The 136,421-nt window shown below is 60.5% G+C and overlaps 5 protein-coding genes, 2 long non-coding RNA genes and 1 pseudogene across 15 annotated transcripts in view; 5 read left to right on the forward strand and 3 right to left on the reverse strand.

Annotated features, from left to right (window-relative positions):
* The window catches only part of CALM3 (calmodulin 3), a 6,414-nt gene extending 4,581 nt beyond the window's left edge, over positions 1–1,833 (reverse strand). Inside the window, exon 1 of the mRNA XM_051837396.3 lies at positions 1,676–1,833. Within this exon, the coding sequence (XP_051693356.1) occupies positions 1,676–1,678 (3 nt within the window). The 5' untranslated portion in view covers positions 1,679–1,833. The remainder of the gene's footprint in view (positions 1–1,675) is intronic.
* Positions 1,834–23,412: 21,579 nt separating this feature from the next.
* LOC100354648 (paraneoplastic antigen-like protein 8A) lies at positions 23,413–28,939 on the forward strand. 3 transcript variants are annotated; one of them, XM_070062060.2, is made up of 3 exons: positions 23,413–23,539; positions 25,671–26,736; positions 27,340–28,939. In XM_070062060.2, the coding sequence occupies exons 1-3, from the start codon at positions 23,520–23,522 to the stop codon at positions 27,463–27,465; spliced, it is 1,212 nt and encodes a 403-aa protein (XP_069918161.2). In that variant the 5' UTR covers positions 23,413–23,519; the 3' UTR covers positions 27,466–28,939. The 3 variants fall into 3 exon arrangements, with proteins under 3 accessions (XP_069918161.2, XP_051693376.3, XP_017194313.4); XM_051837416.3 differs by having other exon boundaries at positions 23,416–23,539; positions 25,671–26,929; positions 27,340–28,931; XM_017338824.4 differs by lacking the exon at positions 23,413–23,539 and adding an exon at positions 25,317–25,571 and having other exon boundaries at positions 25,671–26,929; positions 27,340–28,931.
* Positions 28,940–48,979: 20,040 nt separating this feature from the next.
* CCDC8 (coiled-coil domain containing 8 subunit of 3M complex) lies at positions 48,980–52,170 on the forward strand. Its single transcript, XM_070062061.2, has one exon. The coding sequence runs from the start codon at positions 49,898–49,900 to the stop codon at positions 51,779–51,781; it is 1,884 nt and encodes a 627-aa protein (XP_069918162.2). The 5' UTR covers positions 48,980–49,897; the 3' UTR covers positions 51,782–52,170.
* A 6,375-nt stretch (positions 52,171–58,545) lies between these two features.
* PPP5C (protein phosphatase 5 catalytic subunit) lies at positions 58,546–83,441 on the reverse strand. Its single transcript, XM_051837415.3, has 13 exons — positions 83,109–83,441; positions 78,538–78,779; positions 71,690–71,837; positions 65,452–65,573; positions 63,035–63,100; positions 62,742–62,840; positions 61,695–61,800; positions 60,756–60,898; positions 60,549–60,636; positions 60,033–60,073; positions 59,789–59,967; positions 59,171–59,252; positions 58,546–59,084 (listed from the first exon to the last, which is right to left on the reverse strand). Exons 1-13 carry the CDS (start codon positions 83,227–83,229, stop codon positions 59,022–59,024), a joined length of 1,500 nt encoding a protein of 499 aa, XP_051693375.1. The 5' UTR covers positions 83,230–83,441; the 3' UTR covers positions 58,546–59,021.
* LOC138846426 (uncharacterized) lies at positions 76,243–79,963 on the forward strand. The gene is made up of 2 exons (XR_011383914.2): positions 76,243–76,568; positions 79,516–79,963. It is a non-coding gene; the product is annotated as an uncharacterized LOC138846426 (long non-coding RNA).
* Positions 83,302–100,763, forward strand: LOC127488373 (uncharacterized). 2 transcript variants are annotated; one of them, XR_016225449.1, is made up of 5 exons: positions 83,302–83,408; positions 84,136–84,267; positions 84,565–84,737; positions 99,749–99,864; positions 100,595–100,763. It is a non-coding gene; the product is annotated as an uncharacterized LOC127488373 (long non-coding RNA). The 2 variants fall into 2 exon arrangements; XR_011383913.2 differs by lacking the exons at positions 83,302–83,408; positions 84,565–84,737; positions 99,749–99,864; positions 100,595–100,763 and adding an exon at positions 83,564–83,699 and having other exon boundaries at positions 84,136–84,536.
* Positions 86,087–116,261, reverse strand: HIF3A (hypoxia inducible factor 3 subunit alpha). Of its 6 annotated transcripts, XR_016225448.1 has the most exons (16): positions 114,881–115,030; positions 111,499–111,689; positions 109,921–110,086; positions 108,173–108,257; positions 107,703–107,815; positions 107,123–107,331; positions 105,543–105,649; positions 105,224–105,371; positions 100,921–101,039; positions 100,090–100,280; positions 98,788–98,892; positions 93,952–94,223; positions 92,061–92,178; positions 91,536–91,626; positions 90,646–90,727; positions 88,404–88,859 (listed from the first exon to the last, which is right to left on the reverse strand). XR_016225448.1 is itself a non-coding variant. In XM_051837401.3 (15 exons), the coding sequence occupies exons 1-15, from the start codon at positions 116,195–116,197 to the stop codon at positions 88,759–88,761; spliced, it is 2,010 nt and encodes a 669-aa protein (XP_051693361.3). In that variant the 5' UTR covers positions 116,198–116,261; the 3' UTR covers positions 86,087–88,758. The 6 variants fall into 6 exon arrangements, 5 of the variants coding, with proteins under 5 accessions (XP_051693361.3, XP_051693360.3, XP_089176653.1 ...); XM_051837401.3 differs by lacking the exons at positions 91,536–91,626; positions 114,881–115,030 and adding an exon at positions 116,172–116,261 and having other exon boundaries at positions 86,087–88,859; positions 100,921–101,036; positions 109,921–110,066; XM_051837400.3 differs by lacking the exons at positions 91,536–91,626; positions 114,881–115,030 and adding an exon at positions 116,172–116,261 and having other exon boundaries at positions 86,087–88,859; positions 109,921–110,066.
* On the forward strand, positions 97,898–98,760 carry LOC149120768 (uncharacterized; annotated as a pseudogene).
* Positions 116,262–136,421: the final 20,160 nt, after the last annotated feature.

Genomic DNA, 136,421 nt, shown 5'->3' on the forward strand with positions numbered 1-136,421 from the left:
CCCGAGCAGGGCCGGGTCCCCCTCAGGCTGCTTCCCTGCCTCGACCTGCAGATCCGCAGATCCTGAGCCCGGCTGCCCTGCCCTCTTGGGTTCCAGCAAGAGGCTGGACAGGGAAAAAAAAAACCAGCTTGGGTGGGGGAGGGAGGAGGGTATTATTTCACCGCCGTGCCCGGCCCCCGGCCGATGCCAGGGCGGTTGTTAGATGAGATCAGAAACCAGGGCCAGGGCCCCTCACCCGGGCCAAGCGGGAGCCACAGCGCTCAGGACCAAGTCCAAGGCCGGTTCCCAGTGCCCTGTCCCACCCACACCTTGCTGATGACAAGGGAGAGGGACGCTAGGCGGGGCCAATGCGGGGGTCCTGGGGTGGGGGTGGGGCCCTGCTTGGGGAGCACGGGGCGGTGGCAAGCGGAGCCTTCAGGTCTGGGTCAGCAAGTCTGAGATCTGATACACGGCCGGCCGCCGGCTCGCCCCAGCCGTGCCAGGCAGGATGGCTGCGCACGCCTCCTGGGCTGAGCCTGGGGGGGCCGCGGGCAGCAGGGAGCAGGGAAGAACCAGTCTGCAGGTTTTCTCTCACGGCCCAGGCTCCGTGGACGCCTTGGGCTGACCAAGGGGTCCCCAGGGGTCCTCCCCGGCCGGGCTCTGCAGCTCCTACCCGGAGGGCATGGGAACGGTCATCTGGCAGCGGCGAGGAGCTGCAGCCGGCGCTGGCGCTGGCAGCCAGGAGGGACCCGCGCTCCCGCTCAGCCTGGCCTGGGTATGGGCTGCCGGGCTTCATCTGCTGCACCCCAAACTTTCACTCCCCCACCCCCACTTCACCAGCCTCCAGTGCGCCATCGGGCCCTGAACAACTCCGCCCACCTGCTCCCACCGCCCTGGGGCCTTCCCCCAAGCCCCTTTCTTCCTGGGCCAGGGCCTGGGGGCCCACCCCCTCAGCACTGCTCTGTGTCCCCCGCCCCCTGGAGGCTCCCACATCTCCCCTTAAACCCAGGCCCACCTCAACATCCTTCAACGTCCGCCAGCCCCCCCCCAAGCCCACCTGCCGGCTCACCTTCAAATGCATTTTCTCAGGGGCCCCTCCCGCCCCCCACTCCCCTGCCCCCAGCAAAGCCAACCTCCTCCCAGCCCCCAAACAGCCTTAACCCATCAGCAGCCTTGGGATGGCTTGATGGGTCCCCCATCAAGCACAAGCCCCCGGCCCCCCCGGCACTGGCCCGGGGCCCGCCGGCCGCATCCTCAGCCCCCGGGGGGCTTCGAGAGCACCTTCCGACCTCGCCGCCACCCACCCCCAGTCTGCACCTCCTCCCCCCGTGCAGCGCCCCTCTAATGAGGACCCCCCCCCAGCCCCGGCGCGCCCAGCACCCAGCCCTGCGGGAGCAGCCCGGCCGCGCTCCGCCCCGGCTCCCGCATCCTCACCGCGACGGCGCCCCCGGCCCAGCCCAGCTCTGCACTTCGCCGCCCCCTCCCCCGGGTCCAGATGCCCGCGCGGGGATCCGGACACCCGTGGGTGCCGGAGTCGCCTTCGGAAGCCGCGCACAGCCCCCTGCTGGGGTCCGACGTCCCCAAGAGCGGGGCAGAGCGGGCTCCGCAGGCGCTGGCCGCGCGGCTCGCCCGCCTCCTCGGGGGTCCGGCCCCGCCGTGCCCGCTTCCCGGCGCCCAGCCGCGGCCCCTCACTCACCATGGCGAAGGCCGGGTGTCCGGAGCGCGGGGATCAAGGTTCCTCCGGCGGCGGCAGCAGCTGCAGCAGCTCGAGCTCCGCCGCGCGTCCGCGCCTCCACACTCACTGCCCGAAGCGCGCGCCGCCGCCGCCGCCGCCCGCCCCAACGGTCCCTCAACGGCCGCCGCCGCGCGCCCCGCCTCGCCGGCCCCGCCCCGCCCGGCCCGCGCGCCCCCGCACTGCGGCTCCGCGGATCCCTCCGCGCCCCGCGCCGCGCCGACGGGCCCGCGGCCCTCGCGTCCCGGCCCCGCGCGCGGCTGGGCTCGGCCGTCGAGAGCGCGCGCGCGCGCTCCCGGCGGAGGACTACTTTCGGTGGCCGCGCGCCCCGCCCCCTGGGCCCACTCCCTTGCCTCGCCGGCGGAGGGGCACGGCTCGACGGCGCGTGACGCGTCCCTCTGTGAGCCGCGCCGCTATTGGGCCCGACGCACAGCGGAAATGAGAGCGCGGCGCCGATTGGTCCGGCCTTCCCTGCAATGCGTCAAACTGGGTCGAGCCACTGCGTAGTGGTGGTGGGGAAGGCTCAAATGCGTGGCTGCCTGGAGCCGCGAGGGGCTACGAAGCGACAAGGGAAAATATGGGACCATGATAGAAGAAGGCGCATCGTTTCTGTGGCCGGGGAGTGGTTCAAGGGCTGGCGAAAGAGGCAGGGCGTTCTCGGCTCTCCCCTCTAACAAGTGGATGATGGTTCAAGCCAAAATGCTGGGTTTGAAGCCCCGCCCCCAGCGGGGCTCTTCGCGGCGGCGGGGTCTCCGAGGCTCCGCCCACCGCCCAGGGGTCCGTCCGGGGCGCTGCGGGCTGAGGCGCGCTCCACAGGGGTGCGGGGCGCCCGCGCTCGTTTCGGCCTGGAGTCACTCAGGGCCTGTGGAAGCTGCGGGTTGTCCCGGGGCGGCCCTGGGCACAGGGCAGTAACTCAGCCGTTCATTCATTCATTGAGACCCGGCACAAGCACTCCCTTTGACATCTCCTGGTCAGGCGCTCACTCGGCATTTCAGGGTTCCAGTCCTGAAAATGCCCTGAGGCTGCAGTACTTGTTTGCTGGAGTTTAAACGATGCCACCCGCCTCACGTTAGTATGGGAGTCATGTTCTGACTTGTTCCCGCCCCCACCACTGTGATTGGCTGAGGTATCTGCCGGCGAGTCCAGCTGGACCAATCAGCATGCCCCATCCGGACCGGACGGTGGGCTGAGCCAATGAGGATACTTCCTTGGGTTTTTGGATCAGGCGCTGTGGAGCCGGAAGCCTTTCTCTATGGGGGAGAGACAGGAGGCAAGGCCGTGGGGGAGGACAGAGGCTATTTGAGGCCGTTTTCCCACCATACCCCCATCTGATGGAAGAAGTCGTCTAGAGGAGGCGAGAAGGAAGCTGGCGAGGAGCAATGGCGCCCGGGAGTTGTCTGTATTGAGTCCCCCGGGGTCGGTGCTTCGGACCCCAGCGAGACCCCAGCGGGACCCCAGCGGGACACCATCGGGCAGGAGTTTTTGCTACCCGAGCCCCGGAAATTTCCCTGTTATCTCAAGCTCGTTTGAATTGATTTCTGTCACTTGCAACCGAAGGATTCCTGATGGAATAAGAGCTGGCCCAACTCTGCTTTGGTCACCTGCACCAACCACTGACCCTGGAACAGAGACGGCCAGTGTCCAGTCACCAGGTGCCCGCGCTCCTCTCAAGTCTCAGTGTCTGCGAGGCGGAGCTTGGCTTCTGTTACTGAAATCTGTGACATAATCAGAACAATACCGCTCACACCCCTGAGCACTTGCTCTTAGCCAGGTCACCGCGCCAAGCACTTTGCTTGCCTTCAAATTCGTTGAATTCTCACAGCCTCCCTATAGATTTGTTACCTCCAATTTTTCATGGCACAGTACTATCTTATTGTCACTGGGATTCACTGAGTCCAGGGAGGTAGGGAGGGTTGATCAAGCATAGAGAATTGAGGCAGCTTGCATGTGGCTGCACAATGAAGACTGAGTTGGAAGTGGACCCCAAATAATTTGTATGCACACCCCACGATATTAAACATGCATTGAACTCTCAGTCTCTTGAAGATATCAGGATGGCTTTTGGGGGTGGGGGCAGAGGCTGTATTTTTCTCTCACTATGCATTCTCCCCATCTTCTTGAATTCTAGCTGCAGGTTCATTGCGGCTCAGGAGCAAAACTACATTTCCCAGCCTTCCTTGCGGTTAGTGGTGGTCATGTGACTGGATGCTGGCCCAGAGGATGAGAGCAGAAATGACACAGGTAACTTCTGGGAGACGTTGTTACAGAGAGGTCGTCTTGGGCATGGATGGCACCTGGGACCTTGATGGAGCCTTGAGGCAGAGCCCACCATCTTCACTGTCAAATTTTTACTCGAAAGAGAGATATAAATGTGTATTGCTTCAGCTGCTATCATATTCGGACAAGGATTAAGCATAGACTTAGCACACAAGTTGGTGTCTCCTCTTGCGGAACCCATCCTGACTCTGGTATACCATTTTAGGGAGGGGACTCAGGCGTAAGCCAATCAGCATAGCCTGCCTCCCTCCTTTGCCTGCCATTGGCTCAGAGTTAGCCACGTGACCCACAGCTCAGCAGGTGTGGCATAATTTACAGGAAATAAAATGCCACAGATCTTAAGTATTCAGTCCCATGAGTTTTGACAATGCATCCGCCCAGGTAGCCGCCATCCAAGGCCAGTGGGACATGTGACGTGTCTGTCACCCCGCGAGTCAGCTCCCTGTACGCCTTTGCAGTCAACTTGTCCCCCTTCAAGCAGCTACTGTTCTGCCTTCTGTCCTGTAGTTCACCACGTTCTAGAAGTTTGTGGAAAAGGAATCGCAGAACACGCACTCTTTTGGGCTTGGCTTCTTTTGCTTCTTGTGATATTTCTGAACCAGAGTGCGTGGGAAATACTTGTCCTGAAACCTTTTGTGGTTATTTATCTGAAGCTCAGAGTCAGTGGAACATTCTGTGTTTCTATTTGCTGTCCCCGGGAGCCCTGGCCCCAATGCCCCGCCTCTCCAGGACTGGGAGATGCTGTCACTGACCTCCCAGGGTCTCCCTGGACTCCTGTAGGAGTGTCTTCAGTCTTCCCCCTTTTTTTTTGTTGTTGTTGTCTTTTAAAGATTTATGTATTTATTTTGAAAGGCAGAGTTAGAGAGACAGAGACAGAGAGAGAGAGAGAAATCTTCCATCCATTGGTTTATTCCCCAAATTGCTGCCATGGCTGGAGTTGGGCTGGGCCAAAGCCAGGATCTCCTTCCAGGTCTTCCACGAGGGTGCAGGGGCCCAAGCACTTGGACTTCCCTCTGCTGCTTTCCCAGGCATGTTAAAAGGGAGCTGAACTGGAAGTGGGGCAGCTGGGACTAGAACCGGCACCCACATGCAATGCTGGAGCCACAGGTGGAGGCTTAACCCGCTACACCACAATGCCAGCCCCATAGCGTAAGTCTTCTGAGTTTTAGGAATTTCTAGTGAGCCAACGCTTAAGCCCACTGTAATCAGGGAACAGCAGGAAGCCCAGTTCATATCCAGCAGCAGCAGAAGCATCGAGTCCACACCACAATCCTACGCCCCGTGATTTCCAGGGCCTCCTCTCCCTATGCCCCCTCCTCACCCAGCCTCCCTCGCTGGCCTCTTCGCTGTTCTTTGAACACTTCCGGCTCCTGCCTCAGGGCCTGCGCGTCACTTCCTCTTCCACGGCTCTCCCCACAATACCCTCGTGGCTCAGCCCCTCCTTGGCTTCAAGTGTTTGTTCAAAAGACACATTTTGCCTGATGGCTAAGCCAGGAGCCGTTGAAAACTACAACCACCAGTTCTGATTCCTTTCACTTGAGTCTGATATTTTTCATAGCAGCGAAAAGCTTTTAAAAATAATTGTATTTATTATAGTGATTGCTTGATCCTTTCACTGGAATACAAGCTTGGTGAGGTTAGATCCTGTGTGTGTGTGTGTGTGTGTGTGGATTTATTTATTTATTTTAAAAGGCAAAGTGACAGAGAGAGGGAGAGGCAGAGAGTGACTGTCCATCCTTTGTTTCACTCCCCAGATGGCCGCCACAGCTAGGCTGCAGCCAGGTCTCCCGCATAGGTGGCAGGGACTCAAGTACTTGAGCCGGCACCTGCTGCTTCCCCTGGGGGCACATTAGTAGCACACTAAATCGGAGGTGCATCCAGGACTCAAATCTAGGCATTCCCATATGGGCTGCAGGCATCCCGGGCGGTGTGGTAACAGCTGTGCCAAATGCCTGCCCCTGGATTTGCCGGTCTCTGCAGGCAAGTTGAATATGGGCAACTTTTCTTAAAAAAATATTTGAATGGCAGAGAGAGAGAGAGAGAGAGAGAGAGATCCCACCTGCTGGTTCATTTCACAAATGCTTGCAAGAGCCAGAGCTTGTATAGGATGAAGCCAGAAGCCAGGACCTGTGTTCAGGCACCTGGGCCATCTTCCACTGCTCTCCTGGGCACACTAGCAGGGAGCTGGATCGGAAGTGGAGCAGCTGGGACCCAAACCGGCGCTCATGGGAGGCCGACATGTCAGGCACCACAAAGCCAGCCTCTGTATGGGAAACTTTAAACTTGCTAACTTGATCTCTGCCCTTACTATGGGTCTATTTAGATTTCTATTTCTTTTGGGTAGTTTATGTCTTCCTGGGGACTGTCCCATTTCACATGGCTTGTCTAATTAATTGCCTGGACTTCATTCAACCCTTAGTTCTGCAAGGTCAGGAATGATGTTCCTACTTTCATCCCTGATTTTAGTTATCCAAATCCCCCCCCCTTTTTTTTTATTCTTGGTCATTCTAATTGAAGATTTGTAGACTTTGTTGATCTTTTGAAAGAAGCAAGCTTTTTTCCCCATTATTTTCCTATTGTCTACTTTACTTATTTCCACTATAATCCTGATTATTCCTTGCCCTTTGGGTGTTGGTGCCCTTTTTACCCCCTGGTTGTTTTTTTTTTTTTTTTTTTTTTTTGACAGGCAGAGTGGATAGTGAGAGAGAGACAGAGAGAAAGGTCTTCCTTTGCTGTTGGTTCACCCTCCAATGGCCGCCACGGCTGGCGCGCTGTGGCCAGTGCACCGCGCTGATCCGATGGCAGGAGCCAGGTACATATCCTGGTCTCCCATGGGGTGCAGGGCCATCCTCCACTGCACTCCCTGGCCACAGCAGAGAGCTGGCCTGGAAGAGGGGCAACCGGGACAGAATCCGGCGCCCTGACCGGGACTAGAACCCGGTGTGCCGGCCCCGCAGGCGGAGGATTAGCCTAGTGAGCCCTGGCGCTGGCCTACCCCCTGGTTTTTAAGAAGGAAATTTAGGTGACTGATCTGAGGATTGCCCCCTTTTTAATAGGTGCCATTTGCAGCCACGATTGTCCCTCTGCGCACGCCTTCGCTGATTTCGTGCGTGTATTTTCGTTCAGGTACGCATTCGCTAATTTCTCAAGGTCCTCTTGGGTCCCGGCTCACTCCCTCCACACGGAAGTTCCCCCTTTAGAGAGACTCGGGTTTAAACCAGGCGTTACTCCTCCAGTCCCTGGCTGGGCGGGCTTGGCCTCTGTTTTTGGAGAGGGGGTGGTGGTGGTCGTAATTCCTTTTTGAGGGATTGCAGTGGGGGTGGAGGGCGCAGGGGGCATGGTGCGGGGCCTGGCACACAGCAGGTGCCCACAGCGTGGGCGGCACGGGCAGAGTCTGTCCTGCCACCCTCAGCACCGTCTCCGAGGAGAACCCAGCGCCCTGCAGGTCTCCTTCTCCCACCAGCGGGCGCGCGGCTGGAGTTGCGGCTGCGCGCGGGGCTGAGCTCTCTGCCTCCTGCAAAGCACACCGGACTCTGCGTCTGTTAGGAGCTGCGCGGCGGAGTCGCCAGCCCGGAGCCAAAGAGCCTCCGGTGATTCAGCGAGAGTCCGTGCTCCTTTGGATGGGGGGGGGGGGGGCTGTCACCATGGCAACGGAGGATCAAGGAAGACAGCCAATCAGAGGCGCCGCCTTCCCTGGCGGGGAGGGAGTGTTCTGGAGATGAGGTCTCCCAACTGTCCTTCCCGGGACGGTCCTGAGCTGCCCCGGGGACGCGGACGCAGGGGCTCGGGGCTCCTGGTCGCCTCACGGGACCGGGCGGGCCTCCTTTAGAATGTTCTGTTTGGTACCTGGTGGGACCAGGTTCTTTGGGCGGCTTTGGTATGCAAAACGGCAGCTCTGCCTGTGTCTTTGTCTTTGCAGGGAGGGAAAAAGCTCTCTTTATTATACATTTGAATTTTTTTAAAAGTTTCCTTAACTTTTTTTTTTTTTGGGGGGGGGAACTTTCCTTTCTTTTTGACCCTGTCTTTGCTAGTGGTATTTTGTGCTGGGGTGGGCATTTATTCTAGCAGTCAGAGGAGAGGACCTGGGTTCAAACCCCAGTGCTGGCTCCCAGCTTCCTGCGAATGCACACCCTGGGAGGCAGTGGGTGCTGGCCCAAGAGGCCGGGGCCCTGCCGGCCACCTGGGAGACCTGGACTGAGTTCCTGGCGCCAGGCAGTCGGGAAGTGACCCAGTGGGTGGGAGTCTCTCTCTCCCTCTGACTTTCAAAGATTAAACAACAACAAACCAAACCGATAGTCTGGCTTTGAGCCTGCGCCACGGCTCACTGGGCTAATCCTCCGCCTGGCAGCGCCGGCACACCGGGTTCTAGTCCCGGTCGGGGCGCCGGATTCTGTCCCGGTTGCTCCTCTTCCAGTCTAGCTCTGTGCTGTGGCCCGGGAGTGCAGTGGAGGATGGCACAAGTGCTTGGGCCCTGCACCCCATGGGAGACCAGGAAAAGCACCTGGCTCCTGGCTCCTGCCATCGGATCAGCGCGGTGCGCCGGCCGCAGCGCACCGGCCGCGGCGGCCATTGGAGGGTGAACCAGCGGCAAAGGAAGACCTTTCTCAAGACCTTTCTCTCTGTCTCTCTCTCTCACTGTCCACTCTGCCTGTCAAAAAATAAAAAATAAAAATAAAAAGATAGTCTGGTTTTGAGTTTCCTTGCTTATCACCACAGGCAGCACGGCCACAAGGACCAGGGAAGTCAGCCTAGGTCTTCCCGGCGAGTGGCAGGGCCTCCGTCACTTCGGCCATCACTGCTGCCTCCCAGCTGTGCCTCAGCAGGCCCCGAGCCAGAGCTGGAACCCAGCCCCTCTGATAACTGACGCGGAGCCCCAGAGGGCATCTTGAGAGCTAGGCCAGGGCCTGGCACTGTGGCGCAGTGAGTACCGTCTCTGCCTGTGGCGCCGGCATCCCACATGGGCACTGGTTCGAGTCCCAGCTGCTCCACTTCCGATCCAGCTCTCTGCTGTGGCCTGGGAAAGCAGTGGAAGATGGCCCAAGTGCTTGGGCCCCTGCACCCATGTGGGAGACCTGGAAGAAGCTCCTGGCTCCTGGCTTTGGATCAGTGCAGCTCTGGCCATTGCAGCCATTGGGGAGTGAACCAGCGGATGGAACACCTCTCTCTCTCTCTCTCTCTCTCTCTCTCTCTCTCTCTCTCTCTGCCTCTGCCTTTCAAATAAATAAATCTTTAAAAAAAAAAAAAAGATTGAGGCCAAACACCTGCCTCCAAATCTCCCAGTTTTAAAAGAGAGCGTTTACAGCATTGCTGGCTACAGGGAACCCGGCTGCCGCCTGTGGCTCTGCGTGGTGGCGCTGGCGGCGGAGAACGCCCGGGGAAGGCCTGGGCCACGGTTCCTGCAAGCCGACCTGGGAAGGTTCTGGGGCAGCCAGGATTCTCCGTGGATCCCTGGATCCCTGGATCCCCAGCCTCTGGGGACACCACGGCTCCCTGAAGGGATGCATTTATAGATCAGATAGACCAAGAACAGCCACGACTGACATTGAATGGAAGCATCAGGATCCGTGTTGTAATAAAAAACAAGGCTGCAGGGGCTGGCACTGTGGCGTGGAGGGGTAAGCCACTGCCTGCACTGCCACCGTCCCGTATCAGAGCACCGGTTCAAGTCCCCGCTGCTCCACTTCTGATCCAGCTCCCTGCTAATGCGCCTGGGAAAGCAGTGGAAGGTGGCCCCTGGGTGATGGTGCCTGGGCCCCTGCACCCACATGGGAGGCCCGGATGGAGTTCCTGGTTCCTGGCTCCAGCCTGGCCCAGCCCTAGCCATTGCAGTCTTTTGGGGAGTGAACCAGCAGACAGAAGAGCGCTCTCTCTCTTTCTCTCTTGTCACTCGGCCTTTCAAATAAATCAATAAACATGTTTTTAAAAAATCTAAAGTGGCCAAGAAGACAGTGGGTGAGCGGGGGCGTTGGGGTTGCAGGGAAGAGCCGGCCACTTGTCATGGTGGCGGGGGGGGGGTCCTTTCTCATGGAACCATCTCAACTGTTTTGAAGTGTGGAGCCCAGCGCCCTGAGTGCGCCCTCAGTACCCTGCAGCCAGCGTCACCATGGCGCTCCTGAGCCTCGTGGCTCCCAACGGCAGCCCCGGCGCAGGCCACGCATTTGGCCCGGCGGCTGAGACGCCTGCGTCCCACATCAGCGTGCCTGGGTGCGATACTGGGCTCCGGCTCCTGCTCCTGACTCTGGCTCCCTGCTGACACCGACCCTGGGAGGCCGCGGTGAGGGTTCAAGTCCTTGGGTTCCTGCCACCCCCGAGGGAGACCTGGATGAAGTTCCTCGCTTTTTTTTTTTTTTTAAAGATTTATTTATTTGAGAGAGCGATGGATCTTCTATCCCTTGGTTCACTCTGTATGGCCCCAAGAGCCATGTCTGGGAGCCAAGCTGAAGCCAGGAGTCTGGAACTCCATCCGGGTCTCCCATGTGGGTAGCACTCGAGTCATCTCCCACTGCTGGTGCAGTGCAGGGAGTCTGATTGGAAGTGGAGTAGCGGGGACTGGAGCCAGCACCAGATCTGGGATGGCAGCATAGCAAGCAGTGGCTCGACCCTTTGCACCATGACGCTGGCCCCTTCCTCTGGGCTTAAAGGAAACCCGAGGGTAGGAATTCCATGCAGCAGTCAGGAGGGTGCTTGGGACGCCCGAGTCCCGTAGCAGAGTGCTCGGCTTACGTGCCGGATCCTCTGCTTCCTGCTGACGGGCACCCTGGGAGGCAGCAGGTGCTGGCTCGAGTGCTTGGGTCCCTGCCAGCCACGTAGCAGACCCGGATGGAGCTCCCGGCTCCGCCTGGCCCAGCCCTGGCTGTTGCAGGCATCTGGGGAGTGAAGCATCCAATGGAAGACTGTCCCCTCTTTCCCTGCCTTCCCCACATTTTGCTGACCCTCACTGCACATCTCGTCTCCGTCACCTCTGTGTCCTCACCCCTCGCTGCTCTCCGCGGCGGGAGCGCCTTGGTGCCCAGCCTGGCTGTCGCGCAGAGCTCTGGGCAGCCTGCGACAACTGCCTGGCCACACTGTCGCGAAGGCGGAACGCTGGTCACCGTATGCGTTTTCCCCATCCTCCACCAGGGGGCGCCATGGACCCGTTTATCAGCATCTTTTCACTATCCAGACCGCCCCTTTGGCGCGGGTAGTAACGGGTTCTTTATGGAACGGGTCTGCAGCCCAGGTGAGGGCCAGCACCCGGGGCTCTCTCTGCTGGAGACCACTCTGCATCCCAGCCTGAGCGGTCCTTACAAACATTTATTTGAAAGTCAGAGAGAGACCTTCGATCCGCTAGCAGCTCCCCAGGTGTCACCTGCCCTCGTGGGCTAACGGGACTCCTCCCCGAGTGACGTCACGGTGACATCCGGCCGTGGTCTTCCCCGCTCCTGAGCACCTGGAGGGTCCCTGTGCTCCATCAGCTTTGTGCAGAGAACCCACAGGCCCTGGGATGTGCAGGGGGATGGTAGGCCGTGGCTCTCAGCTTTGGGAGCCCATGAATGACAGGCTGCGAAGCCGAGCCCAGGGAAGCCGGGAGGGCAAGGCTGATGCTGTCCTGTGGCTGCTCCTCTGCACCCTGGGCCTTCTATTGCTTTCCCAGGCCATAGCAGAGAACTGGATTGGAAGTGGAGCAGCCGGGACTCGAACCGGCAACCATATGGGATGCTGGCACTGCAGGCGGCAGCTCTACCCACTATGCCAGCTCCATAAAAAAATCTTAAACACAGATGAAAAGCACCCTAAACGACAGACTTCCTGAGCGCGTGAGCTGTGCCCCACGTTGTCAGGAATGACAAAACCCCGAGGTGGCTTCCCGTAGCCACCATCAGCCTCGTGCCTGCGGCCTGACTGGGAGGGGGAGGTCGTGTGGTTGAGGGGTTTTTCTTAGAGCAGTGTCCTGGTCCCAGGTGCCCATTTTCGTATCGCTGGGGTCCTGCCTGAGCTACTGATGCCACCAGGCTTGGAAGGGCAGAAAGGTGCAAATCCCAGGCCTGCTGCTGGCTCCCGCTTCCTGCCGAGGTGCACCCTGGGAGGCAGTGGTGATGGCTCGGTCATTCGGGACCCTGTCCTCTTCGTGAGAGGCCCGGATTGAGTTCCAGTCTCCTGGCTTTGGAGTGGCCCAGCCCCAGCCCTCACGGGCATTTGGAGAGTGAACCAGCGGATGGAAGATCTCTCCATGTCAACCTCACTCTCTCTCTTTGCTTTTTAAATGATTTTTTTAACTGTTAAAAGCAGCACTATTTATGTCCCAACATTAGTGAGTTGCAGAGGTAACCAGGAACTGAGAAAGGGAACCCCAAACAAGGCAGAACGGGACCGAGAGGGGGCCTCCGTCTCCCACTCGTGTCTCTGGTGTCTGATGCTTCCGGACCCAGGGCTGGGCAGAGGAGATCCAAGAGGCCGAGAAGCCCCCAGCACCGGAGACGCTGGTTGCTGTTTGAGTGCCATCTGCCTCTCCCAGCTCGGGCTGGAGCTCAGTCCTAGGTGGGCGCGGATGGTATTAGGAGGGCGGCAGCCTAACCCCACGGTGACGTTTAGGGGTGAGGCTGTAGGGACGCGGTTAGAGGAGGTCAGAGGGAGGGGTCCCCACGATCGGATTCTGTCTGCTTTATGAGGAAAGGGACGGGGGACAAGACAGGAACGCTGCATGAGAAGCAGTTCAGGCAGGCGGGCAGGCTGCTCGGACCCTGGGCCTGCAGGGCTGTGAGCTGGAGTAAACCCCTTTTCTTTAGAGTAGGCTGGCTTGAGTCATTCGTTATAGTCATGGAAAATGGGCTGAGGGAACATCTCACAGAGCAGGAGAAGCAACAGCAGGCTGGGAGGACCAGGCCTGGGGAAGCAGGGGTCCCAGAGTTAGTTAGTTATTATTTTTTAAGATTTATTTATTTATTTGAAAGTCAGAGTTACACAGAGAGAGGAGAGGCAGAGAGAGAGAGGGAGGTCTTCCATCTGATGGTTCACTCCCCCAGTTGGCCACAACAGCCAGAGCTGAGCCGATCCGAAGCCAGGAGCCAGGAGCTTCTTCCAGGTCTCCCATGTGGGTGCAGGGGCCCAAGCACTTGGGCCATCTTCTACTGCTTTCCCAGGCCACAGCAGAGAGCTGAATCAGAATTGGAGCAGCCAGGACTCGAACCAGCGCCCATACAGATGCCGGCACTGCAGGTGGCGGTTTCACCCGCTATACCACAGCGCTGGCCCCTATTATTTTGTTAGAGAGAGAGAAAGAGGGCACAGTCTGTCTCATCTCAGCCCCCTTCTGGGTCAGCCCACTGCCTCCCCCTCTGTTTGTGCCACCCGGATGCCCCCTCCTGGAATCACCAGCTGCCCCACCGGGAGATCGGGTCCTCCCTGCCTCCCTCCCAGACCCCCGGATCTGAGCCTCGGAAGCAGGAGGGGTGGGTGTGTCCCGCGGTCTTTTACGAAGCAGCAGGGACTCCTGTGTCCAGTGCTTGGTCCTTACCCAGAGGCCGCCCGTGGTCTCCCTACAGGTGGCCGCCCTGACCGGTGTCCTCCATGGAGTCCGCCAGGGCTCCAGAGCGGGAGCTTCTGCAGGGCCCCCCTGGGTTGCCAGGCCCCGTGCACGTCCAGGCCACCCAGTCTTCCCCACCCCCACTCCCCCCACTCCCTACGGCTTGCGGCCATGGTGCTGCCCACTCGGCGCTGGGCTCAGGACAGGAGGGAACCCAGCAGCGGCGGCTGCAATGCCCTGCACCCACACCTCCCTGCAAGGCCACCGGTGGGGCCCAGAGGTCAGGTTCAGGACACTGGCAGGGCTTGGGGCTCTGGATGAGGTGAGGCTGGCCCACTGGAGGCAGCAGCCTTCCCCTGGGAGGGCTGGGGTGGTGGTGGGGGAACACTCCCTGGAGCTGTCCAAGGTCCCTAGGGAGGTCTCTGTGCCTGCGGTCTGAGGACTCAGCCGGCCAGGCTCTGCGGCCGGCACCAGTGGGAAGGGCTCCTTCTAGGAGCAGCTGTGCCCACCCCTCCCCCGGAGCGGCTGGGGACCCCTTCAATGAGGAATTCTCCCTCTTGTTCTCGTCCAATGTGAACACCCTCTGCCCCTTAACCCTGACGGGGTCGTCCCCGCACCTGTCAGTATCAGCCACCAGGGGCGGGGCCTGGCCCCTGGATGCTCCCGCCCCTCCCTCCTCCATTGGCTACCACTGTTGCCAAGGCAACCACTTTCCGTGTCGCCGAGGCGCTGAGCACTCGTTTCTGGGGCCCACTGACAATGAGTGCATCTTGTTTGTTTCCTGGGAAGGTCCACGGCCCACGGGGACGGGCCTGTCTCCAGACGGGAGGAGGCGGGAAATGAGGTCTTATTCTGGCGGGGGTGGGCAGGCTCCAGGTCTGTGATGAGATTAATTCTCAGGGCCAGGGGTGGAGCAGGTGAGAGGGAGGCTGAGAAGGGGGTGGGGGCAGGCCCGGGGCAGGGGTACAACTAGCACACCCACCTTCTGCTCCCCGCCCGGCTGGGGTCTCCGTGGCAGTGGGGAGGGGGCGGGCCGCCCTATGGGGAGGAGGCTGCAGGCCTGCAAGCTAGTGTGAAATAAACATGTAGGAGGCCACTGGTGTGGACCCTGGCAGAGCGAACCAATGGACTTGGTGAACCTGGAGCGAGGGTGGCTGAGCCCTCAGGGCAGCCGAGCACCACGAGGGGCTCCTGGAGGCAGAGAACCACTGAAGCCGCACCCAGCGAGGGCGTCTCCCCACCCCACATCCGTTTTCCAGAAACCCGGCTGGGTGGCGATGCTGGCCTCGCTCCACTCCCCATGTTTAACTGACAGATGAGCTCTTCTGAATTTAACAAGGCCAAGGGTTTTCCTTGTGCCGCTGTCACTCACTCCTCGACCTTCCTATCCCAGGACACCCCCGCCGTGCACCCCCAGTCTGCTCCATGGCTGCGCCCTGGGGCACCCCATGAGTGCGTCCCCGCTGCAGTCTGGGAACACATTGGCAGTGAACTGTCTGTCACCCTGTTTTCTCTCTGGGCGAAACACCAGCGACACAGTTCGGCAGCCTGCCCCGTGGCTGAGCCGCTGTGGACGAGAGCCCAGGTCAGTCCTGGGAGCCCCAAGGTTGTAACACGGCAGCCCCTGGAAGACCCTTTCCTGACCTGGCACCCCCTGCCCAGCTTGTGGAGCCCGAGGTGCTGCCTGGCAGGACTCCTCGAGGCCCCCTCGCTGTGTCCCTGGGGACCTGGGAAGTGCTTTGTGTGTGTGAGGTCAATGAACAGGGCGTGGCTGGTCCCAGGGCCCCTCTTCATTCATAAAGTCGGTTGGGATCCAGAGCCGACTGCTATTGGATGAGCTGGGTGATGTGCTTGCCTCCGCTCCAATCACAGTGACTGGCAAGGGCGTGAGTGCTCTGATTGGCCAGGCTTGGGACAGGAGCATGGGGTCGGGAGCCACCGGTGAGGGCGTGGTCACAGGGTGGGAAAGCTGGAGACCGCGCCCCGAAGGGGGCTTGGAGGACTTTCTCCAGGACCCTAAGGACCCCTGGCAGCTTGGGGCCTGGAGCCGCACCCTCGGCCGCGGGTGTTGGTTGGAGCTGCGAATCCTTGGTTGGGGAGGAAGGACACTTCACTCATTCAGGAGCTCCCTTGTTCAGCCCCCGTAGACGTCACTCATTCATTCATTCACTGCCGGCGCAGGCTGAGCGCTGGGAGGGAACGACCCGGGTGTCAGTGAAAGTGGCCATGCGGATCAAGGAGGCCTGCCTAGAGGAGGCGGCGGTGGGGGAGTGGAGGGCGGGGGGTCTGGGGCACGGGGCGGGCGTGGGGGAGCCTGCGGGGGGCCGTGGGGTCCCTGCGGTCGCGCTGGGCGCTGGTGACGCTGGGAGAGCCGAGCGGCCCCGTCAGTCCTCGGAGCCGCGGGGCTGAGGTAGGCCGTGGGGCCGGGCGCAGGCCCTGGGCGCGGGAGGGCTGAGCGTGGCGGTCACCGGCCTTAATTCTCCAGACCGCAGCTCCCTTCGGTGAGCTCCAGGGGCTGAGGCCGCGGCCGGGGCAGAGCGCCCTCTGGTGGCCACAGGGGGCTGGACGCTTCAATTTTGTGGGTGGTCTCCCTCCACTCCCCCTCCCTTCTCTGCCCCCCTTCTCTGCCAGCACCTCCTCGTGGAGACCTAGCCGTGACCATGACTGAGGCACGGGGGTCACCGTGGGGAGGGGGGGAAGGTATGGAAGGGAGAAGGCTTTCTCCCCAGGGCACTGGGAGTGACAGAAAGATTTAGATAGGGGCGAGGCAGGGTCAGGTCTGGGGTGCTCTGTGGAGGGAGGGGGGACTGGAGTGGAGGTTGCCTGGGGTGGGCTGGGGTGGGCAGGGGCAGATGTGGGGGGAGCAGGAGAGAGGCGCCAGGGCCAGGCCCAGAGTCCCACCCCAGGCCTGGGTTGAGGGAGGGGTCCCCGCCTGTCCTGTGGAGTCTTGGATGCCCCCCACCTGCTGCACCCGCACTCCAGGCTGGGGGCAGTGGGGTGGGAGGGGCGACGGCCAGGGAGCTCCTGAGAGAAGGAGGGGCCTGGGCACCAGGTGCGGGCAGTGATCTCACCGGCCCCTCCCCCACCTTCCGGGTCACAGCCACAGGGGGGGCTGCAAGTGACCAGGCGCTGGTGGACGATGGTCTTTGGGGCACTTGCTGAGGGCGGGGGGGGGGGAATCTGCTATAAGCACAAAGGAGCAAGGCGCAGCCACTTCCATTTTTAAAAAATGTTTATTTTATTTGAAAGGCAGAGTTACAGGGAAAAGGAGAGAGAGAGAGAGATGTCTTCCATCCACTGGTTCACTCCCCAAATGGCTGCAATGCCAGAGCTGGGCTGATCCAAAGCCAGGAGCCAGGAGCTTCTTCCTGGCTTCCCACATGGGTGCAGGGGCCCAAGGACTTGGGCCATCACCTGCTGCTTTCCCAGACACATCAGCAGGGAGAGGGATTGGACATGGAGCAGCCGGGATTCAAACAGGCGCCCATAAGGGATGCCAGCGCTGCAGGTCGGGGCTTTAACCCACTGCACCACAGCGCCGGCCTCCTCTTCCATCTTGATGCTGAGACCACTTGGACCCGGGCAGATAAGTGCCCAAGCCCGCGGTCGCGGGGGGCACAGGGATGCCCCTTGAACACGGTCGGGCCGCCTGGAGTGACATCTGGCTCTCGGTGAGTTCCAGCGTTTTTCAGGGGTGATCAGCGAGCGGGGTGCCTCCAGCCCCTACGTCTTCTTTCTCACTCAGCCCTTTAAGAGTAGCCGTGGGGCCCAGAGCCGCGGCACACCCCAGTTCCAACCTGCAGGGTTGCTATGCAGGCCGGGATGGGGGAGGGGAGACTGGCCCTCCGCACAGGTGCAGGCTCGAACCAGTGGGATCCGATTCCAGGGAGCCCTCGGACTCTGCCGCGGTGCGGGCCAGAGCGCTGGGATGGGTGTGTAGATGGGGGTGCCGTGCCGAGATGGGGTGCTGCAGTGTCTAGAGTACCCACCAGGGGGCGCTCCGGGACCACCAAGCAAATCGCGTGCGCCACGGCCGCTTCCTTGGGTGTCCTGGGCGCCTGTCATTCAGTTTGCTTGTTCACTCCCCATAAGCCCCCAGAAGGCTGGGGCCACACCTCCAACCTGCCCCATTCTCACCCTGGCTCCTTGGCAGGGCCCAGGAGCCCAATGAGACAAGCACACGACTTTTATTCAATTCGCCGCAAATCCCAGCCTCCGAGCCTGCTGCCCGGGGCAGGGGCGGGGGACTTTGCACCTGCAGCTGCCGTCTCAGGCCCAGAACTTCTGGAGATCACAAGCCCTCCATCTCTTTGACAGGCTCTGCAGGCAGCCAATAGCTCAGTAGCTTTCTTTTACTCGTCCGCCTATGAAAAAGGGGAATGAATTCGTCCGGGCTGCAAACACACCGCGGGGAGTCATCCACTGGCAGCCGCGTGGGCACAGCTGGCGAGCTCTGTGTTAGGGAAAGAAACACAGGCCCCGCGTGGGCCCGTTCTATGGGCGGACAGTTGATCTAGAGGGAAAAAGAAGAAGGGGGGCTCCCGGAAGCCGGGGGGGGGGAGGTATAGAGGGGAGGGGCTTGCACAGCAGGAACCCAGCAGCGCCAGGCAGAGGCGTGAGTCCCGGGGTGAAAGGCAGGAAACCAACTCCCTGCAAATTCTATGCAGAAAACACAGTATCTTAGATAGTTAGGATTTAGTCCTAAAGGCTCCAGACGCAAAGTAACACTAAACGTTTAAGGAGGAAGAAATGCCGGCTCCCGGATGTTACCGTGAGACGCGCATGGAACGTTTTATCTTGGCTGCATGAAAGAAATCGGTCTAAGGGCTCCTTGGCCTCGGCACGGGCGGCTGAGCCACACCCACGCACGGGCCCCTGGGGAGTGGGCGGCCTCCTGCCCGCACAGACCTCCTTCCCACCGCCCTCGCATCCCTCTGCCCCCCGGGGGCGCCCGCCCGTTCGGATGTGCAGGGCCCTTGGGTGCTGTCTGAGTGTTTGCTCCCTGTGACACCTCCTGGGCCACCAGAGAACCCGGGCTCCCCCCACCTCACAGCCCTCCCGCTGCCCACTGGGTGCTGTCCGGGTTGACCAGTTGTGCCTCGTCAAGTCGGCAGTGGTTTTATCGAATGTAGAAAACGGCGGTCCATTTTGGTTTTGAGGAGTAGAAGCCACTCCCTCCTTTTAAAAAGCATGCACGGAACAGCTCACTCCCCTGTGTTTCTTTGGCAAAAGGCTTCAAGCCCAGGGCAGGCTTGGCCACAGGCCCAGGCTGTGTCCCGCCCCCTTCCAGGACAGGCGCAGCCGGCATCCATCTCCAAGAAAGAGGAGGGGACTTAACCCTGACTGTGTGCTGTTTACGAGTCTGGCTTCAGGTTTTCAGCTGGGGAACATTCTAGAAAATAGTGAAACCGTTGAGTTTCCTGCTGTAACCCAGGTGTTGTTTTTTTTTTTTTATCATGGAACATTCTAGAAGATAGTGAAACCACTGATTTCACTACTGTAACCCGAGTTTTTTAGCCATGGAACATTCTAGAAGACAGTGAAACCACTTATTTCGCTGTTATAAACTTGAATGTGAGGGTTTTTTTTTTCTAAAACAAATCATCTTTTAAAATTGTGGAACATGTAATATGCATACAGAACAGTGCCCCAAACGCAAAGGCACAGTCTCACAAGTAGTTCTCCAAGCCAGCGCCACGTGAAGACGCCCGGGGGCTCCCCCAGGGTCGGGCCCACCCCAAGCCCCTGCTGCCCCACCCCAGGTCCACCCCCCCCCCCCCCCCCGAAGATCTGTTTCACTCCGAACCCCGCGGCCCTTAGTTTAAGCTTTATATGGATACAGTGTTACTGCATGGGTTATTTTGCTGTGTGGCTTTTTCAGGAAAAATAAGTGAAGGGAAAAGAATGCGGGGCCTCTCGGTTTCCTGGCCACGGTGCCTCACTTGGAATGTTCTCCCCGTGTGCAGAGGGAGGCAGCTGCTGGACTTTTTTTTTTTTTTTTTTTTTTTTTGGTCGAGAGCAGAATTGGAGCTTGCAGCTGTGGCTGTCACCGGAGCCCCGGCGGCTCTTCTCCCGCCACCAGATCCCTGGGTTTTATTTCCAGAAAGGGAGACAGAAGGCACTCAGCGTGCATGGCCTGGCGTAGAGCTGGCCCGGGGGGGTGGGGGTGGCATTTTGAAGCCTTGAGCTTTATTTTAGATTTCTGTTCTGTATAATGAAAAAATGCACGAACCAGACCCTACGTCTTTTTTAAAAATGTATTTGAAAGGCAAAGACAGAGACAGAGAGAGCTCCTATCCAGTGGTTCACTCCGCAAATGCCCGCAACAGCCAGAGAGCTGGGTCGGGCGGAAGCCAGGAACTTGGGTCTAGCATGTGGGCAGCAGGCACCAGGTACTTGAGCCGCCGCCTGCTGCTTCCCAGGGCGAGCGGGAGCAGGGGGCTGGGCTGGAGAGCAGAGCCAGGCTCTGCGGGCATCTCTAGCAGTGGCTTGGCCCACTCTGCCCAACACCTGTCCCCGGTCCTGCATCTTTTAATTGCATTGCAATTACAACAAGTTGAGAAGTCACACCGGGACCCCAGCCACCTGGAAGCCTATAGGCGCCGCCCACCACGCCTTCCCGCTCTGCCTTGATAAAGCAACTCACAGGGAGACGCAGGGCAGTGGCTGTCAGCCCTGTGTGGACACAGTCCGTGGTGAGAAATCTACTTTACTGTGACCTAGGACCCAGCCACCACACACGCACACACTCGGAAAGTAGAAAATAAAGTTTTGTAAGCCCAGGGCAGCGGGCTCACGGCTCACTGCCCTGTGATGCCAGCATCCCACGGTGGAGCACTGGTTGGGGTCCCGGCTGCTCGGCCTCCCATCCAGCTCCCTGCTAATGCGCCTGGGAAAACAGCAGCAGATGGCCCAAGTGCTCAGGCCCCTGCACCCATTGGGAGACCAGAGTGGAGTTCCAGACTCCTGGCTTCAGCCTGGCCCAACCCTGGCCCTTGTGGCCACTTGGGGAGTGAACCAGCAGATGAACGTGTTCTGTCTCTCCTCTGCTTTCCCAGGTTCATTAGCAGGGAGCTGGATCGGAAGTGGAGCAGCCAGGGTGCGAATCAGGACTCCATGGGGTGCCGGTGTTGCAGGTGGTGGTGTCACCCACCCCGCCACAGTGCCGGGACCCATTTCTCCACGTAGAGGGTAACAGCGACGTTGACTGACAGGTGCTGAGGGGGTTCTATAACCCAGAGGCCCCCGATTCCTGTGTGTTGCCTCCAGAATCCTCCCAACACCCCATTAAGCAGACAGAGAAACTGAGGCTCGTAAAGGAGGGGTGGTGTGCTCCTGACCATCACGACGGGATCCCCAGGCACAGGACGAGGGCGTGGTGATGATTTTGGGGTGAGGTCACCGTAACTCCTCCAAAGACACTAACGCAAGGTGGGAGAAGGCTCAGAGGGATGGCCCAGACAGCTTGCTTCAGGCTCAGGTTCACGGGCAGAGTCAGAGCTGGGAGCCTGTGGGGAGCAACTGGGAGCAACTCGGACTAGACTAAGTTACTGGAATTAAGACTTATTCTATGCATCTGCTCTCCCACAATATGGCGCTGGGAGAGGAGGAAACAGCTTCTACACAGCTGCCTCCAGTTCAACCAATAAACAGCAGGACCTGCTCCTGATTGGAGGAGAGCAGCGTACTCAGCGTGTGGGTAGCAGAGTTGGGATTGGTGGAAGAGGACTATAAAGGAGGAGAGAGACAACATGCACAGGGAACATCTATTTGAAGGAACACCCGTGCAGCCCCCGAGAGAGCCGGCCGGCGGTGTGCTGCTCCCCCGCGGAAGTGGGGAAAGTGGCAGGGGGAACTGCCCTTCCATGGAGGTGGAAGGGACGGTAGCCAACCCGGGAAGAACCAGCAGCAAACCCGGGGAGGGCCGAGCAGACAAAAGAACAGCGCAGGGTCTTGTGTCGTTCCTCCACGAAGAGGGGGAGCGACAGGAGCCCTCCAGCCATCCCCTGCCGCCTCCCAGCGTGTGCGTGAGTGGGGAGCTGGATGGGGACTCTGCTGTGGGACACAAGCAGCTCCACTGCTACCCAAATGCCTGTCCCAGTTTCACCTTTTAAAGTTGCAGGGGAGTGGGCTGACACCGTGGCATAGATTAAGCCTCTGCCTGTAGCGCCAGCATCCCATATGGGCCCCAGGTTCGAGTCCCGGCTGCTCCACTTCAGATCCAGATCTCTGCCATGGCCTGGGGAAGGAGTAGTAGATGGCCCAAGTGCTTGCAGCCCAGCACCCGTGTGGGTGACCTGGAGGAAGCTCCTGGCTCCTGGCTTCGGATCTGCCCAGCTCCGGCCATTTGGGAAGTGAACCAGGGATGGAAGACCTCTTTGTCTGTAACTCTGCCTCTCCAATACATACAATCTTTTTAAAAAGGTTATAGAGAAGGATACACATTGTGAGAACAACTAGGATTAAAGCAATAAAATCCTATGGAGATGGGTTTTATTCTGTCCATAAAATCATGTTAGCGGGGCTGGCTCCATGGCACAGTAGGTTAATCCTCCGCCTGTGGCCCCGGCACCCCATTTGGGCACTGGTTCTAGTCCCAGCTGCCCCTCTTCCAGTCCAGCTCTCTGCTGTGGCCCAGGAAGGCAGTGGAGGATGGCCCAAGTGCTTGGGCTCCTGCACCCGTGTGGGAGACCAGGAGGAAGTGCCTGGCTCCCGGCTTCGGATCGGCTCAGCTCTGGCCATTGTGGCCATTTGGGGAGTGAACCAGTGGATGGAAGACCCCTCTCTCTGTCTCTCTCACCTCTCAAATAAATAAATTAAATCTTTATTTAAAAAATCATGTTCGTAAAAAAAAGGGGGAATGATGCCAAAGACAGATATGACAGTTTTTTTTTAATTCTTATTCATATAAAGAGAGCAGATTGCATGTATTTTCTAGATACAGTTCTAGAGAGGAGACATTTTTCTTCTCTCCTTTGTAAAGTTTTTATTTATGGAAACTGTGAAATGTCTACATCTATAGAGACTAAATAACATCGTGAGCTTCCTGCTGTAATAACCATTAACTCTTGGCCAACCGATTATCTCCCTCTCTCTTTTTTTCTGGGGTATTTTAATAGAAATTAAAAATAAAAAAAGGTATGGGGCCGGTGCTGTGGCACAGCGGGTTAAAGCCCTGGCCTGCAGTGCCAGCATCCCATATGGGCGCCTGTTCAAGACCTGGCTGCTCCACTTCCAATCCAGCTCTCTGCTGTGGCCTGTGGGATCAGTAGAAGATGGCCAAGTCCTTGGGCCCCTGCACCCACGTGGGAGACCCAGAGGAAGCTCCTGGCTCCTGGCTTCGGATAGGCACAGCTCCAGCTGTTGCAGCTAATTGGGGAGTGAACCATCGGATGGAAGATCTCTCTCTCTCTCTCTCTCTCCCTGCGTCTCCTCTGAGTAGCTCTTTCAAACAAATAAATAAATCTTTAATAAAAATAAAAATAAAAAGGTATGGCTACCTGGAAATAATCCGTGTGTTTAGCAATGATGCTGTGAGATAAGGTGTGAGTGGACAGATGTTGAGGTGGGCGCCTGCGCGTTGTGGGGGCGGGGGTGGACGTGGGATTGGGGGGTGGGAGAGGTGGGAGGGGCGGCGTCAGCCGGAGTTGCACAACGCCCGCGGGGCCGTGGCCACGCGGGGCCCAGGATGCCTGCCCCGGGCCCCCTGAATCTTCACGCCGTGTGGATCCCCACGTAAAACACCCAGCCCGGAAAAACAGAAGCCCACAGGCAAAACCGGGGCCGCGCGGTGCAGGGAGGGAGGCGGGACCTGCAGCTTCGGGGACGCGTTGCCGGGGAAACCGCAGACCAGGGCGTTGCCACGGGAACCACGGGACCACGCGTTGTCGTGGAAACCACACGGACTCCTGTTACAGGTGCTAGCCACTATTTTTAAATGGGCCGGCAATCTGTGTGGCTCCTGACTGGGGGAGTTGGCAGGCAGCTGACCCCCCTAACACACACACACCAGGGACCTTCCGGAAACTCATGGACAAACGAGTTAAAGGGTAATGTGACTTTTCTGTGAGTTTCTTGAAATGTATATGTACATTTATATATATAGTTCCTTTTTATATATAAACAAATTTAAAAAAAATTCTCTTAAAATATCTTAAAGATTTTGGAATACATGACATAGATATATACACACAGCATTGTTTTTTAAAGATTCCTTTTTTTTTTTAAAAAAATAATGCCCTTTTTATTTTAATGTTGTCTGTTATAATCACTTTTCTTTATTTAATACTTTTTTTTAAAAGATTTTTATTTGTTTATTTGAAAGACAGACTTACGGGTGGGGGGCTCTTCCTTCCTCTGGTTCACTCCCCAAATGGCTGAAATGGCTGGAGCTGGACCAACCCAAAGTCAGGAGCCAGGAGCTCCTTCCGGGTCTCCCAAATGGGTTCAGGGTTCAAGCACCTGGCCCGTCCTCTGCTGCTGTCCTGGGCATACCAGCAGGCAGCTGGATTGGAAGTGGAGCAGCCGGGACTTGAACCAGCACCCGTATAGGATACTGGCCCTGCAGGTGGAGGCTTAACCCAGTACACCACAGTGCCAGCCCCTAGTTTAAAGATTCTCTGGACTCGGGGCTGGCGCTGTGGCGTAGCAGGTACAGCCACTGCCTGCAGTGCCAGCATCCCATATGGATGCCGGTTCGAGTCCCGGCTGCTCCACTTCCGATCCAGCTCTCTGCTATGGCCTCAGAAAGCAGTGGAAGATGGCCCAAGTCCTTGGGCCCCTGCACCCGCGTGGGAGACCCAGAAGAAGCTCCTGGCTCCTGGCTTCGGATTGGTGCTGCTTTGGCCTTTGCGGCCAGTTGGGGAGTGAACCAGTGGATAGAAGACCTCTCTGTATCTCCTTATCTTTCTGTGTAACTCTGTCTTTCAAATAAATAAAATAAATCTTTAAAAAAAAAAAAAGATTCTCTGGACTCAATTTTTATTTATAGCTTTCAAGTGATTCATTTTCTTTTTTCCCATATGACCAGAAAACAAAATGCTTAGAAACCAATCCATCCCATGGGCTGGTGCTGTGGCTCCCTTGGTTAATCCTCCGCCTGTGGCGCCAGCATCCCATGTGGGCGCCGGATTCTGTCCCAGTTGCTCCTCTTCCAGGCCAGCTCTCTGCTGTGGCCTGGGAGTGCAGTGGAGGATGGCCCAAGTGCTTGGGCCCTGCACCCGTATGGGAGACCAGGAGAAGCACCTGGCTCCTGCCATCGGATTGGTGCAGTGCGCCGGCCATGGCAGCCATTTGGGGGGTGAACCAATGGAAAAAGGAAGACCTTTCTTTCTGTCTCTCTCTCACTGTCTAACTCTGCCTGTCCAAAAAAAAAGGGGGGGGTGAATTTTCTGGAAATTTCTGGAAGTTTCTAGAACCCAGAAGTGGCAGCTGGAGCAGGCTGCCCAACAGAAGCTATGGGTTTTGGGGAGAAACCCAGGGGATTCAAGCCTCCTTTCCCTGCTGCCCTCTAATGTCCGGCATCTCGGGGTGGGGGGGTGTCTCGTTGGCTGAATTCAACATAAGGAATGAAAGAGCTGGACTAGAACCCAGCACAGGCACCCGGAACCCCACCCCTGCTCCCAAGGTCCACATGGGCAGAAAGAGAGGGTCTGGTGGGACAACTTGAGCATGTCCAGTCCCTCTGCTGGGTGAAGGCCTGGACAGGTGCACCTCCACCTGCCGCCCAGAGCCCCTATCAGCCCTAGCAACCCAGCGCCAGTTGCCATGACGACCGCTGGAGCTGCGCCGCGGAGGACGGGGAGCCGCGGCGCGGGAGCAAGTGCGCAGGCGCGCGCTGCGGGGCGCCGGGTTCGGCTCCGCACGGCGGCCGGGATCGAGGCTGGGAGTCGCGTGATCCGCCCGGGTTGGAGCCGGGGGCGGCCGGCAGCTGCCTGTCGTCTTGCAGCGCCGAGGTGGCCGGGGCCAGCCCTGGGGAGGGGCTGCATCCCAGCGGCCTGTCCTTGGCCCGGCTGGACGGTCGGAGGCGGGGCTGCCGGTGCCAGGCCCCGGGGGCGGGACGGAGGGCAGCTTCCTGGACACGTGTGAGCATTCGGGCCCCGGGCTGGGAAGGAGGGTCTTGGGAAATCACGAGGGGTCCTCTCCCCGCGCATCTGACCTCACCGTCTGGTGACCTTGCAGGGTTGATATTTGGGGTCCGCCGCCAGCAGCCCACATCCGTCCACCCGCCTCTTGGGCTCTTGGGGCCATGGCCATGAACCTTCTGGAAGACTGGTGTCGGGGGATGGAAGTGGACATCCACAGGTCCCTGTTGGTCACGGGCATCCCGGAGGACTGTGGCCAAGCGGAAATCGAGGAGACCTTGAACGCGGTCCTCGCCCCCCTGGGCCCCTACCGCGTGCTCAACAAGATGTTTTTGAGGGAGGAGAACGCCAAGGCCGCCCTCCTCGAGGTCGGCGAGGGCTTGAACCTGAGCACCCTCCCCCGGGAGTTCCCAGGCCGGGGCGGTCCCTGGAGGGTGGTCTGTAGAGACCCCACCCAGGATGCCGAGTTTCTGAAGAATCTGCATGAATTCCTGGAGGCCGAGGGGCGTACCTGGGAGGATGTGGTCCACCTGCTGCAGCTCAACCAGCAGCCGCAGCCCCAGAACCAGGGTCGGCCCTCGGACAGCTGGGCGGAGGCTTTGGGCGTGCTGCTGGGGGCAGTCGTGCAGGTCATCTTCTGCATGGACGCCCAGACCCGCAGCCGGGACGAAGCCAGAGCTCAGGAGTTGGCCGAGGCGGCGGCGGCCTGGGCCGGCACAGCAGGGAAGAAGGTGAAGAAGGAGCCCGGATTTGCTGCCGAGGTGGGCTCTGCCCTGAAGGTGGAGGATGCCGGCGGCGCCTGGCCAGAGCTGGAAGACCAGGGGGACCCCCCGAAGCCCCTGGTCCGCAGGACAGGAGCCGCGTCTCGCTCCAGGAGAAACAAGCAGAAGAACCCCAAGCAGGAGCCAGCACCCTGGAAACAACCCAGAGGCATCCACGGATCCAGCCAGGCGGCCCTGGAGGCGGAGGCCAGGGCTGGAGAGGCGGAAGGCATGGAGGTCTCCAAGTCGGGCAGGAGCCCCCCGAAGCCCCCCGTGAAGCAGGAGGAGTCAGCCAGGAAGCAGGTGCCCGGCGACCCAGCCGTGGACTCCGGGAGCCCCGCAGCCGCCTGTGAGTCAGACCAAGACGGGAGTCAGGAGACACCCCCCAGAAAGAAGAAGAAGGTGCGCCTGGGCCCCGGCTCTTACGTCCTGGTGGGTTCCGAAGACGCCCAGAAGAAGCCGGCGACTCCCAAGAAAGGAACCATCCCCAGGAGGGAGGCACCGGTCCCCAGGGGCCCGCAGCCCGCAGAGCCGCCTGCCTCCACGTCCAGGGCTCCCACGGCCAGGCCGGGAGGCGCTCCCCATGCCTCTGCTGGTGAGCGTGACACAGGAGTGATTCCCATGTGTCAGGAGTGGTGGGAGGAGAGTGGCTGGGGACAGAGGCACCCAGCGTGCAGTGGATCAAGTGGGTGATGGGGTGGGGAGCCTTAGCGCATGGAGGAGACTGATGGCACAGGTGAGGTTTGGGGACGGGAGCCCAAACTGCTCTTAGGAACTCCTGAGGGCCAGCACTGGGGACCCCTGCGGTGGGGGAGGGGTAGGAGGGGATACAGCACCCCCACCCCCTTCTCGTTGGTGAGGGTCGCCATGGTCACTCGGCCTCTCCGAGTGCCCGGAGTTTGGGAGTTCAGGGATGCTTCCTTCTGACACCTGTCGCCTCCTGACACCTGTCGCCTCCTGACACCTGTCCCCGCCTCCACCCTCGCTGGTCTTGTTTATCCGCAGATACCAGTAAGCTTTGATCTGGGAGCGCCTGGCGGAGGAGTTGAAGGTGGGCCTGGGAAGAAGCCCCAGGCCGGAGCAGCGACTTCTCTTGTGGGCTCAGGCCAGACTTGGGATGCTTGGGGATGAGTTTGTGGGTGTCTGGCCCCCGGAGGTAAATGGCCCACGAGCCCTGGGTGGGAGGGATGGGGGCGGGCGACTCCCTCTGCCTCTCTCTCCCCCAGGCCTGCTCTTTCCCCTCCGTGTCTCATCTTCAGAAGCGGGAGAGTGGCTAAGTGGCTTGGGAAAGTTCTCGAACGTTCACTCCCCTCTGTGCACCGGCAGGGTGCGTGCGGTGCTCACCGGCGCCCAGCCTTTCCCCTGACTCCCTGCTTGCTCACCGGCCTTGGCAGAGTGGGGCGGCCTCTTTTCCGCTCCGGTCTGTGCTGTGACCGGTGAGTGGGCAGGGCTGAAGACCCCTCCTCCTGTACAGGGTGGGGGGAAGGAAATCCTGGAAAAAACTGGCTGACATCTCCCTTCTGATCTGAGACATGCTAAGTAAGACTGGACTGCCGTGTCATATGCATGTGTACACGTGTGTGTGAGTGTGCATATGTGTGTGCATGTGCCCGGGACCAGTGGTTGCCACACTCTGCCCTGAGTCCAAGGCATCCATCCAGAGCCATGTGGGGCAGCCTCTCTCTCGTGTGTTTTCGAGTGTGGAAAGTGACCACATGACCCTAACCAGCCCCCTCTGTGCACACCGGCAGGTGTTAGCTTGTTTGTGTGCAGGGCTCGAGTTCGGTGTTTCTGCACCAGTGGGCGGAGTCCAGTCCCATGCACCTGCTGAAGGCCCGAAGGTCTCCCCTGCTGATCCCCATGCCCCCTCCCCGTTCTGCCACAACTCCCCAGCTATGTACTGGCCGTGCTTGTGCCCCCGTGGCTCTGTCCGAGTTGCCCCCTTTGAAGAACGTGAGCTGTTGGGGGTTCAGCTTTAAGGCCTGTTTCTCAGCGGGAGCCTCACTGCAGGTGCAGGGAAAAGGCGTGGCAGCCGCTCATCGCGAGCAGCAGGGTTTTCCGTGTGCGTGTGCACAACAGCACGCGGGAGCGAGCCGGACTCCCGAGGGGCCCAGGTCCAAGATCAAGTCCGTTAGGGCTGCGCTGTGTGGACGCCTGGCACCATGCGTGTACGTGTAAATAAAGCTCGGCTGATGAAGTTCCTGTTCAGTGTGCTCTCCGTGCGCAGTTTGAGGGAAGGTGCCTGGACCCCAGCCATCGCGCTTGCCCTGGACCTGAGCAGCAGCCATCTTTCTCCCCGGCTGCGGCTCCTGCCAGCGTGCCGAGGTCTCCGCAGAGGGGAGGGTTTCCAGATGGGGAGGACCCCCGAGGGTTACTTTTTCCTTTTTGATTTAAAAGCCAGGGATTGGTCTCCCATCTGTGGTCTACTATACTGTGGCACACTAGGCTAAGCCTCAGCCTGTGGCACCGGCATCCCATACCGGTGCCAGTTCAAGTCCCGGCTGCTCCACTTCCCATCCAGCTCTCTGCTGTGGCCTGGGAAAGCAGTAGAACATGGCCCTATGTGGGAGACCCGGAGGAAGTTCCTGGCTCCTGACTTTGGATCAGCTCAGCTCTGGCCATTATGGCCATTTGGTGGTTGGAAGACCTCTCTCTCTCTCTCTCTCTCTCTCTCTGTAACTCTATATTTCAAATAAATAAAAATAAATCTTTTTTTTTTTTTAAGTAGATGCAGATACAAGAGGATGAATGTCTGGGGCCGGTGTTGTGACATCATCTCCTGCAGCACCAGCAGCTCATATTGGTGAGACCCGGCTGCTCCACTTCCCACCCAGCTCCCTGCTAATGCACCTGGGAGCAGCACAAGACGGCCCAAGAACCTGGGCCCCTGTGCCCCTGTGCCCACATGGGGGACCTGAATGAAGCTCCTGGCTGCTGACTCTACCCTGGCCCAGCCCCAGCCATTGGGGTCATTTGCAGAATGAACCAGGGGATGGAAGGGCTCTCTCTCTCTCTCTCCCCACCCGCACCCCCTCACTCTGCCTCTCAAATAAATAAAATGCATCTTTAAAAAAAAAGGGCCTGTCACATCTGGACGTAATGTACACGTGAAACTCTTCGCTCTGAGAACAAGGAGAACATTCAGGAGAATCAGCGTGGGCAGATCAGCTTTCCTAATCAATAACGAAGTGGGACATGAGCCTCAATATCACTCTAAGTATTCAAAGGCGTATTTATTTGAAAGAGTTACACAGAGAAAGAAAGAGACACAGAGAGAGGTCTTCCATCCACTGGTTCACTCCCCAGATGGCCACAACAGCCAGGACTGGACCAGGCTGAAGCCAGGAGCCAGGAGCTTCTTCTGGGTCTCCCACATGGGTGCAGGGGCCCAGGTCCTTGGGCCATCTTCCACTGCTTTCCCAGGCCACAGCAGAGAGCTGGATTGGAAGTGGAGCAACCGGGACTCAAACAGGCACCCATACGGGGTGCCAGTGTCTCAGGCAGTGGCTTTACCCGCCACGCCACAGCGCTGGCCCCTGGCTCTGTAATTTAATGCCGAATAAGTGGGTCAGCCAAATGCGGAGAGGATAAGCGATCTAGAATTAGAGTTTGCGCATCTGATGATGTGGGCTCTGACAGCGATGCTATTTCTTTTAGATTGGTAGGACAGAAAAGGGATTTTCTAAACACAGCCAGTGCGTCGAAAGCTGGCGAGGCCCTTGGGGGAAAGAGGGTGATGTTGGGTTTGCTGCCTCCTGCTTTGTTCCCAGGATACTCTGCAGATGGGTGGGAGATGTCAGTGTGAAAGATGAGATCAAGAGATGGATGGGAGATGTCAGTGTGAAAGATGAGATCAAGAAGCACTCAGGAAGCAGGAGGCATTTCTTCCTTTTTCTTTTTCTTTTTATTTATTTGACAGGTAGAGTTATAGACAGAGAGAGACAGACAGAAAGGTCTTCCTTCCGTTGGTTCACCCCCCACAATGGCTGCTACAGCCGGAGCTGCACCGATCCGAAGCCAGGAGCCAGGTGCTTCTCCTGGTCTCCCATGGGGTGCAGGGCCCAAGCACTTGGGCCATCCTCCACTGCACTCCCTGGCCACAGCAGAGAGCTGGCCTGGAAGAGGGGCAACCGGGACTAGAACCCGGCACCCATATGAGATGCCGGTGCTGCAGGCGGAGGATTAACCAAGTGAGCCATGGTGCCGGCCGGCATTTCTTTCTTAGAAAGACTCCACGCCCAGAAGTCCTCCAGGAAACGATTAATCGGCCTAACTATGCAAACATTTAAATCATCATAAAACAAATCCACAAAGTCAAAAGACAACTAACTGGTGAACACATTTTTTTTTTTTTTTTGACAGAGTTAGTGAGAGAGAGACAGAGAGAAGGTGAACACATTTTTTAAAAGATTTATTTTAGGGGCCAGCACTGTGGCACAGTGGGTAAAGCTGCTGCCTGCAGTGCTGGCGTCCCATATGGGCGCTATTTCAAGTCCCGGCTGCTCCACTTCCGATCCAGCTCTCTTCTGTGGCCTGGGAAAGCAGTAGAAGATGGCCCAGGTCCTTGGGTCCCTGCACCCATGTGGGAGACCTGGAAGAAGCTCCTGGCTCCTGGCTTTGGATCAGCACAGCTCCGGCTGTTGCAGGCAGTTGGGGAGTGAACCAGCGGATGGAAGACCTCTCTCTTTCTTTTTCTCTCTCTCTGCCTCTCTCTGTGTAACTCTGCCTTTCAAGTAAATAAATAAATAAATATATATTAAGGAGAGAGAGAGAGAGAGATCAATCTTCCATGTGCTGGTTCACTCCCCAAATGGCTGCAACAGCTAGAACCAAGCCAGGAGCCTGACGCTCTACCCTGGTTTATGGGGGTGCAGGGAACCAAGCACGTGAGCCATCCCCTGCTGCTTTCCCAGGAGCACTAGCAGGGAGATGGATGGGAAGTGGAGCAGCCGGGACTTGAACTGGTGGCGGTATGAGATGCCAGGTGGCAGTTTAACCCGTTCTGCGGCAACACCAGCCTGTCTCTCCTCTCTCTCTTTCTCTTTTAAGATTTATTTATTTATTTGAAAGACACAGTTACAGAGAGAGATCTTCCTGGGTTTACAGAGCTCATATATATCAAGGAAAAGACAAATGTAGAACAGTGCAACTAAGGATCTCAACAGGGAATTCACAGAAGAAAAAGTGAACAAAATCTGATCATAGGTTTGCTAATTTAATCGAGCAAAAAATATAATAGCATACAATGTGCCAAACACATTTCTGAGTATTTTTCTGATAGCTACTTATTTTATCCTTAAATAAAACGGGGAGGCAGTGCAGGCTCCGAGACGTCAGCGACCCCTGACGACCCCTCCGCCAGGCTGGGTCCCTGGGCTGCAAAGGCCTCGCTTGCACCCCGAACCCCGCGAAGCCCCTGCCCACCTGATCGGATCATTCGCGACTGTTTCTCAGGGCTCCCCGCGTCCTCCCGGGGCCGTGTGGCTCCGGCCACGGGGCTCACAACGCGCACATCAAATGCGCCCAGGGACACCAGGGGTGCGCACCCTAGCAGCTTTGCAAGACGGAGGGGAGGCGTCACGGACCACTGCTAGAGGATTTCTGGGGCGCCCCGGAGGGGGAGATACCGTGCGGCCGCTGAGGAAGCAGCTCTAAGAGCACTTGCAGGCCTTCGGCTTGAACCGTTTTACTGGAAGGTAAGCGCCGCCTAAACGGTAGCTGGAGGCATCGTCCCAAACCAACACAGGTGCGCCGCTGGCGCCCCAGGGCCACGCCCAACGCTCCGCCCACCCAGGCCCGGCCCCTCCCAACGCTCCGCCCACCCAGGCACGGCCCCTCCCAACGCCCCGCCCACCTAGGCCCGGCCCCTCCCAACGCTCCGCCCACACCGGCCCGGCCCATCAGGGGCCACAGCGAAGCTCCTCCCAAGCCACGCCTTTCGACACCAAACCACCCCGCACAGCGGACGCGCCACGACCCCCCTAAGCTGACTGCTTTACAAATGGCGAGGCACTGCCTACCGGATCTGAGGGAGGCGGCAAAGCACAAGACGCCAATCTGGGGTCCTGACGGGAAACTGACCGAGGGCGGTCGGGCCGCCTCGCCCAGCCCGCAGCCGGCTGTGCGGCTTCCTCCGGGGGCCGCGCCCTCTTCACCCGCAGGCCGGCGGTCACCGGAGCCCTGGGTCACTGGAGCCCGGCCCCGGGGCCGAGTGATCCCGAGTCCCAGCGGTGGGGATCCCCCGCCAGCAAGCCCCTGCCCCGTCACTGCCGTCTAGCGTGTCCCTGCGCCCCGCCTTGGCGGCTTCCTCCACGCCACTCCCTGACACCCCAAGTGCCCGCGAATGCGCCAGGCGTCACGCACCTGCCGCTTCTCAGCTCCTGGTCACTGCGTCCCGGGGTGCAGCCGAGGAGCCCAGACTGGGACCACGGCGGGTGGAGGGGGCCCTCTCCCGCACATTCAGGGCTCTTTGTGTCGAGGGGCTGACCTGTTTCCACGTGACTGCCGCAGAAGTGGGCAGAGGTGGCCGGGGGTGGGGGCGAGGGGAGCCTACAGCGGGGGGCGGCGTTTGCTGCGATTTCTCGGGCGCATGGGCAGGGAGCGGGGTGAGAAGCAGAGTGGCTGGAACTCGAAGCAAGGCCGCGGGTGGCCCACGCGGTGGCCTGCAGCACAGCGCGTTAAATACTCAGCTCTACAGGGTGTGTGTGTGTGTGTGTGTGTGTGTGTGTGTGTGTGTGCGGTGGTTAATTCGAGGCTGGCGCTGTGGGTTAAGCCACCGCTTGCCATGCTGCGTGTCTCCCGTAACAGAGCGCCGGCTTGAGTCCCAGATGCACCACTTCTGATCCAGCTGCCTGCTTGTTGAGTGTGTCCGGAAAAGCAGAGAGGGTGGCCCAAGTGCTTGGGCCCCTGCACCCATGTGGGAGACCCGGAAGAAGCTCCTGGCTCCCAGCTTCAGCCTGGCCCAGCCCTTGACCATTGTGGCCAATTGGGGAGTGACCCAGCGGATGGAAGACCTCTCTATCTATCTATGTGTGTGTCTATCTGTCTATCTCTCTCTCTCTGTATCTATCTATCCATCCATAGTCCTATATATCTCCAGCTCTTCCAAGTAAATTAATAAAAAAAAAAAAAAAAAAAAAAAGAGCCACGAAGCCTGCCGCCTGCGTTACGTGCGGAGCCCACAGGACTCCCTGTTGCCAGGTGAGCTGGCTGGACCACAGCTCTTGGAAAAAAAGCCTTTCCGGCCACCTCCGGGCGCATACTTAAGTTTTATCAACGTGGCTTTGGCTAGGAGAGGTCTTAGGTCCCCCAAGGGATAATTTTTAAAATTCCAGCCTGGGCTTACGGCTTCTGCATTCCTGCGAAGTCCATCAGGTGTCGCGCCTGGTCACGCTCAAGCACAAGGAAGCCGGGGGCGCTGGCCTCAGGGACAGTGTTCTGGAAGCGCAGCTGACCGCGGCTCGCATCCTGCGCAGGGCCGTTCTGGCATTTCTCCCTTGCTCACCGCTTAAGGCAGAGACTTCCTACCGCGGCTCCCCCCCCCCCCCCGACCCCACCCCATCGCCTGACAGGTGTCAGGGACCCCCCGGGCAGTTGCTTTCTAGAAGGGACAACAGCAAACCCGAGACCCCCTGAGCGGGGAACTGAGTCCCTCCCGTTACCTCTGTAATACTGATTTTTTTTTTTTTTGAAGCACTAATGCCAGCCAGTTTTCATTCCTCTATACTTCTTTACAGTAACATAGCAACCCTGTTACTTAAAAAAAAAAAAAAAAAAAAAAAGGATGCTAAACCACCCCAAGCCACAGCCACCGACATTGGTAAGCTCCGCAGAGCTGCCTGCAGTTCTAGGAACTATTTCCTGCTGTCCCCTGGGCAAATATTTGCACTTGTTATAAAGCGACTTTGTTGGCAAGGCAAAGCCTGCCTGTGCCGTGAGCGGTGAGCGTTTCTGTCGGTCTGGGCATGCCTGCTCTTGACAAACTCTCCCGTGTGTTTCTGTCACGCTCAGTCCCAACGGCAAATAAAGCTCAGGCACGGCTTCCGGCCACTGTGTGCAGCAGGTCTGGAAAAACAGGGGAACGTGTAACAGAGACGGGCTGGAGGCTTGATCTCGTGCTGTGGGCAAGCCGTGACGTTCCCAGCCGGGCTAAGCCGTGTGGACGGCTGTGGACAGTGTCCATCATTTTGCTCTAAAACCCAAACCCCCAGCTGGTTTTTGTCCAGCTCCTGGACGTGGGAGTGCAGGAGAAGCTGTTGAAAAAAACTTGTCACCATTGGAAAGAAACCCAGAGACATTGCCAATGAAGCAAAACGCGCTATGAATCAGGAGATTTTCGGTTGGGATGAAGGCAGCGTTGCAAACCAGGCAAGACAGAGATCCAGCAGCCCAACGTTTCTTTGGAATAGAAGACAGTAAATTCTGGATTCTTTTTACCAAAATAAATTCCAGATGGATCAAAGATTTAAATAAAGCAAGCCATGAAGCCGTCTAGCTCTCTGGAGGGAAGATGATGAAGGGATACATAGTCTGAGAAGTGAGGGGACTGTTTTTCTAAGCAGAAAAGAATTCAGAAGCTATGAGAGACTGGCTTTATGCATTTCAATTTCAAAGTTTGGCGGTGGGGCTGGCGCTGTGGTGCAGTGGGTTATAGCCCTAGCCTGCAGTGCCACATCCCATTTGGGCGCCAGTTCTAGTCCCGGCTGCTCCACTTCCAATCCAGCTCTCTGCTATGGCCTGGGAAAGCAGTAGAAGATGGCTCAGGTGCTTGGGCCCCTGCACCCATGTGGGAGACCCAGAGGAAGCTCTTGGCTCCTGGCACCTGGCTTCAGATTGGCGCAGCTCTGGCCATGGGGGCCATTTGGGGAGTGAACCATCAGATGGAAGACCTTTCTCTCTCTCCCTCTCACTGTCTGTAACTCTACCTCTCAAATCAATAAATCTTTAAAAAAAAAAAAGAAATAAAAAATTTTATTTTGGAGCAATTCTATTTCCCTGAAATCCAGGCATAAAAAGGTTTTCAAAAATGTTCCTGGAGGCCGGCACCATGGCTCCCTTGGCTAATCTTCCGCCTGTGGTGCCTGCACCCCGGGTTCTAGTCCTGGTTGGGGCGCCAGGTACTAGTCCTGGTTGCCCCTCTTCTGGTCTGGCTATTTGCTGTGGCCCAGGAGGGCAGCAGAGGATGGCCCAGGTACTTAGGTTCCTGCACCCGCCCACATGGGAGACCAGGAGGAGGCGCCCGGCTCCTGGTTTTGGATCGGCACAGCGCCGGCCGTAGTGGCCATTGGGGAAGTGAACCAACAGAAGGAAGACCTTTCTCTCTGTCTCTCTCTCTCTCACTGTCTAACTCTGCCTGTCAAAAAAAAAAAAGTTTCTGGAAATGCCTATTATAAACAAAACTGTGCATGGATTTAAACAATTTTTTGCAACAAAATACATTTATTTTTAATTTCATTTTCCACACACTTTTCAAAGTCCTCGTGTATCTGGTGTGTCTGTTTTCTTCCCTCTATTTCCAAACTTGTCAATGATTGTGTTCTTCCTGTGTGTTGTTGATTTATTTGAAAGGCAGAGTTGCAGGAGAGAGAGACAGAGAGAGGTCTTCCATCCTCTGGTTCACTCCCCAAATGGCCACAACAGCCAGAGCTGGGCTGATCCGAAGCCAGGAGCTTCTTCCAGGTCTCCCACACGAGTGCAGGGGCCCAAGCACTTAGGCCACCTTCTACTGCTTTCCCAGGCTGTAGCAGAGAGCTGGATCAGAAGTGGAGCAGCCGGGACTTGAACCGGCGCCCACATGGGATGGCAGCAGCCCAGGTGGGTGCTTCACCTGCCCCACCACAGCACCAGCTCCCAGCAGAGCTGTTTTTCCAGAGTAAGGGCGCAATCCAACCCAAAACAGAGGGACAAAGGAGAGAGGAGGAGTGGACAGCAGTGCGGGGCCGGGGGGAGGAGAGCAGGCACTTAGCCCTGGGGATCCGCTGCTCTCCCACATTGGAGCGCCCGGGTTCAGTTCCTGCTGTGCTGTGCGCACCCAAGAAGGCGACCGCAGCGCGGGGTCGGGAGTGAGGCAGGAACGGCCGGGAGCCAGCGTCTGCAGGCGGCACCGCCCCCTAACCCCACCCCGGAGGCGGCCAGGCGAGGGCGCCTCCCCCAGCAGCCCCGCGCTGGGGCGCATCTTAGATTTGGGACTTCTAGAACTGTCCGGGGAGAGCCGGGTGCCGGCGTTTGTGGCAGAAATCGATACCTCTCCCTGGGCCTCGGTGTCTCCATCTGTAAGTTGGGCTTTCTCATTGCCAGTGAGGATTGGGCGCCAGGAGGGGGGTCCGTGCATGCGGGAATGTCTTGCTACAAAATCTTACATGCTAAAATGCATTCAAAACCGTAAAGTCCATAGAGAATGTCCAGAAAACACAAACAAACACAGAGGCTGTAGCAAGATCTGGGATTGATATAGCTAAAAATCACCAGATAGTTTTGTTTTCATCCAGGAGTATCTGGACAAACTTTGGTGGATTTCGGGTGAAATTTAACCAAAATACACCGTGAAAGTGGTTTTGGAGAAAAGCACAATCTTCCTGTTCGGTAAATGCATCCAATGTCTTGTTTACGGAAAGAAATATCATGTTTTCTCAGGTTTCTGAAGCTTTCTTCCTAGAAAACTCGAATGTGTGGAGGATTTGACCCCAGGTGGAACCAATTAGCGTTTGGCAGCTAAAAACAAAAACTTACATGCTAAAATGCATTCAAAACCGTAAAGTCCATAGAGAATGTCAGGAAAACACAAACAAACACAGAGGCTGTAGCAAGATCTGGGATTGAGATAGCCACAACACACCAGATAGTTTTGTTTTCATCCAGGAGTATCTGGACAAATTGTTGTAGTTTTGAAGTGAAATTTAACCAAAATACACCGTGAAAGTGGTTTCGGAGAAAAGCACAATCTTCCTGTTCGGCAAACGCATCCAATGTCATGTTTACAGAAAGAAATATCATGTTTTCTCAGGTTTTTGGTGCTTTCTTCCTAGAAAACCCGGGTTGGGGGGAGGCGGGCGCACGGCCGGAGCTGGGTGAACGTTAGCTGAGACCATCTTCAGGTTGAGAGCAACCACGGGGGGGGGGGGGTTGGCTGAGCATCTACCCTGTTCCCCATGCTGGAGACCCGGCATGGGCAGCGGCCCCCAGGGGGCTCCCATTTGAGAGAGGGAGGAAGACAGCAGCAGAAGATATGAGTAAACCCTGCCGGATCCGGATGGCGGAGTTGCTGTGGAGCAAACAAATCCCAGGGGGCGGCAGGGCTGGGTCAGGAAGGCCTTGTGTGGCAGAGGCGAAGGGAAGAGACGCCCAGGCAGCAGGTTCAGCAAGTGCAAAGGTCCTGTGGCCGCAGCGAGCCTGGAATTGTCATTGAAAAAGTCAAACGGCCAGTGTGGCTGAATGGCGGGGAGGATGAGGGCAGAGAGAGGACAGGTGTAGGGGTGTAGGAGGGGACAGTCGTCTGGGACTTTGCAGGACAAAAGAGAAGACTTGGACTTGGAGGACAGGAGCTATGGGAAGTCTCTGACCTTGGTTCCTCCAGGGACCCCTCTGGCTACCGCAGGGAACAAGATGGGGCCCGGTGAGGGGCAGTCTGACGGATCGATGACAGCGTTTGTTGGAGCCATCAGTGGGTTTGTGTCGGCAGCACAAGCACCCAGCCAGCTGCCGGATGCAAATTAGTGCTGATGTCACTGTGGTTGCTTGGCTTCCCCCTCGCCACAGCAGATTCCAGAACCACAGAGTATTTCAGGTGCCCCCGAGGCTGCTAGCCTCCCACCCCAGGAGACGAGTCCCTCTCAACCCCCATGGGGCCCTCCCGCGTCCCCTGCTGGTGTCCAACCCTCCCCTTGTCTCATCCGTGACGCTGAACTCCATGGTTGCCCTGGAAACCCAACTGTCAATCCCAACCCCCTCCTGTGTCCAAGCCGGAAAGCCAGGGACCTGTGTTCCCAGCATCCTTTGCTGCCAGTGACAGCCCTGTGACACCATTATGGATAAGGGGGTAGAAGCAGAAATCAGGCTTCTGGTCAACCTTGGGGTTCCTGGATTCCACCCCAGCTCCCGCTCCTGGCTCCAGCTTCCTCCATTGTCGACCCTGGGAGACAGCTGTGATGGGTTCCTGCATCTCAGCGGGTGACCTGGATGGGGTTCCTGGCTCCTGGCTCTGTCCAGCCCCGACTGTGCAGGTATCTGGGGAAGGAACCCACAGACAGGAACTCTCTGATCGGGTCTGTGTCTCTCAAATGAAATAAGTAACTGAATAACCAAAAGAAAGAAACAGAAGGGAGTGGGAGGGGCCAGTGCTGTGCTGTAGCAGGTAAAGCCGCCACCTGCAGTGCCGCCATCCCATATGGATGCCGTTTCTGTCCTGGCTGCTCCACTTCCTATCCAGCTCTCTGCTACGGCCTGGAAAAGCAGTAGAAGATGGCCCAAGTCCTTGGGCCCCTGCACCCATGCGGGAGACCCAAAAGAAGCTCCTAGCTCCTGGCTTCAGATTGGCACAGTTCTAGCCATTGGGGCCAATTGGGGAGTGAACCAGTGGATGGAAGACCTCTCTCTCTGCCTCTCCTCTCTCTCTATAACTCTGACTTTCAAATAAATCTTAAAAAAAAAAAAAAAACTTTCAAATGTCACCTCCTCAAGGAAGCCTTCCTGGATAAGACTAGACAGAATTAGCTGCACAGGGTCCCCAAGACACTTCTCTCTTTAAACTGTAGCAAGACACATCCCAGGAACACGGAGCCCAGTCACACACCCCACACCAGGAATCAGAACACGCCTTCGGGATAATTATAGGGCTTCTCTCGCCAACTGTAAACAGGTGGAGCTAGTCTGTGGCAACCACAGGACTGAGCTAAAAGCGGAGCCTGTCTCACTCACTCAAGTATGTCCGGCGCGTCGCCCCCCGCAGGAACAAGGACACTTCTCAGTGAACACCGGGGAAGGTAGAAGTGAGCCACTCTGTGGTCTGTTCTCAGTCTGGAATGGGCACAGGCGCTGGGATGTGTGACCGAGGGCCAAGGACTCACACATCTGCGGCAGATAGGTGGGGGCCGATTTACTCCATCTTTGTATTAAAAAGGACAGCATGGGGCTGGTGCCACAGCTCACCAGGCTAATCCTCTGCCTGCGGCGCCGGCACACCGGGTTCTAGTCCTGGTTGGGGCACCGGATTCTGTCCCAGTTACTCCTCTTCCAGTCCAGCTCTCTGCTGTGGCCCGGGAGTGCAGTGGAGGATGGCCCAAGTCCTTGGGCCCTGCACCCACATGGGAGAGCAGGAGGAAGCACCTGGCTCCTGGCTTAGGATCGGCGCAGTGTGCTGGTCATAGCAGCCATTTGGGGGGTGAACCAACTGAAAAGGAAGACCTTTCTCTCTGTCCCTCTCACTGTCTAATTCTGACTGTCAAAAAAAGGGGGGGGGACATCATGAGTATTGAGTTTAATGTGAAATTTTTTTTAAAAAAGATGGATTTATTTATTTGAAAGACAGAGTTATAGGGAGAGAGAGAGAGAGAGAGAGAGAGAGAGAGATTCAATTTGACAATCCGGTTCCACGATGGCTGCAGCGGCCAGGGCTGGCCCGGCTGTGTGTCTGTGTTTATTTCTCTGTGTGTGTGTCACAAACAAGGACATCGCGAAGTTAGGACGCGTCTGTTCTCCCACTGATGAGAAAGCGCTACATGCGCAGGTGCCTGGAGACCGCGCCCCAGCCGGCACGCCCCAGCCGGCAAGCCCCAGCTGGCACGCCCCAGAAAACTCGCCCGCCTGGAGCCACGCGGCCTCTAGACCCTTAGTTTGCTCCAGGGGTTACCATGTTACCTCGTTCGCCATGTTGGTGGGCAGATTGCCCGAGAGTTGAAGTCCCCGGTGGAGCCCTGCAGGCCGACTCCCGCATCGTCCCAAATGTTCTGGTCATTCTTGGAGCACCTCCTTACTTTCTGGCCCCAAAAGATGTTCCAGGCTCCTCTTGTCCTGTCCCTGTCCCCGCAGGCCCCTGCGGTCAGTCGCTGTCTCGAGGACTGGCGCGTCCTTCTGAGTCCTTCTGAGGGGGTCACTCACCCCCGAGTGACCCCCTCCCACTGTGATTTCCATGCGTCAGGCGGGCCAATGGCAGACGCAATGCTCCAGCGGTTGCCATGGACACCGCCCGGCCGCAGAGCGGAAGGAGATGGTGACGTCACTGCAGGAGCAAGTGCAGGGGCCACAACTTGGACTTAGCCAGGCCACGGGGGCCAGGGCCAGGGGACAAGCCTCCTGCCAGTGGGCCCCCCACGGATCGCGATCCCCCCAGTAGAGGCGTCAGCACCCCCCACCCCCCTAGTGCAGCCTGGCCCAGGGAGTCAGCTGGGGATCTCTCGCTTGTGCTTGTCGGACACGTGGGGACCCGTGGGCCTTGCCTGGCGCCCTCTCCGTGGGGCTGGGGCATCCACGCCTGGGGTTGGACGCATTGGGCCTACCCTGCCAGGTCTCCTCTCCTAGCGGGTCGCGCAGGGCACCCTGGATCGGCCCTCGGAAGCTCCCGGCAGCTCAGGCCCGAGCCAGTGGGCCTACTGCTGCCTAGGGGGCTGGGCAGGCTGCTGTTCGCAGCCAAGGATGAAGCACAGTGCAGGACCCTGGAGGTGGACAGCTACAGGTCCCTCATGATCTTGGGGATCCTGGAGGACGAGGAGATCATCCGGGCCCCTCGAAGCCCCCCGGGCAGGTTCGAGGTGGCTGGGAAGGCCTTTGTGGAGAAGAGAGGTGCAGGGCGGCCACCGTTAGGCTGTCGGGGGACACCACCTCGCTGTGGCCCCCGGGAGCCCGAGGGCAAGGGCGGAGTGTGGAGAGGGGTGGGTGGAGATCCTGACCAAGCTGAACCTCTTCCTGCAGACCGAGCGCAGGACGGTGCAGGTGCGGCCTGGGTGCTGATGTGGGCGCTGCGCCTACCAGCCATGGTCCCCAGGGAGCTGCCCAGGCAGGGGGCCCCACAGATCCAGAACCCGGGCCGCCACTCTGGACTCCCCAGAGAAGGAGAGCAAGGCTGGCGATGACAATGGGAGCAGGAAGAAGCACAAGAAAAACCGCAGGCGGCACCTCGCGGCTGGTGACATGTGGGGGGCAGGGCAGGGAGTGGGGAGGTCACCCGAGTGGGCATGGGGGTGCCATGACCTGAGTGGGTCATGGGGGGTGAGAGTGGGAGGGGGTAAGATTGGGCAGCAAGCCAGTGCCAATCAAGTGGGCGTTTTTATCTGAGTTCCCTAACCTGTGGGTAACAGCTGAGTGGGCGTGGTCAACCCCTGGCTGAGCGTGGGTCCTTCCTTCCTTGCGCACGGTACAGGAGCCAGCCCGGGGCACGGCCCCACAGAAACCCCCGCCTTGGTGGAGCTCAGTAAGAGGATGAGCTTATCTGAGCGACTTGCGTACACGTGCGGGAGCGCAGGTGGCATTTGAACACCTGTGGGAATCGCTCAGTGATTACAGCGTCTTGCTAAGTGCGCATGCTTCATTCACGCGTGCTGCACCCGAGAACTATTTTCCAAGCACCTGCAGTGTGCAAGGCCCTGGGGAATACGGCGGGGTACGAAACAGACCCAGAAATTGCCCTCGTGCCTGGCCCAGTCAACATTTGGGCCGGTGCAGGTAACCCTGGAGTCAGCCAAGTCCATAGGCGAGGGCGTGCGTGTCTTTGCGTGTGTGGGTGGTGCCTGCGGGCAACGTCTGAGAACGGGCAGAGTGTGCGTGGGGTGTGTGTGTAGTATCTGAGTGCGGGAGGGTAACCTCGGAGTCAGGGCTGGGGGAGACCCAAAGACCCGCCAGCCACGCCAGCAACCTGGAGAGCCCTGCGGACCGGCCGCGCAGTCGCAGTCGCAGCCACAGCGCAGCGGCGCGTTCTATCGTTGCCATGGAGACCGCCGGCTGCCCCAAGCGCCTGCGCAGACGAGTGTTTGCCGGATGGCCCGGTTCTGCTCCCCGCGGGTGCTGGCGCCCGCCCCTGCGGCCGGGGCAGGAGGCAGCCCGGGGAGCTCAGGCCCGTCCAGTGCTGGACGCCCCCTGGACGCGCGTCAAGCCAAAGCCATGGCTGCCTACTATGCGTGCAATCCTGGGCAAAGCTGCGTGGACCCTCTCCCCGCCTGCAGCGGTCACAGCGCGACTCCCTGCCCGGAGTGGTGCCTGGACAGAGGGTGCTGCATACAGGTCTCCCCAGATGAAGGGCCAGAATCGCCGAGACTTCCAGGGAAGGTTCCCTGAAGGAGGAACACTTCCAACAGTGCTTCTTTTTAAAAACAGCATTAGGCCGGCGCCGCGGCTCACTAGGCTAATCCTCCGCCTAGCGGCGCCGGCACACCAGGTTCTAGTCCTGGTCGGGGCGCCGCATTCTGAGCCGGTTGCCCCTCTTCCAGGCCAGCTCTCTGCTGTGGCCAGGGAGTGCAGTGGAGGATGGCCCAAGTGCTTGGGCCCTGCACCCCATGGGAGACCAGGAGAAGCACCTGGCTCCTGCCTTCGGATCAGCGCGGTGCGCCGGCTGCAGCGGCCACTGGAGGGTGAACCAACGGCAAAAGGAAGACCTTTCTCTCTGTCTCTCTCTCTCACTGTCCACTCTGTCAAAAAAAAAAAAAAAAAAGCATTAATATTGAACACACACACACACACACCCGCCCCAGTGGCGTCCCTTGTGAAGATAAGAAAGAAAAAAAAAATCCGCTAAAATCCAGACGTGCTGGAGTTCGGCGGGTAGACAGGTGCACCCTTGAGTTCTCAAATTACCAGGAGTTCAGGGATCCTAGAAGATTTGAGCTGAATTTATTTTCAAGAATATAATGTACACGGACACACGTCTACTGGATGGGAAGGCTGAGACCCACCCCCCACCTGCCCCACGCCCCCTCGCCGTGGTTCACTTTCATTTGAGCTTCTGCAGGATCCTTGGTCAGGGCAGTGGGAGCTCTAGACGGATCTCTGCCCAAGCTTGTTGCATGCTGTTCCCTGTCGTGGCTCGGCTGTCGGAGAACAAGGGACGTGGTGACGCCTCTTACACCGAAGTGCAGCCTACGACTGTATCGTGCTTCATGTGGTGTTTGTTGTGGGGTTCCGCACGCCGTGTTCACCTCTGTGATACCCCACCAGCGAACTGTGAGTTCAAGGTCACCCATGAAACCACAAATCGCCTCCCGCGTCTCTTCTGAGATCCTCTGGCTGGCACGTGTTCTGGGACCGCAACGCGAGCTGTCGCGTGAGACCCTTAATGATGCAGAGTCACTTTCCTGTCAAAGCATCACCAGCAAGGCAAACCCGAAAAACCGAAAGTCACAAGGAGCCCGGATGTCAGGCTGGGGCTGACCTCCGTGAGCCGCCTTTGTGGTGGGTGCTATGTTGTGCAAATCTGAACTGGTAAGATGTGTGCTAATGCAATCCCAGCCTGCTTTCTGATAGCTGGAGGGGCTCAAAGGAAGGTGAATTTGGAAAAACCACCTGGTGGCTAAAAAGATTCTGAAAACCACTTCCTACATCTCACTACAGAAGCATTAATGTGAGTAGGGGGGCTGGCCAGACCTCCACCCCCTGGGAGAGGATTCCACAATATAAAGTGTGAGCAGACTTCAAAAAGCTCATAGAAAATGAGCTTAAAAATAAGGTTTTTTATAAAAGACTTACTGGTTTATTTGAAAGGCAGAGTTATGGAAAGAGAGAGAGAGAGAGAGAGATGGAAAGAGAGATATTTCATCCACTGGTTCATTCCCCAAATGGCCGCAAGAGCTGAGGTTTGGCCAGGTGGGAGTCAGGAGCCAGGAGCTTCTTCCAGGTCTCCCACATGGGTGCAGGGCCCCAAGCACTTGGGCCATCCTCCGCTGCCTTCCCAGGTGCATTAGCAGGGAGCTGGATCAGAAGTGGAGCAGCCGGGTCTCAACTGGCAGTCCAGTGTGGGACGCTGGCGTCACAGGTGTCAGCTTAATGCGCTGAGCCACAATGCCAGTTCCTGGGTGTTTTCTTGTTTTTGTTTTGCACAAAACTTTCTGTTTTCTGAGTTTTTTGGATTTCGCAAGAACAGATGCGGAGTGACAAAGCAGGGCTTGAGCCTGCACAAGCCACTTAACCTCCCTGTGCCAACTGTGTTTTGTGTCAACAAGGACCACTTGGGCTTGGCGGTCTTCTTGCACAAATGCCCACAACAGACAGGGCTGGGCCATGCTGAAGCAGGAAGCCTCGAACTCAGAACTCAACCAGGCCTCCCACGTGGGTGGCAGGAACCCAACCCCTGGGGCCAGCACTGTCCTGCCCCCTTTCAGGGTTTGCCCAGCTGGAAGCTGGCATAGAAGCCGGGCACTGTGCTATGGGGAGGCCAGCATCCCAGCCAGTGTCTCAAGTGCTGAGCCAAGCCCCTACCCCCAGGAATGACAGGACAAGGGGATCCCCAGACAAGGGGAGCACATCCAGGGGTGTCACTGAGACACATGGGGTGGGGGGGTTCCTGGTGGGGGAGACGAGTGGCTCTCCAGAGTTGTGGATTCAGGGTCACACAGCTCCGGGGGCCAGGCTCTGCTCCCTGGCCTCCTGTGTCTGAAGGAGCCCCCCCGCCCCAGCAGAATCTGCCCGGCTGGCTGTGGGGGTGCGCGTTCTGGGGACCCTTTCTGAATCGACCCCTCCTAAGCGACTTCAGCTTGCAATCATCCAGATGCCGACTCAGCATGTTTGACCTAATTCCTGGAAATGAGAAAGGGGAGTTGCATGATGGCCGCCGTGTGGGGGCGCAGCCAGGGCGGGGCCTCTGGGACGCTTCCAAGGTCTCCCTCACCCAACACTGAACCCCAGGGCTCGGAACCCCCATGACAGCTGTCGCTCCCCCTCTTCGTGGAGGAGCAACACTGAACCCTGCCTAGGCTTCATACCCGAGTCACGGCACCATTATGTCGCTCCCCCTCTTCGTGGAGGAACGACACAGGACCCTGCGCTGTTCTTTTGTCTGCTCGGCCCTCCCCGGGTTTGCTGCTGGTTCTTCCCGGGTTGGCTACTGTCCCTTCCACCTCCGTGGAAGGGCGGTTCCCCCTGGCCACATTCCCCACTTCCGCAGGGGAGCGGCACACCGCCGGCCGGCTTTCTCGGGGGCTGCACAGGTGTCCCCTTAGATGTTCCCGGTGCATGCCGTCTCTCTCCTCCTTTATAGTCCTCCTCTGCCAATCCCAACTCGGCTGCCCACACGCCGAGTACGCTGCTCTCCTCCAATCAGGAGCAGCTCCTGCTGTTTATTGGTTGAACTGGAGGCAGCTGTGCAGAAGCTGTTTACTTCTCTCCCAGCGCCATATTGTGGGAGAGCAGATGCATAGAATAAGTCTTAATTCCAGTAACTCAGTCTAGTCCGGGCTGCTCCCCACAACAGTGCTCACTTCAGGGGCAGTTACTCCTGAGGGTCAAGGTCGGAGTGAACGTGGAGCTTTGCCTTTGGAGTCTTCCTCCTTGCAGCCAGCACAGCCAGGGCGGAGGCAGGCAGAGCACTCACTGCACACTTCCTGTGGGCGCCTTGAGAATGAACGCAAACTACAGGGGCCAGCGGCATCACTTGCAGCGTCGGCATCCCATATGGACGCCTGTTCAAGTCCCGGCTGCTCCACTTCTGATCCAGCTCTCTGCTGTGGCCTGGGATAGCAGTAGAAGATGGCCCAAGTAAAAAAAAAAAAAAAAGAAGAAGAAGAAGAAGGTGGCCAAAATGCTTGGGCCCCTGCACCCCCATGGGAGACCCAGAAGAAGCTCTTGGCTCCTGGCTTTGGATCGGCACAGCTCTGGCCATTGCGGCCATCTGGGGAGTGAACCAGCAGATGGAAGACCCCTCTCCCTCTCTCTCTCTTTCTCTCTTTCTGTGACTTTCAGTATTATTTTTGCATCTGGGTAGTGGGATTCCGCCCTGCTCTCTTGTTGTTTCCTTTAAAACCTGTCTTTCTCTGCATTTCGATGGTGGCGGGATCATCCCTCAACTGCTTGGGGGGGGGGGGATTTCTCGCCCTTCCCCCCAGAAAACTTTCTACGGCTTTCGACACCTGAATATCTCATCTCCCAGGTCGCCCTGGCACGATTTCTGGGATCATTGAGCCCGCCTTCCTAACCCGGGGTGTCCCGGGATTCTCCTCTCGGGGTTCTATGGCAATTTTTTAGGCGAACCGGCTTTGGGGAGGAGCCGCCCGCCCCAGCCCTCCGCGGGCGCCCCAGCTCCCCAGCTGCCCCGCGGGACTCCGCCCCGGGCCCCAGCCCCCTGCCTCCTGGCTCGGCCGAGTGCGGGAGCGTCCGTGGTTGCCATGGAGACCGCGAGTGCACGGAAGGAACCTCTGCGCTAGTGGGCGGGGCTGCGGGAGGCCCTGGGGCCGCGACCGGGCTGGGCGGGGGCTGCTGCGGGTGGAGCAAAACCCGGCGGACCCCAGGGACCTGGCTCTGCAGAGCACAAACAGCCGGCGTGAGCCAGCGACTGCAAAGGCCGGCGGGGACCTCAGCCACCTAAGATTTATTTAAAAGGCAGAGTTAGAGAGAGAGAGAGAGATATCTTCTATGCACTGGTTCTCGCCCCAAATGGCCACCAAGATCTGAGCCAGGTCAGTATCAGGAGCCTGGACCTCCATCCAGGTCTCCCACGCAGGTGGCAGGGGCCCAGGCACTTGGACCGTCCTCTGCTGCTTTCCTGGGTCGCATTAGCAAGGAGCTGGACGGCAGGGGAGCAGCCAGGACTGGAATCGGTGCTCTGATATGGGACACACAGGTTTGCAAGCCACAGCTTAACCCTCAACACTACAGTGCTGCCCCACTCGTTCATTTTTGTACTGGTATTAAGGTCATCACCACACCAGGTTTTTGTGTGTTTTAAAAAACCCGTGGGGGGCTGGCGCTGCGGCTCACTAGCCTAATCCTCCGCCTGCGGTGCCAGCACCCAGGGTTCTAGTCCTGGTTGGGGCGCTGGATTCTGTCCTGGTTGCTCCTCTTCCAGGCCAGCTCTCTGCTGTAGCCCGGGAATGCAGTGGAGGATGGCCCAGGTGCTTGGGCCCTGCACCTGCATGGGAGACCAGGAGAAGCACCTGGCTCCTGTCATCGGATTGGCGCGGCGCCAGCTGTAGTGGCCATTTGGGGGGTGAACCAACGGAAGGAAGACCTTTCTCTCTCTCTCTCTCTCTCTCTCTCTCTCTCACTAACTCTGCCTGTCAATAAAAAAAGATAAAATAAACTTCTGAAAAGGGCTCACGGCATAGAAAGGGTTAAGGATTCCCAGGCTACAGGAGCCCTGGTGGGTCAGCCTGCAGAGCCTGTCATAAGATGACCTTTGAGCAGGGGCCAGAGTAAGGTGGGGGCAGGACATTCTGGTTGGACAAGGGCAAAGGCCCTGGGGCAGGGGGAGCCTGGTGTTCAGCAGAGAGGAGGTGGTGTCGCCAGAGTGGAGTGAGGAGGAGAGGATAGGAGAGAGGCAGGAGAGATGTTGTAGGGCTCTGTGGGCAGTGGTGAGGACGAGGCTTTTATTCTGTGTGAAATGGAAAATTTTCAAACGAGCAGCGACAGCTCTGGGAGATCTTTCGAAAGCTTCCCCCAGCTGCTGAGCCCAGGTGGGGGCAGGTGGCGCGGGGGAAGCAGGGACCCCCAGTGACAAGGGGCAAGAGATGGGGGTGGGGCTTCAGGGGCTGAGGCCACGAAGGGAGAAGAATGGGATGAAGCTGGCAGCCGGGTCTTCGGCAGCCTGGCTGGGGTTTACTCCAGTGCTGGGACCTGGTTCCGGCATCAGACCCTCCACTGGGAGCACCGGGTAGCCCGGAGCAGTGCCAGTTCGCCCACTGGTAAAAGGCTGCAAGCGAGGGTCCCCCACCGGGGCCCTGGCACCAGGTGCCTTGGGCACATAGCAAACACCTGGGTCCAGGGAGACCCCCAGGCCGGCCACCTGTTACTACTGCTAGTCCCGCTGTTCCAGTGCGTGTTACCTGGGGAACCTTACAAACACTCCACACCGCAGGGGTCCTCAGCCAGCCTGTCTGTGATGGGGCCTAGGGACACCGGGTTTCATTTAACTTATTTGAACTGATATTTCCGATCGCTAAAAATGCAAGCAATCCTGGTAGAACGAAAAATGCAAGTCTCTCCCGCCTCTGGGGGTCCCCATGCCCCTGCGTGGAAACAGCCGCTGTCGGCAGTACTCGAACACACGGTTTGCATGTGGAAATGTCTAGACTTTGGTCTACACCCGCGCGTGCACACACACACACACACACACAGGGCTGAGAAGTCAGGTCCAGGCCCAACTGCTGCCTAACCAGATGACCATGAGGAGGTGCACTTGATTCCTGGGGCGCCGGATCCCCACCGCGTAATGGGCCCACCATGCGCAGTCCCTGTCCCACACACAGTGCAGTGGGCATCCGATGAGCTATTCATGGCAAACACTTAGAATAACGCCCAGGACATGGGAAGTGGCCCCAGAAACCCTGCCACATAGTCTGTGACCGTGGAAACAGATCTTAAGGTAGTCACCCACACACTCAAAATATTCGTTGAGCGCGCCCCCCGAGGTGCAGCTGGGCTCTGGGGCCACTAGCCACGTGCATTGAAAACCGCTGCTTGGTGGCGCCCGTGGCGGCGTTGGCATCCCCTCCTCCGGGGCCTGCACGTTCGGGAAGGGCAGGTTTGGGGACCGCGGCCTTGGCGCGTCAGGTGCTGACGTGGGCTTCAGCCCTTGGCGCTGCGGATCGGGGCCCCAGCGAGGCGCGGGGCGCGGCCACACCCCGGCGGGGGAGGAGAGCGCGGCTGCCCCGAGGGGAGTGGACAGCCCCCCTGTCAGTCTTCCCGGGGCCGGGAGTGTAAGAGGAGAAGGGGAGGTGGGCCTCCCGGCGGGGTGCGGGCGCCGAGCGGCTTCCTGGCCTTGGGCTGCGCCGCCCCGAGCGCGCGGGCTGGGAGGTGGGAGGCGCGGCAAGGTCAGGCCGGAGCCGGGCGCCTGCCAGCCTTGGGGGCGGGAGACCCTCCCGCGGGGGCTGGGCCGAGGCCTCCCGGCGCTCGGCCATATTGAATAGCCTCGGCCTGTCCGTCTTTGTCCGCCGAGTCCGCTCTCCGGTTCCCAGCCACGTCCCGGGTGCCTGGGGCGGGAGGGAGCCGGTGGGCCCCGGCCGACTTGGCGTGGCCTTCGAGGCTGGGGACCCACGTCCCTCTGGCTCCCGCGAGCGGCCTGCGCGCTGCTTCCCCACCAGCGTCGGGGTGAGCAGAATCTGGGCACGCACTGGGCTTGCTGCGAGCGAAGAGCCCGCCCGGTCCCTGGCTCCCCTACCTCTGCCCCAAGACCCGAGGCTGCTGGTAGTTTGTTCGGGCTCTTGGCCCGCCGGCCCCAGAGACCACCCTGGAGATCTTAAAGACCCTCGAGAAGAGCCACGTGGGGGGCTGGTTCCCCTGGGGCTTCCTGCCGTCCCCCGACAGCCTGATCCTATGGAGCGTGCCGGACTCCTGCAAGGATGTGGACTTGGACGTGCTGGTGGAGGCCCTGAAGCCGGTGGGAACCTTTAAGAAGATCGGCAAGGTGTTCCGCCGCGAGGAGGACTCCACCGTGGGCATGCTGCAGATCGGGGAGGATGTGGACCACCTGCTCATCCCCCGGGAGATCCGGCTGGCCGGGGCCGTCTGGAGGGTCATCTCCAAGCCGGCCACCAAGGAGGCGGAATTCCGGGAGCGGCTGACCCAGTTCCTGGAGGAGGAGGGTCGCACCCTGGAGGACGTGGCGCGTCTCATCGAGAAGAGCACCCCGCACCCGCCGCAGCCCCCCAAAAGGCCCAAGGAGCCCGGAGGGAGGCGGCGCGTCCCGCAGATGGCCACGCCGCCGCCGCGGCTGGTCGTGGGCACGTACGACAGCAGCAACGCCAGCGACAGCGACTTCAGCGACTTCGAGGCTTGCAGAGCCCAGGCCGCCAGGGGCGCGCGCCGCGGCCGGAGGGTGCGCAGGATGCCGGTCAGCTACCTAGGCAGCAAATTCCTGGGCAGCGACGTGGAGAGCGAGGACGACGAGGAGCTGGTGGAGGCCTTCCTGCGGCGCGGGGAGAAGCAGCCCAGCGCGCAGCCCGCGCGCCGCCGCGTCGCTGTGCCCGTGCCCGTGGTGGAGGACAACCCCGGGCCGCCGCTGTCCAGGGCCGACCGGTGGCGAGAGTACGTCGGCCGCGTGTCCTGGGGGAGGCTGAAGCAGAGGGTGAAGGGCTGGGCGCCCAGGGCCAGCCCCAGGCTGGGCGAGGCCAGGAGGGCCTCCACCGAGGGCGTGGAGCCAGAGCGCGCTGGTGGTGGCGGCGGCGGCCGTGGGGAGGCGGGCATCGCTGGAGGGGCGCCCAGGCCCAGGCGATGGAGGCCCAAGATCACCTGGGCCTCCTTCCGCCTCCGTCGGAGGGCGGGGGCAGGCGTCCTGGCCGACCAGGGGGCAGGGGCTGCAGAAAATCAGAGGGCAGAGGCCGTGGCTGACCAGGGGGTGGCAGCTGCAGATAATCAGAGGGCAGAGGCTGTAGCTGACCAGGGGGCAGGGGCTTTAGATAGCCAGAGGGCAGAGGTCTTAGCTGACCAGGGGGTGGCAGTTGCAGATAATCAGAGGGCAGAGGCCATAGCTGACCAGGGGGCTTTAGATAACCAGAGGGCAGAGGCCTCAGCTGATCCAGGGGAAGAAGGTCCAGATAACCAGAGGGCAGAGGCCGTGGCTGACCAAGCTGACCAGGGGGCAGGGGTTTTAGATAGCCAGAGGGCAGAGGCCTTAGCTGACCAGGGGGTGGCAGCTGCAGATAATCAGGGGGTAGAGGCTGCAGCTGACCAGGGGGCAGGGGCTTTAGATAGCCAGAGGGCAGAGGCCATAGCTGACCAGGGGGTGGCAGCTGCAGATAATCAGAGGGCAGAGGCTGCAGCTGACCAGGGGGCAGGGGCTTTAGATAACCAGAGGGCAGAGGCTGTAGCTGACCAGGGGTCAGGGGCCTTAGATAACCAGAGGGCAGAGGCCTCAGCTGATCCAGGGGAAGAAGGTCCAGATAATCAGAGGGCAGAGGCCTTAGCAGACCAGGGGGCAGGGGCTTTAGGTAACCAGAGGGCAGAGGTCTCAGCTGATCCAGGGGAAGAAGGTGCAGATAATCAGGGAGCAGAGGCCTCAGCTAATCCAAGGGCAGGGGCTGTAGGTAGTCAGAGGGCGGAGGCCTCAGCCATCCAGGAAGCTGAAACTCCACCTGCCCTGGGAGCCACAGGGCCCGTGCCAGGAGCCAGGGCCCGCAAACCGGTCAAGACCGTGAGATTCCAGACCCCTGGACGCTTCTCGTGGCTTCGCAAGCGCTGGAGAGCCTTCTGGAACAGCCCCCGGCTGCCAGTCCTGCCCAGGAGAGGCCCCCGGGCAGGGGAGGCCAGGAGCCTCCAGGTGCTGAGGGCGGGGGCCAGGGCCGAGGGGGGGCGGGGGGAGCGAGAGCAGGAAGCCCAGCTGTGAGGGGGCTCAGGCGGGCACCTCGGGGAGCCTGGCGGAGGGACCCCTCGCGCCCGCCCTCCGCCCGCTGAGCCGCTTCCCTTTCTCGTGAAAGTTTTCTCTCTCATGCATTGGTTTAAAAAAAAAAAAAAAACAACAAACTCCGTGTAGCAACCCAGAGAATGTAAAGAAGCCGAGACTGTGGGGCTGCCGCGCCCACGTCTCGTGCGTCCTCAATGCGGTTCCTGGTGCTCAGCCGCGGACGGAGCGGATTCCCGCCTTTCCCTGGTTCCCTCTTGCCCGCCTGTGTCACGTGGGCAGCCTCCTTGAACTTGAACCGAGGCTTCGAGCCAACAAGCAAATAAAAATGCTTACGAGTCCATTTCTTAGCTTTGGACTTGGCAACCGACAAATGCCTCTTGCTGCTGTCCCGTCCCGGCCTCCGCGATGGCTCTCCTGTCTTTATGTCGCCGCTTTGCCCGCCATCCCTGCACCCTTGGGCTCTGCTGGTTCCGAGGGTGCTCAGCCCAGGGCTTGCACACTTCACCCCAATCTTGGGTATGGGGATTCTGAACCCCCACCCCGGGGGGAAATGCATTAAAAAGACAGAGTCCCAGGACACTGGCACCAGCGATATGAATTGGCCTGGGCTGGCTCTGTGGGTTCTGACCCAGCTCTCCTAACATCCGGGCCAGGTGTGGGGAAGGGGCAAGGAGGCGGGTTGCTAAGGCCGGGTGGGGGGAGGGGAGAGAGTCTGTCTGAACTGCCTGCGCGCTTCACCCACCAACCCCCAGCTACGCTGAACACGGGAGAAAAGGGCGTTCGCCCCCACGCCCCACCCCCACCCCATTTTGTCTTCCTGGCCCGGGGCAAGCCTGGCCTCAGGTTCTTAGCTTCTCCCCTGGGAACTGGAGAATTGCGTCCCGCCGGCGCCCTCGCTTTCTCCTCCGCCTGCTGTTTTCCGAGTTTCCCGGCTGTGTTGCGGGGGAGGGGGTCGTTGCTAGGACCCCCGTGCTCGGGGCAGTGGGCGCCCAGCTGCGAGGTTCCCGGGCAGCCCGAGACCCCGGGGAGGTGTGAAGTGGGCCCCGCCTGGGGCTGGGGGTCGAGGGGAGGTGGCTCCGGACTGACTGAGCGCCCACACTGTGGTTGGCGGTGGCCGTGGGCCTGCCTTGGAGCGGTGACCACGGCGGACCTGGCGAAGGGGAACGCAGAGTCAGGGAGAATCAGACGCGGGGAGAAGCCGTGGCCGGGAGCTGCAGGCTGCAGACTGCCCCTCCCTGCCCGGCCGCACGGCCGCCCGGAACTGGGTGGGTCTGGAGGGGCGGGCATTGGGGTCCGAGGGACGGAAAGGGGTGTGGCCCTAGCAAATAGGTGAGAGGCCAGATGGGCTGAACACCAAGCCGGGTGCTGATTTCACAACCCTCAGCAGCGTGGGCTCCGCCCGCTTCACGCTGCGCGCACGCACGCCCCCAGACCCAGCCTGGAAGGCAGCGCGCGCGCACACACGCGCGTCTAAGCCCCGTGCAGACCCAGGCGCGCCCTGATCGGACGCCAATGACTGAGCAGTCTGTCGCGACTTGCGCCCGGGTGGGTGCGTGGCCACACACGGGTTGTGCTCACGCGCGCGCTGTGCTGGGTGCACGCGCCCTGCCCGGCTGTCGCGAGCACCCACAGTCACGCAAAAGCAGCCCAGGACGGGCACAGACAGAACTACCCACAAACACAGCAGCTCTCCTCGCAGCCTCTCTGCACACACCCTGAGAGCGTGGACACATCTGCTCCGGGATGCCTCCCACCTCCCCTCTCCGTGGGACACAGCCCTCCCCACGCCACCTCTCGCCGTTCACAGCAACCCCAGCACGGGAGGCCCCAGAGGTTGGGAGGAGCCCGGGGTGACCCAGAGCTCCTGGTGTCTGTAGCGTTGTGCCTTCCAACGTGGACTCCAGGTGACCGAGGGGAGGGGCCCAAGACCCCACGCCCCCTCCAGCAGACGACACGTGGGGGGGACAGCAATGGGACATGTTGGGCCCCCAGCTGAAGCCTTGGTGGGTGACAGAAGAGACAGCGGCGGGGGATTGGGGTAAGGAGGGGCTGGGGGTCCCCCCGCACCACCATGTGCCCTGGGGTAGCCAGGGGGCATCCCCCCAGCCCTGCAACAGCCGGAGCTGCGCCAATCCGAAGCCAGGAGCCAGGTGCTTCTCCTGGTCTCCCATGTGGGTGCAGGGCCCAAGCACTTGGGCCATCCTCCACTGCACTCCCGGGCCACAGCAGAGAGCTGGCCTGAAAGAGGGGCAACCAGGACTAGAACCCGGCTCTGCAGGCGGAGGATTAACCAAGTGAGCCACAGCGCCAGCCCCCCAATTATTTATTTTTAAAAGCTTTATTTTGTTTATTTGAAAGGCACAGTTATGGGGGCAGGGGGAGACAAGAGACAGAGATCTACCATCCACCGGGTCACTTCCCAGATGGTCACACCGGCCAGGGCTGCGCCAGGCTGAAGCCGGGAGCCTCATTCGGGTCTCCCACGTGGGTGGCAGAGGGACCCAAGCTCTGGAGCCATCGCTGGGGCCCCTCGTGGTCCCCGTTGGCAGGGAGCTGGATGCCGGAGCTAGAGCTGGATACGGAGACCAGGCCCTCCGCCACGGCCCGGGCAGCGTTTTAACCGCCAGGCCAAGCGCCCACCACACCTGAACTGTGCTTTGGGGAGCACTCTCGGAGAGACAAGTGAGTCCGCGGCGGACAGCCCGTCGCAGCACCCCAGCCCCGACCCACCCGCGCGCAGGCCGGCGGCCCCCAGTCCCCCTGCGCGCTCCAGCCGGGGCGCCCGCACGGTTTGCGTGGCGGTGCTGCAGCGCCGCCTGGCGGGCGCGCCCGGCTCTGCCGCGTGGGTGCGGGCGGGGTCGGGGCGCAGGGTCCCGCGGCTTCTCTCCCGGCGGTTCTAGAACAGGGCCACGCTGCCGGAGCCTCGGGACCCCCCTTCCCCCACTTTAGCAGCCCCAAGGGCCCACGCTGACTCAGCCTCTGAAGGAGGGGGAGGTGGGAGCGGGCGGGGTGGGGTCTGGAGCGGGGCCCGGAGTAAGACAAACTCGGGTCTGAACTCCCCCCTCCCTTTTTTCCCCCGAGTCTCAGTTTCTTCATCTGGGAAATGGGAGTGAAACCCCGCCTCCATCCAATTTCTCCAAACCTACGCTCCTTACCGCACGCGCGCCCTCTCGTTCTGCAAATCGTTTCCCTCGCTTCCTGCGGCCCCCACGACCCTGCCCAGGTCCAGCCCCTGGCCGGGTTCCCCAGCCCCGGTCTCCGGCTCCAGCCTCGCCCCCTGATGGCTGCGGCTCTTACAGCACACGGCTCTCCGTCCCCTGCGCGAGACCCTCCCGGGGACCCCCAGCACCTCATCCCGGCCTTCGCGGCTCTGCCAGGCTGAGCCCCCGCCACGCCACCCTCGGGCGCCCGCGCGGTCGCTTGGAGCCAGGACCCGAGGAGGAGCCTGCGCCGGCCCCGTTGCGCGCCGGTGGTGTGCGGGGCGCTGTGTGAGGAGGCTTTCCCTGCGGGATGCGGGGTCTCTGCCCGGCCGGCCTTCAAGCCGACTCTATGGCTAGAAGGCAGCAGATGGGACAAGAGACGCGGGGGATGGCGTGGTGGGGGAAGGGTGCTTCCAGGGCTCACTCCCACCCACCACCCCCTGCCCCCCCCCCACGCTGCTCCTGCTCCGTGGATGCACCTGACGGCCCTGTTGTCTTGTTGTCACTAGAATGGAGGGTCCAACGACCCCTGGGAGCCCTGGACAGTGCTCCAGCTTCCAGGCCACCACGATGTGCCCTCAGCTCACCCCGGTGCTCCCTCCCGCCACCCGCTCCTCCCTGCCTGGGGTTTTGGGGGCAGCTAGTGAGGGTCATTCGGTCTGGGTTCAGAATCCAGCGCTGTGCGTCTCTGAGCAGGTCACCGGCCCTCTCCAAGCCTCAGTCGTGCCTAAACTTGCACCGAAGCCCTCTGAGGCCCTGCAACAGTGCCGTGCAGTAAGAGCTATAGAAATGGGGCCGGCGCTGTGGTGCAGCAGGTAAAGCCGCCGCCTACAGTGCCAGTATCGCATATGGGCACCAGTTCAAGTCCTGGCTGCTCCACTTCCGATCCAGCTCTCTGCTGTGGCCTGGGAAAGCAGAAGATGGCCCAAGTGCTTGGGCCCCTGCACCCGCATGGGAGACTCGGAAGAAGCCCCTGGCTTCAGATCAGCTCAGCTCTGGCTGTTGCAGCCAATTGGGGAGTGAACTAGCGAATGGAAGACCTCTCTCTCTGCCTCTGCCTTTTAAATATTTTTTTAAAAAAGCTATAGAAATGACAGCTGTCGTTGTGCATAGTGATCAGCGTCGAATCCCAGTTTCCCGCTTCAGAGCGGACTCACCTATGCAGGTTACCCCCACCACCACCACCGTGCACCTGCGCGCTCAGGCAGCACCACAGCTACGCGTCTCTCACCAGCGGTCTTTGAGCGCCACCTGGTGGGCACCATGAGCGCCGCGGCGTGCGCGGGCTGGGGGCGGCGGGGAAGCAGAGCCCTCCTCCCTCGAAGGGCGCCTGGCTGCCCCCGATGCACCGAGGCAAACCGTCACGCCACGTCCTGCACGCCGAGGGGCGAGCCGGGGACTCCTGCCCACTCGCTGGCTCTGCTCCTCCCTTCGCACTGGTCTCGCTTCCATTTTGCAGTTACTTGGCTGCGGGCATCAGAAAAGCTGGCGGCCAGGCGTCTGGGAGTCCCTGAGGCGTGACCACCCCAAAGGAAGCACCCGCACTCTGGGGGCTCAAGGCGACCCCGGACGGACTCGTTCAGATTTGAGGCTGCGGTCTCCACGGGCACCCGGCTGAGGGCGGCGGTCAGGCCCTGGGGCACTGGTCTCCCCGGTCCCTGTGCCCTCAACCACAGCCAGAACTTTCCCTCTTGGGATGAACTTGACAGCTGGAGTCCAGCCGGACTGGATGGGGAGAGATCATTACAAAAAAACTTGCTGGTTCACTCCCCAAATGGCTGCAACAGCCAGGCTGAAGCCAGGAACTCCACTGGGTCTCCCACGTGGGCGCAGGGAGCTGGATCCGAAGTGGAGCAGCCGGGACTCGAACCTGTGCCTACTGCACGCGGCGACTGTATCCACCGCTGTGCTGCAGGCCGGCCCTGGCGATCTCTTTAAAGGCCCTCTTAGGAGCTCAAATAAAGCTCGCCCCCCTCATCCTAGGGCACTGCATTTGCTGCCACTGTTAGGTCACGTGGGGCCTCGGGGGGAATTCTCGGACGGCGCGGTCAGGGGAAGCTCGTCCCACAGAGCGGCGAGGCCACGGGCGTCCTCCACTCGCAGCGCCACCTGCCATCCTGAGCTGGTGGCCTCGCACGCAGTGCCCCACGCGGCCGGCAGAGGGCGCAGGCCACCTCCCGCGCGGGAGCGCAGCTCGCTCAGCTGTGGGGCAGGATTGGCTCGCTGGTTTCCGGGCTTTGCTTCTGCACTGGGTACATTTTCTCTGGCTCCAGGCTTGCTGGGAGGTGCCTCTGCCCGCTGGCCGCGCTCAAGGGTCCCAGCGCCAACGGGGGCATTTGTGAACCTGGGCCGGGGGAGCTGGGAGCACTCAAGTATTCGGAGCATCCGCCTCTTGGCCCGGCAGCTGCCCACAGGGGCTCAGCTCGGCAGGACCCGTGGCCCCGCTGGGTCTCCACATGGCCTCCAGGCCTGGCGTGCCCCGTCCCAGGACCGCTAACTGGGGTGGTGCTCGTGGGAGGTGAAGTCAGGGTGGGGGAGCCCCAGAATATCCTAGAAGAGGAAGAGGAAGGCCACGGTCCCCCCCCCCCCGCCTCACCCCGCCCCCTGGGAAGAAACAGCCCAACAGCTCCTGGGCCGAGGGCGGGCTCCCAGCCTGGTGACCGCAGCTGACAATGGGCCCAGTGGAGACCGCAGCTCCCACGCGCGGCCTGGTGCGTCCCAGCCTGACCTGCTCCACGCCACGTGCTCGCCACACACACACACCCCTCGCACAAAGCCCGCGCTAGCACAGGGCTGAGACCCGCGTCCCCGCAGAACACCCGCCTCCAAGCCGCTGACCACACCGAGCTGGGCGGTGCTGCCGGCCCAGGCAGAGCCCGGTTCAAAGCCTGAAGGCCGGCTTCTGCGGGAAGCTAGGGAACCCGGGGCGCCCCCCATCAGGGGGCCTGGGTGTCGGGGTGCAGAGCCCACCTGGGGCAGGCGCGGGCCACAGGCGAGGCAGCGTAGGCTTTTTAGCTCTGATCTGTATTGGAGAGGGAGAGGGGTGGAGAAGGGAGAGGGGGTGTCAGCCGCTGGTTCACGCCATCTGCGTGCGGGAGCAGCAGCCCCCCGCGCACCGCGGCCAAGCGCTCGCTGCAGTTGGAGCTGGGACCCAGCCAGTGCTCTGGTGCGGGACACCTGCGACTCCACCGCACGCCGGCCTGGGTTTCCGGTCACCCGGGTAAAGTATGATCCCCGAGGGATTCTGGGAAGACAAAGCCCAGCGGAAGTCTAAACCGAGGCAACTTCCGGTCTGGGCTGTGGGGGGGGGGGCGGAGGGCGGAGCGCAGACCCCGCAGGCTTCCCGCGCCTTTGTGGACACCAGAACGCGCCGACCTCAACATCTTTTGCACCAGAATAAACTCGAGTCCGTCTCCTCAGGAACGCCGCGGAGTGCAGCCCGAGCCGGGTCACCCTCACAGGCCTGGGCGCCTGGTGTCAGTGACAGCGCCCCCGGGCGGGACCGACCCAGGCTCCTGACCGGCAGCTCCAGCACCTGGCACGGGCTGACTTACAATAATGACTTTATTTTAACATATTTAATTACAGACATAAAATAGCTGGGGGAGGGGGTAGGCCCCAGCCTAGCCCCACCCTGGAGCTCAGGTGGGGGTGCAGGCGAGGCCTCCCTGATGACCCTGGCTGGGGTCTTCCTATGGCAGGGCCCTATTGCTTTAGCGGGGAGGAGCCATGCAAACGAGGGGGGCAGGGCAGCCTCTCGGCCCCGCCCCGCCCCGCGGCGGTCTCCCTCCTGAATGCCCGGGCTGAGCCCCGCCCCAGCTTCTCCACCTCCGTCCTCCGTCCAGGGAGCAGCCCCCTGGCCAGCCCTCGCTCTGCCCCCACCCCCTCTGCACACCTAAGGGGAATAAATACAAACTTTACAAAGTAAAAGGGGGTCCGACGTCGCCCTGGGCGGGCCTGCTCTGCCCAGCCCGGGGTCTGGCGGGAGCGGAGGGGTCCTGGGGTGCAGGCCGCCACCGCCCTCACATCACCCCTAACTGCAGCAGCGCGTTGGCGTAGGCCATGGGCTTGACGTTGGGGTGAGGCTGCGGGCGAACAGGAAAAGCCTGGTGTCAGGAAGCCGAGACCCCCGCCCGGCCTCCCGCCCGGCAGAGGGGACAGGGCCACTCACCACTGCTGTGAACTGGTGGAACTGGGGCCGCAGGTCGGAGCCCCGCAGGTGGATGTAGGAGGCTTTGTTCCCCATCTGGTCGCTGCAGGGGCGGGGCAGTGGTCAGTGTGGCCAGGGGCTGGGCAGGGGCAGAGGGAGACAGGCAGGAGGCTGGAGGGCCAGGGCTGGGAAGGGCAGTGCCAGGACACAGGGACAGGAGGGCAGGCGGGCGGGGCTCCCAGGGCAGAGGAGCGGAGACCAGACTTGAGGTCTGATGGCGCCGCTGGCTCCGCCCCCAGGAGACGCCGGGAGCACAGGCAGCCAGGCAGGCCCAGCGGCCCGGCTGGGGCAGTGGGGAATGGGACGGGGACTCGGGGACGAGACCGCAAACGGGGCCCTCGCTCGGTGCTGCTCTGACCAGCGACGCGGGGAACGGCGGTGACTGGGCTCTGGCAATGGCGCAGACGCCTCTGGCGGGGGACGTGCCATCGCTGGGAGACACTGGGGGTGTCGGCGGAGACCACAGCCCAGACGGGGAAGGGCAAGGGAGGGCACGCGGCATCCCCTCTGCTGCTCGGCCTTAAGTAACTGGAACCCAGACAAAACCTGTGGCCGGCAGGGCGGCCGGCGGGAACGCACCAGTAGTTGGGGGCAGAGAAGACGGTGACGCAGCGGCCACCATGCGCCACCTCGTAGCCCTCGGCCTTGACCTCGTGGCTGCGGATGATGTAGTCCAGGTGGTTCTCCTCCAGGAAGGCCTTGGTGACGTCAGGCCCGAACTGGCAGCTCACGCCTCGCTTGCTGACCGAGCGCCCGTTCTGCGGGAGACGGGGCTCAGAGACTGCCGCCCCACCCCCGCCGCCCCCGAGGGCCCGAGACTCACCTGTGGCTGTGGGTCCGACCAGAGCAGGTCGCACATGGGACCTGGGGGGTGGAGGGAGGCGTCAGGGGCTTCCTGGCCGGCTGTGCCCAGCCCCCAGCGCGGCCCGAGGCGGGTGGACGGGGCCCTCCTCTGCCGGGCCTGCCCTCCCAGCCCCAGCCTCCCTGCCGACCTCCCCGCACCCCATTCACCTACTTTTCCCCTGCAGGATCTGGTCCAGCCGAGCTCACGCCAGCCACACCGTGGGCTCCTCCCACCCCCAAGCTGCCCCAGGCTCGCCCGACTGTGCGCGGGCGGCAGCTGCTGCTCTCGGGGAGTCGGCTCCAATGCTGCACCCCCAGCCCTGTGTGACACTCGCACAGGTGCACGGAGCTGCAGCCTCCCTCCAAGGGCCAGCAGATGGGCTCCCAGGGCTCCCCACAGCCTCGCCCTGCCCGTGGACGCTCCAGCCCCCCGGCCAGCAGGGGCCCCAAGGCTCACCTGCTGCGCCCTGCCGGGGCGCTGGCCCCACCTCCTCACCTGAGTCTGGGGGCTGCCGATTCCGCTCAATCTTCCGGATGTCGTCCAGAGTGACGCCGTCCTCACTGAACAGGCCCCCGTGCATGATCTGGGGGGCAGGGGGTGGCCAGGTGAGGAGAGGGCCGGCCCCGCCCGTCTGCCCGTGTGCCCGGGGGGGGGGGAGGGCCGGCCGCGCCCCTGCCCGGGTGCCCATCCCCGCGTCCTCACCAGCACTTTGCCGTTGATGCACTGGGCCAGCGGCAGCCACTCAAACACCTCGCTGAACAGCTCGTACATCTGGGCCGTGTACTTGGCCTTCACCTCGCCCTCGAAGCCGTAGATCTGGTTCATGTTGTCCGTCTCGTGGTTGCCTGGCCGTCGGCGGGAGAGGGAGAGCCCTCAGCCCGCAGGTCCCCCGTCTCCCCCCGCCCGGCACCCGCAGGTGCAGGCCTGGGCATCAGGCTGGACTGCCCATGTGGCAGGCAGCCCGAGCCAGTCAGTCCCAGCGCCCGCAGCGGCCCGTCGCAGCAGCCAGAGGGGTGGACCCTGCGCTCAGACCATTCCTGAAGGCAGCAACTGGACTGGGAGATCTCACCCAGGCCCCAGGCCCTGCCCTACTGACAGCTCCACCCTCGGGGCAGTGGCCGAGGCACGAAACCCCCCCCGTCCTGGGCAGTGGCCGAGTCCTCCCACTGTGTACCCTCCAGGCTGGCAGTCCCAAGGGGCCGGGGGTGAGGGAGGGTCTTGACCAGAGGAGCCCACTCCCTCCCTCCTCCTGCTCTGCTGCTTCTCTGCGCCCCTCCCCACTGGCCCGACCTCTCACAGGGCAGCCCCTGCCCCAGGCTGTCATTCACGTGAGAACCAGACCTGCCCTGCTCTTCCCGGTGTCCAGCAGCCTCCTGGAGGTGGGAACCACTGAGAGCCAGCCCCAGACTCCGCCCTGATCAGCCCCCATCAAAGCCCAGAGCTCCACCCGTCCCCTCCTCCAGCGGCCCTGCCCGGACCTGCGCCCTCACACGGACCCAGGTGGAACACAGACATGACAGAAACTGCCCCAGGACCCTTGTACGTGCAGCTGCCATGGCTTTCTTTGCTTTACAGATCAGGCCAGGGAGAGTGAGTGCCCCCCAGCCCCCAGGGACCTGAGCCTGCTGCCCTGTGGCTCACCTCGAAGTAGGTGAAAGTGGTCTGGGTACAGGAGCTTGAAGCCGAAAAGGGTGAGGATCACTTCTACGGAGAAGGAGCCGCGGTCCACGAAGTCGCCATTGAATATCCACCCCGCTAAGGAAACAGCCGCGGGCTGGGGCAGACGGGTGGGGGGCTGTCCTCTCCCCTCGCCTGGCCCCCAAGCTCCCGTGAGCTCTCCCCCAGGAGCAGGGACTCAGTGGGGCTCAGGAGGCCGTGCCAGGCCCTTCCCTGCCCGGTGTGCAGTCTGCTGCAGCTGCCTCAGGACAGGCCCAGGGCCCCCACCAGCAGCTCACAGACCTGGTGGCCAACAAAGCGACCGCTCGTCAGCCCGGAATCCTCTCTGCAAACCCTTCAGGGCGCCAAGGCGGCCCTGGCACTCACCAGAGGAAACCAGGGTGGTTTCCAGGAGGCAACATAACCAGCCACGGTCCCACCACTGGGGAGCGGCAAAGCCAGGATGGAATGTGGCGTGGGCACTGCCAGGTGCTGGCCACTGGCTTGGGTCACACAGCACATCGGGCCCAGAGACACCGGGCCAGCCACTGGCTCGGGTCACACAGCACATCGGGTCCAGAGACACTGAGCCGGCCACTGGCTCGGGTCACACGGCACCTCAGCTCAGAGACACCGGGCCAGCCACTGGCTCGGGTCACACAGCACATCGGGTCCAGAGACACCGAGCCGGCCACTGGCTCGGGTCACACGGCACCTCAGCTCAGAGACACCGGGCCAGCCACTGGCTCGGGTCACACAGCACATCGGGCCCAGAGACACCGGGCCGGCCATTGGCTCGGGTCACACGGCACCTCAGCTCAGAGACACCAGGCCGGCCACTGGCTCGGGTCACACAGCACAGCTGACCGAGCCAGGAGCCTGGAGTGCCAGGCCAGCCTGCCACTGCCCCCCACCTGGGCACTGCTCACGGCTCAGGCCGCTCCCTCCCTGGCAGAGCCTGCTCTCCAGGGGCTCCCCTCCCCGAGACGACCAGGGCTGGGGTGGGCGAGGCGGCTCTGCACACAAGGATACGTAGGGGTTGGTCTCTGAGGGTAAACCGTTGAGCTCAAATATGTTGAGGAGGTCGTAGAACTGGCCGTGGGTGTCCCCGCACACCGTAATCTTCTCTGTCTGGAAGAAAAGAGGCCACCGGAGAGGGAGGGGCCCAGAGAGAGACGTGGGGAGGGGGCAGAGGTGAGGGGAGGGGCAAAGGTCAGGGCAGACCAAGAAGCCGCATGCGAGACAGTCGGGGGAGACAGTCAGGGGACGAGAATGCAGAGACCGGGTCGGGTGGGGGTGTCCGAGAGGCCCCGCCCCCAGCGCACCTCTCTCAGCGTGGTCTCCACGAGCGTGCTCAGCTTGGAGAGGACTTCCTTGACCTGCACCAGAATCTGGAAGGGGGGCGGGCAGTGAGCCTCCTGGATCCTGGCAGAAGCACCAGGGGCCAGCGCTCAGCCTGCTGGACGGGGCATCTGCATTCCAGCCCGCAGGCCTGGTCTGACCCCGACTCCGCTTCCTGCTGGTGCGCACCCTGGCAGGCAGCAGCCACGGCCAAGGGGGTTCCTGCCCGCCGCGGGGGAGACCTGGACTGGGTTCCTGGCCCCTGGCTTTGGCCCAGCCCAGCCCCTGCTGTGGCGCTCTGCCTTCAATGGAGCCTGCGGCGCTGCACAAACAGCTTAGAGGGTGCTTCGGGGAAAGCTGGGGAGGGAAACTCCATCTGGAAATGGAGGTGCTCCTCCCACAGACTGAAGCTGGCCTCCGCAGTCTGTCCACCTGACTGCAGGTGCATGGGGAGAGCGCAGTGCGCAGACTCAGGCCGAGTGCACCAGCACAAGCCGGCGCCAGGGGCCTGGGGGTGTGCGGGTGCCTACACTTCTGCAGCTCTGAGCATTTCCAAGATAAAAAGCTGGGGAAATGATGAAGTTTAAAAACCGCAGGATGAGGGCCAGCGCCATGGCTTACTAGGCTAATCCTCCACCTGCGGCGCCGGCATACCGGGTTCTAGTCCTGGTTGGGGCACCGGATTCTGTCCCGGTTGCCCCTCTTCCAGGCCAGCTCTCTGCTGTGGCCAGGGAGGGCAGTGGAAGATGGCCCAAGTGCTTGGGCCCTGCACCCCATGGGAGACCAGGAGAAGCACCTGGCTCCTGCCATCGGATCAGCACGGTGCGCCGGCCGTGGCGGCCATTGGAGGGTGAACCAACGGCAAAGGAAGACCTTTCTCTCTGTCTCTCTGTCTCACTGTCCACTCTGCCTGTCAAAACAAAACAAAACAAAACACACCGCAGGATGGTGGAGAGCAGGATGCTGGAGAGCTCCGGGCCGCGGGGCCCGTGGGACAGAGAAGCTGCGGAGCCTGGCCACCGCCCCCTCAGCAGTCTTTGGGCGTGGCGAGTGCGGCAGACTCCCGGAGGCCCAAGGCTGGCAGCAGGGCTGGAGTCGGCTCTCCCGGGTCCCAGGAGCCGCTGACTCAAAACACACAGCCATAGTGAGCTGTCTCCAGACAGAGCCGCCCTGCGCTGCGCACCAGGCTGGGTGGCCTTGCCCCGCAGCCCCCAGGAGAAAGGGGCGCCCCCTTCTGGGGGAAATCTGTAGGCCTCGGTCCCCACCGTCCTTCTGAACAGTGTTGTTTTCATTTTATCTGAAAGGCAGAGAGATCTTCCACCCGCTGGTTGCAACAGGCAGGAGTGGCCGGGCCAATGCCAGGAGCTCAATCCAGGTCTCCCACGTGTGTGGCAGGGATGCGAGGACTTGGGCCTTTGCCTGCGGCCCCGGAAGCTGGATCAGAAGCAGAGCAGGAGGCGGTCCCAGGCCTGGGTGTGGGTGTTGACTGTGCTGCCAGACGCCAGCCTGCTCCCCAGTCCAGGCAAGGCGTCCCGGAGGCTCAGGGACACGGCACAGCAGACCACAACCAAAACAAGGGCACCCACGCCACGGCTCCAGGTCAGAGGCTGAAGCCGCACAGCGAGGAGCGGGGGAACAGCCGCCTCCACAGGCAGCCGCAGGATGATGGCAGGGCTCTGCTCCCGTCCGCAGGAGCCCGCACCAGGGATCCGGACGCTACCTGCCGGCCATCTGCCCCGCGGTCCCACGTCACACGGAAGGTGACTGTTCAGCCCTCCCATCCACAGCCCGCCTGTCAGCCCATCGGACTCGCTGCTTCACAGAGGCGTGCCGCTCATTCCAGGGAGAGGACGCAGTCCACCGACATCTTTACACTAAGCGGACGCAAAGCAGGCTCCCGGCTGCCTCTCTGCCCGCACCTCGGGGGCCTGCGCAGGGAGGCCACTCCCCGCGGCTCTCACACAACCAGAAGTCACTCCTGTCACAGAAGCCACGCCCAGGCTGCCACAGGCTACACGGGGACTTCAAGTTCACGAGAAATGAAATTAAAGTTCAGTTGATTTTGGTGTAAAAAGGTTTTGAGATGCATGGATGACTCTATGATTCTCCACGAACTGCTGAAGCCTCTCACGCGTGGTCTTACAGGGACAGAGCGCTGGCCCGCGTCCAGGCCCTCTGCCTTTGGGTCCACCGACAGGCAGCCAGGTCCCGCTGGCTCCTTCACTCCCCCCATCACCTCCGTGTCACCTGCCTGTCGACCCCACCCTTGGGAAGTCTCGCACAGACCCCCAGCTGTCTCACTCATCCACCTTGGAATCCTGCAGCCCGCACGGCCTCGCACGCGACGCTCACACGACGCTGCCTCTGCGCCCAGGGCCGGCAGAACCCGCAGGCGCGTTACCTGGTAGGCGCACTTCCGGTGCAGTTTCTTCTGGTCCTTGTACCACTGCATGAGCTCCTTCATGAAGGTGATTGTCACTCTGCCGTCCTCCAGCTTGGGTCCGCTGTACTCGTCCTCGATGGCTGGCGTGAGTGGGGGAGAGTCAGGGCCTGGCCACCCTCAGCGGGAGGCGCGGGGCGTGAGAGGACTGGGAGGAGCTGCGGCACACACCCTGGCCACCCTCAGCAGGAGGCGCGGGGCGTGGGAGGACTGGGAGGAGCTGTGGCACACGCGTGCTTCCTGGACTGGGTTCTAGGATCGGCACGCAACTGCACAGTGCGAAGTGCCTCTGCCCGTGCTGTGGGCTAGCAGGTGCTTGGCTGGCACCGGGGAAGACCACGGCAGGACGGGGGGTGGTGACTTCCCAGCCCCACTGGGAGGGCCAGTGATGCCAGACCACGCCTAGGGAAGGAGGCGTCTGCAGAAGCCCGCAAAGCCTCAGGGGAGCTGAGCCCGCGCGCGGGTGGCTGTGAGGAGGGCACCCAGAGGACACGGAGGCTCTGCAGCCCTCCCCGCGGGCGGGGCAGGACTTCCTGGTAATCCAGTGCACACAGGCCGTCTCCTCGGAGCGCTGTGGCCGCTCCGACAACTGAATGAACCCAGACCACAGGTGGCGCTCCCTGGGCCGTGGCTGGCATGTGGCCCGAGCCCTCTGCCTGCAGGGTGCAGTGCCATCTCCCAGCGGACAGCGTCAGGAGTGACCTGAACGAGGGGCGCTCAGCTGGGGCTGTGACGGAGGCGGCCGAACGGCTGCCGGCCAGGAGAATCCCACTTTTCTCGGGGACCCTAGGCCACAGAAGCCTCTGCAGAGTGCTGAGGGAGCCCCTTACAACCCCATCCAGCCCAGAAGCAACGCACCCTTCTCCCTAAGGACGGTGCTCCCACCCTGCACTGCCCCACGGTGCAGCTCGCTGTCGACAATTCACGCCAAAATGCTGGCTCTGGATCCGGCAGGCCCCGGTCCCTTTCCAGCCAGCACTGTGACAGCTCAAGAAATCCTACTGCAGATGGCCCTCGGGCTGGGGAGCAGGGGGTTAACAAGCCAAGGCCATTGCCAGTGGACTGCAGAGGCAGCTCCCAGCCCCAGGAAGCTGGGCCACTGGGTGTGCGAGGAAATGCAGGCCAACAAGAGGACAGCGAAACAGGCACCCGCTTGCTCACTGCTGTCTGCAGCAGCCAAAGGCAGAGTCAGAGGGGCCAGGCCCAGCCTTGTTGCGAGGACAGCTCGGATTCCAGGCTCTGCGCTCCGGCCGCAGCCACTGAGCCACTCCCCAGGGACAGGGAAAGCGCCTCTAAGACAGTAATTAGCAGGGGGCAGGCAGCGTGGGGAGGGGCGGGGGGTACGAGTGGGAGGCACCCTTCCCTTGGCAGGTGCTGGGTGCTGAGGTGCCTGCCGTAAACTGTGCAGGGCGAGGGCAGGGCAGACCCATTCAGGGGCAGGGTCCTGGGTTCAGATGCTGCAGAGTGGAAGCGCATGCCCGGGCTCAGGGGGACCCAGGGCTCACAATGGGCCCAGCACAGGTCTGTGCGGGACCCAGACACCAGGAGGCCACTCCTGAGGGAACAGCCAGCCCGGTGGCCTGGAGAGAAACCACTGCATGGCCGTTTAACATGAGGACGGGGATGCCTGTCCCCCCAACAAATGCCAGTGGGACCCTCCCACAGGGTCACCTGTGCGGGTCATGAGGACCCGGATGTGGGTACACAGGTTATGGTAACTGCTGTGGCTGAGGGGCCCCCAAAGTGACCTCACTGCGCAAAACTGAGCCCTGGAGCAAGCCTGATGGGATCTGCAGTCTCAGAACAGGAGACTAATCCACAAGAGAATGTCCAGGGGCAGAGGGCAGACAGACATTTTTTAAGGGTTTCTGAGGACCAAAGTTGACGATGACCTTGATAGGAAGGAAACTGAAAGGAGAAAGAGCGGCCTGGGGCCTGCCCCAGCAGGGTGGAATCTCTAGGAGGTTAATAAGAAATGACTAAGACAAAGGTCTTACCCACAGCAGGACTGAAGGTGGGGTGACCCCAGGAAACCCCTGCTGATCGCCCAACAGGAAGGCATTGCGGTATTTAACGGGGGGTGGGGGGCGTTTAGTGTGGGAGAGCAAAGGTGCCAGAGAAAGCGGACTTGAAACTGCCCGGGGCGGTAGTCAGGCAGAGTACCTGGGCCCCTGGGCCCCTGGCACCCACATGCAAGACCAGGATGGAGCTCCTGGCTCCTGCTTCCGCCTGGCCCAGCCCTGGCTGTTGGCAGCATCTGAGTGAAGCAGTGGACGGAAGACTCTCTCTGCGGACAGAGCTGGGGTCTCTGCTCAACCCCCTGCTGGGGACCTGAAGCCTATGCACACAAGCAGGTAGAATGGGGTATTAGGGGGAGGCAAAGAGAGTCCCGGGGCTCCCAGGCACTGTGGAACCAAGATCCCTGGTGACACCTATCTGGGCCACAGTGGGGCTCAGAGACTGTGAAGACGGGAGGGTCAGCAGGATCATCGGAGCTGGAACGCGAGCTGTGTCTCTGTTTCTCCCGGCTCTGACTCCAACTCCAGCTTCCTGTGCACCGAGAGGCCGCGAGTGACGGGTCAAGTAACTGGGTTTCTGCTACCCACACGGGGGACCTGGCTCATTTCCTGGAGCCTGGTTCAGGCTTGCACGTTGCAGGCATTTGGGGAGTGAAGCGATGGATAGGAGCTCTCTGTCTCTGTGTCTCAAAAGAAAGAAAATGGCCAGCAGGGCTCCAGGGAGCCCCCTCAGCTCATCAGGGAGCGCAGCAGGAAAGAGCGTCCCCAGGCAGACGCCGCGGAAAACGACTTCCCTGACCCGAGACTCCTGTCTGCGTAAGACACCGGGGTGCAGCACTTGGTTCTTTCTGTCCCTTTCTGACTCGTCCCCACTTCCTCCAAGCGTCTCAAGCCCCCATCCCTTGGCCCTGTGATGCTTTGCGGGAGGGGTGCTGTGTCCCTAACCAGCACTGTGTAACCAAGACCTGATGCTAAAGCCCTAGTGCAGCTGCTCTTGGGAAAATGAGGGCACAGTTGGGAGGGAGCTGGTTTGTTAGCTCTTCATTTGGGAGGCAGGGACAAACACAGAGCTCCGTCTACTGGGTCACTCCCAAACACCCACACCAATCCGAGGTAGCCTGGGCCCAAGCTGAGAGCCGGGAGCTCAGGCCAGGTCTCCCACCTGGGAGGCAGGAACCAGCCACCCGAGCGTCCCCGTTGTCTCCCAGGGGGCGCGTCAGCAGGAAGCTGGGGTCCGGTATCAAACCCCAGCACCGAACCTGGGACGCAGGCATCTTACCTGCTAGGCTGAAGACCCACCCGAAGCTGGACCACGTAGGGAATGTTTCCTCCATCTGGCGCCCAGGGCAGGAGGCGCGGACCCGCCTTCTAGCCACTAGCACACTAGCGGGAGCCCATAAGCCTGTCCCAGCCTGGAAGTGCATTTGCTGCGGCAGCTGAGCTGCTGCTTGTGACGGCCTCATCCCACACTGAAGGGCCTGGGTTCGAGTCCCGGCCCTGTCCCCAGCTCCAGCTTCCTGCTAACGCACATCCCGGGAGACAGCAGGTGAAGGTTCAAATAGCTGGGTCCCTGCTGACTTGGGACTGGCCCGGCCCCGGCTGTTGCAGGCATCTGGGGAATGAACCAGAGGACAGGAGACCTCTCTCTGCCTGTCTTAAAGACTGCCCGAGCCCCCACCCCGGTAGAACAGGAGCCGGGCTGCTGGCGGGACCAGTTCCCTGGCACAGCCCTGTGTGAAGCCGAAACTGGGCTCAGGACGTGAGTCTCTATGAGCCCCCTACCGAGGACCACTGGGCTGGTGACTCCCACTTGGGGGCACTCCCTGAAGGGACCTCAATGCCCGAGGACACAAAATGATGCTGAAACCTGGAGTTCCCACGAGGGACAGGGCGACGGCAGAGTCCATGACAAAGGGGAAGTGCTTTCTGGGGGCTCCTGCTGCCCGGGGTGGGGTGGGGGGTGCCACCTGGAGAAACAAGGAGGAAACCGGACAGAGGGCGGGTCAATGGCTCTCAACTGGCCAGCAAGGCTGCGTGGGGCATGGATGGCAGCTCCCAGCAGGACGAGCCACGCGAGGACGCCTTCTGCCCTAAGAAGGTAAAGCAGGCTGCCCTCGCAGTGGTGGGAAACTGATCAGCAGTGAAAGCCCCCAGGTCTGGGTTGTCACTGGCCACAGTGGAAGCACGCCTGCTGCAGGACACCCGTGGCACCGTCCCATGAGACTTTTAGGGGGCCCTAAAGGAAGACATGTGATGCCCGTCAGAAGGAGCCCCTCCCAGGGTTCTGTGTGCCCATTCGGGGCGGCCACCTAGGTCTATGAGACGGCCGACACTAGGGGAGCTGCAGCCACGCAGAAACGGACGCACCTGCACGCGTTCCCCTCACGCCCTCCCAGGCCCAGAACAGCAGGGAGAGCGGCCTGTGCGCCCGTCCCACACGGCTAGTGACCGCAGGTGGACCCCCAGGTGGAAAAATCCTGGGGGCTACCCACGGGAACAGATGCTACCCTGGCAGGTGCCCACGCCCAGAACACCAGAGAGAAGCCACAGCGCTGGTCTGTGCACACAAGAGGACAGGCATGTGTCCGGAGGTGCACAGACCTCCTCCGAGTCCGTCGCAGAGGGGAGTGGCTGTGACACAGGATGACAGCGGGCGGGGCCAGCACACTCAGGGCAAGAGCAGCGTCCCCACAGCTGGTGGGATCGCGCAGCTCCCCAGGACAGCACCGGTGTGGTGACCACACGGCTGCTCAGTTGTCATTTCCCACGTCACCGCCACTTTGCCGCTCCTGCCTGGCATGGCGCCTGGGACCTGGGCCACCACTCAAAGTGCCAGAGCAGAGACGAGCCCTAAGCAAGTGGCGGACTGCGCTTTCAAACCCCAGGCCAGAATTCCCAAGGGCCCGGTGGGTGCTGGTGCCTCCCCCAACCTGACAAACCTGGGCAACAATGAAGGCGGCCCTCCTGCCTGGAGGCTAACAACGGCCCAGAGTCCCCGCCCCACAGCCTCGCCCTGCCCAGATGGGACCAGACCGAAGGGAGCTGCTCACCAGTGACTTGATCACTCAGGCCTGTGGAAGGAAGCCTCCATAAACACCCAGAGGCCTGGTCTGGGCGGCTTTGACAGCTGAGCATGTGGAGGTTCCTGGAGGGTGGTGCAGCCGGAGGGCGTGGATGCTCCACTCCCTTTCCACATGCCTTCCCCCACGTGTCTCTACATACATGTCAAAGGAGGCCGCTGGTGTGGGCTGAGAGCCTGTGCTAGGAAAACCGAGCAACCAAAGTGGAGCAAATCACCCCAAAGTTGCACACCCCCAAGTCAGAAAGGAGACCGAGGGCTGAATCCCAACAGGCCAGCCTCAGCCCAGCACAGATTCCCTCGGCTTTAATCAGTGCACTGACAGCAGCCTGGGGCCAACCAACCGCGCCGCCGCTGTTCTGTGCACGCGCCTGCCTTAGCAAGAAGGGAGCTCTGGGCGGGCAGCCCACCGGCGCCTGCGTCTGCTCCCCTGCCTCCCCGGCTGCGCTGAACGGACGCTTGGTGCTCCAGGTGCAGTGCTGCTCCCTGCTAGAACCGCACGCGAAAGCCAATTAAGAGCTTGAACCGAGCCTGCTGCGATTCCGTCTTTTCACCGTGCCCTTGGCAATGCCCCGGACACTCCCGTCCCACCTGAGGGGCCGTGGTGGGGTGCTCGGTCAGACGCACAGGTCAGGGGCTGTGGCGGCGGTCCTGGGCTGAACCCTCAGCCTGGCGGGCCTCTGACGCCCTCTCCAGGCACACAGCGGGAGAGCAGGTTTGAGCGCAGCCTGCATGGTGTGCGGGGAAGGCCCCCAGCATGCGTGGTCATGGATGACCCCGCGCCGCCCCTCCTGCCTGAGCCGATGCCATAGTGTGCTCGCCCTCTCTCCCCTCCGGCAGGATGGGGACCGCCCGCTTCACAGCTGCAGCCTGAGGCGCAGACATGGAGGCCCCTGAGGGCCGGCGCCCCGCTGCAGGGCCAGGCTAGGGGCAGGAGGGCTCAGTGAGACGGTGGGGCCGTGGCTCACCCACCTCACCCGCCGGGGAGCCTGTGGCCCAGCGGCTGTGGACGGAGGCGTTCCTGGGAATGCCCAGCAGCCTGGGGACAGGGGCGGAGGCGCGCCGCCCTGTGTGCGGGCGGCAGCACGGCCGGGCCACTCACTCATGCTCTCGATGTCCAGCGAGTCCACGACGGAGCGCTTGTGCTCGTCGCCCGCGATGGCCCGCTCGAAGGCCTTCTGCTTCACGATCTTGTTGCACTCCTGGTACTTCAACTTGGCGTCCTTGTCATGGGGCTTCACCTTCACCACCTGGGGGAGCGGAGGAGGCAGGGAGGGGTCAGGGCAGCGAGCCGAGGTGCGGACACAGCGGCTGCCCCTTTTCTGCCCAGTCCTGGGCCCTGTGGGCGCTCAAGTCCGACCGCCGGGGGTCACCATTCGCTACCCCAGGCAGGCCTGGGTTTCTGCACCCGGTTCTGGACAGAACAGGTCTGCCCACACAGGGCTGCTGAGCGGTGAACCTGTCACACACGTGAGTGCTCTTATTACGCCCTGTTCAAATGCAACCCGGGCGCTGGCGTTGTGGCACAGTGGGTTAAGCTGCTGCCTGCAGTGCCGGAAGTTCAGGTTCAAGTCCAGCGGCTGTTTCTTATCCAGCTCCCTGATCATGTGCCCGGGAAAAACTGCTGAGGATGGCCCACGTGCTCGGGCCCCCGCCGCCATGTGGCAGACCCAGTGGAGTTCCCGGCTCTGGCTCTGTCCTGACTCAGATCTGGCAGTTGTAGCCATTTGGGGAGTGAACTAATGGACAGAAGATCAATCTCTCTCTCACACCCTCTGCATCAACTACCTTTCAAATAAATAACTTTTTTTTTTTTTTTTTGACAGGCAGAGAGGACAATGAGAGAGAGAGACAGAGAGAAAGGTCTTCCTTTGCCGTTGGTTCACCCTCCAATGGCTGCAGCGGCCGGCGCACCGCGCTGATCCAAAGGCAAGAGCCAGGTGCTTCTCCTGGTCTCCCATGGGGTGCAGGGCCCAAGCACTTGGGCCATCCTCCACTGCACTCCCTGGCCACAGCAGAGAGCTGGCCTGGAAGAGGGGCAACCAGGACAGAATCCGGCGCCCCGACCGGGACTGGAACCTGGTGTGCCGGCACCGCAAGGCGGAGGATTAGCCTAGTGGGCCGCGGTGCCAGCCCAAATAAATAACTCTTAAAATAAAATTCAAAAAATAACAAATCAGAGCCGGGTTCGGATCCTTTGTTCTGCCACTTGAAACGTGACCTCAGCCCAGTGACTCCACCTCTCAGCCTGCAGTTAACGTCTGGATCCCCCCTGACCTGCTCAGCGCCTGCACTAGAGGACGGGGAAGTGGGAGTGGAGGAGCCCCCCGGCAGGATGAGCCAGGAGACCCCTGTGGGCCAGGGCAGGGGGTGAATAAATGGGCCACAGGGGTTGTGGAGAGGCTGGGGAATGGCAGGCACAGGCGGGGGCACCCTGCCAGGCCGCTCTACCTGGGGCCTGGGTGTGGTGCAGGCAGGGGAGGGAGGCAGCACCAGTCTGGCCCTGGAGTCCTTCCCAAAGGAGAGAGGTCATGAGTCCACACCCAGGATAAGGTCCAAGCCGCCACTTGGCCTGGCCCACGAGGCCGCGCCCAGCTTCCCCTTTCTGCTTGCCCAGCACTGACAGCTGGACCACTCACAAGGCCCCAGACACGCCAGCCCCTCCTCCTCCAGGTCTCCACCCCCGACTCCTTCCCAGCTCCTCCTCCTCCTCCTCCTCTCCCTCCTCCCCCGGGCTCTCTCACCCCAGTGCTGAGCACTGCTGGGGACAGGTCTGTCCCTCCCACTGAAGACGGCCTGGTGAAGGCAGGGCTAACGCTCAGCCATGGCTGTGTCCCTGGCACTGAGGAAGAATGGTGACTAAGTGTTTATTCAGGACCAGTCATTCTCAGGGGGCTTGCAGGCTGGGGCAGGAGACAAGCAAGGACAACGCAGGGCAAAGAGCAGGGCCAGGACCAGCTCCGGCTGCCTCCTGTCCCCAGGGACCCCGCCCACCCTCCAGGCAGGCAGCATGGGGGCGGTCACCTGCACAGCTCCAGGGCCAGGCCTCCAGGGCAGGCGGCCCCCCCCCCCCTCCGTCTCTGGGTCGGTGTGAGAATCCACGGCTGCCCACAGGTGCTCACTGCAAGGCCTCCTGCTGCAGCCAGGCCCGGGCCGCCCAGGGCCTGCCCAGCCGTGGGGCTGCCCAGGCTCCCGCTTCTGGGAGAGGTCATCTGCTGGGGACCCCAGAGGCCTGCCAGCTCAGCCCCCAGCTCTGCAGCTCTCTATGAAGAGCTGGGGTGAGCATCTGGCACACTTGGGACACCTGTGTCCTATACCAGAGGGCCCAGGTTCGGGTGCCAGCTCTGAGTCCAATTCCAGCTTCCTGCTAATGTGCGCCTTGAGGGACAGCAGGCAGTGACTGGAGTAGCTGGGCCCCTTCTGCCCACACTCCTGGCTCTGGCTCCAGCCCACCCCAGCCTCAGTTGTGGCTGGCATTTGCGGAGTGAACCAGCAGATGAGAGACCTTTGTCTTTCAAATAAATAACATCAATAAATTAAAAAATAAAAAGCGATATCTGGATTGTATCAATGCCGATATCCTGACTGTAATATTTACATCACGGCAGATTTATCACAGGAGGAAATTAAGATTTACACATTACAACTGCACCTGACTCTACAATGCCCTCAAAACAAATAAGTTTTACAAACTGGTTGGGGCCGGCTCTGTGGCGTAGCAGGTAAAGCCACTGCCTGCAGCACCGGCATCCTGTATGGGAGCCAGTTAGAGTCCCGGATGCTGGCACTGCAGGCAGTGGCTTTACCCTGCCCCCGCCCCGGCTTCACTTCCACTCCAGCTCCCTGCTATGGCCTGGGAAAGCAGTCGAAGATGGCCCAAGTCTTTGGACCCCTGCACCCGCGTGGGAGACCTGGAAGAAGCTCCTGGCTTCAGACTGGTGCAGCTCCAGCCGTTGTGGCCATCTGGGGAGTGAACCAGTGGATGGAAGACCTCTCTCTCTCTCTCTCTCTCTCTCTCTGCCTCTGCCTCTGCCTCTCTGTAACTCTGCCTTTCAAATAAATAAATAAATAAATCTTAAACAAAAAACCGGTATTTTCAGGGGCAGGTACACGGTTAGCAGTTAGCATGTCTGGGTCCCGCACCAGAGACCTGGGTTTGAGGCCTAACTCTGGCTCTGGCTCCAGCTTCCTGCTAATGCAGATCGTGGGAGGCAGCAGTGAGGGCACAAGCAGCTGGGTCCCCGCCACGTCTGTGGGAGACCTAACTGGGTCCCCGCCACGTCTGTGGGAGACCTAACTGGGTCCCCGCCACCTGTGTGGGAGACCTAACTGGGTCCCCGCCACCTGTATGGGAGACCTAACTGGGTCCCCGCCACCTGTATGGGAGACCTAACTGGGTCCCTGCCACCTGTGTGGGAGACCTAACTGGGTCCCCGCCACCTGTGTGGGAGACCTAACTGGGTCCCTGCCACCTGTGTGGGAGACCTAACTGGGTTCCTGGCTCCTGCTCCCAAGTCATTGCCGGCCTGTGGAGAGTGAATCTACAGATGGGAGCTTTGTCTCTCAAGTAAGTTTTAAAAAAGGGACGGGGGTGCTGTGCTGTGGTGCGGCAGGTAAGCAGTCACTTCACCTGTGTTAGCATTCCACATCAGCGCGCCGGCTCAAGTCCTGGCTACTCTGCTTCAGAATCAGCTCTCTGCTAACGGCCTGGGCAGGCAGCCGAAGACGGCCCAGGTCCTGGGCCCCTGCCGCCCACAAACTAGAGCAGGTGTGTTCCTGGCTCCTGGCTTCGGCCTAGCCCAGCTCTGGCTACTGCAGCTATTTGGGAAACAAAACCATGGATGGAAGATCTCTCTCTCTGCCTCTTCCTCTCTGTCACTCTACCTTTCAAACAAACAGATAAATAAACCTTTAAAAAAAATACCTAAAAAGCGCAGGAAGTGATATCTTTAGCTGGGAATGCTCACAGGCAGGAGCCACAGGGCCTGAGTGGACAAATGGGAACACAGGTGTGCAGCACGCACGGGGGACTGGGAAGTTTTCGGAGTTCGGAGAGGGATGCCCACGCACGCACTCCCCTCTCTGGGGCAAGGCCTCCGTCACAGCACGTGGGAGCAGCCTAGCCCGCCAAGGGCCGGCGAGCAGCTCAGCTCAGGCCCTGCCACCAAATGAAGCACTGGAACCTCCTGCAGCTGCGCTTCTCAGAGGGCAGCGGACTAGAGGCCAGCGAGAGCCAGGGCCCAGGCTGAGGGCACGGTGACCCACAGGTACGGACCTCTACCACCTGCTGGGCTGTGGTTGTGGGGCAGACAGCCAGGGGGTGGGCCAGGTTTCTTGGGCAGCAGCCACCCTGGCTGGCCACATCTGGCTGTCAGCAGCATCCTCAGGTAGGGACCCTGTGGTGAACTGATTCAGCAAGCCACACCCAGCACTATTGTATAAGGAAACAGAAGAGAGAGGCCATGGAGGGGCGGGGGCTGCCTGAGCCAAGGGCAGGTGTTGTTGTGCCACAAACTCTGGCCCATGGCAAACACCCACGCCGGAGCCTGGCTCTGGGACTGGCCACACCTCTGGCTGTGGCACGTGGGAGGAGTGACCTACCCCCTGGGCCTGTCACCTCTTGGGTCAATGAGGGACATCAGCCCCGGCATGCAAGGCTTTCGTGAGGGTGCAGTGAGCTCTCACAGCACCGAGGGGCAGGCGTGCCTGGCTCTGGCCAAGCGCCGCCTGCAGGACCTGCTGACGCTCACAGCCCTGCTCCCCACGAGCGCGGGCACCTACACGGCAAACGCTCCTCCAGCTGTCGGCGCTGAGCCATGCGAGACCCTAACCCAGAGCACAGCACCGACACCAACAGAAACGGCGCGACGCCGGGCTGGGCCAGTGTGCAGAGTCCCCCACGAGCGGCCTGGGCCCGCGGGACACCCCAGTTCTGAGCAGACAGAAAGAAAACAGGAGGCGGCTCCTGAGAAGAGGACCCGGTAAGGGGTGGGGCCGCCCCAGGATTACCCAGGAGATGAGGAGTGCGTGTCAGGGTGGGGGTGGATTTCCACGTGGCCGCTACCGCAGAGGGTCTGGGGCCTGAGCAGCGTGGAGACACACCCAGCTCCCCCCCCACAACAACCGCACCCCCGGAGACAGGGAGCGCGTATCTCTCACAAGGCGCTGAGATGCAGAACAGAGGCGCTGGGGCCACCACACAGCACACACCCTGCGTCCTGAGCGTGGCGCCCGCAGGGGCCCCGAGACCTCACCACTGCCTCACACTCAGCACAGCCCATCCAGGTGAGAAATAATTTCCACCACAGGCACACACTTCCTCAGCAAACCCTTTCTCTTCTCGACCGGACGAAGTGCTGACGCCACACCAGCAAAGTGGCTTCAGGGCCCACTGCCGCTTGCCGTCACGGGCTCCGGGCTCAAACCCCAGTGCTGCCAGGTGCTGGCTGGTGGCCGTGGGCGAGGCGGCCCCTCTCTAGACTCTGCTCTCTCCGCCACAAAACAGCTTGACTTCACGCATGCAAAGCACTCACGGCAGTGCTGGGCACACAGCGGGCGCACGGGCAAGGAGACGGGCTGAGGTGGGGCGGCCTTCACCCCAGGCCGCTGGCAGGCAGGGCCATGGGCTCCTCTGTGCCAACCCAGGTCACGTGTCAGCTCTGCCTGCGTGGCAGACCCGGCCATGGCCCCAGCACTCCGGTAGTGTCCGGAGACAGGGAGCTGCCCGAGGACCCCGAACTGCTCTGAGCCAGGGCCTGAGGAAGGAGGCCAGCTGGAGCAGGGCTGACCCCCTGCAGGCGTGTGGGCGCAGGCACCAGGCCTGGGCGGGCCAGGACCGCAGGCTCACGTGGAGGCTGCCCAAGGCAGCTGGGAGGGCGCGTGCCGGGAAAGAGGCCACGACAGCTGAGTGCGTCATGTGGCCCAGTCGCAGGTCGGTTCTGCAAAGGGCTCTGGGGACCCCCACCGCCCCGCACAGGGCCTGGGCTGCGGTTCTGAAGCAGCCGGCCACAGAACGCCAGCCCCACGGAGGATGCGGCTCAGGCCCAGACGGGAGCCTGTTCCTGCCCAGGGAAAGGCTTCCCCGCAGGGGACAGAGGCAAAGACCCCGCCCCGGCTGTGACCCCGGGGCTCTCCTCCCTCCTGGCGCCGGCCGTCCCCTGGGTTACTCATGGTTACTCATTACCATGCCGTCCACCACCGGGGACCTTTGCTCACACCCCACTTCATCGGCGCCCACTCCTGTCACCACTTTCCAGATGAGGGCACCCGGGGACAACAAGGGCATGGCCTGGCCAGGGAATGGCTTTGGAGCCCAAGTTTGAAGGGACCCTGCTCCCCTCCACACCTCTGCCCCGACTCTGACACAGTGGACCCTGGCCTTGGCCTTGGCCCAGGCCGTCACCCGGCCTGCAATCTACTCTCCACCCCAGGCCAGCAGCCAATCCAGGGATCCGACCTGGCTCCCTCCAGCTGCAGCCTGTGGCTCCGCAGCCCACCCACCCAGGTGCTCAGAGCAGACAGTGTGTCTACATGTGGTGGGGGCAGAACAACGCAGACACAGCCTGATGCTGTCCACCTGCAGGGCGCAAGTTCTCTGAAGGAGGAGAGACAGTCCTGGGGGCCGGGCTGCTGCGGCTCAAAGCCAGCTGGAGGTCACCCGCCAGGTGATTAAATGCCCCTAGGCCTCAACTTCATCTGCACCAGGGAGCAGCCACAGTGCCCACCTCCCAGGGCTGCTGCCATGGCTCAGTGCCCGCCCACCCATCCCCAGGCTCTGAGAAGGACAGAGAACACAGAGAGAAGCCAGGTCGCCTGCCCAGGGTCACCAAGTGTGTGATGGCAGCACTGCAATGGGAACCCAGGCCAAGGCACTGTGGGCACGCGCTGGGTGAGGGAGTGTTGAGTACAGACAAGACGGGCCTCCCCTGCCAGCCCCCCAGGCCCGCTCACCGTCTCGTAGTCCCGCAGTGCGGCCCGGAACTTGCCCAGTGCCATGTTGCTGGCGGCCCGGCGGTAGTAGCCCTTGATGTACTTCTTGTCAATCTCAATGGCCCGCGTGGCGTCGCCCAGCGCATAGCCGTAGCACTCGGTGCGCAGGTAGGCCAGGCTGCGGTTGCCGTAGTAGATGGCATTGCTGGGGTTCAGCTCGATGGCCTGGCTGTAGAACTTGATGGCGTTCTCGTAGTCCTTGGCTATGGGGACAGAGGAGGAGGACGATGAGGCAGCGAGAACAGGCCCTCGGCTGGGCACTGGCCCAGGGCGCTGCTGTGCAGACAGGAACCCAAGCACACAACTGAGCGTGGAAAGGCTCCGCGGCCTGCCCCTTCTCTGTCCCCACCAGCCCAGCCCAGCCCCGGCCGTGTCCCCTCTGCAGTCTCCAGGACCTGCCCTGACCCCACCTGTCCAGCCACCCAATCACCCATGCCGCACGGCCCCAAGCCGGACACGCCTTCTGGTGGGCTTACTGGACCCGCGATGGGCGTGGCAGTGAGTGCCTGGGCTGGGATCCCAATCAGGCGAGCCTGAGTCTGTCCTGAGCAGCCTGGTTGTCCAGCTCCCCTAAGCAAGTAAACTCGCTCCGCGGGGGCCAGCGGGGAGAACAGGAAGTGGGAAAGCAGAAGGAATGTACTCAGGCTTCAAGGAGAAGAGCACATATCAACAGAGAGCCAGAGGAGTGCCACGCCAGGAGCAGGCGCTCCGCACACGGGAACAGCAGGTGCAGAAGCCCTGTGGTAGGGGCGAGCCGTATGCTTGAGCGCCAGTGAGCAACTGGTGTGGCGAAGGTGGCGGGAGCGGGGGAGGCTGACGGGAACGACCCCCCGACTCTGGCTGCCACACTGGGGTCTGAACACTGATGTTCTAAGGTAGAGCGACAGGGTACAACATCTAGCCAAGGTCAAAATGTGTAAGTTATTTTTTCCTCCCCAGTGAGTCCAGCTGTGCCCTGCACTCTACATCCTGGCCAGGAACCTCCATATCTCATGGTATAAGAGCCATGTGGAGCTCACTTTACAAACCAACCACAGAAGCCCTGCTCAAGGTCAAACACCCGGGACCGGCGCTGTGGCACAGCAGGTAAAGCCACTGCCTGCAGTGCCAGCATCCCATATGGGCACTGGTTTGAGTCCCAGCTGCTCCACTTCCAGCCCAGCTCCCTGCTATGGCCTGGGAAAGCAGTGGAAGTGGCCCAAGTTCTTGGGCCCTTGTACCCGCGTGGGAGACCCGGAAGTAGCTCCTGGCTCCTGGCTTCAGATTGGCTCAGCTCCGGCCATTGCAGCCATCTGGGGAGTGAACCAGCAGATGGAAGACCTCTCTCTCTCTCTCTTTCTGCCCTTCAAAAATAAATAAATAAATAAATCTTAAAAAAAAAAAAAAGGTCAAATACCCAAATCTGTTCCCGCAGACCCCAGCTTGATCGCACCCTTTGCCCGTGCGACACCTGGCCTGGGACGGGAGGCCCGCCCCGCCCTCGCCACAGACCAGGGTCTCCGTCTGTCTGCCCATCCCGTCTCCCCGATCTGAGCCCCAGACGCCTGCCTTGCCTTTCTGGGCTCACAGTCAGGGACAGGAGACAGAGCCTCCCAGACAGCCCAGAGGGGACACCAGGGCCGAGACCCGAGGAAGAGTGAGTGGGGTGAGCAGAGCGGAAGGAGAGGTCGCAGGATGCAGCCAGGAACACAGCGACAAGGCTAACTCCCGCAAGCCTTCCAACGGCTCAGAAGTCCCCTCCAGGAAGCCCTCCTGGACCCGTGAGAGCCAGGCGCTCCCTGTGGGCTGCCACGGCCAGGTGACGAGTGTGTCCCCTCAGGTGTGTGAGGCCTGCACCGGCAGAGGCAGGCAGCCTGGCTTTGCCCCCCATGCCAGCGCCTTCGAGGACTCCCTCCAGGCCCTGGCTGCGTTCCTGGGGCCGGCCAACGGCGCTCTTGACTGGAGAGGTGTCCCAGCCTGCCTTCCGAGCCCCAGGAACCCCAGCGGGCGCGGCGGCCTTGCTGTGCAGGTGCCACGAACTTGCGGAGCCCAAGTGGCCGCTGCAGAGGAAGCCAGAGTGTACAGGAAGTGAACGAGCGGATGACTCAACGCGGGGCAGAGGCGCCGGGGGGCGGGTCCCCCACACGCCACACCCGGCCGCCACGCTCGTGCCTCACAAGTCTGAGCCCCCAGACAGCTCCCATCTTAGAGATGGGGAAACGGAGCTGCGGCGACGCGAGGGGTCCCCCAGGCCAAGCAGCCTCCCCGCGAGCTAGGGGTTCCGCGACATCCCTGTCCCCACTCTACAGGACGGGGACACTGAGGCCCATGGGAAGAGGAGAGTGGAGTCCCGTCCTGGACGGGGCCGGGCACTGGGTGCTGCCCTCCAGGACTTCTGGGGTGGGCCCTGAGCTCACGGAGGAACGTGGGGGGGGGGGTCCCCGCCAGGGCCAGCCTGGCTCTGGAAAAGGGCTCCACGCTGAGTGCCGAGCAGGTGGGAGGAAGGGGATATCCGGCCGCCCTCACCCGCCCTGACCTTGGGCGAGCGGTTTCGCTTCCTCTATAAAAGGAACAAGGCTGCTCCTACCCAGTGCGCACGCGGTGCCCAGGGAGGATCAGGCCCGTGCCGGCCCGGCCACCGCCACCGCCACCACGCGGGGGCTCAATTACAGCAAGCGGTAATTACGCCTTTTACTGTTATTCCCACAGCCCAGGAGCCTGGGGCTCTGTGCCTGCCACCGCCTGCCAGACAGCGAGAGCCCTGCACCGGGAGCGCTCGCCTCTGTGCGCGGGGCCTGGCTTCCCGGAACTCACCTGGCCTCGGCAGAGCTCAGGGTGCCTGCACAGCCCGGGCCTCCACCTGCCCCTCCTGCCTGGGGCGCCCGCCCCTCGCCCGCCGGCCCTCGCTCCTGGACTCAGCTTCCCCCCTCGCCCGCCGGCCCTCGCTCCTGGACTCAGCTTCCCCCCTCGCCCGCCGGCCCTCACTCCTGGACTCAGCTTGCAGCCTGCCAAGCCCAATGGCCCCCCACACCCTCTCCTTCCCTGGAGTCCGTGGCAGCTGGCGGGCTTTCCCAAAGCCAATCAGCCCACGGCACTGTGCTCTCGGAACCTCCGTGGCTCCCCGCAGCCGGAGGACGGCCCCCACAGTCCCCAGCCGGGGACTTGAACTCGCCGCCAGCTCTCCGCACCCCACCCTCTCCCTCCGGCAGAATCCACTCACACGGGGCCACCCTCCAGCCCCCTCCAGCTCTGACACAAGCAGCACCCCCGCCCCTTCAGAACCAAGACACAGGCCAACGTCTGCTGCCTCACTCCCTCGCCCCTCCCGCGGCCCCCTAGCTGGCCACTCCACTGGTCCCAGCAGCTGCCCTCCTGGCTATCACAGGCCTCATCGAGTCTGAGCCGACTGATGGTCAGCGCTCAGGGCCGGCCCAGGCAGTGTCCGGGGCCCGACCCCTCCTAGGAGAGTTCTCTCTGATTTCCCGGCTCCCTCTCCACGGCGCCAGCCCCTCCTCCTCCCCAGGGTCCCACCCCAGGGCTTCCCCAGACCCTCCTCCTAGGTGACCTCACCCACCCCCGGGGCCTTTCCAGCCACAACCACGCCCAGATCTGGCCATCAATCCACTCAAGTGTCCCTTCCCAGACTTCTGCCTGACCCGGGCCCTGTCCTAACCTCCCCTCCTGTCGGTCTCCCCGGCTAACTCCAGCCACACGGGCCTTTCGCTCCCCCACCCCAGGGCCTTTGCACGTGTCACTGCCCCTGCACACAACACCCTCTCCCTCAAACTGCCTGCTTCCCACCCCGTATAGGGCCGTCTTCAACTCCCTGCCCTGCTGGGCTTCTCCCAGGGCCCCCGTCAGCAAAGTAAGCACGGGATTTATTCGCGTTTTTCATTCGGTGTCTGCATTGCCCGGGTCAGTTACAAGCGGGGCCACACGGGGCCTAGGCCAGCCCTCCGCACACAACACGTGCTCAGCAAACACGGAATGAATGAATGAACGGACACCTGCCCCCACTTCTCCCCCAAAGGCAAGCTCTTCTAATGGCTCCCCCCACCCCAACCCCCACCCCACCCCACCCCCACGTCCCCGTCTCTCCGACCACCGCTCATCCCCGCTTCCCTCACCCCTCCCCATCCACCGACCCGCTCCCCTCCCCCACAGCCCCTTCCCCACTGGGCTGTCTCGCCCCCACACCCCTCGGCGGCACCCACCCCGGGCCTCCCCACCCCGGGCGGCGCCATCACTGCCCTGCCACCCAGTCCCACGCGGTAGCGCCCCCTGCAGGTGCGCCTCCTGCCCGCACCGGGCAGCGCTCACCTCAGTCTACCCGCCCGGTACGCCACGTCTAGGTATTTCCCAGCCTTCCCTCGGAGGCCCCGCCGCGTCGCCCCCTGGAAGCGCCATCCCGAGCCGCCCCACGCCCGCCGGCCGGGTCGCGCCGGCCCCGCGCCCAGGCTGCCGCTCCGCGTTGCCATGGTTCCGCGCGGGCCCGGCACCCCTCGGCCCGGGCCGCTGTCCACCCTCCCTCGCCCTGTCCGGCGCGGGCGCACCTTTGAAGTAGTCGTTGGCCTGCGTCTTGAGCTCCTCTGCCCGCTTCAGCGCGCCATCAGCCGGGGGCTCGTCCCGGGGGGGCTCAGCACACTCAGTCCGCTCGCCCTCCGCCATCGCCATGCCGCAAAGCGACCCCCACCCTGGCAACGGCCGCCCGCGGCACCCGGCCGAACCGTCGCGAAGGAGAGCCGAGTGGCCGCCGCCGCTGCCGCACAAGTGTCGTAAAGCGCGGGCCCCAAAGGCGCCCTCTGCGCGCCTGCGCAGGGGCCCCCCTCGCCATAGAGCGCGCGGAGGACAAGGTGACCAGAGGGTCCCCCGGCAGCGCCCTTCGTAGAAGCAGCCAATAGGGGAGGAGAAGCGGGAGCGCGCGGGGAATAAAGGCCCGGCGTCGCCCCCTGCTCCCGGCGTGAACGCGTTCCGAGCCCACCAAACTTTCCGGGTCCTTGCAGTGGGCTTTCCCTGGGGGACGGGGGGCGGGGGTGTGGCTGCCCCGCGGCTCACGCAGAGCCGGGGCTGGGCGGCACGGGCACCTGGGTGACCTTGAGCGCCTCGGCCCGGATCTTGACCGCAGTTGCCCCTCTCGGAGGTCGGTGGGTGGCTTCCCCGCGTCCCATGGCCGCGGGTCCGGTGTTCCCAGGTTTCGGGCGGGGTCCGCAGGTCGTGAGCGCCGCCCTCCCCCACCCCCGGGCTGCGGCTCTCCGGATGCTGCCACGTCTCCAGGGGCTCTCCTGGTGGTCTCCTGCCCGGACCCCGGCCTCGGCCTCTCTCCGATTTCTCTCCCCGTGGAGAGGGTCTCCAGAGCGGTTGTCTGCACACTGGCTCTGTCGCATCCTTGCAGTCTGACCCCACCTCTCTTACCCCCACCCCCGCCAGGACCCCCAGTCGCCCTGTTAAGGCGGGGGGGGGGGGATATTAGCCTTATCTCCCATCTCCGCCTTGGATGTGGTCGCTGAGGTTTGCAGGGGTCTGTGTACCTGCGTGCACCTGTCCCACCTAATGCCTGCGCTTTTTTTTTTTTTTTTTAAGACTTATTTCCTCGGTAGGCAGAGTGGACAGAAGGAGAAACAGAGCTCTTTCGTCTGCTGGGTCACTCCCCAAGGACTGGATCAGGCCGAAGCCAGGAGCCCAGAACTCCATCCTGGAGCTACTGCTGTGCGGGTAGCAGGGGCCCCGGTACCTGGGCCATCCTCCCAGGCCCCTTCTCTCAGACCACCACAAAACTCCTCCTTGGGCCTTACGCCTCCCAATCCATGGACGGTTCCCCTTCCCCGCAGGCCCTCCCTCCTGGGCTGAATTAGCAGGGAGCTGACTCGGAAGCCGGGGCTGCACTAGGGGCCAGGGGCCCACAGCAGTGTCACCCGCTGTGCCACATGTCAGCCTCATTCCCCTGCTGCCTCTGTGTGCCAGAACCGGCCCTGTGGCTTTGATTTTTTTTTTCTTGTTTTTTTCTTTGAGAGGTGGGGAGGAAGCTTCTGCGATGGATTTGAATCCTGGATTTAAGTCCGGTTGGGCCCTTTCCCGGCCGCGTGGCCTCGGGAAGTGAGCCTCACTACCATCCTCTGGAAAGTGGGGATGATTTCCGTTTCCAGCTCAGGGGATTGGAAGATCTCACGGGGGCCAGGCATGGAGTAAGTGCGTTTTATATTCTGTTCTTTTTTTTTTTTTTGACAGGCAGAGTGGACAGTGAGAGAGAGAGAGACAGAGAGAAAGGTCTTCCTTTGCCGTTGGTTCACCCTCCAATGGCCGCCGCGGCCGGCGCGCTGCGGCCAGTGCACCGCGCTGATCCGATGGCAGGAGCCAGGAGCCAGGTGCTTTTCCTGGTCTCCCATGGGGTGCAGGGCCCAAGGACTTGGGCCATCCTCCACTGCACTCCGGGGCCACAGCAGAGAGCTGGCCTGGAAGAGGGGCAACCGGGACAGAATCTGGCGCCCCGACCGGGACTAGAACCTGGTGTGCCAGCGCCACAAGGCGGAGGATTAGCCTAGCGAGCCGCGGCGCCGGCTTATATTCTGTTCTTACAGGTGCTCAGAGCGGGGCAGAATACCTCGGGCTGCAGTGAGGGGGGAGGGGCTTTGAGGGGAGATTATTCTGGAAGGGCCTCATTCCAGCTGAGGGCTTCCTGGAGGGGGGGCGATCTGAACAAGACCTGATGTAAGGAGAGGGAGGGAGGAACGAGGCATCCAAGGCAAAGGTTTGAGCTGAAAAGATTCTGTGTGGCACCCAGGAGCCGGGTGACAGCACAGACACTCCTCCCACACGGGAGTCTGCAGACACAGCCTCCCTCTCAGGCACACACACACACCTCTTTTTTTTTTTTTTTTTTTTTTTTTTTTAAGATTTATTTGCAAAGAGGAGTTACAGAGACAGAGGTCTTCCATCTGCTGGTTCACTCCCCAAATGGCCACAATGGCCAGAGCTGGGCCAGGCTGAAGCCAGGAGCCAGGAGCTTCCTCTGGGCTCCCATGTAGGTGCAGGGCCCCAAGGAGCTGCCTTCCCAGGCGCCGCAGCAGGGAGCTGGATCGGAAGGGGAGCAGCCGGGACTCCAGCCGGCACCCACATGGGCGGCTTAACCAGCTGCACCACAGCACCGGCCCCCACGCACACCCTAAAGTACAGAGTCGCTTCACACAGATACACAGCCGTAACCGGGACTGCAGCGTCAGACAATCCCACTGATACCCAGAACCACATCACAGCCAGCTACAAGGTTACAGGGAGAGAAGACACACGCCTCCCACACTCAGGAGCACAGAGAGCCACACGACTAACCAGAAACACACAGCAGGAAGGACAGTTTCATCCACACACAGCGAGAGGGAATGACAGCCTTCACCAACACAGGTTTACAGTTATGTCACAGAGACCCACACACAGTCACACAATGACGTCACCACACACACAGTCAGAAACAACATGGGCACCCAGTGCAGCCACACACACCCCGGATGCAACCCCACGAAAGAGTCAGCACACAGGGTTCTGGTGCCCACCAAGGCAAGGTCTTTATGGTGGTCTAGAGGTCTGTGGGTTCAGAGATTTGTGGATCCAGTCCCTCCCCCTCCCTAACTCAGCACAGTTCCCTTCATCAGGGGCCTGAGTCACCCAACGAAGTGGGGGGAGTCAGACCCTCTACCCCCCCCTTAGCACCAATCTGGACAGGCCACCCCCTAAAAGTGAACAGACTGAGTGGCGCCTTCCACAAAAGGGGTGAACAGAGCTGGGAGGAGGCGTTTCCTGTGGGAAGCCAAGAGCAGCACCGTCAGAGAAGGGGGCTGGGGGTCAGGGGACAGAGAGGTGGGTGGTCCTGGCCTCTCCCTACCCGTGACATGCAGAAAGGGCTGTGCACGTGCCTGTGTGGCCGGAGACGTCTCCTCTCCTGGACTCTGAGCCCCACCCAAGGCGGCAAGGAAGCCCCTGTTCTTCCAGACATCTGGGTTAAACCAGGCGCGCGCGTGTGGGGAGGGCTGGGGTTGAGAGTCAAAGGCATCCCAGGGCAATGTGAGGGATTTGACGTCAGAGAAGCTCCTGGGCAGAGGCCCTGGAGGGTGGGGGTCCAGAAAGGGAAGACTTAAGACTCAGAGTAGGAATTGGGGCAAGTTCAGCGGAGTGAGAAGCCCAGAGTGGAGTCAGGAGGGTGGGGTCTGGGATCCAGAAGGCAGGGGTTCAAAGAGACCCACAGCCGTGTCCAGGGTGAAGTTCAGACTCTAGGACCAGAAGCACTGGGGAGCTGGGTTCTAGCACCACAGGACGTGAAGTTTGAAACCAGAGGCAGCTGCAGGCTGCGAGGCAGAGAAGTTTAGAGAGTAGGGACCAGAGCTAGAAAGAAGCCCCCAGACCAAGTTCTGGAGCCACAGGGATTGGGACTTATCCAGTCTAGAACAGAAGGAGTCTGGGGTTGTAAGCTCTAGAGGCAGAGAAACGGGTGAGGCAAGGTCCTTGATCAGACGATGGAAGGCTGGTTCTAGACCTGGTGTGGGTCTGGAGTGAGGGGAGGTGGACACTGTGAGGACTAGAACTGAAGGGACTTAAAGCGTAGGTCTAGAATCAGAAGGCGTTAGCAGCTGGGGTCTAGAACCAGACAGGTGGCAGATCATGAGGTGTGGGATTGAGAGTCCAGAACTGAACAGAACTGGGGCGTGGTCTGGTTCTGGAAGAACGGGTCAGGAGGGCCAAGACCTAAAGCTCAGTCCACTTCATTGTGGTAGGGAAGAAAGTCTTTTTTTTTTTTTTTTTTTTTGACAGGCAGAGTGGACAGTGAGAGAGAGACAGAGAGAAAGGTCTTCCTTTACCATTGGTTCACCCTCCAATGGCCGCCACGGCCGGCGCGCTGCAACCGGCGCACCGCGCTGATCCGATGGCAGGAGCCAGGTACTTATCTCCCATGGGGTGCAGAGCCCAATTACTCGGGCCATCCTCCACTGCACTCCCGGGCCACAGCAGAGAGCTGGCCTGGAAGAGGGGCAACCGGGACAGAATCCAGCGCCCTGACCGGGACTAGAACCCGGTGTGCCGGCGCCACAGGCGGATGATTAGCCTAGTGAGCTGCGGCGCCGGCCGGGAAGAAAGTCTTGATGTAGAAACGAAGAAGCAACTGGGCATCGCGATGTTTGGAACCAAGACGACTCGAAGTTAGGAGGTCTGGATTTGGAACCACACGCATCACAGTCTGGGAAGATTAGAACCAACGAGAAGCCTGGAGTTGTGCGGTCCAGAACCAGAGGAAGTCATTAGTTGTAAGATCTGGGCCCAAAAGAGGTTAGAGGGTGTGAGACTGAGGACCAGAGGGATTTACGAGGAGAAATCCAGAGCAAGAGAAAACCAGAGTTCTAGAGTGAGTTCTAGAGCCGGGGGCATGGCTGGTCACAGGCTGTAGATCCAGAGTGCGGAGCGTGTGCGGCCCAGGATGGGAAAGGCTGTGAGGTCTGGACCAGGCTGTGCTGTGGATTGTGCGGTCTGGAACCAGGAGAAGGCAGAACGTTGTGCAGCCTAGAACCAGTGGTCAGGTTGCACGGTCTGGAACCAGAGGAGGGTGGAGGCGACCCCAGGAATAGGAAGACCACAGTGGAGTCACTGCCCTGGTGAAGCTGGGGGTAGCAGGAACTCCTGAGTGGGGGGCCAGCGTGGAAGGCCGAGGCCTCAACAGCAGTCTCTGGGGGTGAGGTCTGGCCCAGTGCCTTCCCCCACTGATACCTGAGGAGGGGGAAGGTCAGAGCGCCACATGCTTGTGGACCTTGGGCAATTCCTAGTGATTCAAGACCACATCAGAAAGAGAAGAAGAACAAAACTAAAAGAGGGACAGGGAAAAAAATGTGATTTCAGTTATCCATACTCAAATCACGGATCTGACCCCCAGCCCTCCCCAGCCCTGCATCCCCAAAATGAAGCCAAGAGTCGGAGGGAGGGTGGTGAGGTAACCACGGATCGGGAAGTCCTGAGAGAGGAGGAGGGGGCCGAGCACCCCCTCCCACAGAGGTCACTGAGCTGAGATCACCCCACTCGGCCCCCCAGCTTGGGAGCACGCAGAGGGGTGGGGGCTGAGGTAGGCCCAGGGCTGGCGGGGGCCGCTCAGGAGGGGGTCCCCATCCTGTGTGCTGGCTGCCGGCTTGGAGTGTGGCTGAGGTTCTCCCGGGGGCGGGACGCGGAGCTGGCTCAGTGGGCGCGGGCCGAGCTGGCCACTGGCTGGAAGGGGCTCCCAGGCTGGGCGGCGGCGGCGTCCTCCGGGTAGAGAGAGAGCAGCGAGGGTCCCAGGCCTGCGGGGAGAGATGGGGGGAGCCATCAGCCCAACCTGTGCCATCTTCCTAGCAGCCAAACGTGTCCTTCCTGGATTCCAGCAGCCCCGAGCGCTCAGGCTGTTGATGGCCATGGTCAAGAAGAGCCCCAGTTCAGAGCCGGACGGCTGTCCCAGCATGAATCCAAGGCTTCTCGGGTGCTTGTGGTGTGATCTGGGGGCAAAGTGACTTGACCTGGCTGGGCCTCGGTCTTCTCATCTGTACAATGGGCAAATGGCACCATCCTCTCGGGGCTACTGTGAGGAGTATAGGAGTGAATCTACGTGCAGCGCTTTGAGCGTCAACTGCTACTGGTGGGTGCTTAGTGAGTGAGCTTCGCACCTGCCATGTTTATGAGGATTTACTCATTCAAAATGTACCTGCTAATCACTTCTCGGCCTTTCGGCTAAGATCAAGTACAAAATATACCCACTGTTCATGAGGTGCCAGGCACTGTGCTGGTTGCTGGAGCGGGATGGGTGGAACTCCCTGGCCTCGTGGGAAACAGGAGAACCCGTGAGGGACCTGGGTGCAATGCCGCACAGGAAGGGTTTGGCACCAAGCCTGAGGCACCGTAAGCGCTTAACGAACGTTAGCGACTCATGACAGTAATGCACCGAGCACCTCCGGTGTCCTCTGCCACTGCCCGGCCACACACAGGGGAAGTCTAGCCATGACCAAGACGGCGCTGGCTCCCTGCCCTCACAGGGAGAAGCCAGCCAAATCATCAAACGGTGACACAGACACCTCTATGACAAGCCATGGGTCTGCGAAGCCAGGGAGAGCTTTCTAGAAAGAGTCCTGGTTGATCTGAGCCCTAAAGGGTGTGGTTGGAGTGCGAGCTTTCCAGGCAGAGTGGGACCAGGCTAGGCAAAGGCCCTGGGGCCGCTTCCTGGAGCACAGCTTTCCAGCCATCACAGGGCACTCTGCCTTCACCTCGCTCTCGGCCTCAGCCACGCCAGCCTTGCTGTTCCCCGAATAAGACAGAAGTACACTCCAGCTGGGGACCTTAGCACTGGCCGTCCCCTCTGCCTAGGGACCACATCCAGGCTCACTCCTCGGGGGCCACCTGTGAGCCTGCTATTTAGAACGGGAACCTTGTTCTCCTCTTGCACGCATGGTCTTCCTGGTGCACAGATTCCCGTGCCTCGTGCTCCTGCCTGACCTCGCTTCTTCGTGGTGGTCTCTCTCCCACCCTACCGTGTCTGCCTCACATGGCTGGGCTTGCTGTGTGTGTGTTATTCAGAGCGAGGTCTCTGTGTGTCCCACACATTATCTGTTGCAAGCACGAGGGGAGGGGTAAACAGAGTCCCGATGCCTGTGGCAGAGAACAGAGGCAGTGACCAGACCCCACAGACACCCCCGTGTGCGTGTGTCTGTGCACACGTGCGTGTCTGTGTGCCTACACATGCATGTGGCTCTGCACATGTGTGTTCATGTGTCAGTGCATGAGTGATCCCAAAGCTGGGAACAGCAGAGGTCCATCCAAGCCCAATTCAGTCAAGCTGAATTGTAGCTGCAGGCTACACAGGCTCAAGAGGCCAAGGTTTGCCCCTGGCCTTGGCTAATCCCCCAGGGGAGCCCAGACCAGCCCCGCCTCCTGCAGGGTCTCTCTTTCCCTGCCGCAGTGCCCAGGAGAGGAGGAAGGGGCTGCTCATTTCCACCAAGGTCCCCCCTGGACAGTGGAAGTCCACCCGGCCCCCCTCCACCCGTCTGAGTCACCCAGGGCGTCTTCCGGAGCAGAGGGGGGATCCAGGTTACCACTCACCCAGGGGCTCACTCAGGCCCAGGAGGGGGGCGCTGGGCTCCTGCTGGCCCCCTGGGGCCGGTCCTCGTGTCAGAAGGAAACTCTGGGGTGAGGAGACAAAGCCATCGTCGTCAGCATCACCATCAGGATCGGAGGAGACAGGATGGCTGCGGGGCCGTGGCCAGCTCTGTGACGGCGGCCAGGTCACTCCCAGACGTCCCCGGTGTGTGCCTCCACAGCCACCTCCTTCCATGGCACGCGAGGCCGACCTGTGCAGCCTCACCCGGGGTTCCTGCCGGGAGACCCCAGCAGGCGGGAGGGGGAGGGGGGCCATTTGATCTTCCAGCTGCCTTCCTGCTGCCCACTGTGGGTTGGTTGTAACCTCCCATGGGCCTTACCAAGTGGACCCTGCTCTGGCCAGGTCCGGACACCACCCTGTCCTTTATCTTCAGCCCAGGGCTGGTACCGGCTCTCCAGGTGGCAGCTGCTACACCCAGCCCACAGCTTTGTGCTGTTTCCTGCCTAGACTGAGACAGTGGCTCCAGCTTCCTGTGTCAGTGTGTGTGTAAGAATAATATTTCCGGAGTGCTCACGGGGATTACATAAGTTAACCAGCCAGTGTGTAAACATGGCAGGCGTTCGGTTCCAGTAAGCTGTTGGTATCATCACCCGCATTTCTCATGTTTGAATAAGGGGCAGAGTAAGGAGCCAGGGCACTTCTGTGGGTACTAGGGAGCCACGGAAGGTCCTAGAGGGAGGCCTTGTGGAAGTGACGCCATCCAAGCTGACTTCGAAAGCGCATTCTGTTTGCTGGTGTGCAGGATAGCAGTGGTGAGGCCGGAGGCCGGGAGACGTGGGGTTGGGGGGAGCGGGGGCAGGAGGGAGAGGGCCGCCTGCGTGTGCATGCCCACCGTTTGTCCACCATTTGTTGACAGCCCACGGAGTATCAGCGAAGAGCCTGGTTTTGTGTTAAGTTGCTCCTGTGAGATGGAACTACGCTTGCTGTCCAGATGAGAAACAGGTTCAGCGTGGTGACCTTGCCTGCCCACGGTCTCACAGCTACCAGGCGGCAGACCAGGGCCAGTGTCCCTCCAGTGTCAGCCCTCTCAACCCTCATCACTAACCCAAGCCCAAGGCCCGATCCGGTCGGGGAGGGGGTCCCGTGGGAGCAGAGATGCTGCCTTGGGCACTAACCACCTGCCAGTTCTCCCCTGACCTGCTTAACTTCCCTCCTGGGGCTTTCCCCCGACTGGCAGGCATCTGCAGTGGCCTTCCACACCCGAGCTGGAGCACGGGGGCCCAGGCTCTGCTGCACCCCTGGCCTTCTGTCCACCTGCAGCTGGCCCCTGCTCCTCGCTGGGGCCCCCCTCCATCAAACAAGCTTCAAGCCTGCCAGGCCCCTGCGGTCAGAGCTTCCCACCGATCCCCAGACATACCAGGCTGAGGGAAGGCAGCGGGAAGCTTCCGGGTTCCTGGTTGGGGGGCCGTTTTGGGGGTCTCACTCCCAGCAGCTCCACCCCCTCGGCCTCGGCCTCTGAGCTCGGGGCCAGGGCCCTGGAGGAAAACAGGCAAAACGCTCAGGACACAGCAAACCTGCGCAGGTGATGGCCGTCACCCACTCCCCAAGCGTCTATGTAGTGCTCTACCCCAGCAATCCATCCATCTAGCAATCCTACGAACCCACCTTCTCATTCGTCTATCCAATGACCCATCGCCCTGCCACCCACACAACCTTCTGTCCATCTCTCCATTCATTCACCTACCTACTCACCCATTCACCCCCCACTCACCTACCCACCACCTCATCGATCCATCCATCTGCCTTCCCATCTCTCCACCCACCCACCCACCCATCCATCCACCTGACCACCCACTCAACCATCCACCACCTACCCACCCATCCATCCACCACCTACTCACCCACACGTCCATCCAACCAACCACCTATTCACCTGACCACCCACTCACCCATCCACCCATCACACCCCCCACCTACTCATTGATCCATCCATCCACCTCCCCATCTGTCCACCCACCTACCCAGCCATCCATCCACCCACCTGACCACCTGCCCACCCATCCATCCACCACCTACTCACCTATCCACACACTCACCCATCCACCCATCACACCCCCCCTACTCATTGATCCATCCATCCACCTCCCCATCTGTCCACCCACCTACCCAGCCATCCATCCACCCACCTGACCACCTGCCCACCCATCCATCCACCACCTACTCACCTATCCACACACTCACCCATCCACCCATCACACCCCCCACCTACTCATTGATCCATCCATCCACCTTCCCATCTGTCCACCCACCCACCCATCCATCCACCCACCCACCTGACACCCACTCATCCATCCACCACCTACTTACCCACATGTCCATTCAACCAACTACCTATTCACCTATCCACCCACTCACCCATCCACCCATCACACCCCCCACCTACTCATTGATCCATCCATCCACCTTCCCATCTTTCCAACCCACCCACCATCCATCCACCACCCGACCACTTACCCATCCATCTATCCACCTGACCACCCACCATCCATCCACCCATCCATTCACCCACAGTCAGGTTCACTCATTCATCCTTCCATCTTCTCATTCATCCATCTGCCCTTCCATTAATCCACCTGTCTAGTCACCCACTTGCCATGCATCCATCTATCCAGTCACCCATCCATCCTTCATGAATTCCCTCCCTCCTTCATTTAATCAACATTAGTAGACACCCACTGTATGCTGAGCCCCAAGCTGGGAGCCTTGGGAGATACCGAGGCACACCCATAAAAGCCTCAGGACAGTAAAGAGGCCACTCTGGAGACCAAATGGGCACATGCCTTCAATTGGAGAGCAAAAAGTTGAGTCTTAGTGTCATGTAATATCCTTAGAAGGGGGACCAAGAAAGACCCTTTTGGGTCTTGTACACAATTGTCTATCTGTGTGTGCATGTGTATTTAAATTTTCTTGGGGAAGAATCCGTAGCTTTGATCAGATTCTCAAAGATGTTAGGAACCTTAGTGGTTGGCTGTTTCTCCAACCCCCGTAGCAGTGACTGTGACAAGAACCGCCACTAGGCTGGAGGTACGGATGTGCCAAAGGAGAGAGACCTGATTGGCAGGTGGCGCTGCGCTACAGGACAGCAGCGGAAGGCATCCAGAGTGGGACACACCTGGGCAAAGGCAGAGAGCTTGGGACAAACCTGGGATGTGCAGGGCCGGGAGCGCCAGGCTGGAGTGGACATGGTGGGGTGGGGAAGGGGTGGGGGGTGAGGCTGAAGCCAGGGCGCCCCCTTGTCTGCGGCTCACCTCTTCCGAGCCCCAGCCGCGGGGGAGGATGCTGACGGGTCCCTTCTGGAAGGGCTACAGCAGCTCAGCCGGGGGTCACTCCCCCAGCGGGGCAGCAGAGAGGCCTCAGGGGTCGGGGGGGACAGGCCGTGGAAGCTCCGTGCGCGGGGCCGGGGGGTGGTCCCCGCAGGCCTGTGGCAGGCCCTGGGCAGCTGCTCACTGGAGTTGAGCTGGAAGTCGTCGTCCATGGAGATGTACGGGGCCAGCATCTCCAGGTCCAGGGCATCGGCGTCCTGTGGAGGGCAGGAGGGGGTTCAGAGCACAGGCCTGGGCCCCGGGAGGACCTGGGCTCCACCACCCCCGTGTCCTGGGCCTGAGGCTAGGAGTCCGTGCCTCCTCATCTGTGAAGTGGGTATAAAGTGCCTTCAGAGGACCGCAGAGCAGGGACCACCCGGACCCCCGACCCTCAGAAATGATTTGAGGCCACAAATGCTGGTTGTTTTAATCCACACACTTTGGGGTAATTGACTATGCAGAAAAAAGACGTGGGTAAGATTGTGGTGCCCATCATGGGACTCTGCCCAAACATCTAGAATGTGGGCGTGGCCTTGGGGCTGAGCAGTGGGCGGGGCTGGGAGAATTCTGGAGAGCACCTGGAAGGAGCTAGCCATCAAAATCAGATCCTCGAGGGGGCTACCAGTGATGACTTAGAAATGAGGAAACCAGGAGCAGGCATTGTGGCGTAGCCGGCAAAGCCGCTGCCTGCGGCACCAGCATCCCACATGGGCACTGGTTCGTGTCTCACCTGCTCCACTTCCAATCCAGCTCCCAACCAATGCAGCTGGGAAAAGCAGTGGAAGATGGCCCAAGTCCTTGGGCCCCTGCACCCACATGGGAGACCAGGAAGAAGCTCCTGGCTCCGGCTTCGATCTGGCCCAGCCTCAGCCTTTGCGACCATCTGGGGAGTGAACCAGTGGAAGATCTCAATCTCTCTGTGTCTCTCCCTCTCTCTGTGTAATTCTGACTTTCAAATAAATAAACAAATCCTTTTTAAAAATGAGGAAACCAGGGGAAATTTCCAGCCAGAGTGTTGGAGGTGCCACCTGGTACCTTCTTGCTACTTGTGAAAGCCAAAGTGGGGGAGAGAAGCTCAAGGAAGAAATGTCAAGCATGAAAGAGCTGGGGGCCGGCGCCGCGGCTCACTAGGCTAATCCTCCGCCTTGCAGCGCTGGCACACCGGGTTCTAGTCCCTGTTGGGGCACCGGATTCTGTCCCGGTTGCCCCTCTTCCAGGCCAGCTCTCTGCTGTGGCCTGGGAGTGCAGTGGAGGATGGCCCAGTGCTTGGGCCCTGCACCCCATGGGAGACCAGGAGAAACACCTGGCTCCTGCCTTCGGATCAGCGCGGTGCGCTGGCCGCAGTCTCTCTCTCTCACTGTCCACTCTGCCTGTCAAAAAAAAAAAAAAGAGCTGGGATTGGAGCATTTTGAAATTCTCAACCTCCCTGTGTAACAAAGAATTAACATTCCCCAAAGAGAGGGCTGGCCTTTGTCTCAACTGAGAGGTAAACTCTAAGCCCCCACAGCCTCCCCAGAGAGACTGCTGTGTTATTCACTGTGGGCACCTTGGACAACACTTAGTAGTTCATGCTAATGAGCTGACTCATGATGGGCTCCCTAGATGGTTTATGCTAATGAGGTGACTCATGATGGGCTGCCTAGACAGTTTATGCTAATGAGATACTGGGGGCTGGCCATGCCCAAAAGATCAACCATGTGATTTGAGGGTTAGGGCTTTGCACCACGAGAAATCAACTTGACCTCTAGAGGTAGGGCTGGGGATTGAATTCAGTTATGTGGGTACTGACCACGCCTACGTAATGGAACCCCAATTTAAACTCTGGACACCGAAGCTGGAGTGAGCTCCTGGGCTGACAGCACCAATGCTGGGAGGGGAATGGGACTCTAAGGACATGGTAGCTTCCTACTGGGGAGCTGCCCAGCCCCCTATCCCACCCTATGCATTTCTTCCTTTGGTTCTTATTTGTGCTCTTTTTATTTTTATGTTTTTATTTATTTAAGACAGAGACAAACACACAGAGCTCCTATTCACTGGTTCACTCCCCAGATGCCTGCAACACCGCCCAGGGCTGGGCCAGGTCAAAGCTGAGAGTCAGAATTGTGCCAGTCTCCCACATGGGTGGCAGGACCCATCACTTAAACCATCACCTGCTGCCTCCCAGGGTCTGCCCTAGAGGAAGCTGGAATGGGAACTGGAGCCAGAACTCAACCCTGGGCAGTGGGACCCGGGATGTGGGCACCCCAAGGATGTCTCAGCTGCTGCCCTCAATGTCCCTGACTTGATTGCCAGAATAAAACTGCAGTTCTAAGTCATGTGCAGTCCTAGTCTCTGCAAATTCCTAGCAAGTTAGCCACCAGAGGGAATCTGTGCTAATCTCCAAACTGGCACGTAGCTGCTCGGCAGTGAGGCTGACCCTGGGGGTCCTCAGACTTGGGGCTGATGTCAGAGGCCTTGGGTAACCTTGGCAGGATGGAGGAGCGACCGTACCCTTCACCTTGGCTGGCTGAAGGGACCCCTTGGGTGGCGAAGGGTGCTAAAATTAAATGGGGTCTGAGCACAGAGAGACAGCCTCAGGGAAGCATGGGCTAAGGCGGGAGCTTGGCAGCAACTGGAGAACTCCCGGTTAAGATTTTGGAAAGAGGCAAGAGAGTGCCTCAGATCCCTCCAGTCAGACTCCGAAGAGTGGGAGGGTCCCCCCCCGCCCCGAGATCTGCATCAGATAACAGCCAGAAGCCAAGTTAGAGCAGGGTTTATCTCTGGGTGACCTGCGGCTGAGGCTTGGGTAACGGAGTGAGCTCCCAAGAGATCCACAGAGGGCTCACAGGGTTGGTTTTGTTCTAAAAATGAGGATTATATGAACAGGGACACTGCCAGCGTGGGTGGGAACAGACACAGCTGGTACCACATGCAGAGAGGCTTCTAGAAGCAAGCGGCAGAGTGAGAAAGCGTCAGGTGCAAACACTCATTTCTTTGATGACCAAGGAGGGCTCAGACAGGATGAGGAGCCCACAGGGCTGCACCAAGAACCACGGAGAACAGCTCCTGCAGAGCAGTGGGCGTGCTTCCGCATCAGTGCTCTTCCAGGGTGCGCCCAGGCGAATTTCAACACCGCTATGGGCCAGTGGCAGCCGTGGTGGAAAACCATTTCTGAGGTTGGGCTGCAGCTTCTTCCTGTCTGTCTCTCTGTGTTGGATTGCTGGTGCTGGGGGAAGCCAACTGCTATGTTGTAGAGACCCACACCATAAGGAACTCAGGCCTCCAGCCAAAGCCGGTGAGGAACCGAGGGCTGCCAACAACCGTGTGTGTGGGTCTGGCAGCACGTGCTCTGACCATAAGCCTGACTTCACCTGCGTGGAGACACTGAGCCAAAGCCACCAGCCAGATGCTCCCAGGGACCCATTCTCAGACACCATGGGCGTATTACACATTAGCTGTTGTAAGGTGGTAAGTCTTGGGGCAATTTGTTATGCAGCAAGAGATACCTAATGCATCATGCCTCTGTTGTCTTAGCTAGCTGTTCAATAGAACATCTATTCAAACATCCATCCAGTCAAGGAACCGACAGTCAGTCCACCTATTTGATTATGTATCTAAGTATCCATCCATCCAAATGTCTGCCTAAACATCATCCATCCACCCTCTCATCCATCCACCCGTCCATCCACCCATCCATCCATCCACCCATTCACCCATCCATCCATCCACCCTCTCATCCACCCATCCACCCATCCATCCACCCATCCATCCATCCACCCATCCACCCTCTCATCCACCCATCCTTCCTTCCATCCATCCATGCATACACCCATCCATCCATGCATCCACCCATCCGCCCTCTCATCCATCCATCCACCCTCTCATCCACCCATCCACCCATCCATCCATCCACCCATCCATCCATCCACCCATCCACCCATCCATCCATCCATCCACCCATCCATCCATCCACCCATCCATCCATCCACCCATCCATCCATCCACCCATCCACCCATCCACCCATCCACCCATCCATCCATCCACCCACCCATCCACCCATCCATCCATCCATCCATCCACCCATCCACCCATCCATCCATCCACCCTCTCATCCATCCACCCATTCACCCATCCATCCACCCACCCATCCACCCATCCATCCATCCACCCATCCACCCATCCATCCATCCACCCATCCACCCATCCTTCCTTCCATGCAGCCATGCATCCATGCATCCATCCACCCATCCACCCATCCATCCATGCATCCACCCATCCACCCATCCATCCATCCTTCCTTCCATGCAGCCATGCATCCATGCATCCATCCACCCATCCATCCATGCATCCACCCATCCACCTTCTCATCCACCCATCCACCCATCCATCCATCCACCCACCCATCCACCCATCCATCCATCCACCCTCTCATCCACCCACCCATCCACCCATCCATCCACCCATCCATCCATCTACCCATCCATCCATCCACCCTCTCATCCACCCATCCTTCCTTCCATCCATCCATCCATCCATCCACCCATCCATCCATCCACCCATCCACCCATCCATCCATCCATCCACCCATCCATCCATCCACCCATCCACCCATCCACCCATCCATCCATCCACCCATCCATCCATCCACCAATCCACCCATCCACCCATCCACCCATCCATCCATTCATCCATCTACCCATCCACCCATCCACTCACCCATCCATCCATCCACCCATCCATCCATGCATCCATGCATCCATCCACCCACAAGGTGAAGGCTGCCCCTTCCATGCCTGTCTTACCTGAGCTACCTCTAGATCTGTCTCCACTACCTCCAGGTCCTTCCTGGTGACAAAGGGTCCGTGTGCCTTCTCCATGCCCACAAGTAGTTGATCTGGGAGATCAGCCTGTGGGAATCAAATTAGAGACTTAAGGGAATCTTGAGCCCGGAAGTGTGCACAGTAAGAGAGCCTGGAGCTCAGGAGTAGCAGCAGGGGCTGTATGTCAGACAGCAGGGCACCAAGGGTTCAAATGAAGTGCAAAAAAATCTGGACCTGGGTCTTCAAAAGTCATTGTGCCTGGGTACATTCAAGGGGACTTCAAAAAGCTCACGGCAAATGGAACAAAAAGTATGAGTTTAGGGGCCAGTGCTGTGGTGCAGCAGGTTAAGCCACAACTGGCAAGGCCGGCATGGGTGCCAGCTCCTGTCCCGGCTGCTCCACTTCTGGTCCAGCTCCCTGCTAATGCACCTGGGAACGCAGTGGAGGATGGCCCAAGGGCTTGGGTCCCTGCCACCCACTTGGGAGACCCAGGCAGAGTTTCAGGCTCCTGGCTTCTGTCTGGCCCAGCCCTGGCTATTGCTGCCATTTAGGGAGTGAAACAATGGATAGAAGCTCTCCTTCTCTCTCTCTGTCTCTCCCTCTCTCTGTGTAACTCTGCCTTTCAAGTAATAAATCTTTAAAAATAAAAATAAAAAAAAGCATGAGTTTAGGAGCCTAGCAGTTAGGATGCCCACATCCTATACTGAGTTTGATTCCTGGGTCTGACACCCAACTCCAGCTTCCCGCCAATGCAGGTGCTGGGGGCAGACGTGATGGCTCAAGTGGTTCAGTTCCTACCACCCAGGTGGGGCTCCTGGATTCAGTTCCTGGTCCCCGCCTTCTGCCTGGACCAGTCCCAGCTATTGCAGGGATTTGGGGAGTGAACCAGCAGATGGAATACGCCTAACTCTCCCTCCCTCCCTCTCTCTCTCTGCCTTTTAAGTAGGTGAAAATAAATGAACACTAAAAAAAGAATTTAAGAATGCACCTGCCCAGGGCATACCACACAGGTGGGAAGTGGCAGATTCAAGACCTAAATCCACGTCTGGGTAAAGCAAGGTATGGGGCACTCCTGACTCCAAGGTTGAAGTTCAGAGGGGTCTCCCATGCCAGTTCCACCCCCCCTGGGTTGGGGGCTGAACTCTTGGATTCTAAAAGTTGAAGATCCTGGAGTCCAGGTCTCAAAGGAACCCCAACCCCATCACAGCCCCCAAACCAGCAAGGTTCAAGCCCAAGGCCGAGACGGCCTGGACGCTGAGGATGCCAGGGGGCGGGCCTGCTTACCGGAAGAGGACTCCGGGGGCGCCGCGGGGCTGACGGGGTGCTGGGGGCGGCAGCGACCGAAGCGCCATCCAGGATGGGCGCCAGGAGGCGGCGGAGGTCGGGGCTACAGAAACGGCGGGGGTCAGCGGCCAGCGCAGCCTCGCTCAGGGCAGGGGGGTGCAGGAAGGCCAGGATCCGGGGGCCGCGGGGGTCTGTAGTACACGTGGGCATGGGGAGGACACAGCTGGTCACCTAGGGCGGGCTGAGGGCGGGGTCCCCCCACACCAACCCCAGGGGACAGGCTGACATCTCCGACAAGCAAGCAGGGTGGCTACAGTCCTTAGAGCTGGGCAAAGGGTCGGGATTGGGGGGAAAGGATGCCTTCCATGGCCCAGAAGGTGCTGGGTCATTCAGCCCTGGGGAGCTCATCAGCTGGGAGAAAGGAGTGGCCAAGCGCCCCAGGGGGTCCTCAGGCCCTCGGATGTCAAGAGGAAATGGAAGGATATCAAATCCCCACCGCCCCCAGGAACCAACAGGGAGAGAGACGACAGGAGCCGGACCCAGGAGGATCAGGGTGACTGGAAGCCAGAGCGATGAGTGGCACCACTGCAGGATTCGGAGCTGAGGCAACAAGAGACTGAGCAGTTATGAAACTGGGCAGAACATTCTGGGCAGAGGAGATTTCGTGTGCAAAGGTCCTGGGGCACGAACACTGGGTGTGTGCCAAGGGAGCCAGTGTGGCTTAGGAGTGAGAAGGGGAGGGAGGCGGGACTCAGGTCCAACACAGTCTGGGCTTTCTCCCAAGGGTCCCGGGGGCACAGCCCCTGCTCAGCCCCTGCCCTGCGCCCATACCAAGTCTGTCCCCAGAGTGAGGACCCCCCTTCTGGGAGGCAGCGGTCCGCTGATGGTGTCGTCGAGAGTGTCGCTCGGTTTGCTCCAGGGACAGCACCACTCCGGTCTCTTCCACCCTGCTGGGGGGGTGGGTACAAGGCAGAAAGGGGGGGTGGGAGTCAGAGAGAGAAGGGAGAGTCCTTGGTGCCAGCCCCGGTAGCCCCCTCACGGCACGCCCTATCACAGGAAGCAGCTGTGTCCCGGCTGGAGGGGGCTTTGCAGAAAATCATTTGCCACCATTCTTTGTTCCATGAGGACTTGATTTTTGTGGACTGCTCTCTTATTATACGAGGGTGCTTCCAAAAGTTTGCAGAAAGGAGGGGCCCGCGCTGTGGCGCAGTGGGTTAACGCCCTAGCCTGAAGCGTCGGCATCCCATATGGTCATCGGTTCAAGTCTTGGCTGCACCACTTCCGATCCAGCTCTCTGCTATGGCCTGAAAAAGCAGTGGAAGATGGCCCAAGTCCTTGGGCCCCTGCACCCACCTGGGAAACCCGGAAGAAGCTCCTGACTCCTGGCTTCGGATTGGCACAGCTCCGGCCGTTGCAGTCAACTGGGGAGTGAACCATCGGATGGAAGACCTCTCTCTCTCTCTCTCTCTCTCTCTCTCTGCCTCTTCTCTCTGTGTCTAACTCTGACTTTCAAATAAATAAATAAATCTTAAACAAAAAGTTTGCAGAAAGGGTATAAAAAGATAATTTTGGTGCAAAAAATTGTTTACGATTCCATGCATTCAAAGGTTGAACGTCCCTAATCCGAAAATCTGATACCCGGAGATGCTTCAAAATTCGAAACTTCTGGAGTGTCAACATGATGCCACAGGCGGAAAATTCCACACCATGGAAGCTGTGTTTCAGGCTCAAAACTATTTACAACGTGGTGTACGCCGTGAGCTCCCGCCTATACCGATAAGGAGACCTAAACGCAGGTGAAGGTAGCTCATCGGGAATACGCAAGCCCCAAAGGATCCAAAACCTGAGACGCTTCCAGCCCCCAGCGTCTCAGATCAGGGATACTCAACTTGTCACAGCATTTAAAAGGGAGTTAAGTTTGGCACTCCCCAAGTTCCATCTGTGGAAGGGAAGAGAGAAAAATCTGACGTTCAGCACAGCCTGGGTGGAGAAGGAATGCTGGGGGTGGGGTGGGTGACACAGACAGAGGAGGGAGGCGCAGGGACAGAGCAGGCTCAGGGGTACGGGGGAACCAATGCCTCTCAGTTGACCTATAAACATTATCCTGATAAATCCATTGATGAACAACATATTTTCATATTCTTCATTGCATTACCAAGCATGAAGAATGCATAGGGCTACAGTTTTATGAATAAGGGTTTATTTAGGAGGCTTCTATTCATAGACAAACTCAAGAGAACAGATTTATAAATACACTTCTGTCCCCTGCACCTACCTCCCCTCCCGTTGGCGGGCTCCAGCTGTGGGGACAGCCAGGGTTCCATGGGGTGGGGCGGGGCTGAAGACCAGCTCCTCGTTTGCATCTCATTTGCATAGCAGCCCACCAAGCAGAACGCAGGTGGGCCTGGTTCTTTTTTTTTTTTTTTTTTTTTTTTTTGACTGGCAGAGTGGACAGTGAGAGAGAGAGACAGAGAGAAAGATCTTCCTTTTGCCGTTGGTTCCCCCTCCAATGGCCGCCACGGCCGGCACACTGCGCTGATCCGATGGCAGGAGCCAGGTACTTATCCTGGTCTCCCATGGGGTGCAGGGCCCAAGCACCTGGGCCATCCTCCACTGCACTCCCTGGCCACAGCAGAGAGCTGGCCTGGAAGAGGGGCAACCGGGACAGAATCCGGCGCCCCGACCGGGACTAGAACCTGGTGTGCCGGCGCCGCAAGGCGGAGGATTAGCCTAGTGAGCCGCGGCGCCGGCCTCCCTCCAGTTCTTTAAGACCACTCCCCACTCTCACTGAACCCTCCCCTGGCCTAAAACATCCTGAGCCTGCAGCCAGACCATGCTAATCCCCCTGAAAAACACACCCCAACAGTCACGTGTGTGCAGAGACACAGGCGCCACAGGCACACCCCTCAGGCAGGGGTGCTCATAGGCTGTGCACACTGGGGCTGGCACACCTGCACATGCCCCACAAGCACTCACTCCAGGAACAGCTCCTGGTCAGGCCATCCTGTGACTCTGCAGCCAGGGGCCTCGGTTCAAATCCCAGCTCTGCCACTAGATCTCTCCAGACCTGTATTTCCCTGTTGAGTCGGGAGGCACAGCACCTCCTCCGCAGATTGTCAGGACTGCGTCGTTGTGTGTGCGATGCCTGCAACGGCCAGGGATGGGGCAGGGCTGGGACGGAAGCTGGGAGCCAGGGCTCCTACGTGAGTGACAGGAACCAGTTCCCTGAGCCATCACCACTGCCTCCAGGGTCTTCACTAGCAGGCAGTGGAGTCAGGAGCCGGAGCCAGGAAGGAAACCTGGCTCCCAAGGCGGGACATGGGCGTCTCCCCAAGGTGGGACATGGGCGTCTTAGTCGGCTGCCTTCTGCTAAGACAGACACCCACCCCTGCTATCACTATTTTTATTTTTACTGAGCAACTACTGTGTCTTGGGCATGGGGAACCCAGCAGAGAACAAGACAAAGCTCCTTTGCCTTCATAGGGAACAAAACCCTGTTGGGGAATTAAAGGGCCTTACCTGAAATATATTATTTGCATGTTAAATGTCTGTAGCTGGCCGGCGCCGCGGCTCACTAGGCTAATCCTCCACCTAGCGGCGCCGGCACACCGGGTTCTAGTCCCGGTCGGGGCGCCGGATTCTGTCCCGGTTGCCCCTCTTCCAGGCCAGCTCTCTGCTGTGGCCCGGGAGTGCAGTGGAGGATGGCCCAGGTGCTTGGGCCCTGCACCCCATGGGAGACCAGGAGAAGCACCTGGCTCCTGCCATCGAATCAGCGTGGTGCGCCGGCCACAGCACGCCAGCCGCGGCGGCCATTGGAGGGTGAACCAACGGCAAAGGAAGACCTTTCTCTCTGTCTCTCTCTCTCACTGTCCACTCTGCCTATCAAAAAAAAAAAACAAAACTGAGTATAAAAAATCAAAAATCGGTCTTTCCTATTGATTACACATGGAAATCATCGTTGGACGTTCTGCATTGTGTGAATTATTACTATTAATTTCACCTTCTTTCTACTTTTTTAACGTGGCTACTGGAAAATCCACACCAGCACCTATGACTGGTGTAAGCCCAGTGTAAGGCAGAGAGAGTGATGAGGATTAAGAGAAAATAAAGCAGCTCGGGGCTCGCAACTTTGAAAAGGGACAAGATAATCACAGGGACACAGGGCACCAGCAGGGGACGACGAGGAGACTTAACCTTCTGTGGGGACGCGGGCAAAGGGTCTTCCGGGAACTGACGTCTGAGCCGAGGCTGGAGAGACAAGTGTGCGTGAGCCGTGAGCCGGGAGGAAGCAGAGGAGGGGAGAGAGAAGGGCACGCTGGGCATGGGAGGCAGTGTGTGCAAAGGCATGGCAGTTTGGTGAGTGAGTGAGAGGCGAGGGAGGCAGAAGTCCCCGGGAGAGCCCTGTTAACCCGTTAACTGCCTCAGGTTTTCTCCAAAGGAGACCAGGGAGTGGCAGAAGGGCTGTGAGTGGCACGGAAGCGAAAGGTGTGTGTCGATTCGTGTTCCGGAACACTCCCCAGCTCTAGGGAAAGCCCCGAGGCCGTCTCCTGCACCCCTGTTTTCTACGAAAACCCCGAGACAGGGAACGGGGTAGGGGCAGCTTATGATCTCACCATTACACACCTGTCCCAGAAGGACTGATGCTAAGACAAAGCAAACTCACAGGACCAAAGAAACACCCAGATGTTGCAAGGGAATGCAGCAACCAGAACGCCACAGTCTCTCGCTGCCGATGGGAACGCCAAGTGCACAGCCGGTTTCCAGCCGGCGGCCCCCTCCCGAGCGTTTGCCCCCAGAAATGAAATCTACAAACCCGTGACCCCCTGACTGGTAAATGCGTGTGTTCCGTGTGGGTGCCATGGACACGCACCACGGCATGGCCGCGCCTTCAGTACATCACGACACGCAGGGGCCAGATGCCGCGTGATTTTCTGTATTTGACATTCTGGGAAGGGCAGGCCCAGTGGCTGCGGGGCCTCAGGCTGGCGACAGGAATGAGACTGGGCGCAAGAGCTCCTCCGTATGCGTGCACAGCTGTGTGTGCATCCACGTGGCCACAGATGTTCCACGTATGTGTACAATGCACGCCTGCTCACACATGCACGCCTGGCACACACACACACACGCAGCTCACCTGATCAGGAAGTGGACGCAGACGATACTCTCGGCCTGGGGGCCCCGGCCCCCGGACACCACCGTGGCCTGGGTCTGGGTCCACAGGTAGCCACCGCTCCGGGCCAGGAAGCGATACTGCCCCGTAACTGCCTGGCCCTTACTCAGCACTGGGGAGGGAGCAGGCAGGGGCCAGGGTCAGGGCCAGGGAGAGGGCTCCGGGGCCAAGGGATGGGCAGGAGGGGGACTGGAGGGAGGAGCAGGGGGGGCTTGGGGAGCAGGGAGCTGGTGCTGAGTGCGGCGGGGAGTGCTCCGGGGCCTCGGGGACAGGGGACACGTACAGGTGTGGATGCTCTTGCTGACAGCGTCTGAGTCCAGCGCGTGGATGTACTCGTAGGCGGAGCAGCCAATCAGGTCATCGGGGCTGTAGCCGGCCACCTCTGCGATCCTGAGGGTGGGTGCAGCAGGGCCTGGTTAGGGTGCGGGTGGCCGAGGCGGGTGAGGGCTGGGCCGGGGAGACAGGCAGGAGGAGCGGCAGGGTTGCAACAGAGAAAGGGAAAGTGTGAGAAGCAGGAAAAGTGGAGCCACAGGGCGGCCCCGGCATCAGGGTCCCGGTCCCCGAGGTGGGGAGATGATCCCAGGGTGTCTCGAGGGGCCCCGGGGAGTCGCGGAGGGCTTGGAAGAGGAGGCAGGAGGGCTGGAGCCGGGAAGTACCGTGGGGACGCACGGACGGATGGATGGGACAGGGAGGACAGACAGGCAGGGAGGAGCGCTGTGCTCCGAAGACGAGGGAGCCCAGGCCTTGACTTCAGCCCCGGGGGCTCCTGCTACCTTCTGGTCTCCGGATGGGATCGGCGAGCTGGCGCATCTGAGCTGTTGGGAGCCCCTGTGTGTGTGGTGCTGGGTTACAGCCGGACAACAAGAAACTAAGCAAGAGCAGGGCGGGAGCCAGATGGGGCGGGGGGAGGGGGGAGGGGAAAGGCAAAGAAAAGGAAGAAAAAAGGAGAAAACAAAAGAAACGGGGCCAGAAGGGAAGAAAAAAGAGAAGAAATAGAAGACAGTAACCATGATGATGATGTGTGTGCCCGGCAGTGCACCGAGTGCCCGGCCGTACCACGCTCTGCACAGGACACACGGGGACACAGACAGGTGCAGTCCGCTGGCCAAGGCCACATGGCCAGGATTTAAGCCCAAGCCGTGTGAACCCAGATGCTCCAGGAGGGGGGAGGGAGGGAAGGGAGGGAGTGAGTGAGGGAGAGCATTCATAACGCCACTTTGAGTGCTTCCTGTGTGCTGAGCACAGACTAACTGGCTTTACAGGAGTTCACTCAGTCGGGGCTGGCGTTGTGGCACAGTGGGGTAAGCCACCTGCTGCGATGCCAGCATCCCGTATGAGCAGTGGTTCAAATCCCGCCTGCTCTAGTTCTGATCCAGCTGCCGGCTAATGCAACTGGGAAAGCAGCAGAAGGTGGCTCAAGTCCTTGGGTCCCTGCCAACCACATGGAAGAAGCTCCTGGCTCCTGGCTTCAGCTTGGCGCATCCCTGGCTCTTGTGGCCACTTGGGGGAGTAAACCAGCGGATGGAAGATCTCTCTCTGTGTCTCTCTCCCTCTCTCTCTGTAACTCTGCCTTTCAAATAAGTAAATTTTTTTTAATGAATTGACTCATTTAAGAAAAGCAAGAGAAAGAGAGTGAGATACTAAAAAGATTCAGAGGGAGACATACAAACACACACATACACACACATACGGAGGGAAAATCAAAGACAAAAGAATGCCTAGGAATTATAGACAGACAGGAAGAGACAGACTGATGTACTGGGGAGGCACGGAGACAGGACAGAGAGAAAGGACCGGTGCTGGGAAGGCAGGGGAGGGAACACAGCCTGGGCACTTGGGCGGCTGGGATGGGGCCCTGCCCACCTCTCGTCGCAGTAAGTGAACTTCATGTCCAGGCTGTGGCGGCTGAGGAAGGACCCCCGGCCCAGCGGGGGCTCCAGGCTGCTGGGGTGGGGGATGGCTTCGCAGATGAGCACCAGGCATTGCAGGGGAGGCTCCGCACGGGGACTCCCGGCCGGGGAAGTCTGAGCAGGAGGCCTGTAGGCCCGCATGTGTCCGGAGCAGTGCAGCACCTGGGGGCCGGGGAGGGGCAGGCAGGATGCATCTGGAACCCGGCCCGCCCGTGGGCCTGGGAGACGTCTCCGCGGGCCCCGCGGGGAGTGGAGGACTCCAGACTCACTCAGAGCTTAGAGGACCCCCAGATTCCAGGCTGCAAACTCAAGGGGCTGAGGACCCCCAGCTCCAGGTACCCGGAAACCCACCTCAGGATTCCAAGGACCCCAACTGCAGGCCCGCCAACCTCCCAGATGCCCGAAGGACCCCCCCCCCCAGACGGGGCCTGGGAGACCCTAGGAGACTCCAATCACTCCCTGTGGGATCCTTAGGGGCTCCCGCCCAGCCCCAGCAGGCCCCAGGGCCCCGCCCCCTCGCAGGCCCCGCCCACCTTCCAGGTGGCCGCCTTGAGGTTGAGGGTGCGCCCGCGGCTGGTCAGGGTGCTCTTCATGCGCAAGGAGAAGCTCCGCTCCGTCGGGGCCTCTGGCTTCTTCCTGGACAGGCCTGGGGACGGACAAGGTCAAGGCCGGACAGCTGCAGTGAGCCCAGAGCTCCCCAGCTAATGTCTTTGGGCTCCTCCCCCAAACTGGGACCTGGCACCAGAGAGGGCAATGGGGGGAGGGCATGGCCTCTCAGACCCCCCCGGGGTGGAGCTGGGGGTCCTCTTAGGTCCCTCCGGGTTAGGGCAGGGCCAAGAGTCCCCTCAGACCCACCCCCCGGGCGGGGCGGGGCCATGGGTCCCCTCAGCCTCCTTTCCGGGATAGGCGGGACCATGGGGGGGGTCTCCTCAGACCCGCCCCCCGGGGCGGGGCCACGCCCCTCTTTTCTGTTGCACCGGAAAGGCCTGGAGTGGGCACTCACTCGGCGGGGGGGTCAGGGCGTCCTGCAGCTCCTCTTGGTCGCAGGGGTGGACAAAGTCAAAGATGCTGTGACCAATGAGCTCCAGCTGCGAGGCAGGGGGCGGGGCGGGCGGCGAATTGGAGAGGAGCCTCTGCCCCAGCCCTCCCTCCACTCCTCGGCACCCCTGCCCCGGCTCAGGAGCCTAGGGTACCGCACCAGGCTCCCCCTCCTCCATTCATTCCCTGCGCAAGCATTTCTCCATCATCTACTACTCCCCAGGCCCTCTGCACAGACTCTAGCCTTACGGTGCTGACCGGCTACAGTGCGTGTGTGGAGCAAAGACAACAAGCAAGCAAAACAAGGTAAAAACACGATACAGGGACCCAGCAGGTACCCCAGGCCCGTGACACCAGCTCCACTTCCAGTCCAGCTCCCTGCCAATGCACCTGGGAAAGCAGCAGAAGATGGCCCAAGTGCTTGGGCCCCTGCACCCATGTGGGAGACTCGGATGGAGTTCCAGGCTCCTGACTTCTGCCTGGCCCGCCCTGGCTCTTGAGGGCATTTGGAGAATGAATCAGTGGATGGAAGACCTCTGTGTGTCTGTCAGTCTGTCTACCTCTCTCTGTAACTCTGCCTTTCAAACAAATAAATGAATCTTAAAAATCAAGAGGGATGGCCTTGCAGCTCCCTGGAGGAAGACTATTCTATTTTTTTCTTTTTCTTTTTTTTTTTTTTTTTTTGACAGGCAGAGTGGATAGTGAGAGAGAGAGAGAGAGAGAGAGGAAGGTCTTCCTTTGCCGTTGGTTCACCCTCCAATGGCCGCTGCGGCCGGCGCACCATGCTGATCCGAAGGCAGGAGCCAGGTGCTTCTCCTGGTCTCCCATGGGGTGCAGGGCCCAAGCACTTGGGCCATCCTCCACTGCACTCCCGGGCCACAGCAGAGAGCTGGCCTGGAAGAGGGGCAACCGGGACAGAATCCGGCGCCCCGACCGGGACTAGAACCCGGTGTGCCGGCGCCGCTAGGTGGAGGATTAGCCTAGTGAGCCGCAGCACCGGCCCTAGAAAGAACTTTCTAAAATGCGGATCTTGGGGGCAGGCACTATGTGATGCCGGCATCCCTACCAGAGCGCCGTTCAAGTCCCAGCTGCTAACGCCCCCGGAAAGCAGAGGATGGTGGCCCAAGTCCTTGGGAGACCCAGGTGGAGCTCCAGGCTCCTGACTTTGGCCTGCACCAGCCCTGGCCGCTGCAGCCATTTGAAGAGTGAACCAGCAGAAGGAAAATCTCTCTTTCTCTTACTCTGCCTTCCAATCAGATCAACAAGTTTTTAAAAAATAAAATGTAAATCTTCAAATGTAAATCTGGTTCTACCTCCCGGCTTCTCCTCTGCTCACACTCTCTCCCCGGCTCCCCGGGAAATAAGTTTCTGGATTTGACCCCGTGCTGCCTCGTCCGTGTCGATGTGTAGCTTTTCTCTGCTCCTCCGCACCCTGTGCCCAGCCAGGATGAACGTCTTCATGTTCCCAAAGTGTTCTGCCGTGAGCGTTCCGATCATCACTGGTCCCACCCACTCCCGATTCCCCTTTGGCTAAAGTCCTTTGGCTTTCGGCTCAGATGTCCTCTCCTCCAGGAAGCCCTCCATCCCCTCTCCCAGGCTGGGTCAGGTGCCCGCCTCCTGGGGGGCTCCCACCGCCACCCAGGCTGTCCCATCCCAGTCCCACTGTCCAGGGCTGAGCCTGTCGCGGTCCCCACTGCAGGCAGCCCCTCTCACCTGGCTGAGGCCCAGGTGTTTGCTGACGTTCTCTGACAGGTAAGCCATGTCCCCCTGGGCGGTGAGCACCATGACGAAGCCCTCCAGGGCCTTCAGGTAGCAGGCGTCCAGCGGCTCTCTCTCTGCTCCCGCCTGGTTCCACTCCCCTGGCGCGGGGGGCAGAGCACTGCCGTCACTCGTGGGTGCACCCTGGCTAGCCTCCCTCTGCCTGTCCTCGATCTGAGGGACTTCCAGGGAACCCAGGGGAGCAGGCTGGAGTCCCACGAGGGAGAGGACAGGGCCACCACACATTGCAATTAGGACAGAATCCGAAGGGGTGGAAATCCCAAGGGTCAAGACTCTAAGGGGCCAAAGCTAAGGATGAACGGGAATTCTGGGCGGGGAGTAGCTATCCAGAGTCCCTGCAGGGCAGAATGTTCTAGAATTCTAAAGAATGCACAGACTTGGCCGGCACCACGGCTCAATAGGCTAATCTTCCACCTAGCGGCGCTGGCACACCGGGTTCTAGCCCCGGTCGGGGCGCCAGATTCTGTCCCGGTTGCCCCTCTTCCAGGCCAGCCCTCTGCTGTGGCCAGGGAGTGCAGTGGAGGATGGCCCAAGTGCTTGGGCCCTGCACCCCATGGGAGACCAGGAGAAGCACCTGGCTCCTGCCTTCGGATCAGCTCGGTGCGTTTTCACCATTGGAGGGTGAACCAACAGCAAAAGGAAGACCTTTCTCTCTCTCTCTCTCTCTCTCTCTCTCTCTCTCTCTCTCACTGTCCACTCTGTCTGTCAAAAACAAAAAAAAAAAAAACAAAAACAAACAAACAAACAAAAAAAAAAAACACCACAGACTTCTAAAGAAGCAGGGGCACCAGGGGACAGGATCCCAAGGGGCCCAAGCTTCCCAGAGAAGTAAGATTCTATGGGGCAGTGCAGCCTAATGGGCAGAGCCTGCCAGAGGATGACTCTACTTCTCCAATAATATAATATTTTCAGGGTGCCAGGATTCCAAAATGCAACACAGCAGGCTAGGCTACGACGCCGGCATCCCCTGTAGCTGCGCAATCTGACTAGAGTCCAGGCTGCTCCACTTCTGATCCAGATCCCTGCTAACGCGCCCGAGAAAGCAGCAGAGGAGGGTGGCCCAAGTGTTCGGGCCCCTGCACCCTCATGAGAGACCCGGATGAAGCTCCTGGCTGCAGCCTGGCCCAGCCCTGGCCATTGTGGCCATTTGGGGGGAGTGAACCAGCCCATAGAAGAGCTCTCTCTCTCTCTCTATCCTTCTCCCTTTCAAATAAATATATATTAAAAATTTTTAAAAATGTTAATTGAGTGAGGGAGCGGCGGGGCCTCCAGCTCTTGGGGCGCCCGGGCTTTATAAGGGCACAGCCAGGAGGCGGGGGGTCTCTCAAATGATAGACTTCCAAGGGGCGGGACTTCCAAGAGCACCGGGCTCTGGTTGGCCTGGAAAGTGGCCTCCAGGGGGCGGGGCTGTGAGGGACAGACAGCACCGGGAGGCGGGGTCTCCGTGGACTGCAGCTTCCCGAGGGCGGGGCGGGGCAGCGCGGGGACGGGAATGCCCGCGGCCGGACTCACCTGCGGCGCAGAGGCGGTGCATGCGCAGGTAGCTGATGGTCAGGCGCATGATGGAGGCCTTGTCCAGGTGCGCGCTGACGCCGCGCGCGAAGGGCAGCGTGTGCGCCAGCTGGTACAGCACCTCGGTCTCCTGGCTGCGCCGGCTGCGGGCCGCATCCCGGGACTTCTCCTTGCGCAACTCCGTGCTCGACCTGCGGGCGTGGGCAGCGTTCAGGGGTGGCGTCCCCGAAGGGCAAAGCGGTGGACGCTAGGCGCACGTCGGGCACAGACCCCAGGGGCCCGGGCTCGCAGAGGGCAGAGCAGGCGCCGTGCAGGCCCCGCCGTGCGTCCCCGGGGCTCTCTGAAGCCCCTCCTAGCCCCGAGTTTTACCTGTCCCCGTGCCCGCCCATGCTGCCGTCCCCAGCGCCTCACTGCTCGCTCGCTCGCTCTCTCTCCAGGCGTGCCCACGGCCGCGCTGTCCCCTCCCTGACTTATCTTCAGCTTCTTTCCCAGGCTAGGGGCGCCTAGGGGACCATGGGGCCTCCTGCTAGGAGGGGGCCGGCTGAGCTGGCGGGGGCGGGGTGGGGGCAGAGGCGGGAGGCAGCAGGAAGGTGCCTGCAGCCTCCAGGGTCCCCTGCCCTTCAGCCTCCCGGAACTAGGAGTGAAGATCTCAAAGTGTCGGGACCCACCAGCAGGGGCCAGGGGGCGTCCTGTCCAGCCCCTCGCCTCTCGCTGTGCGCTTTAAGCACCTTGCACTACCTGCATTCTGACGGCGGCAGGCAGTGCTGGGAGTGGAAGAATGACATCATCTTGGAATGACATCATCTTGTCAGAAATACCTGCCACTTCCCCAGCCTTGTCTGTCCCTGCAGTGCCAATGCCAAGTGCACACCTGACGTTGACCGCTGAAAGCTCAGACAACCCTGGGAAGACGTTAAGGGTATCATCATCCCCTTTGCAAACGAGACTGCTGAGGGGCAGAGAGGCCGGGGTGGACACAGGTCTGCCTGCACTCTTAGGTTTCCTCTTTGTGGCCTTGGGTTCATGGCCAGGTTTTGGGAAACCTCCCTTCCTCGCCGGGTCTGTCCGAAGCTAAAGCCTCCATACTTTCCCCCCAAAATCGTTTTATTTGAGAAAAAGAAGTCTTCCTACCCACTGGTTCACTCCCCAAGTGCCCAGGAACTCAGAATGAAATCCAGGTGTCCCACCTGGTGGCCAGGGCTTGGCTACTTGAACCCTCACCTGCTGCCTCCCAGGGTGCCCATTAGCCGGAAGCTGCAATCAGGGAGTGGAGCCGGGACTTGAACCCCTGGCTCTCAGATATGGGCTGCAGGTGTCCGGCTTGGAGTCTAAACCACTGTGTTAAATGCTTGCCTTTTCTTTTTGAATCAAAACTTGTAAGGTCTATGACATCCAGTACAGCGTGCAGTCTTACCTGTGTTGCAACATTGACAAAAACCGTTACTAATAAATAGGCGGCTGTCACTTGCTAGCCTTGACTGTGGGGTCGTCTTTTCTCCGCTGTCTCCCCTGTGATCCACCCCAGGGAGGCAGGCCCTTCCTAAATTCAGGGGAGCAGAGGCCACCTCTGGGGTGGCATCAACCCCACCCCCTGGGCAGGAGAGGTGGTGGGGGGAGGAGTTTCCTGTCCAACTACAGAGAGAAAAAATAGCGCTGGGGACAAGAGGGTGGGCCGGGAGAAGGGGCCCGGCCTGGGTGGAGGGCTGGAGGGGGTGAGATGGGGGGGCCCAGCCCCCTCCCGCCGGCCTGGAGGACATTCCGTCCTGTTCTGTCCCAGCCCTGTTTGTCTTCCTGCCCAGAGGGTGGGGGTGGGCGGGCCTGGCGGAGCAGGGGCCCAGACCGAGGGAAGAGGGAGTGGGAAGAGGAACGGGGGTGGGGCCGGCGCCACCCCAGGCAGCTGGACTCTGTAACTCTCTCTCCGGGGCAGGGCTGCTACTTCCAGAGAGGGGGCCAGCTGGTGGCAGGAGAGGGACCCCCTCCTCCCAGCTGGGGGCCTGTTCTCGAGACGATGAGATGGGAAGCGTGCTGGGAGCTAGCTGCTCTGGTTCGGGGTCCCAGCTGCCCACTCCGTTGCCTTCGCACAAGTTGCATACCCGCCCGAGCCCGGTCACCTCCAAGGGTTGTTTGGAGGAGGAAGATGACTCCATGGAGGCCAAGGGCTTAGAACACAGAGGCTGGCAACCGGCTGGTGCAATGGAAGGGTTAAAGTTGGGGTTCTCCCCTTGTCCAGGTCAGGGATGGTGAGCTGCGGCTGAGGACCCCCGGGGCACCAGAGTGTCCCGGACAGGTGCAGCGCACCTGTTAGGGCCGTCCCCGTGTCCCTGTGTTCCGAGGAAGCGGGACCAGGTGGCGACAGCATAGCTGGCCTGCTCCCCCATAGAACTCTGACTTGAATATTGGGTGGCCCCCTCCCCGCCCCCCATCTGGTTCCCCCACTGGCTCCTTCGCTTGATCTGGGGTCGGGGAGGGGGAGATAGGACCCCTCTTTTTCAGGATATGAAACGGGGCCTCAGAGAGGTAGTCACGGGCACAAGGCCTCACAGCCAGGAAGCGGCTGAGCTGCGATTTGCTCTCCCGGACCCTGGGGCCTGCGCTGTTAACTGCCGTGCTGTGGTGGGGGCCCCCGCCTGCCTCTGCCTAGTGGCCTCAGCGCCTCCTTCTCCCTTCTCTCCACCCCCCCCACCAGCCTCCAGATCTCCCCAGCTGGCCCCATGCCCAGCCCTGGTCCAGCCCCTTGGCACTCTGCCCAGCTGGAGACGTGCAGCTGGAACCTTGCCACCCTTCCTCCGTGTTCTAGCCCAGAACAGAGGGCGGGGCCGGGAGGCCCCAGGGTGAGGCTTGGGGAAGGGGGGCTAGGGCCTGGCGCCCCTCCAACCAGGAGGGCGAGAAGCCCACCTCTTCCTTGCCCCAAAGCACTTGCCCCAGAGAGCAAAGGGAAGCTGGAAGTGGGAGCCCCTGCCCACATGTTTGGGGCTGCTCTGGCCTCCTCGCTCCTGGTGCTCAGCTGGGAAGTGGGGGTCTTGGAAAAAGTGTAGAGGATCTGGGGGCTTGGGGAGCTCAGGGTGTGTCTTGGCAGGGACCCCCCCTTAGCCCCACCCGGAGGTGGCCCGAGGAACCAGAAGCAGGGTTTGGGTTTGAGAAGGGACTTGGGGTGCGGATCCAAGGGAGTCTCTGTGACCTTGACTTTGCTTCTCCCAAGGACATGGTGGGTTGGTGGGGGCCTGTCCCCACAGCCCTCTTTTCCGGAATTCTCTGCCTTGGGTGGGCTCAGGGCAGTGTGTCCATCACGCACTGCCCAAGAACTCCCTCGCCCCGGGGTGAGGTGGCTGCGGGCCTGAGCTGGGGAATGGGATGGGGGCAAAGGGGCCCGGGGCCCACTCACCATCTCCCAGGCCCCCTCGGGCCCAGGTCCCATCCTGGGGTGCAGGAGCGGACGGAGCATGGCCAGGATCCGGGTGCGAGTTATGAGCCGCGGCGCGCGGCAGTGGGATGACACCACAGGAAAGGGCTGGCCTTGGGTGGTGAGGGGGGAGCACCCCGGCTCAGCCAGAAGCTCCCCACCCAGCCAGGAGGGGGTGCTGCGAGGGGCGGGGCCGGGGCTGGCCCAGCAGAGGTGGGCTGGAGTTCCCTGGTGGGCTCAGAGCCAGGGATTGGAATAGAATGGGTGAGGGGGAGGCGGGCTGGGGGGTAAAAACAGGGGTGTGTGGAGGGATCCAATCAGACCGGCGAAGCCAGGGAGGAGGGAAGAGGGTGAGGCTTTCAGGATGTCTCAGATTGGACAGGGAAAACCGAGAACCCAAGATGCTTCCTAGGGTCCCAAGGCCAGGCAGGTATCCCTGGCAGTGGTCCCAGAGCTTGGGTTCTCTGGATGCCCACAGAGCTGCACCTGCTGAGAGGTGAACCCCTCTGGCCAGGAGGAGCCCAGCTGAGAATCGCAGCCTGGGGTGCGGAGGAGGTGGGGTGCGCTCCCATCCCCATTTGCAGGGTCAAGGCCACGGCAACCCTCCCCCCACCAAGAGAAAGTGGGGTTGGGGCCCTGCTGTCTCAGCATCAGGGCCTGGCGGTGGTGGAGGGGTGACAGAAGGGGCCAGGCTTTGGGAAGTGGCTCCAGCTTCCCCTGGCTGTTCTGGAACCGGGTCCCTTTCCAAAGGACATACCAAAGTGCCCAGCAGGGGACACCCTCTGCCCACTTCCAGGAGAACCCAGGGTTTGGGAAGCACCTCAGGAAAGGGTCTCTTTCCTCCAGATCCCGCGGGCTCAGTGCTCACCCCCACGGGGCTCCCTATACCTGGGAGAGCACCCCGCACCCCCCAGGATCGCAAGGGTCTGGTGTCGATGACCCATCCCAACTCTAGGGGCTCCGAGGCCGGTGCGGTCCATGGCAGGAGAGAGACGGCGCCCCTCCAGTTCTGTCGGAGCGCGAGCTGCACCCAGAGCCAGGCCGGGGTGCGAACCCGGGGTAACAGGAAATCGGGGGTCAAGACCCCGAAGCGAGAGGGGCGGGGCAGCCAGGGCTTCAGGGGTAGCCTCTTCGGCGGCAGCGGGGCGCCCCCGCACCGCGCCCCGGGACGTCCTTGGTTCGCCGCCGCGCGCCGCCCCACACCCCTCAGCTCAGGGGTCCCCAGAAGGGGAGCCCGCCGATCCCCATCATGCCTGCCCCTGAACCCCAGTACCTTGCGCGCTGCAGCCCCAGCGCCATGGCTCGCCCGTCGCCGCTCCGGAGCCCTCGGCGGCGGCCCCTAGCCCCCTCCCCTGGCCCCGCGAGCCCCCTCCCCAGCTCCGCCCCCGCCGCCTCATTGGTTGCGCGGCGCCCGGCCCGCGGCTCTGAATGGGCGGCGCCTCTGTCACTCTGGGGGGCGGAGGCGCGACTGGAGGCGACTTGGAGTCCCCCGGGTGGGGGGGGGCGCCGGGCGGGACACACCCCCAGCCACGCCCCTCGCCGCGGACTTCCTCGCCCGTGTCGCCCGCCCCCTCCGGCCCGGTCTCAGAAGTTGCAGTGCTAGGCCTTCCCGAAACCCACCCACTTCGCCCTGCTCTCCGGCCTCCAGCCTCCTGCTCTGTCACCCTCCACTGCCCGCCCCAGGGCGCGCCCCTCGACCCCCACGTCCCCAGCCCCGCCTCCTGTGCTCCCTCTGCCTTTGCCCTTGAGATCCCCACCCCCGTTCCACGCGCCCTCGCCCCGGGGGGCCCCCACCCCTCCCTCTCGGTCCCCAGCCCATCCCCCACCTCGCCCCTCTCTTCCCGGCCGGGTGCCCTCTGCAGCCGCCCCCCGCACCCCCCGCAGGCCTCCACCTCCACGCCACCCTGAGCTCTCTGTTTCCTTTAAAAAAAAATATTTTATTTGAAAGGCAGAGTTACAGAGGAGGAAGGGAAGGAGAGAGAAAGAGAGAGAGAGAGAGAGAGATCTTCCATCTGCTGGTTCACTCTCCAAATGGTCGCAAGTTGGGCCAAGCTGAAGCCAGGGGCCTGCAGCTCTGCCCAGGTCTGGCACGTGGGTGGCAGGGGCCCGAGCACCTGGGGCATCCTTCAGGACGGCTGGGAGTCCAAAAGCCCCACCACAACCCCCGCCTTGTTCCTATAATCCCCCGTTCAGGTTTCCATGGACGAACACTGAAACTCCTGTCAACTAAACATGTTTAATCCAAAGAGCAGGGGAGAGGCTCAGGCCTCCCAGGATTCTTGACAGCATTGGCTGGAAAGGGACTGGAGTGTGTGGGGGCGGGGCCAGTGCTGATGGACAGCCTGGGGACCAGTATTCCGGATGCACTTTGGGAGGGAAGAGATTCCCCGGCAGAAGTGGTTCTGCCCATCGTGCTACGTTCCAGGCAAGTCCCGGCTCCGGGCCTTTGCTCTTGCTGTCGCCTTAGCTTGGAGTGCTCCAGCCCGGCCCCCCAAAACTCATAGTGCACACTGGGTCCCCCCAGCATCCCACTGAGGTCTCATGCATCAGTGCTTTCTGTCTCTCCGACCACTGTGGGTGAGCTGACCTCACGTGGTGACGCTCACACATCTGCAAGCTGGCTCCGCTGGGGTGGCAGAGAGCCGGGAGCTGAAGCCTGATCCTTGGCCTGATGCTGCCTGCAGGGGGCCTCGCTTGGCGCTGTGGCTGGAGCACCCACCTGCGTGTTCCGGGCGGCTGCTTGGGCTTCCTCCTGTCATGGTGGCTGGGTCCCAAGGGCAGCTGGGAGGAGAAAGAGGGAGAGACAGGAGGGGAGGGAGCGAACAGGGAGAAAACACATCTTTCAGTCCAGCCTTGGATTGAAAGTCCAGCGACTTGCACCCGTTCTTTTTCTTTCTTTCTTTTTTTTTTTTAAAGATTTGTTTTATTTATTTGAAAGAGTTAGAGCCAGAGCGAGAGAGGTCTTCCATCTGCTGGTTCACTTGCCAAATGGCTGCAACGGCCAGAGCTGCACCGATCCAAAGCTGGGAGCCAGAACCTTCCCCCAGGTCTCCCACGTGGGTGCAGGGGCCCAAGGACTTGGGCCATCTTCCACTGTTTCCCAGGCCACAGCAGAGAGCTGGATTGGAAGTAGAGCAGCCGGGACTCGAACCGGCACCCATATGGGATGCCGGCACTGCAGGTGGGGTTTTATGTTCTTAAATATTTATCTAAAAGGAGAGGGAAACAGCCCAGCCTTGGCCTCTGGATGATAGCGCCAGCTCCCACAGGGAGGGCGGGTGGCCTCTGTGCAGTGCTGCTTGGATACGCCCTGGGGGCTCGGCCTGTGAGCCCCACCAGGCAGGCGGAGCCGCATTCGGCGCTGCTGGGTGTCGGGGAACAAGTGCTTTTCTGTATCGGTGGGGAAACAGAGTTCAGCCACAAAACCCCAGAACCGTGCGCCCCCCACCCCCCATCTTTTAAAGGTCCTGGTTCCTGGTTCCTTGTACAGAGGCTGTGGTCTGTTGGTTTGATGTCTTCTGCTTGTGCTCGGCGCACCAGCGCCCCCTGGAGGAGAGGCCCTGGGTTGCCTCCGAGAGGCCAAGAGGTTCTCTCTCCAGAGCCCTGCGCCATCGGCCCCTCCTGCACCTGCCTCGCTCAGACCTCAGCAGCCGGGGCCATCCTGAGCCGAGCCCGTGTTAGGTCGCTGTCACTGTCGGGGACATCCTGTCGTCCTGGACAGCCGGCTGCTTTTATTCAATCCAATTTCAGGATGTCTCTTAGAAAGGAAAACAGACGTTTGGGGGTTGTCTTAGGAGCCTTTGCTCTCAACTCTGGATTCCTCAGTGGCAGGAGGGCGTGACCCCGGGTGTCGGGAGGGGACCGCACCCCAGCGCTGGCCTCCCGCAGGGACTCTCGGCTCTGATCAGCTACAGGTGCACGGCCTGCCAGCCACAGGATCTGAAAGGGAAGGTCTCTCGGCGGATTCACTCGGTGGCAAAACACAACCCGAGCGCTTACCCACGTCCCAGCCTGGGAAAGTCGGCTCCTGACCCCAGCTTCCTCCTAGAACAGACCCCGGGAGGCGGCTGTGATGGCCCACGTGGGAGATCTGGGTGGAGCTCTTGGCCTTGACCTCAGCCTGGCCCAGCCTCCTAGCCACTGTGAGTATTTTGGGAGAGTGAGCTGGTGGATGGGAGCTTTATCCCCCCCCCCCCCCAAATAATTAAATAAAAATTAACAAGCACAAAAACACCAGGCTGTGTGGATGCAGGTTCCACCCTGAACCACACGGGGGCGCCAGGCATGCGGCTCCACACACGGCCTGGATTTTCCGTGTGTTTTCTGTGTCTCACGTAATGCGCTGAAATGATTTTTAAGTCAGGGATTTTCTACGTGCAGACGGATGCCGCGAGTCGCGTTTCCCCCACAGAAGGAATGCTACCAGCCACTTAGGGTTAATTTTTGTTTTTTCCACGCAAACATTTCTCCATCTATTTATTCAAACATTTGTGTTGTTTAAAATTTAAAACGCTTTTTAAAGAAGATTTATTGATTTGAAAGGCAGAGTCACAGAAAGGCAGAGGCAGAGAGAGAGAGAGAGAGAGAGAGAGAGGTCTTCCATCCGCTGGTTCACTCCCCAGATGACCGCAATGGCCAGAGCTGCGCTGATCCAAAGCCAGGAGCCAGAAGCTTCATCTGGGTCTCCCATGTGGGTCTCCCATGTGGGTGCACTTGGGTCATCTTCCAGTATTTTTCCAGATGCATTAGCAGGGAGCTGGATTGGAAGTGGAACACCCGGGACTCAAACCAGCACCCATATGGGACGCTGTCGCCTTTCAAATAAATAAATCTTTTGAAATATATTTATTTATTCATTTCAAAAGCAAAGTTACAGGAAAAGAAAGAGATCTTCCATCTGTTGGTTCACTCACCAGATGGCTACAATGAGTGAGGCTGGGCCAGGCCGAAACCAGGAGCCAGGAGCTTCGTCCGGGTCTCCCATGTGGGTGCAGGGGCCCAAGGACTTGGGCCATCTTCTACTGCTTTCCCAGGTGCATAAGCAGGGAGCTGGATCAGAAGAGGAGCAGCTGGGACTGGAACCAGAACTCATACGGGATGCTGGCGCTGCAGGTGGCCGCTTTACAAGGTGCGCCACAGCGCTGGCCCCCGTTGTTTTTAAATGGGTAACCAAATCTCACATTCCCTCAGCTTCAATTTCTATCCCGCGGGCACGGAGAGGCGGCCAGCGACGCGCTAGGCAGCCCCTCCCCGCTGGGGGAGCAGTGGAGCCCCTGATGGTTTGCAACCAGCCGTGGAGGGTTTCTTCACACCGTGGGAGCTGGCCGACGCTCTGCGAGGGGTTGTGTGCTCCCGCGGAGGGCCGTTTCACCAGAGCTCCACTGTTCGCGAGCTCGTATGCACAAGCGGTCTGGGAGACCCCTGCCCAAACCTTTGGGATCCACTGATGAGTGGAAGCTGTGAAGCCCTAACCAAGCCTGGAGCGCCCTCTGGCGGTAGAAGTTGGGATGTCTCTGACACTGGGCACACCTACAGTACTCACCTGTGTGCATGTATGTGTGTGTGTGTGTGTGTGTGTGTGTGCGCAGGCACTTGGAAGTGAAAAATAGCCCACAAATAAAGGCCACGTGGGCTGCATCTCTCAGTGGCTTGATTTCACATGCTAACTTCTCCAATTCCTCGAACGATTGATTATAAGTTAAGAATTGTTCCCACCCGCCCCCAGGAGCCACAGCCCCGCGGGTGGACATCATCGGGTCCCATTCTGAGTGGATCCTTCCAGAATGTGTTTTGCAGGTGACCCTCAACTACCTCAGGCTTGAAGGCCCTAAATGAACCCGGTTACCACCCACGGGGGCGGAGCGAGGGGTCAGGTTCCATCTTGGTGGTGACACGCACGTCTCAAACTTAACCACAGACTTTCGCCGCGGTTTGCAGGGCTGGGATTGGTTTGTTTTTCTTCCGCTTGTAACCTCTCCTCCCACTTTTGCATTAGGATAGTTCCCATGAACTTCACTTGTCTCCGAGTGCTTGCCTGCCAAGGACAGGTAGCCACTGGCCTTGGTTTTTCTTCCAATAATACATTTGTTATGCTCTCCAGACCTTTGTATAATACAGTGCATCTGTGTTTTCCTTTTTTTTTTTCAAAATATTTCAGCCTGGCGGTGGAGAAAAAAAAAGAATTGTTATAGAGAGTTTATGTCCTATACTCTAATCCTCAATCTATCCTGAACCAGTCGTGTATCAGAGGATGACACAGAACCTCACCACCTAACCTCTGAAGATTTTAGCGAGTGACCCTTGCAAGCAAGGGCGCCCTCCTCACGTAGCCAGACCCAGGAGCGGGGAATCAAATGAGACACCGTTGTACCCGATCCCGATTCCGCTCACACGGCCTCACCAAGTGTCGCTCTCTGAGCCACACGTGATGTTCATTTGTTCTGAACGGGTTTTGGCTTTCACGGCCCTCTCATTTTCGGAGATTACTGGTCATTTTATTTATTTGAAAGGCAGAGTGACAGAGAGCGAGAGCGCGCGCTCAAGCAGCCATCTGCTGGTTCACTCCCCAAAGGACTGCAACAGCCAGATCTGGGCCAGACCAAAGCCAGGAGCCAGGAGCTTCTTCCAGGTCTCCACGTGGGTGCAGGGGCCTAAGCTCTTGGTCCATCTTCCACTGCTCTCCCAGATGCACCAGCAGGGAGCTGGATGGGAAGTGGAGCAGCCAGGACTTGAACCGGCACCCATATGGGAAGCCAGTGTCACGGGCGGGCGGTGGCTTTACCAGCTATGCCACGGCGTCGGCCCCAGGGAGTGGCCTTTTACTGGTTAATCATCAGCAAATGTAGGCTCCATTTTGTCACACACTGACCAGGGGGCACCCACATGCCCACATCTCACCTGTTTCTCTGCACAGGTGAAAGTCCCGTCTCGTAAACGGGCCTGCTTTACAGGAAATGCTTAGTTTGCATGTTCACTTATTTGAAAGGCAGAGCGACAGAGACAGCGGGAGAGCTCTCCCACCCCGGGCCCACTCCCAGAACGTCCCTAATTGCTGGAGCTGAGGTTGGACCAGGCAGAGGGCAGGAGCCTGGAACCAAATCCAGGCCTCCCATGTGCGTGGTAGACACCGGGTACTTGAGCCAGCACCTGCTGCTTCCCAGGGCCATTAGCAGGAAGCTGGATGGGAAATGGAGGCAGGACTGGAGCGCAGCCATTCTGAAACGGGGTGTGATTGTTCAAAGCCGCGACTTAGGTGTTGGGCCAAATACGTGTCTGTCCAGGCAGATTGGAACTTTGAGGAGGACTATGCCCCCATCTGCCACAAGGGGGAGCCAGATCTGCACCAATTACTCAGAGTGGGGCCTTCGGAAGCGACACTCAACCCAGCTGTCAAATACCGGGCCGGCTGCTGGGGGAGCCAGAAAGTTCCATGTAAATCCAGATATCCCCCTACAAGAGGGGCTTCCGATGGATTTCCCTGTTCCGCACGATCTGCGTGATCCTGGGGTCTCCGACACCTTGCAGCACTGTTCAAGTGTGGGGGCCCCCAATCACTCCACCCCTGTGGGTCCTGGTTGGGATGTGGGTTTCCTCTCCACGGCGGGGCACCCGGGCCGAGTCCCTCTAGTCTTGGACTAGGTGTGGGCACTGCCCTGCTCACAGGAAGCTCACACTGTGTTCAGGTGACCACTCGACCTCGTGAGCCTTGGATTCCAATTGGTTGCAGCTCCCGTAAATATCTGCCTCCAGGATCGAGTTTATGGAATGAAGTGCTAGAAAGTTCTAGAAAGTTCTAGAAAGTTCTACGAGGAGCCGGCGCCTCGGCTCACTAGGCTAATCCTCCTCCTTGCGGCGCCGGCACACCGGGTTCTAGTCCCGGTCGGGGCGCCGGATTCTGTCCCGGTTGCCCCTCTTCCAGGCCAGCTCTCTGCTGTGGCCAGGGAGTGCAGTGGAGGATGGCCCAAGTGCTTGGGCCCTGCACCCCATGGGAAAAGCACCTGGCTCCTGGCTCCTGCCATTGGAGGGTGAACCAACGGCAAAGGAAGACCTTTCTCTCTGTCTCTCTCTCTCACTGTCCACTCTGCCTGTCAAAAAAAAAAAAAAAAAAAAAAAAAAAAAAAAAAAAAAAAAGAAAGAAAGAAAGAAAGTTCTACGAGGAATCATGTTCTCCTGTTGCTCTTGGGCCTCTGAGGGTGCTGGTGCTGAGTCCTCCTTCACCAAAACACCCCATAAACCCAGGCATCGCAGCCAACTTAGCGTGAGTGTCACATTCAGGGGGAAACTCCAGGAAACTCGGGATATTGTACACAGACCGACTGGGTCAAACCATACCAGAGTCTTGTTTTCCCTGGGGAATAAAGGAAACCAGGGTGCAGTAGCTCCAGAACTGGGAGCAAACCCATGAAGAACAAAGCAGGTTGATTGCCCAAGGCAGTGCAAGCACAGACAGTGGTGGTGCCCGGGACAGGGCACGGAGCTGCCGGCCCCCGCCTGGCATCGTGGAGTCCGAGTGTGGCTGACCTCTGACCCCGCTGGACCCTGGCTGGCCCTTTCCACCTGGCTTCTGAAACGGCCAAGTGCAGGAATCTCGTGTGCCCCGAGTTGGTGAGGAAATTCTGGGAGCAGGTGCGCTGAGGCTGTCAGCTCCAGTACAAGGGGGTCCCAGGGGCTCGGAGGAGGAGGACTTGAACTTCATGTCTAGGGCACCAGGACCCTGTCCTAGGCAGATCGGTGTTTGTGGAACAACCCTGCGTCTGCCTGCCGTGAGGACAGTGGACGGGGGGCTGGGTCGAGGGGCAGTCACCGCCTAACTCCCAGGGTCCTGTAAGGGAGGGGCCCCGTGCCACCCCCACTTTGGAGGGGGGCCTTGGAGGAGGGGCCCCGTGCCGCCCCTGCCTCTGGCTTCCCTGTCTTGCAGGGTAAGCCACGCCTCCAAACAGTGCCTGGTGCCAATCTGATCGCTCACCTAAGTTGTTTTTGAAAAATCAGGGCTCGGTGAGTGTGTGCTGCACGGTCTTATCAGATAGGCCGCCTTGGAACTTTCTCCTCTGTCGCCCACGGGGTGACATCACTTCTGTTTTTCTTCCCCAGGGAAAGTCAGGAGCGGAAACGGCTCTGGGCACGAAACAGCCTCGTTCTCTGATAAGCGCTCCCGACTTGGCTGCCCCAACATGTCTCCCGACGGTGGCGCGCACCCTCCATGGCCCCGGATCCAGGCATTTGGGCATTTCCTGAGATGCCTTGAGGCAGGACGGGAGCCAAGGGTGCTGTGTCTGCCAAGAGCTGGGGTGAGGCAGAGGCCTGCACAGCATCGGGGGCAGAGAGCGAGAGCGAGAGAGCGAGAGAGAGAGAGAGGGCACATGCCCTGGGCAAGGCTGGGCCTGTGACCCCGAGAAGGGAGGCACCCGGCCGGTCCTCCCTGACCTGGCCCCTGACCCCCCTCGAGGCATCTCGGAGGAGTGGATGTAGGTGATGATGGACAGGAAGACCTCAGTGCCGGGAGGGCGGAGGGGCACTCGGGCTTTGGGGCCAGACAGCTCTGGGTTCAAATCCCGTCCCCACTCTTTCACAAGTTGCCACAAAAGCTTTTGCACACAACGCTGGACAAGCACCCTTGAACCTGTTCAGCCCCCTGTGAGGAGGGGAGGCCCCGGGAGCCCAGCTCTGGGGGGCAGCACCCCCCCTCCCCACCATGGCCTTGGCTGAAGCCAGTCCCCGTGTGTGAAGGTGGATGGATGGCCAGCGCCGCGACTCACCAGGCTAATCCTCCACCTAGCAGCGCCGGCACACCAGGTTGTAGTCCCGGTCGGGGCGCCGGATTCTGTCCCGGTTGCCCCTCTTCCAGGCCAGCTCTCTGCTGTGGCCCGGGAGTGCAGTGGAGGATGGCCCAGGTGCTTCGGCCCTGCACCCCATGGGAGACCAGGAGAAGCACCTGGCTCCTGCCATCGGATCAGCGCGGTACGCCGGCCACAGTGCGCTGGCTGCGGCGGCCATTGGAGGGTGAACCAACGGCAAAGGAAGACCTTTCTCTCTGTCTCTCTCTCTCACTGTCCACTCTGCCTGTCAAAAAAAAAAAAAGAAGTGGCTGGAGAGAGGCGCTGTTTGTGGACGGCGAGCGCAGGAGCCCCACGTGTGGGGCCACTTGTTCAATTCTCTCTCCTCACTTCCTGCCTGCAAACTGCGGGTCAGGGTCCCAGGCTGCCCTCCCGGGGTCTCCAAGCACCACAGCCCAGGGAAGGCCAGGCCCTGCTTGCACACACCTGGACAGGAGCTGGGGGGAGGGGCCAGGTGGCAGCGGGCGGAGCCGGCAGAGCCAGGGCCTTGAACAGGAGGCTCTGGGGAGGTGGGCACTTCCTGTCTCAGGGGCTTTCCCACCTGTGGCCTCCCTGTTTTCCCCAGGAGGCAGCAGGAGTCCCCCTCCTGGTGGTGGGGCAGTTCTCTCCACCTGCCCCAGCGAGCCCCGCCCAGGGCCCAGGGAAGAATGTGCTGGGGAATGTCAGGTATGCAGCAGGAGGGGGAGGGCTCCCCAGGCCCAGGAGTGCCCTCCCCTCTGGCTGCCCAGGAGGAGGCCTTGTCAGTGTTTGCTCAGGCTCAAGGTCAGCATTTCAGGGACTGAAGAGCCTGCTTCCTGTGGAGCCTGGTGGTCAGGCTGGACCCCTGCCCTGGTGTGTCCTCATAACACAGTCAGGCAGAGGGAGGAAAAGGTGGGAGAGGGGCCAGCGCTGTGATGGAGCTGGTGAAGCAGCGCCAGCACCCCACAGGGGCGCCGGTTCGAGTCCCAGCTGCTCCACCTCTGATCCAGCTCTCTGCTGTGGCCTGGGAAAGCAGCAGAAGATGGCCCAAGTGCTTGGGCCCCTGCACCTGCGTGGGAGACCTGGATGGAGCTCCTGGCTTCTGTCTGGCCCAGATCTGGCTGTTGCAGTCATTTGGGGAGTGAACCAGCAGATGGAAGACCTCTCTCTCTCTCTCTGTCTCTCTTTCAGCCCCTGCCTCTCAAACAAATAAATAAATCTAAAAAAAAAAAGGTGATACAGTGCAGGCACCTTAGTGCCTCCTCACGTCCTGGTCCCAAATGGGAAAAGAAGCGCGGCCCCTCCCAGAGGGGAGTGGCTATCCAGATGGCTCCTCCCCCACCGCAGGTCCCAGGACACCTAGCTAGCTGTCTCATATTAAGTGCACTGTGGAACCCCAGGAAGAGCTGCAGAAGTACCCAGGAGCCCAGCTGCAAAGCCTTCTGGGAGCCTCTGCAGACAGAGGGGCCCTGAAGGGGGTGGGCCAGGTGCCAGGTGCCACCCACCCCATCCTGCTCGTGCCCAGGGCCCCCTGTCCCCTCATCACCACCCTGTCTCCCCGCCTCACCCCAGCCACGTCACCACTGTGTTCCGCATTGTGCACCGTTGCGGTCAGCGGCTGTGTCCATACGTGGGGAAATCCCAGTCTGAATGAACGGCAAACTGGACGACCTCTGAGGACACTGCGGGCCTCGCTCACGCACACTCACACACAGGACTGGGACTCCGATGCCCACGGTCAGGGCCGACTGTTCTCGCTCCCGATCCCGGCTCCCCCTGGTGGTCAGTGTTGGGAGCACACGCGCGCACTCAGCGCCCCGTGCAAGGACCCAGGACAGGCGCTCATTCCCCGCGCAGAGCCCGCCCTGCGGGAGTCCCTGCCCTCATCCCGCACACGGGGGACGGGAAACGAAAAACAGAAAACCAGGCCTTGCGCTCGGGAAGCCCCCGCGGACGCCAGAGCCAGGGTCCGTCTCCGACTTTATTCGTCTCTGGGACTTCTGGGCAAAACCCGCACCCCTGCACCCCACCAGAGGACAGCGGGGTCTCCGCGGTGCTGGACCACGCTCCCAGGGGGCGGGGGGCTGAGGGAGGCCGCCAGGACCAGGCTCCCAGGGGGCGGGAGGCTCCGAGGCCGCCAGGGCACGCTGGGCCCATGTACCTCTGCCTGCTTCTGCCGCGTGTGTCTTGCGATGACCTCATAGCTAACTTTGCTGGGAACTGCAGCCTCAGGGCAGGAACCCAGCACTGAGAAGGCTCTGAGCCCCGCCCCGCCCCGCCCTCTCCTGCGGGGGGCCCTGGAGCTCCTGGTGCCTGGCTCCCTGCAGCTCTGCAGGGGTTGGGTGAGCAGGGGAGGGGCCATGCCCGGGGCCCAGATGTTCCCCAGCTTGCCAGGGAGCCGGGGAGGTGCAGCCGCTGTGTCAGGGCAGGCAGGGTTGAGTCAGCACACGCGGAGCCAGGCCTGTCAACCATCCACTCCCTGCTCATTCCTGGAGTTGGACTCTGTGTTCATTGATGCTGGGCCACAGTGCACTTAGTGCCAGGCCTGCTTCTCTTCCCAGTGGAGACCTGGAGTGGGCGGGGCTGGGTCAGGGGCTTAGGGCACCAGGGAGGGCTTCCTGGAGGAGGGGACTTGGAGGGACCTGGGCAGCCCAGCTTTGCCCTCTCCTTGCCTGGGCTCTCAGGGTAGAAGGCAGGGGAACCCACAGAAGGAGCCCATCCTTGTAACCCTCTTCCTCCTAGGGAAGTCACTCCTAGGCTAGCCCGCCCCTGGGGGCTTAGCCAGCTTGGGCACCAGCTTATCCTGAACCCTAGGCTGCTGTGGTCCCTGGATTCCTGCCTGTGAGGCGTAACCCACTCCCTGTAAATTGTCGCACTTTCTGTCTCCCTGGTCTCAGGTAAGCAGCAAAGGCGTGGCTGAGACGCGGTGGGCTGGAGGACCCGCCTGGAGGACCGGGTCACCCCTACGGGCCCAGCAGAGGCCCTACGGAAGGGACAGGTCGCCTTGCCTGTTGGACAAGATGGAAAAAGTTTGTGAAAAACACCTGTTCTGAAAACACTATGCATGCGTTCAGATTTCCTTAATTCCCTTTTCCCATGAACTCATCGCTGTCCCTTCACGTATGATGGCACTGGAGGGAGGGAGGGAGGGAGGCCCCTGCATGCAGATGGCGACCGTGTGGGATTGGAGCAGAAGGAAGCCTGGCACAAGGAGGTGTACACATGGGTGGAAGCACTGGCCACCTCAGCCTCTCCAGGACAGAGACCTTCTTGGGTAGAGGGATCCAGGTACCTTAACCACACCTGTCCAAGCTGAAACAGGTGGGGCCAGCGCTGTGGCACAGCAGTGCCAGCATCCCATAGGGGTGCCGGTTCGAGTCCCAGATGCTCCACTTTCAATCTGACTCTCTGCTGTGGCCTGGGAAAGCAGTAGAAGATGGCCCAAGTCCTTGGGCCCCTGCACACATGCAGGAGACCAGGAAGAAGCTCCTGGCTCCTGGCTTCTGACAGGTGCAATCCAGCCAATTTGGAGTAAACCAGTGGATGGAAGATCTCTCTCTCTCTCTCTCTCCCTCTCCCTCTCCCTCTCCCTCTCCTGTTTAATCTGACTTTCAAATAAATAAACCTTAAAAAAAAAAAAAAGGCATGAAGGTGGGACCAAGAGCTCCACCTGTTGGCCGCTCACTGATGCACCTGTCAGCGTGACGAGGGCGGGGCCTTCACTGTGGGTCCTCTCCCTGCGGGAATGCGTGCGTGTCACGTGACTCTGGACATTTGGGGAGGAAGCTCTGAGGATGCCAGCTGGGGAGGAGCTTGCTCCACATGGGACGACTCTGGGCTGCTTCAGCTGCATGGATTGCAGGGGGTGATGTCCTGGGTCCCGCCTGCTGGGCTGTGCCGTCACAGCGGGACGGGGCCATCACCACCGTGTGCCTCCTAAACCCCATCAGGCAGCCCCACGATGTCACGTTGCTGGGAGAGAGAAGGACGTCACACTCCTCATGCAAGGCCTAGTCAGGCAGCACTCTGTGCTTCTCACAGTGTTTGTGGAACATCCCGGACCTCCTGTTATGAAGCAGGTGCACCCGAAGGTTGACCGGAGGCAGGAGCCCGGGGGGAGGCTGCGGGGGCAGAGATGGCCGTGCAGTCCCCAGGGTGCTGTAGGTCCAGTCTGAGCCCTGGGCTGGGTTGTAGGCCACATGTACCGCCCAGCCCGTATCTCTCCCTGCCTTCCCCCACCCCTTCTTGAAAGCCACAGGATGGAGCAGGTGTGTCGGGACACTCGCTGGTGGGTGTGTCCCAGTGGGTATTTTTAAAATCAGACTGGAATAGTTGGAAAGTGGACAAGAGCTCACAGCACGGAAGCTTGTCAGCCATTGTGAAATTAACCTTGCTTGTGGCAGATGTCGTCACCACACCGACGCCTCCTGTGGAGTCACGGCCACGGTTAAGGATCACAGGAAGGGAGCGGGCTCCTGGCCCACGCACAGCGCTGCCTCTGCCCCTGCAGCTGCCTCACCATCCTCCCCGCCTACGCTGTCCACGCTGGGTGGTCGCTGTCTCGGGGCAAGTCTTCCACCTCCGCTGGACCTAGAGCTCAGCGGGGCAGGAATCGGGGCCAGCCACATCAGTCACGGCCATGTCCCCTGCTACTGGGGACCCCGGGCCAGAGGATGCTCATGGGAAATGAGCGCTCAGCCAGCTGGTCCCCTCCACGCAAGGCAGACACTGGACAAGGCCCACTGCGGGTTGCCCAGCTCAGCGACCTGCACATATCCCGGCCCACACAGCCTAGGAAGGGTGAGCAGGTCCTGGGCTCAGGTACTTCTGGGCCAGCCCTGGTGAGGCTTCCCAGGCCTCCAGGTGGAGCTGGGAGATCCGCACTCCTGGGCCGGGGAACACAGGGAGGCAACCTCCGGACTTCCCCTCCTTACCAGCAGCAAATGGGACGCGTCTGCCCCCTGGCTGCAGCACCCGGCCACAGGCAGGGGTTTGGTGGAAGTTCTGGGTTTCAGGAAGAATGGCAGGGGTGCAGGACATTATGGTGCAGGGAAGGGGTCTCCCAGGCGTCACAGAGGCACCTCCCTTCGGGTTGGGTGGGGCAGGGGCTCTCAGCTCCACCTGCACACTGCCAGCTCACAGACTGCTCCAGCCACGGGGTCTCGGGGTCCAGTACCTGCATGGTCGGAGGGATCCCCGCTGGCCTGCACCGCTACCCAGCGGCAGCAGTGGGAACAGCAGCCAAAGCGAGGCTGAGACCCACAGGGGGAGGTTTCCTGCAGGGACCCGGTGCTGACCGGGGTTTCTCGGCCCTGCCCGGGAGGGGCCGTGGAGGCTGACACTGCTGCCCCGAGGTAAGGTTCTCCACCCCGGAAGTCTGACAGCACCCTCTGTGCCCCCTGCAGGACACGGCACCTGCTCTGTGCCATGCACAGGTGCAGGGGGATCCCTTTGGTCTCTCCTGCACCTGCCACCTGCCCTGCCCAACAGGGGACAGTGCTGTGGAGCAAGCACAGAGGCACTGGCTCCCTGGCTCTGAGCTGATCTCTGGGGCTGGGGGACGGCCAGCTCTATGTCCACACAAACCTGCGTCAGGCCAGGTTCTGCCAGGCCATGGCTGGGTGACCCTGGGGAGGTGACTTTGCCTTGCTGAGCCCCGGGTTCCTTCCCGCTAAGTGGAGAGGAGCCTGTCCAGGTGATGCGTTGTCGGCAGGACTGACAGACATCATGTGTCTCAGGGCCTGGCCATGGAAGGTCACCGAGGACCAACACATGCCCAGGACTGGACCCTCTGGCAACAAGGACACCCGGCCAGTGGAGGACAAGAGAGACGGTGGTGCTGGCTGGAAAACAGCAGAGCAGACGATGGCGCCTCCTGCACTGAGGGCTGAGCTGTGTCACCTGTGACAACCCTGGAGGAACCTGAGGCTGGTGATGATGTCATCGCTATTTTTCCCACAGCGAGTCACAGCCAGCGCTCCTGCACTGGGGATTCTAGAAGGTTCCACAACCCTCCTCCTCGGCCAAGAGCCAAGACACAGCTGCCCTGTCACGTCTTCCCAAGAAGGTTCCGGTTCTCAGGTTCTCGTTCCAGCATTTTTAGAGTTCTGGACTGGGGCCATGGGACAGGACCTGCTGTCTCCACCGGGGTTGGGGAGGCCGGGCCTGACTGGAACCTGGGTGAGGCAGAGGCCCCGTGCCCCAGGCAGGCTCCTGGCCGCCCTGCTGTGGAGGAGCCCGACCACACTGCAGACCCTGCATTCTGCTGTCTCAGGGCTGCTGGGGCAGACCAGGCTCAGTCCCTGCTGCTGCGGGCAGGGGCTCTGGGCTGGGGTGCGGGAGGGCAGCAGGCACAGCCCAGGCCTCCGTGGACACTGACAGCCCAGACTCAGTGTCATGAGGCTTTGGGGTCAGAGAGCCCTGCGTCACATCCTGTCCCTGCCCCTTTTCACATGGCTAAAACGCTGCCCACACACTGCCCACTTCCTCCCCCAGCACCTCTAGCCCCTGCCCGATCCTGCCCGCTCTGGGTTCACTCTCTGGGGACAGGTCTGCCTTGCACACGGGCTCCAGCTCTGAGACTGTTAGGTAGGAAGTCAGTTATGAGCTTATGTGTGTGTGACATAAAGGCCTAAAGAGAAGACATCTATGTCCAGCAGATGCATCTGATCTCAAAGTCATCCTGACAATATTTCAGGGGCAGCCCGGTATTCGCGTCCTGCCCTGCCCCCTTCTACCTGATGACCTGCCAGGTGGAGATCCCCCCCACTTCTGCCTGACAAACCTTCCACAGTCTCCCAGGTGTAGCCCAGTATCTGCACTTCAAACACCCTGCTTCTCCGAATCCCCGTTCTCCAGGGGTCTTGCTCACCCTTCCTCTGAACCCAGAATGGTGCCAGCTAGGCTTCCTCCCGTCTGATACCTTCAGGGGAAAACTCAAATAGAAGTTTTTCTATTTACATCCAAAAAGCCCTTTGTTCCAAGAGGAGCAGAGGTGGGGAAGCAAGACCTATCTCCTTAAAAACCCTCGGCTTCAACTGGACTGTGCGCTCAGCCCTCTGCCTCTCTGCTGAGCCGCACGCCTGGTCTCGCCAGGTGTACTCTCTCTACTCAACCATGTAACCTGCCCCCCCCCCCCCACCCAGTCCGAGCGACTGTGCACTATCTCTCAGGTGCTGTCTGGAGAGGTGCCCATCCATCCTTACGGATGTCCCTTCCCTAATAAACCTTGCTATTTTACCTCGCACTACTCTCTGTCTCACGTCTGAACTCTTTCTTGCGCGAAGACAAGAACCCTGCAGTTTCTCCTGTAACAAGACCAGGCCCCGGGCTGTGCTGGCTGCCGTGGACTCTCAGGTCTTGGTCCCTGGCTGTCCCAGGAGTGAAGAAGGCCCTGTATTCCCAGAAGGTCAATGTGAGATCCTGACCTCAGATGGCCCTGGGTTTAATCCTCCATCTCTGGATGCCACCTAGACCCTGGCTGAGGTCCCACTGCTGGTCAGTGTCTCGGGCTGCACTGGAGCCCAGGTCTCCTGAGCTGCTACCCAGGGGCCTCCCAAAGCCTTGCAGGAGAGCCCTGCTCACAGACACCAATGGAGGAGACCCAGGGAGGAGGTCCCGGGCTCCTGGGTGGGGCTGGCAGAGCCAGGCTCCTGGGTGTGAATCTGGGTCAGTGCAGACTCTGCCTGCTCCTACCTGCTCACCCTTCCCCCAGGAGGAAGCAGGAGTCCCCCTCCTGGTGGTGGGGCAGTTCTCTCCACCTGCCCCAGCGAGCCCCGCCCAGGGCCCAGGGCCCAGGGAAGAATGTGCTGGGGAATGTCAGGTATGCAGCAGGAGGGGGAGGGCTCCCCAGGCCCAGGAGTGCCCTCCCCTCTGGCTGCCCAGGAGGAGGCCTTGTCAGTGTTTGCTCAGGCTCAAGGTCAGCATTTCAGGGACTGAAGAGCCTGCTGCCTGTGGAGCCTGGTGGTCAGGCTGGACCCCTGCCCTGGTTGTGTCCTCATAACGTGGTGAGGAAGGACCCCATGTCCCAGAGGGGCTGTGTCTCCAGGAACGAGGCCAGCACAACCTGCTGGGCTGTGACCCAGGACCCAGAGGCCACTGCTGCAGCCCCAGTGTCTTCTCAGCAGGTCAGGGCTGGTGGGGGTGAGCTGTGGAGACCCCGGTGTCCCCATGACTGTGCTGCCCAGAGCGGCAGAAGCACCCAGGACCCCAGCTTCAATGGCCCTGGTAGGGGTGTCCTAGGCTTCCAGCCTCTGTAGACAGGGAGGCCCTGACGGGTGTGGGCAGGGTGCCAAGTGCCACCCACCCCATCCTGCACACCCCCAGGGCTCCCTCTCCCCTCCTCATCACAACCCTGTCTCCTGCCTCACCCCAGCCACGTCATCGCCCTGCCATCTTCAGACTTCAGTCTCAATCTCGCCCCCCTCCCATCCACCCTGAGGGCAGCCCAGGCTCAGATCAGACTCCTGTCAGTCCTGACAGCTCCCGCCCAGCTCCTGTCTCCCCTCTCTGTGGCTTTGCTGTCGGGGCCGACACTTGGGAGTCAGGGGCGGCTGCGGATTTGATCGTCACCGAGAAGGGAACTACTTCAGTGCCCAGGGTGGTGCAGGCCTTTCCCTTCTTGAACCTGAACGAGTCGGTCAGCACCAGGGGCGTGGACAGCTCCTCTGCTCCGCCTGCTCCTCATGTCCCAGGATTTCACTTAATTTGTCTTTATGGGTCTGTATGTTTCTCTGTGTGTTTATGTGTGTGTACTTGTCAGTGTGTGCCCCTGTGTGTGTCTTATCTGTGTGTCTTTGTGTATATATGTGTGTGCATGTGTGAGTGTGTGTGCATGTATGTGACTTTGTGTCTGTGTGTGTGTCTATATGCATGTATGTGTGTGCGTATCTGTGTTTATGTGTATGCGTGTGTGTGTATGCCTGTGTCTGTGTGTATATATGTGAGTGTGTGTGTGTGCATGAGTCGGTATGTATGTGTGCATGCGTGTGGGTAGCTGTGTGTGTATCTGTGTGTGCATGTGTGAGTTGTGTCTCTGTGTGCATGTGCGAATGTGTGTGTGTGTGATAAAACACAGCCACAGAATGACACCTCACAAGGTGCCTTGTGTCTGGATCTGCAGTCAACACCGGGTCTGTGTTCTCAGGGTTCATCCCCGCGGTGGCCTCCGTCGGGCTTCATTCCTCCTCATGACATTCCCTCACATGGATGTCGCATCTTCCGCCTTCCGGTTGCAGTCGGTGGCCACCGGCGATGTTTGCATTGTGGACATTGTGGCTGATGCGACTCTGACCACCAGCGTTTCTTTGAGCACCTGTTTTCCGCTCTCTGGGGGCACACGCTGCGGGAGCAGGGTCTGCTCAGGTGATGTCTGTCTAAGGGGGAACCACCTGTCTCCAACAGGGACTGCACCATCACACACTCCCGGCAACAAGGCACAAGGCTTGTGGCTTCTCCGCTTCCTGGCCAGCTCGGTCCCACGTCCCCCAGCCCCAGTTTTGAAGCCTCACCCTCCCCGTGGTGCAAAGTGGCCGTTCCTTGTGGCTTTCAAGCAGTTTCAGTCCATGCAGGGTTCGCGATATTCCTCATGGATCTGGAAATCAGCGGAGACACTGCTGCACAAAGCAAGGGTGTGGGGCTCCCGGAGGGGCCGTGCTGGGTCTGTGGGTTGCGTTGGGGGTATCGCACTCTCAGTGACATTAGCTGTCCAAGGAGAGGTCACAAAGGTGTGTTCCTTGCTTAGCCTGCCCTGAACCACTTCCCTGCCCTGCACTTGATTCTGGCATTTCCTTGTAAAATGCATTGGCAATGACTTTGTTTTCTTTGTAGGGCTCTAATTGTGAGCGCTGTGTGGGAGCTTTTTAGTAGGACAAAGTCACTGATGTGTGTGGGTGGATGCTGTGTCCCTGGTCTCCATCAGCTCCCTGGCCTGCCAGGACCAGCCCAGGACCCAGAACTCAGGGGCTGTCCATCAACCCTGGCTGCTGTCTCTCAGGGGAAAGGCACCGTTGTGGCTGTGTCCACACGTGGGGAAATCCCAGTCTGAATGAACGGCAAACTGGGCGGCCTCTGAGGACACTGCGGGCCTCGCTCAGGCACACTCACACACAGGACTGGGACTCCGATGCCCCCGGTCAGGGCCGACTGTCCTAGCTCCCGATCCCGGCTCCCCCTGGTGGTCAGTGGTGGGAGCGCACGCGCGCACTCAGCGCCGGGTGCGTGGACCCAGGGCAGGTGCTCATTCCTGGCCCAGAGCCCGCCCTGGGGGAGTCCCTGCTCTCATCCCGCACACGGGGGACGGGAAACGAAAAACAGAAAACCAGGCCTTGCGCTCGGGAAGCCCCCGCGGACGCCAGAGCCAGGGTCCTTCTCCGACTTTATTCGTCTCTGGGACTTCTGGGCAAAACCCGCACCCCCTGCACCCCACCAGACTCAGCCAGGGGACAGCGGGGTCTCCGCGGTGCTGGACCACGCTCCCAGGGGGCGGGGGGGCTGAGGGAGGCCGCCAGGACCAGGCTCCCAGGGGGCGGGAGGCTCCGAGGCCGCCAGGGCACGCTGGGCCCATGTACCTCTGCCTGCTTCTGCCTCATGTGTCTCCTGATGACCTCATAGCTAATTTTGCTGGGAACTGCAGCCTCAGGGCAGGAACCCAGCACTGAGAAGGCTCTGAGCCCCGCCCCGCCCCGCCCCGCCCTCTCCTGCGGGGGCCCTGGAGCTCCTGGTGCCTGGCTCCCTGCAGCTCTGCACGGGGTTGGGTGAGCAGGGGAGGGGCCATGCCCGGGGGCCCAGACGTTCCCCAGCTTCCCAGGGAGCCCGGGAGGTGCAGCCGCTGTGTCAGGGCAGGCAGGGTTGAGTCAGCACACGCGGAGCCAGGCCTGTCAACCATCCACTCCCTGCTCATTCCTGGAGTTGGACTCTGTGTTCATTGATGCTGGGCCACAGTGCACTTAGTGCCAGGCCTGCTTCTCTTCCCAGTGGAGACCTGGAGTGGGCGGGGCTGTGTCAGGGGCTTAGGGCACCGGGAGGGCTTCCTGGAGGAGGGGACTTGGAGGGACCTGGGCAGCCCAGCTTTGCCCTCTCCTTGCCTGGGCTCTCAGGGTAGAAGGCAGGGGAACCCACAGAAGGAGCCCATCCTTATAACCCTCTTCCTCCTAGGGAAGTCACTCCTAGGTTAGCCCGCCCCTGGGGGCTTAGCCAGCTTGGGCACCAGCTTATCCTGAACCCTAGGCTGCTGTGGTCCCTGGATTCCTGCCTGTGAGGCGTAACCCACTCCCTGTAGATTGTCGCACTTTCTGTCTCCCTGGTCTCAGGTAAGCAGCAAAGGCGTGGCTGAGACGCGGTGGGCTGGAGGACCCGCCTGGAGGACCGGGTCACCCCTACGGGCCCAGCAGAGGCCCTAAGGAAGGGACAGGTCACCTTGCCTGTTGGACGAGATGGAAAAAGTTCGTGAGAAACACCTGTTCTGAAAACACTATGCATGCGTTCAGATTTCCTTAATTCCCTTTTCCCATGAACTCATCGCTGTCCCTTCACGTATGATGGCACTGGAGGGAGGGAGGGAGGGAGGCCCCTGCAGATGGCGACCGTGTGGGATTGGAGCAGAAGGAAGCCTGGCACAAGGAGGTGTACACATGGGTGGAAGCACTGGCCACCTCCAGCCTCTCCAGGACAGAGACCTTCTTGGGTAGAGGGATCCAGGTACCTTAACCACACCTGTCCAAGCTGAAACAGGT

Source organism: Oryctolagus cuniculus, chromosome 18 (genome assembly GCF_051225735.1).
Source record: "Oryctolagus cuniculus isolate XC-2025 breed Fujian yellow rabbit chromosome 18, ASM5122573v1, whole genome shotgun sequence".
NCBI classification, from domain to species: domain Eukaryota; kingdom Metazoa; phylum Chordata; class Mammalia; order Lagomorpha; family Leporidae; genus Oryctolagus; species Oryctolagus cuniculus.

Excerpts from the sequence above, each read along its gene's own strand:
- PPP5C (XM_051837415.3), bottom strand. The coding sequence starts at position 83,229 with ATGGCGATGGCGGAGGGCGAGCGGACTGAGTGTGCTGAGCCCCCCCGG. Across the intron at positions 65,574-71,689 it reads GCTGGACATCGAGAGCATGA|CCATCGAGGACGAGTACAGC; the intron begins GTGAGTGGCCCG and ends CACTCACGCCAG. Across the intron at positions 63,101-65,451 it reads ACCGGAAGTGCGCCTACCAG|ATTCTGGTGCAGGTCAAGGA; the intron begins GTAACGCGCCTG and ends CCCCCCTTCCAG.
- CCDC8 (XM_070062061.2), top strand. The coding sequence starts at position 49,898 with ATGCTGCAGATCGGGGAGGATGTGGACCACCTGCTCATCCCCCGGGAG.
- HIF3A (XM_089320526.1), bottom strand. The coding sequence starts at position 114,940 with ATGCTCCGTCCGCTCCTGCACCCCAGGATGGGACCTGGGCCCGAGGGG. Across the intron at positions 98,893-100,089 it reads GCCCCCGGAGTCCTCTTCCG|GCTGATCTCCCAGATCAACT; the intron begins GTAAGCAGGCCC and ends TGATTCCCACAG. Across the intron at positions 90,728-92,060 it reads CGCTGCCTTCCCTCAGCCTG|AGTTTCCTTCTGACACGAGG; the intron begins GTATGTCTGGGG and ends TCCTCACCCCAG.
- LOC100354648 (XM_051837416.3), top strand. The coding sequence starts at position 23,520 with ATGGACAAACGAGTTAAAGG. Across the intron at positions 23,540-25,670 it reads ATGGACAAACGAGTTAAAGG|GGTTGATATTTGGGGTCCGC; the intron begins GTAATGTGACTT and ends GTGACCTTGCAG.